Consider the following 144179-nt stretch of genomic DNA (forward strand, 5'->3'; position numbering starts at 1 on the left):
CAAATAAAGATCAAAACACAATTTGTTTTTATAGCTTTATACCACAAGTTACATATTAGGGAAATTAACTTTTTTAATTTTATCAAGAACAGCATCATATTAAAATGATCAAAGAGGATGCATAACTCAGTCCAGTAATTATTAAATAGATGACGTGTGTTAGGACACTGGTTGGTTGCAGTTGTCGCCTGTGTATGACTATGACGCACAGATAAAATGTCAGGATTTTATACATCAGGTAATCACTCTGGAACTTGCCTTAGTAATTACTGAGTGTGGTACAATTCTGAAGGGAAAAATTACCTCATAAAAAATAAAATATTTAATCAACATATTCTTTGTTACCCTATCTCTTTAAAAAAAAATGTTTTAGAAGGAAAAATCAATAGCACTCCAATTTTTCTTGTGTTTTGGAAACACTGCCATTATAAGTATGTGGTATAGGAGGGTTCAAAAGAAGAAAGATAAGAGATAAAAAGTACAGTTCACATCTGATTGATGCTGCATTAAGAAGATAGCATTGGGAATTCCTGTCATGGCTCAGCAGAAATGAACCCTACTAGTATCCATGAGAATTCCGGTTCTATCCCTGGCATCACTCAGTGAGTTAAGGGTCCAGCGTTGCCGTGAGCTGTGGTGTAGGTCACAGACGTGGCTCAGATCTTGCATTCCTATGGCTATGGTGAAGGCCAGCAGCTACAGCTCCAATTTGACCCCTAGCCTGGGAACTGCCATAAGCAGCACCTGCGGGGCCCTCCCCCTCAAAAAGAAAGAAGATCGTATTTGAGCTAAGCACTAAAATAAAGGATTCTTAAATGAGAAATACATCTAGAAGAACAAAACAGGATTATCCAAAGTGTACAGACTGACATAGGCAGGAATGTTATTTGGCCAACACTTGAGACACGTACTAGAGTGCTGAGATTTTAAAGCTATGAAAACATCTGCTTTAGTGCACAGAAAGCTGTGAATGCCAAGAAAAAAAAAAAAAAAAGAGTTTGGACCTCATTCTGCAGTCAAGGAACAGCCATTCACTGTTGATTTTGACCTGTCCCACATACCACCCAGCCTTAGACACTATAGATCTTCAGCAAAAAGTGCCACCTAAAGTCTGTCTCAATCAGAAAGCCAGGAAATAACAGGTTAGATGCATCAACAAAAAGGTTTGAACTTTATCTTCCTCCCTTAGCAGAAACAAATGCCTAGCCATCCATGAAAAATCTGTGCTCCCCCTGCCAACGTGTGGAATTGTCACCGAGAGATGCTTTCCCATTTACTCCTTCATACCAAGCCTGGCATGGATCATGTCACATATCCTCTATTGATCAAGACAGACAAGATGAAACTGTGGTGGTAACAAAAGAAAAAAAAAAAGTGTTTATCTATGCTGTTACCGCTTCTTCATTCCTTTGTGCTGATCCAGGTTTCCATTGGATTAAATTTCCCTTCTCCCTAAAGGACTCACTAGAACACTGAGAATTTATTAGTGATGAGTTGTTCAACAGCTGTATGTCTGATATATTCAGATACTCTGAGTAATGGCCCAAATCAATACAACATTTGCAAATGTAAAACTTAGTAAAAGTTCCTTCCTATTTTTTTGCCTGTAATTTTAAGAGGGATGGGTTTTCTATTACAAATATTGCTCTTAGAGATCAAATCACGATCCCCAACATCATCACTAGCATTTACTGAGCACTTATTATTTTCTTAGAGTCACACTGAGTACTGTAACATACAGAATCTCACTGAATCTCTGTAACTAGAATGTGGTGTTATTGTGAATGTGGTGTCGTTCCTTTACCTACAGGGACACTGTATCCATTGTCATTGCACAAGGTGACAAAAGAGTAGGTTCAGAAACGGGGCTTTTCCATAGTTCCCATCATGGCTCAGTGGTTAACGAACCTGACTGGCATCCATGAGGATGCAGGTTTGATCCCTGGCCTCACTCAGTGGGTTAACGTTGCTGTGAGTTGTGGTGTAGGTCTCAGAGGGGGCTGGGGTCTCACAATGCTGTGGCCCTGGCATAGACTGGTGGCTATAGCTCTGATTGGACCTCTAGTCTAGGAACCTCCACATGCCACAATCTAGGCACCGCATATGCCTACAGTTGTGGTGTAGGTTGCAGACGCGGCTCGGATCCCACGTTGCTGTGGCTCTGGAGTAGGCCAGTGGCTACAGCTCCGATTCGACCCCTAAAAAAAAGAGAAAGACCAAAAAAAAAAAAGAAACGAGGCTTTTTGAACTCAGGTTCCATACTCTTTAGTCCATCCTCTGCACTATTTTACATTGCCCCTTAAAGAAAATATTCCCACTTTTTTGTCATTTACCAGGAAGCTAATAGGGTACAATTCTAGTTAAGTGAATTATATAGCACATCTCATTAATTTTAAAACATCTGAAACTAGGATTCACTATATGATAGACAATGATCTATCTTATAATTCCTGTTGGAAAGTTGGCCGTCACGATGTAGCTCTTGCTGCCTCCATTTGTACAACTTTACAATCATATGAGAATAGCCCTCTAATCAAAATTTGAAGAATGGACCTCTATACCCTGAAAGAAAATCCTGACAATAGTGGGACATTCTTTTAAGAAATGCTAAATCATTGAGAACTATGTCTAGATACTCATATTGCAACAGAACAAAGGGTGGGGGAAAAAATGTATACATGTAAGGATAACTTGATCCCTATGCTGTATAGCGGGAAAAATGAATAAATTAATTAAAAAAAAAGAAAAGAAATGCTAAATCACCAAGACTCTTGTTGACAGAGTTTTGTTTGGAAAAACACTGACATTGACGACCCTAAGTTTCAGTGATCCCAAATAGATTACAGTCTGAGTGTGAAAAAACTTCAGAAATATCTTGAGCAATTAATTTTATTTGTATATTTTTATATGCAAACCCAAGTGTGATAAAATATAAAATGTGTGTCTAAACAGATATCAAAACCTGTTTTCGGAGTTCCCGTCGTGGCGCAGTGGTTAACGAAACCGACTAGGAACCATGAGGTTGCGGGTTCGATCCCAGCCCTTGCTCAGTGGGTTAACGATCCGGCGTCGCCCTGAGCTGTGGTGTAGGTTGCAGAGGCGGCTGGGATCCCGCATTGCTGTGACTCTGGCGCAGGCCGGTGGCTAAAGCTCCGATTTGACCCCTAGCCTGGGATCCTCCATATGCCGTGGCAGCGGCCCAAGAAATAGCAAAAAAAAAAAAAAAGACCTGTTTTCAACATAAGGAAAATAAACATTTTAGTAACAAGAAAGCTGGGGTATAGGTCGCAGACATGGCTCAGATCCTGCATTGCTGTGGCTGTGGTGAAGGCCAGCAGCTGCAACTCCGATCAGCCCCCAGCCTGAGAATTTCCATATGCTGCTGGAAAAAAAAAAAAGAAAAAGAAAGAAAGAAAAAGGCTGAATTGTGATCCCCAAACTTGGTCTCATTAGTATTATATTAAATTAATTATTCAATTAAAAACCATTGTTTCTCACATTAAAAAACAGCTGTACTGAATTTATTGTTTTTTTTCTTATTCTTTCTTATGGACCTTTTTTTTGGGGGGTGTGCACCCTTGGCATATGGAGGTTCCCAGGCTTGAGGTTGAATGGGAGCTGTAGCTACCAGCCTATACCACAGCCACAGCAATGCTGGATCCTCATCTGCGACCTACACCACAACTCAAGGCAACACCAGATCCTTAACCGACTGAGCAAGGCCAGGGATCGAACCTGTGTCCTCATGGATACTAGTCAGATTCATTTCCCCTGAGCCACGATGGGAACTCCCTCACTGACCTTTAAAACAGGAAGAAAAATGTATGGCAGGCTACGTACATCATTGATAAACGGACTCCTTTTCCTTACCAATAAGCCCTTTAAGCATAAATTTTCAGGGGGAAAAAAGAATGAGCAAGAAAAAAATAAAACAGCTAAACACAAGTCTTTAAATAATAAGCTTAACATAGAGTAATAGTAAGAGAGCTCTTTCTCTTCTTATCAAAATAATCATCTTCTCATTATTGAATTGACCTACCAATGATATATTTCAATATCTCTTGAGAAGTCAACTGTATCAAACTATCAATGGCATATTGAGAGTAAGGGGTACCAGCAATAAGAGGTTATGTTGTCCATAGAAAAATCTTAAAAACCAAATAAAACTTGGTCTGCTTTTCTTTATCATCATGTACCAGCAATTCTGAACAATGTCAGCATTCCTCCTCCCTGCCCGATGGGGCTGCTCCCAACATAGCATTTCCCCTTGGTTCCCAACTGGATCATCAGATGCAAAAAAGAAGTATGGGACAAGAAAGCCTGCTTGGAGGAGAAGCTTGTCAATCATTCCAGGTGCCCTGAAGCGGGTGTTAACCAATTCCCAGTATATAGAAATTCAATATTCTCAGAGCTAGGGCTTCATATAGAAATTTTTTCTTTTTTTTTTTTTTCTTTCTTTGTTGTTGTTCTTGTTGTTGTCTTTTTAGGACCACGGCATATGGAAGTTCCCAGGCTAGGGGTCGAATCAGAGCTGCGGCTGCCGACCTACAACGGAGCCACAGCAATACCAGATCCAAGCCACATCTGCAACCTACACCACAACTCATGGCAATGCTGGATTCTTAACCCACTGAGCGAGGCCAGGAATCAAACCCACATCCTCATGGATACTAATTGGGTTCATTACTGCTGAGCCACAACGGGAAATCCTAGAAACTTTCTTTAAAGATTTTCCTACTCACTCCCAATTCACAAATAAGAAAATTATAATATCAAGCATTTGTGTAATTAATGAATCAAATTAAAATTGGCAACAATACACTTCCTTCTTGTTCTTTTCTGTCATACACCACACCCTAAGGCAGAAGCAAATCTCACAGAACAGCTTTCTCTGCAGACTGGAGGACTGCTTGGCACCTGGATAATGAGGCAAAAGGATTAAATCCAAGGTTTTTGAAGCTATACAAATTGAAGAGTAGCAAAATCATTGGTCAGAAACAAAGAAAAGTGGGGAAAAGATAATCCTTATACATAGCATTTGCGTGTTCTTCTGGTCACTGCAGTTACATACACAGTAGACAATCCTTGTTGAAAAACTATCTTTTATAGACTTTGTGGGCTGGTCTTTATTGTTGTTGTTGTTGTTGTGTGTGTGTGTGTGTGTGTGTTAGTTTACCCCTCTGGAACCATGTGGTTAGACAGGTGTTAGGGTTAAAAATTCATATGGTATGTGATAGGATTTGGGTGAGGAAATGGAGCAGAAGGGATGGACATTTTAACAGCTTGTGAGGTTTTAGAAGTGAAAAGGGGAAGGGGAGAAGTATTTTGTTTATTGAAAAAAATTGAAATATATAACTGCATATTGAGGAATCAAAAGGTCTAGTTCTATAGTTGGAGAAGAAATAAGAAGTCAAAGACATTTTGGTAGGACTAAGAGTCTATGTAAAATGGGGATTGTTTTTTTTTTCCCTCCAGAGATTTTTTTTTCTAACTAATTAGCCCAAGGACACATTAATTCCATTATTAATCAATAAATCAACATGAGACACAGAGAGAAAGAAGTAAGCAGACTCCCACTGTAATTTTAGTTCTTCAGCGCCTGTCTACATCTATTCATTTTGTCAACAGGCATTTGTTGTATTCTTAATGTGTGCAAAAATCCTATTAGCAACTTTGGAGGATATAGAGTTTCAGTTTTTTTTAAGTCAGTGATACCCTCATTTGATTTATAAATAGGAAACAATATAATGATAAAATATCTTCTGCAATCCTCGATACACATCTTTGGATAGGTGTTTTACGTGAGTTATTTACGATACTCACAGTAATGATGCAGAAAATCAGGCATTTTTTAATTGAAGTACACTTGATTTACAATGTTGCATTAGCACTGCAAAGTGATTCAATATGTATATAGAGATATAAATATATACATAAATTCTTTTTCAGATTCTTTTCCCCTGTAGCTTATTACAAAACATTGAGTATAATTCCCTTGCTATGCAGTAGGTCCTCATTAGTTGTCTATTTTATATATAGTTAGGGTATATATGCTAATCCCAAACTCTTAATTTATCCCTCCCCCCTTTCCTCTTTGGTAACCATAAATTTGTTTTCTATGTCTGTGGATCTATTTTTGTTCTGTAAGTTCATTTGTATCTTTTTTTTTTTTAGATTCCACATATAAGCGATATCATATGATATTTGTCTGTCTTACTTCACTTAATATGATAATCTCTAGGTCCATTTATGTAGCTGCAAATGGCATTATGTCATTCTTTTTTACGACTGAGGCAGGCATTTTTAATTCCCATCTTACAGGAAATTAAGGCTCACAGAGTGTCAAAGATCACGGAACTGGTACAAAGAAAGTCAGTATTTGAACCCAAATATTTTTGACCTCTGCTGTATGAACAGCAGCAAAAGCACAGGTAGGAAGCAGCAACATCACAGCACACAATAATTAAAAGTTCGAAGGAAAGACAGACGTGCGATTTCAGCCCTCTTCTTCTCCCTGCATCCTTCCTGTCATTCAACATCATTAACATCAATTTCTATTTTTCCATTTATTCAGTAATTTATTTAGCAAATATTGATCCAGTACCTAATGATATCTGGTACTATTCTAATGTTGGGAGGCGGGGCGAATAAAAGCCCCTGTCTTTAATGGAGCTGACCTAGGTGAGGGCTGTACAGATAATAAACAAAGTATAATGTCAGGTAGTGAAATATGCCATGAGAAAAAAATAAAGCAGGGCAAGAATAGAAAAATGGTTCTATTATAGACCACTTAAAAACAATATCTCAAGATTTGCCTTTCTGCCAAAATGACACTAGAGGTGTTGCCAGTAGAGTGAGCTGTGCTAGTATCTGGAGATGGACACCGAGGAGAGGGAAACACTGTTAAACTAGAACATATTTGAAGAGTTAGAGGGATAGCAAGGATCCTGTGTGCTTATGGTTACAGCAGAATGAGTGATGGAAACTGATGGAAAGAGTGGCAGAACATGAGGTCAAAGATGGAGTCCCAGGTTATATATGAACCAGATACTGGAGATTCTTTTTTTTTTTTTTTTTGACTGTGCCTGCCCACTGCACACAGAAATTCTGGGGCCAGGGAAGAACCCACACCACAGCTGTGATCCAAGCCACAGCAGTGATGACATAGGATCCTTAACCTGCTAGGCCACCAGGGAACTCCATAGAGTCTTTAGGGGCGTAGGATTCTTTAACTGTATTTAAAGTGTGATGGGAAGTTACTGGAGATTTTGGAGCATGAAAATCCTATTACATGATGCACAATTTTTAAAAACAACCCAGGTTGTAATAAAACTCATTGAGTAATTAAAAAAAATAATAATAACCCTGGTTGCTACATGGAGAACAGCCTCTAGAGGAGGCAAAACTGGAAACAAGAAAACCTATTAGGAGATTTTTTTTCAGTTCTGTAGGGAAAAGACGACCTTTTCATTACGTGGCTCTGGGACATGGCTATCTATTTGGGGGAAAAAACTGAACCTTGAGCTCTAATTCATATCATACACATAACTTAGTCTGAGAAGGCTCATAAGCCTAAATGTGAGAGCTGAAAAATGTAAACTTCTAGAAGAAAATACAAAAGAGTATATTCTTAATTTTCAGCTAGTCAAATATTTCTTTTAGAAGAACACAAAAACACTAACTATAAAGGAAGAGCAATAAATTGGATTTGTCTAAAATGAAGAACATCTGTAGTATATATACACAATGGAGTACAACTCAGCCATAAAAAAGAACAAAATCTTGCTATTTACTACAACATGGATGAAGCTTAAGGGCATTATGCTTAGTGAAATGTCTGATAGAGAAAGACAAATACTACATTTCACTTATAAGTGGAATCTAAAAAAAAATCAAACTCAATAAAACAGAAACAAAGACAGATGCAGAGAACTAATTAACAATTACCAGAGGGAAGTGGGGCAGAGGGGTTGGGGCTAGGCTAAATGGGCGAAGGGGGTCTAGTGCATGGTAACAGATGTTAACAAGACTTGATGGTCACAGACCATCAAATTATGATGTTGTAGGAGTTCCCGTCGTGGCGCAGTGGTTAACGAATCCGACTAGGAACCGTGAGGTTGCGGGTTCGGTCCCTGCCCTTGCTCAGTGGGTTAACGATCCGGCGTTGCCGTGAGCTGTGGTGTAGGTTGCAGACGCGGCTCGGATCCCGCATTGCTGTGGCTCTGGTGTGGGCCAATGGCTACAGCTCCAATTCGACCTCTAGCCTGGGAACCTCCATATGCCGTGGGAGTGGCCCAAAGAAATAGCAAAAAGACAAAAAAAAAAAAATTATAACATTGTACACCTGAAACTTACATAATGTAATATACCAATTTTACTTCGATTTTGAAAAAGGGAAGAACATCTATTCATCTAAAAGAAAAAAACCAAAAGAATGAAAACTATATGTATGTATAATCCATAAAATATAAAGGACCCTTACACTTTAATAAGGCAAATAAAAGTAATATAGTCTTGGAAGTGACATTCATCATTTTTGTTCTCTTAGTTGCAAATAAGTTATAGTTTCCACCAACCTTCAAGTTTATTACACAAGGGTAAGTATCACCAGGAAACATCTTAGAGTCTATGCATTTTATATCTCACCCCTTTCTCACACAAAAGGAAGCATTCTATATACACCATTCTCACTTTGTTTTGTTTTGTTTTTTTATTTTTTATTTATTTTTAGGGCCACACCTGTGGCATATGGAAATTCCTGGGCTAGGGGTTGAATCAGAGATGTAGCTGCCAGCCTACACCACAGCCACAACATAGTGGGGTCCAAAGCCGCGTCTTAAGCCTAAGACCACAGCTAAGACCAAGGCCAGATCCTTAACCCACTGAGGGAAGCCAAGGATAGAACCGGCTTCCTCATGAATACTAGTCAGTAAACCTGCTGAGCCACAGTGGGAACTCCAGAAGTAATTTCTTCTTCATGGGGTTATACATATGTAATTTTGTATCCCCTCCCATAATACACAAAAGTGCCCATTTCCTCATATTCTTGCCAACAGAGTGTTCTCAAACTTTTGGATATCATATCTCATTACAGTTTTAATTTATATTTCTCTCATGAGCAACATTAAGTATCTTTCCATATATTGAAGGGTTGTTTGCCTTTTTATGAGTTTTCTGTTTTCTCCATTTTTTCTGTTGCATTGTTGACCTTCTCAATTTTTTTTTTTTTTTTTTTTTTTGTCTTTTTGCCTTTTCTAGGGCTGCTCCCTTGGCATATGGAGGTTCCCAGGCTAGGGGTCAAATCAGAGCTGTAGCCACCGGCCTATACCAGAGCCACAGCAATGCGGGATCCGAGCCGCGTCTGCAACCTACACCACAGCTCATGGCAACGCCAGGTCCTTAACCCACTGAGCAAGGCCAGGGACCTAGTCGGACAGGAACTCCTGGCCTTCTCAATTTTTAGAAGTTATTTTTACATTGGAATGATTGTACTTTGTGGTATAACATACACATATTTATGCCTTTTTACTTTACTTGTGTTTGATTTTTTTGCTATGCAAAATATTGTGTATGTACACAAATGTACCATTTTTTTCTTTATTGCTTCTAAAGTTTGAGTCATAGTTAGGAAAGCTTTTTCCAAGCCATTTAATAAAGGAATTCACTTAAATTTTTTTCCAAAGTTTTTTTTTTTTAAACTTTAGCTCTAGAATACTTTTGGAATTAATTTTGCTTTGCAATATGAGGATTGAAACTAATTTCATCTGTTGCCATGTGCTTACCAGTTGTCCTAACTTATTTGAGATGCCACATTTATCATTAAACTTTTCTATGCACCTGGATCAATTTTTTTTTATACTGTTCCTTTGGTTTCATCAAACACCAATATTACAGAGTTTTGATTACTAAGGTTTTTCTTAATGTTTAATGTCTAATAAATTTGGTAATTTTCTTCAAGTTACCTTTCTCTTTCATGAATTTATGAGTTACTCTTGACTACTTATTCTGTCAAAGTTTTTAATAGATTTGTCTACCAAAATTAAACGGGAACAACAATAAAATTGATGTCACTTTCTATTTACTTCATCTTTTAAATGAATGAGAATGAATGTTCTTTTTTTTTTTTTTTTTTTTTTTTTTTTCTTTTTAGGGTTGCACCTGCGGCATATGGAATTTCCCAGGGTAGGAATCAAATTGGAGCTGCAGCTGCCCGCCTATGCCACAGCAGCAGCGCAGGACCCAAACAACATCCATGACCGACACAGCAGCTCACAGCAATGCGGGATCTTTGACCCACTGAGTGAGGCCAGGAATCAAACCTGCATCCTCATGGATACTAGTTAGGTTTGTAACTTGCTGAGCCACACTGGGAACTCCCTAGATGTTCTTAAGATGTTGAGTCTTCTTATCCAGGAGGAAGAGGTAACTTTCCACATCTTCAAGTCTACTTTTCAGTTCTTTTAGAAATATTTGAAAGTTTTTTGTAATAATGTGTACATACTACTTTTTAATTTTATGCCTGTATATTTTATTTTTGCCATTGTAAATGGAGTCTCTTTTTCCACTATTTATTCTTATGTTATCATTAATGTGTAACATTGATTTCTGAGGGTACTTTAAAATTCCATTTTATTAAATGTTCTTATTATTTAGAGCAGTGTTTCTAGCAATTCTTTCTGCTTTCCCAGATAATCATATTCAAATGTATAAATAAGTTTTATTTTTTCCATTCACATTTATATACCCCAATTGACTTTTACTTAACTAATTTATTGACTAACACTGTATTAAATAATAGAAAGTGGGCATTATTATCTTTTTCCTGACTTCAGCAGAGAAGGCTCTGGTATTTTTCCATTAAGAAAGATGCTGGCTCTCTTGGGTTAAGGTATGTATGTATATAGATGAATATAAACTTAGATATATAATCCAGCTAAGGAAGTACCTACTGATTTATAATTGACTGTGTACTTTTATACCAATAATAGTCGAATTTTGTCAATTGCCTTTTTTCTTCTCAAAGGATAATATATTTATTCTCTTTAGCCCTATTAATATTTTGAATTATATTCATGGTTTTCCTCTTATTGAACTACCCTTGGACTCTTCAAGTCAACCCCACTTGACCATGATGAATTTTTAAGTGTTCTTGGAATCTGTTTGCTAGTATCTGATTTATGTTTGGCATTGATAAGCTGTAGTTTTCTTTGGGTACAATTTTGGTCATATTTTTATGTCAATTTATACTTGTTTCATTGTAAGAATTGAGGAAGTTTTCCTTCTTTTTCCTATGCCCAGAAGAAATATAATTAGCTTCATGATCATCTTATCTTTACATATTTTGGAGAATCTTGACTCTTGCAACTCATACTTATACCTAGACTGGAAGCTTGAAGATGTGATAGAAAAATACCAAAAGTTAGATCTTGCTGGCTACTTCAGTGAGGTGTTATAAAAAGGGAGACTCCTCAGACTGATATATCCCTTGAAAAGAAAGAAGGTAACAACAAGAATCTTTGTTGTAAGAGGTATTTTTTGCCCAGAGCAAAAAACCTTAGACTGCTAAGTGTTATATGAATCATGCATTTTTCAGAATTTGTAAAAGCTCCCTGGGTAGCTTCCAGTCAAATAAAGTGCAAGGAATAGTTAGGTGTGGGAGGGTAGAACTTGGAGAAAATAAAGTTGTGATATGGGAGGAGCTAGGAAAAGGGGGAAGCATGATATGTCAGCCTCTCCAAGCCCCCTCCTGCCAGGTGCTCCAGCCTGACGAGCATAAAATTATCTACATGATAAATACCATCCATGCTGACAAAGAAAATTATTGTATGATATCACTTTTACGTGGAATTCTAAAAAGCCCAGTTCATAAAAACAGAGAGTAAAATGGTGGTTACTGGGGGTGAGTGTGGGGGAAGGGAGGGTGGGAACAGGAGAGGGAATGTTTAAAGATACAACCTTGCAACTAGCAGATAAGGAGATTCTGGAGAGCCAGTCAATGCACAGTGTAGAGAGTACAGACAATGATGTTTTGTTACAATCATCACACTTGCCAAGAGTCTAGTCATTCATTTTTCCAATAAATTATCTTTTTTTTCCACACAAAAGTGATGATAATTATGGGATGTGATAGAGGTACTATTGCTACATTACACTTAGCAATCATGTTACAACACATCAGTGTATCAAATAAACGTGCAGTATACCTTCGATTTACACTGTCTTATATGTGAAATACATTTTTAATTTTTTTATTAGAGTATATCTGGTTTACGGTGTTCTGTCAATTTCTGCTGTACGGCCTACGGCCTAGTGACCAAATCATACATATAAATACATTCCTTTTTTTTTTTTTTTTTTTTTGCTTTTTAGGGCCGAACCCATGGCATATGGAAATATGCAAGTTCCCAGGCTAGGGGTTGAATCAGAGCTACAGCCACAGCCACAGCCACGCCAGAATTCAAGCCTCGTCTGCAACCTACACCACAGGTTATGGCAACGCTGGATCCCTGACCCACTGAGTGAGGCCAAGGATCAAACCCACATCCTCAAGGATACTAGTCGGAGTCGTTTCCACTGTACCACAATGGGAACTCCCATATACATGCATTCTTTTTCTCATCCTATCTTCCATCGTGTTCCATTCCTAGAGATTGGATATAGTTCCCTGTGCTATACAGGAAATATATTTTGATAGTTGATAGGTAGGTAGGTAGATAGATAAACATCATCCATATGGAAAAATGCCGGGGTAAGCCAATCCTTTCCTGTCAATCTAAGAAACAAGTAAAGACTAAAGCCCACATTAGAAGGATTACGGAAATGGACAGTGTTCTGAAACCAATTGCTAGGGAGCAGAAACTACAACAGGAGGCAAAAGTGAGGATTTTGATAGCAGTCGATATACAAGGCCCAAGACTAGATAAGAACACACTGAATAACTGACAGTGTGAAAAAAAAAATTGCAATAACGTAGCAGTTGACCAGACTGTTACACCATTTGCCTTGCTAAGGAAATAAAGTCCAAGTCTGATGAAAAGAGGCTTGTCATTCACTGCCCATTCTCAGGGCTTGAGGAATTCATTCTCTCCCTGTTGCCACGCCCCCAACCAGCCAAACCTAATAGAAATGAGAGGGTCAAGTGTCTTAAAAAAGAAATCCGGAGTTCCCGTCGTGGTGCAGCAGAAACGAATGTGACTAAGAACATGAGGTTGAGGGTTCCATCCCTGGCCTCCCTCAGTGGATTAAGGATCCAGCATTATTGTGAGCTGTGGTGTAGGTCACAGATGCTGCTCGGATCTGGCATTGCTGTGGATGTGGTGTAGGCCAGCAGCTGTAGCTCCGATTATAAATAAATAAATAAAATTAAATAAAAAAGAGATCCCTCTCTAACTACTTCTGCTGTGGTCACAGAATACAAGGAGCCAGGCAGAGTCGTCTTTTGGGCTCACCAAGAAGGCATCACCTCCCCTTGACAGAGATTCCTTAGTCTTCCCACCCAGGAGAGTGTTAGGGACAGTTAAAACTGTAACTTAGACTTTGTCAAACCAACCTCGAGATAAAAACACATCATCTGAATGGGGCACTAGATGCAGTAGCTGAAAGGGGCACTATGTGTCTCCCACTGGCAGAGAGTGAGTGCTTTGCTAGTGGCCACTGATGTGGTTCTTAAAATCATAAATGGGAAACACACACACACAGGTGTGCTGCTGTATGTGTGTCTCGGCACAAAGGGTTAGGGACCCATAAGTCAAAGACGGCAGACTGTTCTTTGTTCTGTCTAGCAACTCTCCACTCCTGGAAAAGTTCCTCTTTTCCAATGAAGAATCTGTTATGCATTGTTCAGAGGGGGTCCTCCTCCCCTCCTGCCTGGCCTCTGTTCTGTGTATTGTTCAGATCAGCAGTCAACAGCATAGACCACATCCCTGGCCCCTTAGAGCTCACATTCTAGTCATTAGAGGAAGTTAGCGACAGGAAAATTTATACATGGACAATATGGCCAACAATCATAATGGCTAAAAAGAAAAGAAAGAAGTATGAGGGGGGGTGGAAGTGCATTATTTATTTTTTGTTCACACCTGTGGCACATGGAGGTTCCCAGGCTAGGGGTAGACTTGGAGCTGCAGCTTCCAGCCTATGGCACAGCCACAGCAATGCCAGATCTAAGCTGCATCTGCAACCTACACTGCAGCCCCTGCAACACTGGATCCTTAACCCACTGAGCGAGGCCAGGGATTGAACCCACATCCTCATGGATACTAGTTGAGGTCTCAACCCACTGAGCCACAATAGGAACTCCAGAAGCACATTATTTAATAAGTCAGTCAAAGTTTCCCAAATAACATTTATTAGATTCTTATGGACAATATGCCCCATAATTTTGAAATGCAGAAAAACGCAAATAGAAAATAACAATCACCTATGAGTAGCTTTTGAAAGTTTGTTTCCTTCTTCTTTATCAAAAAAAGTTATTAAAGTTTTCTCTTACTTCTGAGGCTGATCTGATCAATACTGAAACTATTTTCAAGCTAATGGACTATAAGCACCAAAATATGACTTTTATTTCATTTCCAAGATGGTGAAGAGATTGGCAAATATTCCAAAATTCACTTTTCTTTGTGTGGAGCTGTCAAAGCAGAATCAGTGACTTTTAAGTATTTTAAATCCACCTCTGCAGACTATTTCTACCTTCTCAGAAATACACCATTCCTGTGTAATCATTTGGCTTTAAACCTGGGGCAGAGGAAACAATAGAAGGAAAGGTTTGCCGTGCAATCGTTTTTAAAGAACATATTTTAAAGCATATTCACAGAAATTCATGAAGCTTTAAGAAGAAGAAGGGAAAAAAAAAGATTGTATGTCATCAGCTTAGCCATACCAAATAAGAAAACTCATGCATTAAACATCGCAAAAGGAAGTAATACAGCTTTAGTTCAATCTGTAATTTGTGAGCTATCACAGAGATTCTGGCTTGGCACCACTCAGAAATGCTCACTGAATGTCATTGTAAAGGTTTGAGAGGACTCTCCAAGGACCAATTAAAGAATGGAGAACTAGGGAAGATTGTTCACCAGTAGGAAAAGCAAGAATAATGGTGCAAGATGGACGTGGTTTTCCAATTCTCTTGTTTTGTCTGTAACGAGGGAAACACAAACTGAAAATAAATAAATAATGATAATAATAATAATAATAATAACATCTCATCCAGCTGTTTGTTTATGGTCATTAAGAAGGGATTTTTGTGCACTTCATTCTGGCCTTGTCCCCTTTAATTCCCAGCAGCCTCCATCCCCAAACACCAAACTAAGTCATTGCCAGTGCTGTCATTGCTCCTTTACCGTGTGTGTGTGTGAGCCTGCGTATATATGTATACATGTGTTCATTTTATTATGACTCAAAAATAGAAATCAGAGATTTTTATTTAATATAGAAATAGGAAAAAATTTTAATAAATATTCTTTATCAAGTTAAACTCATTATCAACCATCAATTTTCACATTTTAGGAGTTCTCTCATAGTTCAGCAGTTCATCTGGTGTTTTCACTGCTGTGACTCTGATTACAACTCTGGCTCAGGTTCAATCTCTGGCCCAGGAACTTCCACATGCCATGCAGCAAAAAAATGAAACACAATTTTCTTGTTTTATGTGTTACATATTATACATGCATAATCGATGCATATATTTTAGGTTCTAAAACAATGGAGAGTATATATTAGCATCAAATATTGATTTAATTGCTAAATGAATGTTGATTTCATTGTTAATAATTGTTGAATAATTAGTTGGGCTTTGTCTTTACTAAGTACTTATAGGGTGAAAAAGCTCCTTTTTTTTTTTTTGCTTGTTGGGGCCTCGGCTTTTGAAAGCTTCCCAGGCTAGGGGTAGAATTGGAGCTACAGCTGCCAGCCTACACCACAACCACAGCAACATAGGATCCGAGCTACCTCTGTGACCTACACCACAGTCACAACAACACCAGATCCTTAACCTACTAAGCAAGGACAGGTCTCGAACTCACATCTTCGTGGATACTCGTTGGGTTCATTACCACTGAGCCACAATGAGAAATCCTCTTTCTTCTTTTCTATTACATTTTGTTTCCCTAAAAACCTGGTTGATATCTAGGAGATTTCAGGAGAAATTTACTGAGTTCATTACAGATGATGCTGCCTTTCACTAAGGAGTGTCTATAAGTCTGGACTGCGAAAGGAGGTATCTACCAAAGGAAGGAGGATGGAATGGAGGGGCTAGCAGGTCTTCTCCCTGAGCCCATGGATTTTAATTTTCTCAAAGGTGAAGCTCTGTGTCTGTATTTTCCATATGCTCACAATTCCAGATGATAAATGATAAATCTTCAGATAATATATGTTACGTTCAGGAAAAGCAGACATTTGGAGAAAATTTAAATCCCCTGTAGGGACGCTGTCTTGAAGAGTGTCCTACCTTTCCTTTGTCTCTTTCATGTCGGGGTTGCTTTAGTACGTTCCAAGTTTAACCTCTGAAATAAACCAGAGCAATGTCTCTTCTCAGACTATGGAAGGGTGGTCCCTCTTGCAAAGGAGAAAAGTTCAGCACCAGGTCCAGTTGGAATAACAGGTACAAATTATCAGAGAGCCTTGGGTTGAGTCCTGGTCCAGAGGTAGTGGGTGGTGAAACAGAAAGAGCCCTGGGTCGAGAGTAACCAGGCTTGTCCTTTGAAGCAATTCACCTTCCCTCCCTGAGACCCCGCTTCTTCTATTTGTAAAATTAATAGACGGAATCATGTGTTTCGCTCCAGCTCTGATTTTCTGTAATTCTAACAGTTTCCCTAAAGCATATATTTCGCATCCATTTACAAATACCACAGATATATTTCACACAGACATGCCAAATATCAAAGCGAATAAGCATTCCCTAAAGATCTCTTTTTTTTCCCCTTTGCAATGACCGATTGATATGTAAAAGACTGAGTTCCATTCAGTGTAAAGTTAAGTCATGAACACGCTCTGTAGGACTACTGTAGAAATTGTCACAATACTTTTCTTTTACTATACTTTTTTTTTTTTTTTTTTTTTGTCTTTTTACCTTTTCTAGGGCCGCTCCCGCGGCATATGGAGGTTCCCAGGCTAGGGGTCTAATCAGAGCTATAGCCAGCGGTCTACACTAGAGCCACAGCAACTCAGGATCCAACTGTGTCTTCAACCTACACCACAGGTCAAGGCAACGCCGGATCCTTAACCCACTGAGCAGGGCCAGGGATCGAACCCGCAACCTCATGGTTCCTAGTCAGATTTGTTAACCACTGCGCCACAACGGGAACTCCTACTGTACTTTATTATGGGTCCTTCCAATTCACTAGACTATGAGCCCCTTCAAGACAGGTACTCTTCCCGGGTTATTTGTACATCCTTAGCATTAAAAAAAAAAAAAAAAAATGGGCTGGGGGTAGTTCCCTTCATGGCTCAGGGTAATGAACTGTCTTTGTGTTTATCTGAGCCATGCCCATGGGTTTTAAAGCTATCAAAATGTTGATCATGCCAAAATGTATAACAAATTTATATCCGGAGAGCCAAACTACTACCTAATACCTAAACCTATGCATCCAACTGCCTCTTTAACATCTTCACTTTGAAGTCTGACAGGCTTCTCTAATCCAGTCATTCTTCAAATCAAAGGCATAAACTTCTTCCTCAACCAGCTTTTCTCTGAAGTTGCCCATCAGAATTATAATTCAACAATTCCAGCTGCTCAAGCCAAAAACTTGGGAGTCACTCTGGATTTCTCTTTCTCTCCCATCCCAATCTATACTCAAATCCTATCAGACACATCTTTAAAATATATGGCTGAACCCGACCGCTTTTTACCCCTTTCACTCTTCTGTCCCAGGATCCCACCATCGCTCACCTCAACACAGCCACCGCTGACTTCTTTGGCCTGGGCTTCCTCAAGAAAATGCTTAGCAAGGCAGCCAGAGTGATTCTACCCTGTCAAATGAGGTGAGCCTTCTGCAATTTTTTCTTATCTGTAAATTATTCTTATCTTATTTTTCTTATCTAAAGATGGGGGCGTGGCACCCTCATCAAAATGATCAGGCCCTTTATCACTTCTCTCACCTCCTCCACTGTCCCTTGATATCTGGCCCCCAGCCACAGCGGCCCCCTTACTGCTCCTTGGACACGCCAGGTACGCTCCCATTCAGTTCCTTTGCTTGCTGTTTCCTTTGCCAGCAACATTCCTCTCCAGGGTGGCTTTCTCCCTCACTCCCTTCAAGTCTTCCTCAAATGTCCACTAAACGAGACCATCCCAGGCCTCCCTTGCTAACATTTCAACCCCTCCTCCCCTGCAACCTCCAGCAATCTCTCAGCGATGCCCCCTTTCCTGCCCTACCCTGGAATATCGTTAAGATCCTGACAAATGTATATTTAATGGGTGAACAGAAGGAAAGGGAGCAACAGTAACACACATTTAGTACTAGATACTTTTTCATTTTATCCAATGTCTAGGATTATGAAGCATGGCTTAAGAAAGTCCCCTAAGGTCTTTCCATAATTAATAGATATGAGCTATTTGTAATTAGCATATAAACCTTTTGGAAACAATTGGATGCTATTAACATCTTATTTAAAATAGTTTGGAAAAGAGTTTGGAAAAAAAAAATACTCCTTGAGAATGATAAATATTAACAGGTAAAAATTACCCGGAAATAATGACTGGTCACCTTTGCGACAGGCGTAAGCTAAACTTCTTTTTTTTTCCTAGAAAAAGAGGACTAAATTTAAATGTGATTTGAATTGGATCTTCACCCACTAAAGAAAAAAAATAGCTAACATACCAAAACATACAGTACCTACCTAGGACAGTAGAGAAATAACACATGGAAATTCCCTTCCTCCAGTACACACACCACACACACACACAAACATATATAATTATTATTTTGTAAAGTATTTTTGTAATTTATCATTCAAGCCATTTTTCACCTCCTAATCATAGTATTTTCCTGAACACATTTAAGTATCTATTCCAATTATATAACTTTCTGCAAGCAAGTCACTAATTGGATTTTGTCACTAAGTAGAATAAAACCGAAGACTTTCTTTTTTGCTTATTTTACTGTTTTTTAGAGAAGAATATTTCCTACTTTGACATGGCCTTCATGAACTACCTTATTTAATTACTATTACAAACATTTAAAATATTGAAAAATAAAAGTCATGATACAAGTTGAATTTAAATTTTAAACTTTACCTTGGATATTGAGGGGTAAAAGCTTGGTAACTTGGTTAGTAACGTCTCATCATACAATGTAAGTGAACGTTAAATGAAAAGAAATGCAATCATTATTTTTTTTGAGGGAAGAAGATGTTTGGCCACCTTCTGACGATTTCTTAGCCTGGAGGGAAGCTTCTGAATATAAGCTGCTAGAATGACAGTGGAGAATTGAAGTTCAGCAAAGTCTGGAGAGATTTAGGAAAACAAAGAAAGAGGGTTTTAAAAAAGAAGAAGAACTATGAAATTAGTTCTTAATCCAGAGGGCCAGACTCTCCTGGTTTCAAATGAGCTCTTGAACTGCAGTCAAGCTGCTCAAAATGGGGGCTGCTGATTGAAATTTGGGGGAAGTGACTTACTACTTCTGTTTGTTAGTGATTTACCCTTCTCTGGACATTAAATTACTCTCTTTCAAAGCTGCTGGTGAATCCATTGTTTAGTAGACCGTTTTTCATTTACCCATCAAAGCACACTCCATTCCTCTTTTCAGAGTATTGTCCAGGGGTGCATACAGGAAGATGAAAGGAAGGAGCTAAGGTCGATGGTCACAGGCAGAAATTAGCTCCAGTTATAAAAATAAGTAGTAGCTATCCAGTGGTTTTGACTGTCTTCTCTTTGAATGTCTCCCTGGAGAGATGGGAAAGGGAGACGAGTGTCCCTTTAGTTCTTACGGAGTTTTCCTCTCTAGTTAGTCATAAACCTGAGTGACAGAGAAAAGAGGATCCAAGGCCCCTGCTGCTCCCAGAAAAAGAAATCTGTATAAGAACACTTTCACATAACCTTGCGAGAAACCATCCTTACATGTGTGCAACTTCTAGCTCCACCCAAGACCAATCCCAATGAAAGTGCCAATGGAACTAAAAATCACACTGAAAATCATTCCTCCAACCTCTGCAGCCCTTCCTTTTCTGGAAAGAAGAAATATAATTTCTTCTTTCTTTCTTTTGATTGTACCCCTGGGCACTTCTACTGCCAGATGAGGTAAAAACCTTGAACTATTGTCCGAGCCTCCATTCCATGGCAAATTGCCATTGTCACGACCACTCTAGTTTCATGTAAGACCATAAGTCTTTCTTCAGATAATAAAATAGTAAATGTCATAGTTATATGAGCCATTAAGATGGATGAAAATTGACTTTTCAGATGTCTTAGTCTGTTCTGCTTATACCTGTGACAAGCCAAGAAACGAGGTGAAAATAAAAGCTTCTAAGTGATGATATTGTCTCCTGACTAGTCTTGAGCTCTCAGACCCCAAATCACAAGCTTGTGGAAAGTTAGCTTAAGGGAATAAGCATTTGTTTTAGCAGTCGAGTTGAGGAGGAATACAGGTATTTACATGTGTCAGTGTGAGTATGTATATTTCTTGCTACTTTCTACTCCTGTAATTTGTCTACACTTTCCTTTCTTTCTTCTTTCTTCCTTTCTTTCACTTTTTAGGGCCACACCAGTGGCATATGGAAGTTCCCAGGCAAGGGGTCGAATTGAAGCTGCAGATGCCAGTCTACGCCACAGCCACAGCAACCCCAGATCTGAGGTGCATCTGCGACCTGCACCACAGCTCACGACAAGGCCAGATCTTTAACCCACTGAACGGGGCCAGGGATCGAACCTGTGTCCTCATGGATACTTGCTGGGTTCATTACTGTTGAGTCACAACAGGAACTCCTGTTCATTTTTGTCTTTTCTTTCTTTCTTTATTTATATATTTATTGATTTTTATTTGGCTGCCCTGTTACATATAGAGATCCCAGGGGCCAGGGGTCGAATCTGAGACACAGTTGCCACCTACACCACATCTGCAGCAACACCAGATGCCACTATGCCAGGCAAACCTGCACCCCAGAGCTCTAGAGATGCCACTGATCCCCTTGCATCACAATGAGAACTCCTCTACTCACGCACTCTGGAAAGCCTACTTCATCCCTATGTAAGCCACCCAGCACATTCCCACTTGGAACCATGAGAAGCCAAATAAATCTTAATTAACAGATTCTATCCTATATCAAATCCCAGCCCCAACCCAATCTGTATACTAGGTTTTGCTCTGCTGTAGATGTATATAATTGCTTCAATAGACTGACGTAAACGGGAATCCCACCCGACTACTGCCATGATATTTGGGTGACCCTCCTTGTTTCTGTCGTGGCTGAAAGATCATAGCCAAGCAGAAACGCAACACAATTTTCATTTCTATTCTATACTGGCCACACTCACCAAATATAAACTCTGGCAGGGACACGCTTACAGTCATCTTATTACATGACATTTGTCAGAAGTGTTTCCAAAGTATCTGTACTAGGAGTTCCCTTGTGGCTCAATGATTTCAGAATCTGGCATTGTCACTGATGCAGCTCAGATCACTGTTGCGGCAGCGGTTCGGTCCCTGGCCTGGGAACTTTCACATGCCACGGGCATGACCAAAAAGGAAAAAAAAAAAAAAGAAAAGAAAGTAGCTATAATATATGTGGATATTCCTTCAATATTTTCCTCATCAAGCCAACAAAACTTTGTAATCCAGGCATCTTTACCAGAAAATGAACCTCAAAATTGCCTCGCATAATTTGATAGACCATTTATTTTAGCATGGATGGAAAAGAATATAAGAAGAATGTGTAGGGAGTTCCTGTTTTGGCTCAGTGGTAACGAACCCAAATAGTATGCATGAGGATGCAGGTTTGATCTCTGACCTCTCTCAGTGAGTTAAGGATCTGGCATTGCCATGAGCTGTGGAGTAGATCGCAGGCAGACATGGGTCAGATCCAGCGTTGCTGTGGCTGTGGTGTAGGCTGGCAGCCACAGCTCCAATTCAACCCCTAGCCTTGGAACTTCCATATGCTGCAGGTGCAGCCCTAAAAAAAATAAAAATAAAAATTTTTAAAAAGCAAAAAAATGTGTGTATGTATGTGTGTGTGTGTATATACATAACTGAGTCACTTTGCTGTACAGCAGAAATTGGCACAACGTTGTAAATAAACTATAATTTTTTTTTATGTTAAGGGCCACACTGTGGCATATGGAAGTTCCCAGACTAGGGATCAAATTGGAACTGCAGTTGCTGGCCTATACCACAGCCACAGTGGCGCCAGAACCAAGCCACATCTGCAACCTACACCGCAGCTCATGGCAACATGGGATACTTAACACACTGAGCGAGGCCAGGAATCGAACCCACATCCTCAGGTATCCTAGTCGAGTCCGTTACTCCTGAGCCACACAAGAACTCCTCAACTATAATTTTTTAAAAAGAAAATTTATGCTAGGAAAAGTAAAGTATCATTGGTGAAATGTAGCCTAAGTGCTGCTGAATATTTTGGAAGATCTAAAAAAAAAAATGCGCATTCCTGAAAATGAGAAGGCTTCAGCCTGAAAATTTAGAACAATTCTGGAGATCTTTCAGAAGATAGTGGGAAACAAAAGTGAAAGTAGTTAACTCTGGTGTAAAATAAGGACTACTCCTTGAAGAAAGGGTTTGGAGGAAATTTAACACAAGTAACTAGAGAGATGGGAGAGGGTTAGGAAAATAAAATTTGAAAAGGTGTCAAAGTTTGTAGTTGATATAAAAGCTATGAATAAGGTCAATTAGACTTTGTCACCAAATCCAAAAATTTCAAAACCAGGACCTAAGCAGTGAAACTTGAAAGAGGTATTTTTAGGATAAATCAATCAACCTGTGAGTAATACATTTATGATACAGATTTCATCACGTAAGTAGTGGCATGAACTGGAAGATATATACATTGAAAAGAGATCAAAATGATAAACCTATAGCTAGGTAAAGGGGAAATCAAATTATGTATTTCCAGGAATGTTTTTTAAAGTATAAATAAACAAAGACCATGATGCTGTCACACAAAACACAACTTAATGGTCCTGTCAGTGTGTCAGCACTGGACATAGTGGACTGTTTTTCTCACCTAAAGGATGTTTCCCTATTATGTCAATGTCAAGGGTATGGTCTTATTAAACCCACTTGCCTGTTTGGATCCTGGATTCATCCCTTACCAGCTTGTGATTGAGATAGAGTGACTTAAACTCCCCATGCTTCATTTCCTCAGCTCCAAGGTTGGCAATGACCTGGCCTACCTCTCATAGTTATTGTGAAGTTTAAATAAGATCCTCCCTGTAAAACATCTAGCACTGTAGCCAAAAATGCAGCCTCTGTACACCAGCACCAATTAAGTCTCAGAGATGGTCCCCAAAACTATGTCCTGTCCCGAGAGGGGACAGCAAGGCATTTTATAGGTTTAGCTCAGAAGACGGGGTTATCGATTAAGGTGTCTATATATTTCTTCATCCATAGATTATATCAAAGTCATCAAGTCCAGCATCAGTGGGTCCGGTGATGGTTTCTGATTGTTTTCAGGGTTATTGTTCCTTGACCTTCTCTCTGAAATGAAAATTGCTTACAAGGAAGGGGTGTTAGCGAGTGTTTCAATTAGAAAGGAAAAGACTAGGTGCACTATAACTCTAACTAGAAAGGAACCTTTAGTAAAAGAAAGCAATTAATCAAGGAAGAGATCATTTGTGAAAAGCCAGACACTAGGTACAACATAACTCTAACTAGAAAGTAACCATTAGTAATTAATAAGTTAGTGGGCCAAGGCAGGACATAGCATATTGGAGACTTTTTAGCTGTAACAATATTTCCAAATCATTAACTTTTGTTTTTTTTTTTTTTTAGCTTTTTAGGGTGGCACCCTTGGCATGTGGAAGTTCTCAGGCTAGGGGCCGAATCAGAGCTACAGCTGCTGGCCTACACCACAGCCACAGCAAGGCAAGATCCCAGCTGCATCTGTGACCTACCCTGCAGCTCACAGCAATGCTGGATCCTTAACCCGCTGATTGAGGCCAAGGATCAAACCCATATCCTCATTTCTGCTGTGCCACAGTGGGAACTCCCCTAATCATTAACTCCTGAGTCAGCCTTTTGAGACTGAGGGGAAGCTTGGACGGCTAAAGGAAAGGACTTTTACTTTAAAACATGAAGATTTAGGTTCTGGTACTTGGTTTCAGCACAGTGTAGGATACAGAGCATGTGCTCAGTTAGAATTAAGGATCATCCACGATAGTCTACAATAAGCAATATATTCTCAAAATAATAGACTGATAGGTCCGGGGTCTTAATGGTTCACTTACACCCTGGGAATCCCTTTTCCTTGCCTTGATGTATCTGTCCTGAAATGCTGGATCCATGACTTTACCCAACTGTATGACCAGCTAGTGCCATAATATGGCGAAAAAAAATAATTCCATCCTCTTGGTGTCTCATATCAAAAATAGTGAATTTTCTTGTTCATGGGAGTTGAAATTGGGCGGCTCTCAGCCAGGCTCTGCTGGGCTTGGCTCTAGGGCAAGAGCTATACAATGATAGCAATTGTGTTGCAGTCTATCCAAGTATTAAACCAACAGATTTTACTCCCTAAACAATGTCACATTTCCATTATATCTCAAAAATAAGGGCGGGGGGGAGAGCGTGGGGAGAGATTTTTATTGTAAAGCATCTGCTTTACAATCCAGAAATCATACTCAAGGTGCATTTTTCACCTTATAATGAACAGAGTCAACTTTGACAAACTCAGAGGGAAACTATAATAGCTCATTCCCAAGGAAATCCAATAGATTCCAACATCCAGAGCTTCCAGGAAGAGACTGACCTGATCTCAGAAGTACACATGGCATTGACAACATGAACATGGTCACATCACTACTCACTAAAGAATGAGCTCCATTCAACAGTGGGCTCCTGTCTTTAAATTAATATTTAGTAAAGGAAGCCTCTTTGCTGTTCAAGCAAATGTAATGGAGCCTATGGAACCATGGTGTGGCCTCATTTCTCTTAACTAGAAAACTACCTTGCAAGAGGATGCTTATATACAGCAGCAACACAAAACAACAAATCTTAAGCCCTTGGTCATGAAAAAAATACTGGAAAGAGGCAAAGTCCTGAAGGAGGTTAAAAAGATGCAAGGATCATTTGTCCAGTAGCAAATGCACTTCGAGGGCTCTGGTCAAGGGCATCCGTTACTTTGTAAGTGAATTGGAAGTCCTAATTCTGCTGCAGCTTAGAAATCTGATTATCCTAGAGCTTGTAAGAAATCAGCTTTAATCCTCTTTTAAATGTCATTCAACAGGTTCTCTGCTGTACATGGGATGCAAATGAATGTTCCTTATCAGATCCTTTCTAATTCATTTTCCTTCCACAGGACATTCTCAGAAATAATTTAAGACTGGACTCTGAAAATTGTTCCAATCTTGAATAACATATGTTTGAAGCATATTGTCTCTCTCCAACTAGCAAATCACTCCTGAATCATTATTCAAAAGCAGAGATTCTTGTTACTCCACATACAAATTATACAGGCAATTTTTCTGACATAAAGGTTCACATCTAAGCTGTTCTCTGTATATCTGAGTGTTGGCTCAAAATAAAATTTAAAAACCCTCAGCATTGTCTTCCTTATTCGAAAGAAGCCAGACTTTCTTACTATTGTGAGATCATAGCCAAGACCACAAGGAGTTGGGGGATGTAAATCAAATTTTGCTTTTTTCAGACAAAAAAAAAATAGTACGGGGAGTTCTCATTATGGCTCAGCGGAAACAAATCCAACTAGTATCCCTGAGGACTCCGGTTCAAGCCCTGGCCTCGCTCATTGGGTTGAGGATCCAGCATTGCCTTGATCTGGGTGTAGGTCACAGATGCTGCTTGGATCCCACACTGCTGTGGCTCAGGTGTAGGCCATCAGCTGTAACTCAGATTATTCAACCCCTAGCCTGGGAATTCCATATGCCATAGGTGTGGCCCGAAAAAGCAAAAAAAAAAAAAAAAAAAGACTAGGAATTTCATTTCAAATAGTCCAAAAGGAAAATGAGTATTAAAATGGAGTTCAAGTCCCAAATCTGTAGGCTAACTTGGGGAAAATTACATTTTCATCAATTATTTTCAGTTGGAAAACAAAAATTTGCTGTTGTACTGGTAATTGGGCCCTTTCAAGAAGCATAGCTGTTGAAATGTGCCTTTAAACAGTTTGAGATATATAAGAATATTATCTAAAACCAACATGACACAGTTGGTTGAATCCATGATTTGGGGATTTAAGATGAAATGTATAAAGCTTTATTCGCCATGCATGGACCTTTTAAGAAAGACTTGATCTGTGTGATTTATATTGCTCTCTTTGTTTGGATGTAAATACTCATGCAAGTGTTAAATAATTTGACTTACTCTACATTTTAAGTCTTTTTAAAAAGTTATCTTGGAGTTCCTATCGTGACTCAGAGGAAATGAATCTGACTAGCAACCACGAGGACACAGGCTCGATCCCTGGCCTTACTCAGTGGGTTAAGGATCCAGTGTTGCCATGAGCAGTGGTGTAGGTCAAAGATGAGGCTCAGATCTGGTGTTGCTGTGGCTGTGGTGTAGGCCGGCAGCTACAGCTCTAATTCGACTCCTGGCCTGGGAACCTCTATATGCCTTGGGTGTGGCCCTATAAAGACAAAAAAAATAAATGAACAAAATAAAAAATAAAAAGTCATCTTCTTATTGAAGATCAATATTAGGTTTAAAGCTGGGAGAACTTCAGTCAGTTATTGTCCTTGTTTTCCCCACTAAGATACAGCATTTATTGTAGCATCTGGACATTTTATAGATGATAGAGAGGGAGAGAGGGAGACATGCAAAATGGGTACCCATGTGAAGTTAATGTGTAAGACCCCAGTATTTTAATCCCATGGTAGGTTTTGTAGGAGGAAAAATCTGCCTCCTGGAGTGGGGGATAAATATCAAGATACTTGCTTTTTCAGCTCCGTTTACCGCTAACTGGGACCCATGAGCTGGGAACAACAATCAGCCATAGCTGCCGTGGATTTGATGCCCTGGGCTGATGGAACAAAACTCAGGATGATGGGCATCCATGTTGGAGGCAGTAACAATGGGTCAAGCTGCCCCCAGGGTTCAACAAGCTGAGGCAGTCTAGTCCAATGGGAATGGGAAGGCATGATTTATGGCATAAATCACAATTTTTAGCCCCTTTACCTTGCCTGTTCCAAGCCACTTTATCTGATCTCCTGACAATTCAGTAAGCCACTCAAGATCTAATTTAATATGGAGTTCCCGTCATGGTGCAGCGGAAATGAATCTGACTGGGAACCATGAGGTTGCATGTTCGATCCCTGGCCTTCCTCAGTAGGTTAAGGATCCCGCGTTGCTGTGAGCTGTGGTGTTGGTAGCAGAGATGGTTCGGATCCTGCGTGGCTGTGGCTGTGGCTTAGGCCAACAGGTGTAGCTCTGATTTGACCCCTAGGCTTGGAACTTCCATATGCCTCAAAGTGCAGCCCTAAAAAGCAAAAATAAATAAATAAATAAATAAATAAAACTGGCCTTAAAAGACTGAATTGATTATTTTACAGGCTAAACTGTGGTACCAAAGGAATTTGAGAACACCATGGCTTCAATGAAGAGATGGTTGATTTCTCTTACACATAGTATTCCAGACAAAAAAGTGGCTCACACTGGTGGGCAGGTTTGTTCCACGTGGTCATTCACCTCCCAGGTTCTTGCCTGGTTGAGGCAAGTAATCACCACCAGAGACATGAGTAAGCAAGTCCATGGGAAATGCATGAGGTCCTTCACATGTTTTTCTTTTTCCAAGTTTTTATCTTGGTAAATTACACATAACATAAAATTTAGTACATTAGCCATTTTCAAGTGTAGAGTTCAGTGCTATTGAGGGAAGGCAGACTGCTGTGCAGCCATCACTGTCATCCAGCTCCAAAACAATTTTCATCTTGCAAAACTAAAACTCTGTACCCAAAACTTCCCCAAGCCCTCCTCCCCAAACCTCTGATAACCACCTCTTTATTCTCTGTAAGTATGAGTTCGGCTTTTTCCTTCCTTTTTATTTTTATTTTTTCAGAGTCCACGTATAAGTGAGATCATGGCATATCCATCTTTCTGGGGCTGGTTTTTTGCACTTAGCACAATGGCTTCAGGTTTATCTAGATGGTTGCAAATGGCAGCTTTCCTTCTTTTTTAAGATTGAATGATAGCTAGCTAGATAGATACAGATACAGATATCCATTCACCCATGGACAGACATTTACATTGTTTTCATATCTTAGCTAATGTAAATAATTCTGCAATGAACATGGAGCTACAGGTGTCATTTTGAGACAGTATTTTTATTTCCTTTGGATTTTTACCCAGAAACGAAATTGCTGGGTCATATGGTAGTTTTGTTGGGGAACCACTGACTGAAACTGCCCACTTTGGCAGGCACGACAACAACCACTTGCATGAGTTGTCTCACAATTGGAGGACCCGCTAAGGAAGGTGGTGCTTCCCCGAAGACTAAGCAGAAGGATTTAGGAGGGGCCCATAGGAGGGAGGAGATGACCAACTTCCCAGGATCCTTGGCGCTGGAGACCATCTTGACTGAGAGGTTATTGCACCACCAAGAAGGACCCTGAGCCAGACCAAATATGAGCTGAGCAAGAAAATTGGCTAGAGACAAACTAACTCCCATGCCCATAGACTGTGAGCCATGAGGCAGAGCAGTTCTCCTGGGTTCCCTTACCCTGCTGCTCTCTGCCTGGACACCCCTTCCCAATAAAGTCTTTTTTTTTTTTTTCCTTGCTTCTTAGGGCCACGTTTGTGGCATACAGAAGTATCCAAGCTAGGGGAAGAATCAGAGTTGCAGCTGCAGGCCACAGCCACAGCCACAACAACACCAGATCCGAGCTGCATCTGCAAAATACATGGCTACTTGTGGCAATGCCAGATTGCTAACTCACTGGGCAAGGCCAGGGACCGAACCTGCATCCTCAAGGATACTAGTTGGTTCCTAACCTGTTGAGCCGCAAAGGGAACTCCCCCAATAAAGTCTTTTGCTTTGTTAGCACATGTGTCTCCTCAGACAATTCATTTCCAAGCATTAGACAAGAGTCCGTTTTGGAACCCTGGAAGGGGTCCCCCTTTCTGTGACAGTTTTATTTTTAATTTTTTTGAGGAACCTTCATACTATTTTCCTTAATGGTTGTAGCAATAGTTGTGTGGTATGTGTGTGGGGGGAGGTGTGAATGTGTGTAAGTTGCTTGATAAGATTTTGAGGAAATGAAACACAGAAAATTTCAGACTCCAGGAGTTACCTTCATGGCTCAGCAGAAACAAATTCAACTAGTATCCATAAGGACACAGGTTTGATACCTACCGCTCACTGGGTTAAAGATCCAGCATTGCTGTGAGCTGTGTTGTAGGTGGCAGATGCATCTTTGATTTGATCCCTAGCCTGGGAACTTCCATTTGCTGCTAGTGCAGCCCTTAAAAAAAAAAAGAGAGAGAGAGAGAGAGAGAAAGGAAAAAAAATTTTTTAGATGCTATGGAAAGACAGGATTGAATCTTGGCTCTTTCCCTTACTTTGTATGTCCCAAAGGGCAAAGGATTTGACTTCTTTGAGCCATTTTTGTCATCTATAAACTGTGGACAATGGAATGAATTCTTCATAAAATTTGGTGATAAATGTAAAAGACAATATATATAAAGTAGTTAGTATGGTATCTAGAATGCCGTATGTGGCAAAGCAATTATCATTAAGAACTACGTTTTTGTGGGTCTGAGTAAGGTAAAGATAGGTCTGTTGCCTTCCCAAGAGTGGGACACCATGGTGGGCACTACCATGGTAGCTGTTGGCCTGAGGAACTTGAAAGTAGTATGAAGATGGCCTTTTTTTTTTTTTAGGGCTGCACCCACTGCATATGGAAGTTCCCAGGCTCAGAGTCGAATCAGAGCTGCAGCTGCCGGCCTACACCCCAGCCACAGCAACGCCAGATCCAAGCAGTGTCTGCGACCTACACCACAGCTCATGGAAACCCTGGATCCTTAACCCACTGAGCGAGGCCAGGGATCAAACCTGTGTCTTCATGGATACTAGTCAGATTTGTTTCGGCTGAGCCAAAATGAGAACTTGCAAGATGGCCATTTCTTCTGTTCTTCTTCACCTACCAAGAATGATATAAGGACCTTAATGTATTTACTGGAGGGCATTAAAGGAAAGACAGAGACAGGAAAAATAGGAAGAAATAGGAGAGAAGTGACCACCTGGAATTACTTTAAAATTTTGCCTGGAGAATATTACCAAACTCTAATAATCATTCAGTGATTCTTCCTAACTTTACCTTTTTTTATTTTTTATTTATTTTTTTTAATTTTTTTTAAACTTGCACTCACAGCATATGGAAGTTCCAGGCTAGGGGTCAAATCTGAGCTACAGCTGCCTACGCCACAGCCACAGCAATGCCATATCCGAGCCACGTCTGTGACCTAAACCAGAGCTCACGGCAACGCCAGATCGCCAACCCACTGAGCGAGGCCAGGGGTCGACCCCTCATCCTCATGGATACTAGTCGGGTTTGTTTCCATTGCACAAGAACTGCCAACTTAACGTTTTTGGAATACTAGAGGAATTCTTTGGCTGAGCGAGAAAATAAAGAGTCCCAAAACAAGTTCCTAACCCACAATGTTAAATTTTTCCTTCCCAGTTTTGAAATTCATGAAGTATCACTCCCACAGTTAAAAAGAATCCCTGAAGTTAGCCTAGATTCAAAAATAAGCAACACACAAGCGTACACACACTTCTTGATGAAAAGAGTGTAAAAAAATTTGCAGACAAGTTTTAAAACCTCCATATGATGTATTATTATATTTTTGGACTCAGGTCTTAGGTGTTTATACATGTATTCTGGGTCTGGGATACTGAATATACTAAATATTTTGAGATCTAAGACTAGAGCTCAAACATTATTTAAACAAAACTATTGTATAGCACACATAGTATACATTTTTAATTATGATCTCTTTTACACTGAATTCTCTTTCCGGAGTCTGTAAATATGTATCAAATGTAACAGACAGAATATATTAGCAAAAAAGTGTTTGTCATAGCAAGAACTTTCTCAAAATAATTGTTAAAAATACAAATTAGATGTAAATGCTATGTATTTTTGTAGACGACAGATGATATTAAATAGTCTTGTAGATAAGTTTTTCCCAAACTTCCCTCCCTAAAATTACCAGTGCATTAGAAATGATGCATTTGTTAAAAAGCAATATCCTTAGTTTAAAGGCTCCTCTAATCATTTCAACAGTTCACACGTTTTAATCATCATTATTTTAATTAGGAGTTATTCATTTCCATTTGTTCCAGATCAAATCTAATTTCTAAGTTTATGGTTGTCCCTTTGCTAGTTTATTACTTTAAAAGGAACTCAATTTAGGAGTTCCGGCCGTGGAGTAATGGGATCGGTGGCATCTCTGCAGCACCAGGATGCAGGTTCGATTCCCTGGTCCAGCACAGTGGGTTAAAGGACCCAGCTGCTGGGTGGATCGCAGCTGTGTGTGTTATGAGGTGGCCAAAAAAAAAGAAAAAGAAAAAGAAAAGAAAAGGAAAAGGAATATAGAAAGTCAATTTAATGTTCAATGACAAGAATATTATCATTATTTAGGGAAGACTGAAATTGAAGAGCTGGCCTGAAAATGATCAAATAAAAACAAAATTCACTAAACTTGACTCTCGACTGACACCTTTGGTTTGATACAATATGACCTGCACTTCTGCCCTAATGTAATTCTCTTATCGAGTTATCATCCAAGCTGTCCCATGGGAAGTTCAGGTTTATGCTTTGAATGAGTATCATTTCCTTCCTTGGAGCAAAGAAAACAGGAGAATTTCTTGAGGGGAAAAAAGCCTTTATATAAAGGACAAAATGATATCCATGATTTTAATATAAAATTGGGAGAAAAATATATCTGTCAAAGAAGAATTAGAGGTTGAAAATGTAAATATGTTACTATGATTCTGTAACTTGATTTTCTTTTAGGACTGCACGCATGGCATATGGAAGTTCCCAGGCTAGGGGTCAAATCGGAGCTGCAGCTGCTGTCCCATGTCGCAACCACAGCAACACCAGATGCCAGGCACATCTGCAACCTATACCACAGATCACGGCAACACTGGGTCCTAACCCTCTGAGCGAGGCCAGGGATCGAAACTGCATCCTCATGGGTCAGGCTCGTGTAACTTGATTTTGTGTGTGTGTGTGTGTGTGTGTGTGTGTGTGTTTGCCTTTTCTAGGGCTGCTCTCTTGGCATATGCAAGTTCCCAGGCTAGGGATCTAATTGGAGCTGTAGCCGCCGGCCTACACCACCGCTTACAGCAACACGGGATCCTTAACCCACTGAGCAAGGCCAGGGGTCGAACCCGAAACCTCATGGTTCCTAGAGGATTCGTTAACCACTGAGCCATGACGGGAACTCCGTGTAACTTGATTTTTAATGCCATAAAAATGCCATAAGTCAAATGCCTAGGCTGTGACCATGTGGTTTCATAAAATCTCCCTTTACCAAGTCCCAGAAAACTAACCTAAATCACTTTCTGCTCCACTTCATGATGTTACGTTTTGTAACCACATTTTGCCTTTCATCATAATTGATTTTGTATTCTTAATTAACTTTTCTCATGTGAATACTGTTTCCCCAACTAGCCTGTAAATTCCCTAAACACTGAAAATTATTTTTATATACTTCTTAATACCTCACTATTTAATAAGGTAGTGTATAAATATAACAGACACTCACTAATTTTAGAATTGTTTTTATGTGAATTTAATTAAATTATTGAGAAGGAACATGTTAAACTTACATCCAAATAGGGTCAAAAAAAATAAATAAATAGGGTCAAAAACTACCACTGAGTATCAGAATTAGTTTAATTTTATATAACTAATCTCTTCAAATTAAAACAAAACTTTGATGATAAATAAATCATGACTGGTGACTGAGAAATCAATAATAATCATTTATGTTTTGACAAAGAATTAATTATTTGGCAGTAATACAAGGTAAAGGAGATAAGAGTTCAAAATAACAAAGAGTAAATTGTCAGAGAAGATTAAGTAAAAAGTGAAATAATTCTGGTGATTTCAGCTTTGTTAACTAAAATCTCCATTTCATTATCTGTTAATTAAAACAAACTAAAAAGAGTGACTCGAAGAAAATATTTTTAGCGTTCCCTGGTGTCCTAGAGGTTAAGAATTTGGTTTTGTCACTGCAGTGGCTCAGTTCTGACCCCTGGCTTAGAAACTACCACATGCCTCAGGTGCGGCCAAAAAACAAACAAAGAGCCCATCTTTAACCTAGATAGGAACACAGTGGAATTGTAAACCTCATGAGATGAAGACGTTCCGGAGATCCTGCTGTGGCTCAGCAGGTTAAGAACCTGACTAGTATCCCTGGCCTCACTTAGTGGGTTAAGGAGCTGGCATTGCTGTGAGCTGCAGTGTAGGTCACGGATGAGCTCAGATCTGGCGTTGCCGTGGCTGTGGTGTAGGCCCGCAGCTGCGGCTCGGATTCAGCCCCCATCCTGGGAACTTCCATATGCCGCAGGTGTGGCCCTAAAAAGAAAACAAACAAAGAAAAAATTGAAGATTTTCAGTTAAACTCATAGAAGATCAGAGCATGAGGAAGTCTTAAAGATGCCTAATACTCTGGCCTGACGTCAGAGGTGAGGCATCAGAGACCAGAAATCAGAGATTTGCTATAGATGTAAAAATCAGTGAATAACCCAAGAATAGAAAACACTATATGTGTCCTTTTTACTACAACAGGCAGATGCTCACCCATCTATCAAGAATAATAACACACATTGGCTCAATTGTAAATGCTTGTTGTTTTGAATCCTCTAAAAACTTCTTTACCCAGGAAGGTCTCGTATTGTCCATTTATCATCTTTTTTACCATTCGCACAATACCTCAGTAGAGTATTTACTGCTAAGCTTCCGCGTTGGTGGAGGAAACATACTTGTTTATGTCATCCAGCACATCATGGACAAAGGAAAAACCTAAATTGAAATAGAATCTTTATCATTTTGTGTGTGTGTGTGTCTTTTGTGGGCCACACCCGTGGCATATGGAGGTTCCCAGGCTAGGGGTCTAATCGCAGCTGTGGCTGCTGTCCTACACCACAGCTCACAGCAACGCTGGATCCTTAACCCACTGAGCTAGGCAAGGGATCGAACCCACAACCTCACGGTTCCTAGTCGGACTCATTTCTGCTGCGCCACAATGGGAACTCCGGACTCTTTATCATTCTGAGGCTACTTATCACCAATGGATAAAGTTTGCCACAATCATGTGTTAACTTCATATTCAAATATCTCATTATATTCTTAAAAACTAATTCCACTAAAATTAATGCAAACTTTAATTTTTAAATTTATATTTGAATAAAAACATTAGCTTATACTCTGTGAGCATGCTGGCAAAAGCAAGCAAGGATTAACCCCAGTTAAGGACTTCTTTCATTAATTTAGGATGTATCCAAAATATGTAATCAAAAAATAATTTTAATAAATCAACTATAATGGGAAAATTAAAATCTTGAAAAAATTTTTAGACAATGTACCATGAGTTAAAATCAGCAGAGTGGAGTCCCCTTGTGGTGCAGGAACCTGCTCTGTCACTATAGAGTCTTGGGTTGCTACCATTGCACAGGTTCAATCCCTGGCCTAGGAACAGTAAAAAATAATAATGATAATTTAAAAAAATCATCAGAGTGCCCACATCAAGTAGGTAATCAATAAATATGTATTTAATAAATAAAAATATTGTTCTAAATAGTGTTAGTTCTTTGATCCCTTTTTGCCTTGAAATTTACTGTCCAGGAAAATTATAAAGACCTTGTACGCAAGTAAGGAGGGGCCCCCAAAAGTCAATTATTAGGGCCAGATGTAGATGCGTGATACAGACAATACATGCTCCAGGAATTCGGTGGAAAGAAAAGTGTTTTGGGGGGGGGGGGCAGAGGAAGAGATGGCTCACATAACTGGGCTGGATGTTGCTACAACACAAACTCCTCAGAAGAAAATAAGGATGGTGCTGCAATTCAATCTTTTGAAGAGTTGTTTCACTGTTTCCATATAGACAGCTTTTGAATGCATTATGTAGGACGGCATACCCAACAGAAGTGCAAAACTCCTTTTCAAAAACCGCATTTTCCTTATTACCTGAGGATCAAATAATAAATAATAATAATCAATGCAGCTTGAGGAGGAAAAGCCACACTCCCATTTATTCTTTTTCGTGTTTTACCTTAAAAGAAGCTTTGATATTTTTATACATCAGTCAGCATCCAGCTCATTTCGGGGCTGGTGTGTTAAACTTCTCCCTCTGGACACTTGGGATATTAATATTATCCTCTGTAACAATCAGCAGAAGAAATAAAGCATTTACGCAAATACTGCAAATTAGATTAAACTGCAGTTCTGATGTAACCCTGTGACATACAGTTTCTGGCGAATTAAGCCAAATGTACAAGCATTTAATGACTAATCCTTTTAGGTATTTTAATGCCCAGATGAAGATTTATTGAGGAGAAAGGGAAAGCATATGCGGTTTTCCGTTAGAGCCTGCCTGCGGGCGGAGGATTGAGCAGATTGGCTTTTTTTAATTAATATTTCAGTTCTTTGTGTTTTGGTGGGCAGGTTGCACGTGGCCCTGGTACTGAACGGACAGCTCCTTTCTCTTAGGCGGTGCGCTGGGGGCTAGCATTGCAGGAGGGCAGGGGCAGACCCAGGAGAGAGAAAAGAAAGAGGGGGCGGGAGAGTGAGATTGAGCCCTGACTCTCTCGCGCCCCCCCTCCCCGCCCCCCGCACTTTCTTATGCCCCACGCAGCCATAGGCTTGCCTCCTCCAGAAATTAACCTACTGATCTATATTGGTAAAATTAGTCATACTAGAAGCCTGCTCAATTCAGCCACAGAAGGGGAGGAGAAGGCTTGTCAGACCCTCCTCCCTCCCCTGGGCTTACTACAAACAACTTTTCTGATGTTAGGAGGAGACCTTTGAAGATGAGAAAGGCAAGTTCGCCTGCATTTTAGGAATCCCTCCTGCAGATGGGAGGATTTTAACTAATGAAATCTCCAGGATTCACATTTGTTTGCAATGTTACAAAACCTTGTTGAATAAAGTAATACATGTGAGTGGAGTGTGTGTGTGTGTGTGAATACATGTGTGTGTGTGTGTGTATATATACATATATATATATGTATGTATATATATAAAGAAAGAGATGGAAATGGAGTAAATGTATAGATAGGGACAGCCTGTAAATCCTGATCCACCAACTTAAAATATCAATGATCTTGAAATGCTTTTCCTTTTCTATTTAGCTCAATTATACAGTGCTTTCAAACACAACTTGAACTTTGTTTTAAAATTCATCTAGGTATGAGAAAAGATGTCATGATTTGTGAGCTGTTAGTAACCCCATCTTTTGTTTATTGATGGACCCTGAGGAGTTCTCGTGAGGCACAGTGAGTTAAGGATCTGGTGTTATCACTGCGGTTGGCTCGGGTCCCTGCTGTGGTGCAGGTTTGATCCCAGACCCAGGAGATTTTGCATGCTGTGTGGGTGAGGCAAAAAAAAGGGGGGGGGGGGCTTGAAACATTAAAATGTCATCATAGAAATGTGAGTTAGAAAATTTAAGAATTATTTTGACTGTATGTTCAACTTCATTGCTGATGTCCTCTGCATTTAAGTTTCCTAAATAAAACACCTTAGGCATGTATCAATTATGTCACAGTGATTATTAGACTAAGACCTAGAACTTGCATTTCCATTTCTATTCCTCCCCTTACACAGATATCGCTCTTGTTCCTCCTTTTCAGTTCTCCCCTTCTTCTGGGCATATGGGAAGATTACACTCTCCCTGCCTGATAGTTCATCAGAGCCACATGACTAGATCTGGCTAAAGTATTTCTGGAACAAAGGATAATTTATTTGTGCCAGATCCTGCAGAGACCTCCCCAACCTTCATCTCAAAGAGAGAAATATCTCACTAGATCCCTGAGGCTATGGAAATGGAGGGTAGGAACACTGACGAGGCATCAGATCCACAACGGATTGTGTTTTTGAGACAGATGAACTTTTGTTGTGTTAAGCCACAGAGATTTTGGAGTTGTAACCACGTTGAAACATCTGACTAATAAACTCCTTTTAAAGAAAAAAGAAAGAGTAGGTTTCCCATGGTCAGAATTGTCAATGGCAGACCTTTCTTGGGACATTATAAAGCAGTCCTGTTCAAAAGAACTAAAATGCAAGCCACAAAAGTAATTTGAAATATATAGCCACATTTTAAAAAGAAAAAAGAAACAAGTAATTTTACCTTTAATATTTATCAATATATCCAAAACACTATTATTATAATTAGCACAAAAATTATGAGATACTTTACATTACCTTTTTTCACATGAAGTGCTTGAAAATCATGTGTGTATTTTACATTTATAACACATCTTGCTTTGGACTAGATTCATTTCAAACTGCCAATGCCTTCAGTCAAAACTATCAAAAATGCATCTGTAGCTGAAGAGACTGGGCTTAGAACTCATTGTAGCAGGGGAGAGCACACATGAGGAATCACAGAACGTCCAATAAAGGGTGTTAGAAAAAACTTAATACAGGATTTGGGTCGTGGCTCAGTGATTTCAGAGACCGTCCAAGAAAGCAGAGGTTCACAATGGAATACGCGACCTCAGAAAGAGGGGAACTTTCCTGACTGAGTATATCAGGAAGTTTTTTTTTTTAATTACTCAATGGATTTTATTGCATTTATAGTTGTACAATGATCATCACAACTCAGTTTTAGAGCATTTCCATCCCAAACCCCCAGCCAGTGCCCCCACATATGAATAACTCTTTATAGAGAGAGATGTCTAAAGCTAAAGCTGTACTGGTGAAGAAGCAGCAGCTACCCCATTAGCCAAGAGAGGTGTATGTAGGGTCCTTGTGCTCTGCTTTTAGACATGCTTCCGCCGTGGTCTTCTCTCCATCTTGAACCATCATAGTCACAGAATGACTCTGTTTGATGTTGATGTCCTGTGAGATGGCTTGTGTTCAACAGAGCACCAAGACCTGAATGTGACAACACTGTGGCCTAACAGATAATACTCTTGGACACTAGGGGGTGTTTTGTTTTGTTTTGTTTTTCTCTAAGTGCCTGTGTTAATCTGCCAAGGCTGCTATGATGAAATCTCAGAGACTAGTGGTTTAAACAACAGAGATTTATTTTCTTATGGCTCTGGAGGCTGGAAGTCCAAAATCAAGGTACTGGCAGGTTTGGTTTCTCCAGAAGCCTCTCTCCTTGGCATAGAGGTGGCTGAGTTCTTCTTGTGTCTTTATATGGCCTTTTCTTTGCATGTACACATTTCTAGTGCCTCTCCTTCTTCCTCTTCTTCCTCTTCTTCTTCCTTCATATTTTTAGGGCTGAACCTGCAACATATGGAAGTTCCCAGGATAGGGGTTGAATCAGAGCTACAGCTGCCAGCCTACACCACAGCCACAGCAATGTCAGGTCTGAGCCACTTCTGCAAACTACAGCACAGCTCATGGCATTACTGGATCCTTAACCCACTAAGCAAGGCCGTGGATCAAACTCACATCCTCATGGATACTAGTCAGGTTTGTTATCACTGAGCCACAGTGGGAACTCCTCTCCTTTTTCATATAAGGACATGAGTCATATTGGATTGGGGTTCCATTCTTATGACCTCGTTTAACCTTATATACCTCCTTAAAGGCCCATCTTCAAATATGGTCACATCAAGGGTTAAGGCTACAATATATGAAATTGGAGAGGGGGGGACATAATTTAGTCCATAACTCAATAGCCAAATGTGACTAGTTATTTCAGGCAATCTGAAACTTATTGTGTCTGTTTGCTAGAGAGGTGTATGGACTGGAGACATTTCCTAGTAGAATCGAAAGATTTTGCAAATGTCACTGCTAGTACAGGAGCTCTGGATTTTCTTTGGTGTCTCTTTTTTCCCCCTATAATGTAGTGTGCTGACTTCCTGGTAAAGAGGTCTATAATTAAGCGTGAAGATGGCCCAATTTTCTGCATTGGTTTGGAGGTGCATGAGCAGTTAAATAAAACGAGTGAAACCTCTTCCTAGTCTAGCATTTCTTAATGCCCAATGTATGAATCACTTCTTTAAAATAGATACTATGGTGTCATAAAACACTACCTCTGTCACTCCAAGTCACCCAACCAACAGTTTTCCCAACCAAGTAAGAATCATAACATAGCATGTTTCTTTTTTTTATGATTTTTATTTTTTCCATTATAGTTGGTTTACAGTGTTCTATCAATTTTCTACTTTACAGCAAAGTGACCCAGTCACAGACACACACAGACACACACACACACACACATATATATACACACACATTATTTTTCTCACATTATCCTCCATCATGTTCCATCACAAGTGACTAGATAGAGTCCCTTGTGCTATACAGGAGGTTCTCATTGCTTATCCTCCCCAAACTTCTGTTTCGTGTTAGATATACCATGTTGAGAAAAGACAGGATGAACTTTCTACACTTATTTTCTACTAAGCCAGTAGTTTTATTTATCTGTAGGAGTATGAGTTAGGTTCTATGTTCTCTGGGGGGAAAAAAGAAAACACAGGTCTTGGAGTTATCTTTGGTTTGCTGATTTTATAAAGGGAGAAAAAAATTTTAGAGTGAATGATTTGAGATCCCAGACCTTCCCAATGCTTGGGTTATTTGGGGCACCATAATCTGTACAATGATGGTAAACAAGCATGTTGTCAAGGTATACAATCTCTACATCCCAACGCTTTTGAATTTTGCTCCCAACTGTATCTGAAATGCACTTGCCATGCCAACGAAAAATACATTAAAATGATGTCTCACTAACATTCTGCAGGTACTATGCCTCCTCCACCACCAGAGTCCAGATAATTAAAGAAAGAGCTTCCTCCTTTAAGTCAAAACAGAATGTGCCAGGGCAGAGCACCTCCATGTGCTTAGTTTCGTCACCATCTAAATCTTAGCATTCAGATTGGAACACACTCCTAAAAGACTAATGCTGTTTCAATGTATTTAACTAGGGAAAGAAACCTCTTCTCTTTAACTGCTGGCACATAAATATATGAGAAGTAGATAGTGTTCAATCATACAAAGAACCTTACGCTGTATTATTTATCAGAATGTCGACATCCATTACAGATATTTCTAATATATGGTACATATTTAATACATCACAGTCTATACGTGTTTCCACTATCTTGTACCAGAGAGAAATCTCAGCGCTAAGTTTAATCTCTAATTCCTCCAAAAGGGAGGGCTTGAGAGGTGTCATTTTCACATCCGAAGATGGCACAATATTAACCCATAGTGCCTCCTTTCGCTGAACTTCCTCAGAGGGACATGCCATGACATGACCTACTCCTGGCCAGCTTGGCAGACTCCCCCTCAGGGGAAAAAGCTCAAAGTGGCTTGTCTTCTTTCCTATGGTAATTTCTTCCTTCAGTTAAGACTCTTTATCTGAAAACAGAGAGAAAGAAAAGGAGTGAGTGACTGAGAGAGGGAGAGAGGAAATTGATGGAGAGAGGATCACCAAAGATAGGAGGGGCGACAAGCTGTTTCTGGGACTGGAACCACCAATCCTCTGCATGGAACTTGAGGAGACAAAGGGGATTTAGAAGGGTGCCCACAGGTTCCCTCAAGGCTTTTTACGATGCCCGCGTGGAGAAGAGGCCTGAGCAGAAAGGGTCCCCTTCTGATTCTAGACTTCTAGAACACAATCCTCTGACGTGGAAATTAGTAGAAGTGTAGATATTTCTAGAAAGACAGACAAACCAGAATTTCATGTTGGAAAGGATGAGCCATATTCCTTATGACAACTAGGGTTGATACAAACCTAATGAGGCAGGTTGGCCTCCCAGCAGATGATTTGCAGACATAAATTATACCTAGTCATTTTAAAGCACATTATCACTTACAAAGTTGTTTCATATATATCTACCCCCCCCCCATTTAATATAACCTGGCTGTGTGAGAGAGAAAGGTTGAGTAATTTGCCTGGAGTCACAGAGCTAATCAGTGGCAGAATCTATGCCTTCTTCGTCATTCTCCACTTGCTCATAGGGAAATCAAAAGAGAGAAATTTATTTTAGCAATTGTCTAAGGACCACATGAAGCCTATAACCAGAAATGACTGAGTAAGAAGGAGTATTACCTCAAGCCACCAAAATGGTAGGGGTCAAAGTAGAAAAAAAAAAATTTTTTTTAACGGAATGTCCTATTGGGTAAGATGTGCAATACAGCAGAACTGGTACAAATTTCTAGACAATATCCCTGGGCATTCCAGTCAGCAAACAGATAGGAGGAAACAAAGGAATAAGGTAAATATGGATGGACCAGGAGTTTCAAAACAAAACTATTCAAGGGTAAGTAAAAGACAGACGTGAGGTCTAAACAGCATGCACAGAGCGTGGAGATTCGGCAAGATTACATAATGAAGTCAAGAAAGTGTAAAGGCAAACACTAGCACAGCCAAGTTGAAGAATAAAAGGGCGATTGCACCAGAGATTAAGATAAATAAAATAATAAGCCATTGTTCCAGTACATAGGAAGAAAAGGTCAATGGAAAAATAAACGGGACCTCTGAGAGGCTGCTAGGGTAATTGACAGAAGAAGCAGACAAAGCTTTTTTAGTTTAAAAAAAAAAAAAAGAGTGGGGAGGAGGCCTTGGTTTCCTCTAAGCTCCCCAAGGCTACTAGGAGGGAGAAGAAGCAGAGGCAGGGGCTTGGGGGTCAGCAACCAGACAGGCCCACAGGGGCTGGTGAGAAGGTAGGGGGTGAGATACGTACTAGGGTGACCAGAACTTGAAGTATTGCACAGGGAGAAGCATACACCCTTCCCTGCCCCCAGCCATGTCACTGAGAAGATGCTCAGGATGCTGAGCTAAAGGTGACACAGAAATCTTTGGAGGTTAGAAGGGAGGGCACTAAGTCAGGAGAGGCCCAAGAAGGCACATGGGGACCCTGGGGCAAAAGTGTGGGGAGATAAGAAAAAGGAGGATGAAGAAGGGAGGAGAGAGAGCCAGAGAGAAGAGAGAGAAAAGTGAAATTCACAAAATTTAAAGACCAAATATTAAGTCAAGAGGAAATACTAAGTAGCCAGAAAAGAAAAGGGAGGGGCTGGGGACTGAGCTGTCCACTCCCTGGATCCTGAATGAGAGGCTTTGGACCAATTGGAAGTAGGCATTTGGAGATCTAATTCTGGCCCTGGTCTTGTCACTTGCGCAGTTTTGTGACTTTATACATTACACTTCAGCCAAGGGTAGGATCTTGTGGCCTCTGAAGTCAATCCCAGCAGATTTTCTTTGGTGCCATCTGTCTAAGGGCCGAAAAAATGGACTCTATGGAAGCAAGGAGCCCCTACAAATAAACCTCTGTTTCCAGGCCTTCTTAATAACCCCTCCCTCCAAATAACCATACCCAACATTTATTAAGTTCTTCCCTCGGTCTAGGCTGATCAAAGAGATAGACAGATAGATAATAGATGGATAATTTTTTTCACCTTAGCCTCACAACAGCAGGACAAGCTAAGGGTTAGTAAATTTATTTTTTCCCATTTTGCAAGTAAGAAAATTAAGTAACTTGCTCAAGTAGCTTCAGGGATTGAAACCCAGGTTCTGTGGTTCTAGATCCGCGCTCCTGTTTCCGCACAATTTTTAGCATCTCGGTTATGAAGCAGTCCCAGAGGCCAGCAGTGGATCCACAAAACAGCAGCCTCCGGGATCCGGGGAGCAGGTCTAAGAAGAGCCTGGCAGGTCCCACTAGCCGTCCCTGTGGCCGGTCTCTGGGTGCGCTCTGCAGCCTCAGAGCATCCCTGCGGTGCCTGCCAGCTGGAACCATTGCCACCTGGGGACAGAGCCTGAGCCCCGACCTGCCTAGGGAGGGCACAGTCTGTCACCAGGAAAGGGAGGCGTAAGATCGTGGAGGCTGGATTTGTGGTCACAAGCGTCAAGATGACCTTTCCTTACCGCGAGAGAAACCTGGACCAGGCCTCCAGTTAGTTATTCTATCAGGTTTATTCTATTAGAATAATAATGCAATTCTATTAAAAATTCTATTCTATTAAGCATCTAGAAAGGAATGGAGACCTGGGATAAAAGGAGGGAATTAAAACTTGGAAAAGTTTAGAAGCTACAGTAGAAGGCAGAAGATGTAGTAGGAAAAAAAAAAAAATCTGGATTTGAAGCCAAGACTCACTGAGTTGCAATCCAGGTGTGACCTTGGTGATCACTCATACCTCTTTCAGCCTCACTTTCACCGCTTGCCTACCTGCTGAGAGAGGGAGAGGCTTGAGCACCCGCAGAGGGCTCCAGGGTCCTCACTTGCACCCATGCCTACCTCCTACGGATGCTAACACACTCTCTACCTCCCTCAGAAAACTTAACTCTTAGGGATGCTGTAAGGGTCCAATGATGCAATGCGTGAAAGAGCTCGGCATGGAGCCTGGCACGTAGGAATTGCTATTACTTTCTTGTTATTCTTCGCTTTATTAAAAGAGAGTAATGGGGAGAGGGAGTGTTCTCAGGATAAGACGGGTCAACGTTGGTAAAAAGTACTTAGTAAAGAAGGCTCCGTTTACAGGAATGCGGGCCGGCGGACTTTGCAAAGCCCCATGTTTGCTACAAGGTTAAACCGCGCAGGGAGAGAGAGGACGCCGCACGGGCCTTTCTGGAGCTCGAGCATGTCTTGGCTAAAAGAGGCAAGTTTCCCTTGGGAGAGCGAGGCCTCAGCTTCCTGCCGCAAAGATTGCAGCCAGCCTGGAGGCCTCCAGGCGCCGCGCCCTCCCGGGCTCGCCAGGCTGCCTGGGGGTGAGCGCCCCCCGACGCCGCAGGGCCGATGCGGCTGCACTAAGCGGAGAGGGTGGGCGCCTCGCCCGCGTCCAACTCGGCAGCTGCCGCAGAAGGGCGACGAGTCCGCCCTCCCGGGTGAGGGCCTCCGCGCCAAGTTTCACTGTTATCAAAGGGAAGACTTCAGACGAGAGAGTTCTTCTGTTTAATTTTCGACTAATACGTTCGCAAGGCTTTTTAATTGCTTGCAAATGCATTTTCTCTGTACGATTACGGAATCCGTGTTGCCTGTCGGCTGCATGGCTAAGGCAGAATACAGATCCGCGTTAGGCTTTTAACATCCGGCCCAGAGGGCGGGTGGTAGGGTCCTGAAGGAGGAGGTTTTACAAAAGGAAAAAAAAAAAAGAAAAAAAAAAAAGAAAGAAAGAAAAGAAGAAAACAGAGTTTAAAAAAATCGATGACAAACGACTCCTTAAACTGAAATGACTGGCGAGTTGGTCAGTTTCCCCTGAATATCCCACAGTTCTTTTTAAAAATTGTCTGTCGTTTCTTCTTTCAACTGAGGTAATATTTCTTCCAAATGTGGCCTTTCTGTTGTTGCAGGGGGGATGGGAATGGATCTATAGAATACCATGAGGAGGAAGAAGAGTTATCAAATTCTAAGTGGAAAGGCGAGAGAAGGGACTTTTAGAAAGACGCCCAGAGACAGCATCAACTCAGGCTAACAGAAGAAAGGCAAGTGATTCACTTGGGGGGGGGAATGGGAGGGGGTCTGACCCTGAGTGCCTGCGCATGCTACCCACACTGCCATGACTTTTTCCCCAAATATCATGGTCCTGTAACTGGGTCAAGTTTTAGACTCCTGGCTCCAGCCCAGAATTCTCCTAATATTTGCAGCACTCTTCTCTCTCCATTTTTTACCTAATCAGGGACACTGAATGAACCAGGAATGAGGATACTACGCGGTGGATCCAATATGTTTCCATTTCCATCACCTGAAGGATTGCCTGCACCCACCACAGTTACTACCAGGAGGTGTTAGAATCACACCAGATTAGGTCTTTGAATAAGAAAGTGTGTCAAGCTCATTCGCCATCCTGAATGACTGTAAAACTTCAGCCCCTTGATGGAGGGCCCTGAGGGCTCTGTGTGTGGTTGGCTAAAGACTGTCGGGGTGGAAGCTCTCAGAAGGCAGAGGACTCACGAGAAGTGAGGGCAGGTAGAACCAGAACACCACTAAGGTAGAACACAGTGATCATTGGCTTTATCTTAATTCTCTGAAGGAACCTCTCTGCTCTTTCTGTGCATTCAAAAATAAGGACTGAAAGGAAAGGGGCTTGGAGGCTTGGAAGGGTTAGGAGAGGTACTGATAAACAGCTCTACACCTCTGGTTGGCTTTGTGGAAAGAATACACTGGATCTTTAGTGTTCCACTGTCCCCCTGTACAAGTACCTTCCAAAGCTAGGGTCTTTGTGATCATAAACACTGTCTCCTGTTGTGCAAGACTCATGTCTGGGTCAGGGGACTGCTTGCCCCATTGGAGCAGAACACACTAAATTTCATTTTTAGACAATGTACACACATACTCTCTTAAGGCCTAAGTTTAATGGATTCAGTCTCATCTCCACCTTCCTGTGAAAAGGAGGCAAGGAAGGAAAGAAATGAGGAATAACAGAGAGGAAGGAAGATACTTTGGTTGATTCATGTGTATATTCAAGGAAATATTTTTGGTTGAAAACGCCCACGTAATTACAACCCTTAACCACTCAACCTCACTTAGCCTTACACAAGCAGTTTTGTAGGTTTAAGTCTGTTGGGGCAACAGGAAAGCAAAATCCATTTGGAGGAGCAAAGGAAATCCCAAGTAAGAGTAAGGAAGAGGAGGAGAAAAACAGGTTTACTAGGGATAGACATTCACTTGTTGCTAATTGTCCACCAACCTCAAATGCACAGTGGGTGCAGACCCTTTCAGTGGATATGCTTGGGATTGGAGGAAAGCCTGGGTGACTGGTATGGTACCAGCCTAGAAGCCCAGGAAGGGCCCTGAGCTTCCCACCCCCAGGGGCTGAACTGTAGGCAATAGTTCAGGAACTCTCTTCTCCAGCTCTGGATCTTAAACAAAGCAATCAGGATAGATAGAAAGATTTCTCTGTAGATCCCTGAAGTGACTGTGGTGGAACAGTCCCTCCTGGAGTGTGGAGCATGGAATCAGAAGGCAGAACAGAAGCGCTGAGGAGACCTTCTCCAGCTTCTAGGATGCTGGGGTTGGCAGGGTTGATCTGTGCTTTTCTGAGCTCTCTCGAGTGGGTGGGAGCCCGCCCAGCCTCAGGCTTAGGCTGGGATGCTCACTACCCGTTTCCCGAGGGAGGGAGCCCCAGGCGATTGTCACTGTGTCTCCAACTCGGCGTGGCCAGTTAATTCAATTACGCCGCCCGCTGGAGAATGTGTGGCCAATCGCTCTCCCGGAAAGGGCCAAAGCATAGAAAGAGGAATTAGCTTTGTTGAAAAGCCCAGCCTTTAGGTCAAGCAGGATGGCACGTATTAATTGCTCAAGACTATTAATTGGATGGGAAGGGAAGACGGTGGGGGGGCCGTCTGACAGAAACAAATCCCGCGCGCGCGCACATCACACACGCACAGACACCAAGCACAGCACACACCTGCCTCGATGAGTTTCTTTAGAAAAGGGGCGCGCCGAGCAACCCCAGAGCAGATGGAAGGGAGCTGCTGACCAGTATGTGCATATGGCGCGGATGATTTCCCCAACTTCTCTTTCAGGGACCAACAGCTTTTTTTTTTTTTTTTTTTTTTTTAAGTTGGGATGAAGCGAGAGGGAGCAGTTGGCCAAATGGAGTTTCCCTACAGTTCAAATGCTGGTGTGGGAAGCTGGGGAACTGGGGTAGGAGGAGAGTGTTTCAAAGGAGATGAGGACAAAGTAGACCAAGTTAAAAGAGATGCACTTTATCCTCCCTGCTCCTTTAAATACAAGTTTGTCAGTTTTTTTTTCCTCATCCTGCGTAATCCTTAGTTTCCTCTAATACCAAGGGGGGGGGGCGGGGGAAGGCTGGCCAAGGGTGGGCGGGGGACAAGAAGCACAGTTAATGAATCCTTAGATATCTTTTGTCTTGGTACCTAGAAATCACTTGGGAAAACCGGGTTGGGGGTACATCTGCCAGTTCTTTGGTGATGTCCCAAAGGATTCAGAGGGCTGAGACAACTGAGAGGTCTTTCTGTGGATGGACTCAGCTCGGGGCCAGAGTTCACGACCTGGAGTATCAAAAGTGTGGGGCTTTGGGGGAGGGAGGTGCTGTGTATGGATCTTCTCCCTAACAGGGACAAATACAGGTGCCAAACGCGCTGGGACAGCAGGCAGAGGAGGCAGCCACGACGTCCTGAGCCTCCTGGTTGTCCCCGAGGGAGAAGCTTTTGCGTCTGCAGCCTGGACCTAAGCCTGGGAAAGAGGTCCCTTCGCCTTCAATGAAGACATATCTGACAGCAGGGGGGTGGGGGGAGGGGTTTGGCGGCTCGGCTGAGAAGGGGCCGTCCTTTCCCTTTTGAGCTGGAACTTTACTGGGAAACCAGCAACAGCCACCAGGAAAAGCGGGTCTGGCCATTCCCCAGATAACCTTTGGGTTCTACACATTCTCCTGGGGGAAGGTTTGTACCTTGGCGGGGTGGGGAGATTCCTGGGCTAAGTTATGGCAGCAGCCCCCCTCCCCCTCCCCACTGAGGCTTATTTTATCTGTGGATAGAATATAGAGGCCTCCCTCAGTTCCTGACAAACAAAAGATTCCACTGCAAGCATTTTGGGAGTCAGCCCCTCAGTGGCAATGGCCCTGGTCTTATCCCTCCCACTTAAAGATCAGCTTGGGCATTCTTCCTTTTCATCTCCATTGGGTCCTAAGTCTCCTGACTTCATTTAAACCAAAATATGGAATTTCAAGAAGTGGGAGGGGGGGCACTTGCACACCTTGAAAAGGGGAGCAAGTGTTGGCAGGTGACCCTTGTACAGGACTGGAGCATCATGGATCTCCATTTCAGACAGTGCATTTCAATTCTTGTCGTGTGCCTTTGTCCATTTATATAAAGCAAAGAGCGCTGAGTGACAGCCCCAGTTAGCCTGCATGAGCAGATCCTAATAAACCCTCCCAAACTCCGACCTAAAAAAAAAAAAGAAAAAAAAAAAGCCACATGCCTGTTTGCCTGCGGCTTATTATTAAGACACCTTCTCAGCTTAAATACTTAAAAGCGAACCAAATGAAATGGCAATTAAGACTAAATTACCCCTTCTATCTCTGAGATGAGTCTGTGGGGCCAGCCAGTTCTTAAGAAATAGGCGGAGTTGGCTGCAAACCTCAGTATTGCGGGCCTGTAGCCACAGCTACCCGCCCCAGGCACCAGACCCCTTGGTGCGGGAAGCCTAGTCTGAACGAAGAAAAGCTCAAATACTGTTTGAAAGTTGAGAAATCCACTGAAGAGACAGAGATAGGTACACACTGCCTACTTCCTGCCCTCTCTTTGTAAAACATCACTTTCAAATATTTAGAAGGTTATTTGGGGGTAATGGTATTCAAATACCTGGTGCCACTGCTATAAGGTCCACACCCCCATGCCCATTCAGCCCAGTTTGCAAAAGGAAGAAGAAAAACACAAAAGAGGGGGAAAATGGGTTGGGTCGAGGAGTGGAAGACCACGTTTTTACCTAAATGAAGAATCTTGTCACACGTCTTTATTCTCTGGTATTTTTCTTAAACATATTGCCAGTTACACCATTTCTTTATGATGGAAACTTGGGACTATGCATCACAGTTATTTGTTTTAAAAGCTGCTGAAAGTATAAGCTACTGCCCGGTGTTGCCTTTCAAAAACGGGAAAAGAACCCAAATTCATGTAAATATGGAAAGAGGAGTATTGTTCCCACTTGGGCAAAGGCAGACACCCCAATCTGGGTGAAATGGATTTGGGTGTTTGTTGGAAAAAGCAGCTTTCAGCATCCAGGGAGTGGAACCAATAGGAATGAACATTTACTCGTGTAAAAGGAAGCTTTAATTAATATATATTTCTATCTCTAATATACACACATTGGGGTAGATCTTTATCTTCACAATAAAATGTGTGCAAATGCTCTCTGCAGAGATGAGTCCCCACCTCAGTTGGTATAGAAAAGCATGATAAAGGTTGGAAAAAATGGATAAAAATGTTGAAAGAACCTCCAGTTCCTTATTAGGCGAAGATACAATATTTATTCCTTGTCTCCTGGGATAAATCTCTTCTGCCTATTGTCCTCCCAGTTCTCAGTGCTGATGCTTAATTTTCAAAACTTCTATATTACCAAGGGACCTACGACATCAGCCAAAGAAATACTCAGCAAGTACAAAATCTGTTCCAGGGAGCTGCTTTTGTGCAGAGGGAAAATTTTGTTCCTACAGGTTTTTAAGTGGGTACGAAGCAAGGAGCTATCTGATCCGGGCAAAGCCATTACAATTTAGATCTCTATCTATAGAACATTTTTTCCCTTAAAAAAAAATTGGAAAATACAAGAAGTTTGGATTTTTTTCCCGATTCTTTTTTTGGAGGGGGAAATTGCATCGTAAGCTTTCGGAGAAACCCAACATGTCAACTACCTTTCCGGGACTAGTCCACGATGCTGAGGTATTATTACTTTTTTTTTTTTTTTTTGAGCGCGCGTGTGTGTGGCGGCGGTGGCGGCGGCGGTGGCAGCTTCCCCTGCCTCTAATCTATATTGGACCGTTACGTTTAATTATAATCTGGCTTTCGGGGGAAGTTAAGGAAGGAAAGGGGAGAAAGTTCGTTATGACATCTGTCGCCAGGAAGGGCAACTCTCCGCCACGTTAAGAAACATTTGCCATAATGAGGGGGAAAACATAATCCTAATAATAAAGAAAGGGAGGAGGGGGTGAGGAGAAAGAGATAGAGACGGAAAAAAAGATACTCAGAAAGGCAAAGTAAAGAGATTGATGGAGGGGGGAGGCGGTAGGTGGACAAGGGGGTGGGGAACACGCACTCCTTTTGGAATGGGCTTATTCTAAGAAAGTGAAGCAGAAAAGGGGGGGGGTCGGATTCCTTGCCCCGAATGGTTAAGAAATGAGCAAACTGGATGATTTGCACAGACAGGATTTTTTAAAATATGTGGATAATGATTTTGAGCAGCTCTGGTGGAACAGCCCAGCGTGGACAGCCGCGGCACCTCGGTGTTGGGTGCGGGTTGGAGTGTGGAGGCGCTGCGCGCGTGGACTCTCTGGTTCTGCTTCCCGCAGCCCGGGAGGCAGTGGCAAACCTGGCTCCCGGCGCCCAGCACCCAGCGCAAGTTGGGCAGGGGCTCTGTGTGTGCGTGTGTGTGTGTGTGCGCGCGCGTGTGTATGTGTGTGTGTGTGTGTCACCCGCACCTATATAGGGTGGGGGATTTTTTTCCGCGCTCTCGACTGTGAGGACGAGGCCGCCCACCCCCAGTCCGCCTGCTCGCAGAGGCTCCCGGGCAGAGGCGCAGAGCCCGGCTGCGGCTCGGCCCGAGCCATGCGCGTTCGCGCCCTTTGGAGAGCCAGAGAAAGCTCCTGGCTCCGGGAGAGCCGCGCCTCGGTTGCAAAATGACAAACCTCAAGTTTTTCTGCTCTCCCTTTTCCCCCTCTTCCTTCCAGATACGTCACGACGGATCAAACAGCTACCGTTTGATGCAGCTTGGCTGTCTGGAGTCCGTAGCCAATTCCACTGTCGCCTATTCCTCCTCCTCCCCTTTAACTTACTCCACCACCGGCACCGAGTTTGCGTCCCCCTACTTCTCCACTAACCACCAGTACACCCCGCTCCACCACCAGTCTTTCCATTACGAGTTTCAGCACAGCCACCCGGCCGTCACTCCCGACGCCTACTCTCTGAACTCGCTCCACCACTCGCAACAGTACTACCAGCAGATCCACCACGGGGAGCCCACCGACTTTATTAACCTGCACAATGCGCGGGCGCTCAAGTCGTCCTGCCTGGACGAGCAGAGGCGGGAGCTGGGCTGCCTCGATGCCTACCGCCGCCACGACCTGTCCCTCATGAGCCATGGCTCTCAGTATGGAATGCACCCAGATCAAAGACTCCTGCCAGGGCCCAGCCTGGGGCTGGCCGCCGCGGGAGCCGACGACTTGCAGGTAAATAAGCAGGCAGCGAATTTGTCTGCGCCCTCCCCCCTTCGCCCTCCCCCTCCCGCGCCGCTGATACACCGACAGTTCTTTCTCTCTCTCTCTCTCTCTCTCCCTCTGTCTCTCTCTCTCCCTACACATACACACACACACACAGACACACACTCACACACACACACACACACAACCACTTATGGAAAGTTATCAAAACAATTAGAGGAGGCGTGTGCCTTTCTGTCCCTCTCATTGGATCAGGCGTTTCACCTGGACGCTCGGGGGTCCGGCTAGCTGCGGGGTCCCGACTTTCAGTCGGTCTGCACTGAGGTCTTTTGTGAATCCACTTGTCTGTCCCAGAGGGGCTGGGGAGGGGGAGATCAAGGAGGCTGGGGTCGAGCCAACTGGACTAAGAGTAAGACTCGATAAGTTGATGACCAATCGCACCCTCGGTCTCGGCGCTTTGCTGGGTCTATCCGCATGTTCCAGGCGTTTGTCCCAGATTCAGCTGATGGGGCGCTTACTGTGAATTGGGAGGCTGGTTTGTTCTCAGAACATTTGAGGGACCGTGAGCTCTAGCAAAAGTTTCACTAAATGCCCTAGATTGCTGTGGAAAGTAAAGAATTGCTAATGAAAGCCTCCAAAATGTACCCCAGTGGAAGGCTCTTCACAATGCACTTGACCAGCGTGAGGCTGAGCCTAATTCCTGTTGCCTAAGGAGCGCCCAATCTAGTCACCCAGCTGAATGATTCACAACTTTATTTTTTTTTTCTCACCAAGTCATTAACTTTTATATAAGCTGCAACTCCTTAGAAAGAAGGAAATGAAAAAATAAAGGAAGAGAGAGAGAGGGAGAGAAAAGAAATGGGAAAGGAGGAAGAAAGGAGAAAACGTAGGCAGGGATAGATGGGGGAAAGAAAGAAAGGGGAAAAAGAAGGAAGGAAGGAAGGAGAGAGGGGAGGAAGGGAAGGAGGAAAGAACTCAGATACGGTGAAGATCATTGCTCAATCAGATGATCGCTCCCACTTTCTCTCAATGTATTTTTGCATATTGTTTGCCAACAATAGAATTTGTAATTATGCAGACATACTGTCACAGGCACATTTCAAACAAATAAGTCCACGAATGTCCCAAGCAGAACCCAGAAGACCAATGTGTGGCTTCTTTAGGCTGAAAGACACAAAGCTGGCCACCTTCTCCAAGGTCCCCCCAAACGAAAGGGGAGACACTCAAAGAGCACAAGTTGGAGACATGAGAGACCCCTTGTTGCGCACAGAAAATCTTTTCCCCTCATTTACCTCTGAGCAAGGGATTATTTTTAAATTAAAGTGAAAGCCCTTACAGTCCCAACAAAGAGCCATAGCCACGAGATCGGCACACAAGAAAAAAGATTTGGCTCCATAAACCTTGACTTTCTACATTTATATTCACGAAATAATTTTATACGCTCAGGGTACTTTTACATTTTTCACAAGGATCCCCTTATGTCTCCAGAAGAAAAAAAAATCTGCCATTCAATGCTCAGCTCAACTAAAACCTATTTACTCCTTTTAATAGCCACGTCTGCTGCTGATTTTTTTGTATCTGTACAAATTTTTTTTCTGTGCTAGGCACAAAGCCGGGTATTTTTCAAAAGAGGGGATTAGAACATTTGCAAGCACCAGACAAAGAGCGAATCCCGTGCAAAAGAACACCGTAGTTTATCCAATTTTCGACTTAGTGCCATTCAACTGGTCATTTATGCAATGTCATCCGACCAATGTTTTACTTATGAGGGAGAAAAGTTTGTTAAGTGAAGAGACCAAGATTCATTTCTCCTAAGAAATAAACATCTTAACAGTGCGCCAGAGACTGGGAGGGAAAGCGGGTCACTCTCTTGGAGAGCTTCCGGGTCCCTACCGCCTGCATTTCGGATATTTTGAAACCTTTATTTTCCTCCTATATCTTTTTAAGATATTTTAAATTTCCCTTTTCTCATTTATTGCTCAGAGTGAGGGAATATTCATACTGAGGGAAGCACTCCAAGATACTGGAATAGAGGAGAATGGTATATGAAGTATTTATGCATCTATGTCGATAGGTGTGTACATACATTTTTGACATAGATATGGATATCTGAAGCAAGTTGTAAATCTGGCAAGTTATTTGCTTCCATTCCTCCTGGACTTAGTTGTCAGAATGACAAAGACAAAGAAAAAAAAAAAGTCATAGCTACTTTTTAAAAAGAGAAATGGGGAGGGGATGTGTGGGAGAAGGCCGTCTCTCTCCTTTTATTTCTTCCTTTTTAAAACATTCATCAGCATATGCCTCATTTCAAATGCAACAAATGTAAATATACTTTTCCCTGCACAGAATTTTAAGTGAAAGTCCAATGGTTTGGAGGGCGGTCTAAGTCTGCCTAACAGATGCAAACAGTCTTGTGGCTTCAGTTCCATCTTTGAGTCCCCTAAAAAGATTTGCTATGGCCAACAAAGGAAACTGTCACACCTTTTCCCATCACCGCTTTAATTTATGCTCAGTCTCCAAGTTTTTTTTTTCATATTGATTTGATAATCACTTTAAGGCAGAACATTTAAAATAAGAAAGAGCTTGTGAGTAGGTTGAAAAGGGGGGTCTTACAGGCCTGCCTCAATATGGTGAAAATGGGGAAGCGAAAGGGAGCCAGGGCTGTAAAGGTTGTTTTGTAAAGTGGGTTTTTATTATGCACCGACTCTCTCCGCATTTACTTAACTCTTCACGGGCTGTTGGGTAGGTTAACACCCTTCAAGGCCTCTTTCATGTCCAATACCTCGTTTGTTTGTAAAGGAAAATGAGCCTTTAACACATTTTGACTCAGAAAAAAAAAAAAAAGACATAGAGAGAAATTTTGATTTTTCTTAATCAAAAATCAACAGACCTTCTCCTCCTTCCTAGCTCAAATGATCCCTCAACCCATTAGGAACCTGAAGATCTACAGTGAGTGAAGCTGGAGGTGTTTCCTCTATAAGACACATTTTGGGTAGCATAAGATGCTCCTATATCTGGGGTAAAACAGAACCCTCATAAGATATCTTGAATCCTGCACTTGAAATAGCTCCTCTAAGCTCCCAAGAAACCACGGTGCCAGACTTGACACTTCTGGTGTAATTTGCTCCATACAGAAAGTGCCTGGAAACTGTCTATATATATGCTATGTGCCTTGATGGGGACTCAAAAGGCTTCTCATTCTCTTATGCCAAGATAAAAGGCACTCAGGATCTTTGAAGTATGATATTGTATGGTGCTGTAAAATGCATACCTTAAGATTTATACAACTTTTAGATTGTGGTTTTTCTGGCAATTTTTTTTCCCTCAAAATTGTGTGTGCTGCCAAACTTGTTTCAGCTCAATGGTTGCTTTTAAATGTCTACTACGGGGTTATGGGAATATGGGGTTCAGGATTGGGGCAAATTGAAAGACTTAACTCATGTGGTCATACCTGTTAGTATCTATATGAGTGTTTTTATTTCTTTTTCTTTTATTAAGGGCTCTGTGGAAGCCCAGTGTGGGCTTGTTCTCAATGGCCAAGGTGGAGTGATAAGAAGAGGTGAGTAACAAATATGAAAATGAAACATTCTTTCATTTGGTACTTTGTTTTGAAGCAGTCTTTTAAAGATCAGATTCCCCCATCTGATGATAAAGAAAAAAATTACTCTTGGTCAGTTATTCTTGTCCTCCCCAAGCATATTCACATTAAAAAGCCTCCCTTCCTCTACTGAGGCTTGAACCCAGCCTGTGTCCAAAAGATTGTGATAGAAGAGATTTGCTCTTCCTTAGTGGGACAGTGACAGAGTCAAAGTTAGAGGCAAAAAAGAAAAGAAAAAAAAAAATCTTCACACCCCCTTCCCCCATCACCACATCCTCGAGCAGAATTTCTAGTCTCTTTTAGCCCTAAATGTGCCAGCCACAGCCTGGGTGTTTGAGGTGATGGTGTTAGCTTGAGGCTTTGAAGGATTCTGTGAAAGGCTAAATTCATTGGGCTTCAGGGAAGGCTAATGAAACACCAATATTGTAGCTGCCCTTATTTTCCTAAGAGTCCAGAACATTTCTTTCTTTAAGGGAGGGTGGGAGGAGGAGGTGGTGTTAACTGTACCGGATAAAGCTTTCTTGTTCCCATCTGTTGAGGAAAACATCTGAATCCAGAGTTACCCAAGGTGGGGGGAAGGCAAGAGTGGAGAGCTGTTGATTTCAGCTCAGACACTGAAGGGGGCTGAAGCTCAAATGTTCCATTCTGACAAAAGGTTTTGAACTATGACATTGTAAGGGCCTCAAGGCAGTGCCGATTTTGCTGGCTTCCCCACTTCACTGTACCCCGGGCCTCTGAAGCTTATTTTCTTAGCACACTGAGTAACCCAAGGAGCACACAAGGCAAGGGGGACCAGCTGTTATTCCAACTTCATACGAATTAATAAGATGTGGTCTATTCACCAGGACTAATTCCAGCTCCAGGGCCGCAGTTGTTTCTTGTAACTGAAATCCTAAAAACGGAGTCACTTCTGAAGGCACCAAATAAATATCCCTCAGTCTCTTTCCATCCCTTTCAAAGTTTTTGGAAGATTCCAAAGCTTTTCAAAAGAAAGAAATACATTGATAGAAAGCAGTGGATGCTTTCATGTTTAAGCTGTAGGTTTTAGAGTCGGATGTCCAATGTGAAATGCCGTTTAAATTGAGTGGGAAGGAAACAATGTTTTCCTTTGGGAAACTGACTGTTGTCAGAGTGGATATTTGGAACTTCTGTTAAATGCATAATGGCTATTTAACTCTGTTTCACCCTATGGAGATTGGAAAACAAACAAACAAACAAACATTAACTGTTAGTGTTGCTCAACAAATATTTTTAAAACTGAGCCATGTAACTCTTGCCAGCCAGGCCAATACTCAGCCTGGAGGAAATGGCATGAAGTAGGCCCAAGAACAGTGAAAAACAAAATAAAATAAAACGCACTTATTGTTGGAGAGGGGCTTAAAATACACAAGTGTAAGAGGAACCAAGTGAGATGTGCAGATCCAGGTCTTTTGGGGCGGTTACTCTAAAGGTGAGGCGAAACACTCAGGGCGCACGGAGATGGCGGTGGTGCTGAAGAACAGCGCCACTAATTAGCGCCCGAAGCCCGCTCTTCCCAGAGCCGGGCTCGCAGGACTGCGGATTTTGCGTTCAGTTTCACACTTGCTCCAAGATAACCTTCTCAAATGCTTGGACATTGCATCAGATCATACAATAACTGACAGAGGGTGAGAATTACTTGAGGCCAAAGGGTAGGGGACCTGGAAGGGAGGCGGCTGTGCAATCAGTTGAATTTTCAGAAATAGATTTAGGGGACATCCCTCACCAGCTATCCGCCCAAGAAAGGCCAATGGTCACCATCAGATGGGAACTGATTTCCAATCCTCTCAAAGCCACAGAAATGGTTTTCCTTGGGTGATGTTTGATTGCTCTCCGGCGCCACTTCCCTTCACCTAAAAATTGGAGCCAAATTTATTTTAAACCAAATATTGATCTTTTAGAAGACCAGCCTGGCTCCAAGGAGAAGGGGAGGTAACTTGGGGTTAATGTCTGCATTGTCTGACTAAACCCTAACCCCCCCCACCCCTGCTCCCCTGCGAAGGAATTCAGAATTTAGTTGCCAAGTTTATTCCATTTCCACGTGTCTTAGAGAAAGGCCAATTAACTTGGTGGAGCCTGGGAGACCAGGGTATGTGTCTCTGTGTGTCTGTTTACTCTGAAACGATCAATGTTTATGACAATTTACAAACGGGTAGCAAGGAAGTATTACTTTTAATTAAAAGGTGGTGTTTATCCTGCCCCTCCACCCAGCTCCTTCATTTCAGGACTACCTGTTTTTGAAAAAGGCTAAAGAAGTCCCTTCTCTCTATTGTCATGGTAGTGCACAGGATTCTATTATCAATAGCTCAAATCACCTTTGTTCATCAAAAATTGGGAGGACTTTAGCTCAATCACTCTGCCATGTCGCCATATTGTGCTCAGATGGGAAAGTCTATTTCTCTCCTAATCTGTGCTTTCCAGGTGACTTTTCTCATAAACATGCTTTCTTGAAAATCACAACTTTTTTCCCCTTCCTGCTGAGCTCTTGAATAAACTTACACTTCTAAAAATTTCCAGAATTTACTGTGGGGGGAAAATAGATTTCATTTCCAAACCCCTTGAATGTTTTTCTAGAAGAAAGATAGATCCTTCTATGAATTTACCAGGGAAAGGCCGTCCTGTTTGCAAAATTGTGTGTGTGCGTGCCTGCACATGTGCATGTGTCTGTGTGTGTGTGTGTGTTGGGGGGGGCGGGTCCTCAGTTCTTTAAAATTGGCCACATCAGTTTGCAAAGAACCAGACACGATTTCCCTGACTCACTTTGGTAAGTGGCAGTTACATTGTTTTTGCCTGTAATGAAGCCCTATAGCCAAAGAAAGCGGAAGAGGGGCAGCGGTGAGGTAATTACCACCTAGATAAAATATTTGCCACCGCCTCGGAGGTGCAGCTCCCCGCGCGCTCACTCTCGGTTAATGGTGTGCGCGATTTTGCCCGCAGCTCCGCCACTCCAACCATCAGAACCAATAATCTTTACTTTACCCTGTGCTTGCGTATCGATAGCTTCTCTCGCCTCCGGCATCGGCTTTGATATGTTAATATTTCTGAGTAGCAAATTCTGCAGAGATCATATTAATGTTGTACGTACAGAGTGGAGCTTTGCCTTCGTTGAATATTCAGATACTGGGTTTCAAAAGGCATCTCTTGAAGAAATAAGGCTTCTATTTACAGGAGTCGTCTGTGTTTTTAATCATTAAAAAAAGAAAGAAAGAAAAGAAAGGAAAACCCACTCTTCTTTTCCCCATGAATCTTCTGAGGCTCCCTCATGGCCCCCTCCCCTTTGTCAGATGCTGGTCCCTTTCATTTCTCACTCTGAGAATTTAATAGTAAGAGAACAATGTTGATGACAACAATGATGATGATGAAGCTAATAATGAGTAGATCCAATTTGGAATCACAGGGGTAGGGGTTCAATTGGGTAGGGGCCTCTGGCTTTCAGAAGAGGATGGAGGTGAGATGAGAAGACCCAGCTTTTCCATATTTGGGTGGAAAGTGACATTTTGGCCCTGGTCTTTTTTGTGGAATCGGGATGGCAAACTCAAAAAAAAAAAAAAAAAAAAAAAAGAAAGGAAGAAAGAAAAAAATGAAAAAAGTGAAGAGGGGAAGCGCCCTTGTTTCGCTTTGTGATCACTCTGCCTTGCAGCCCCAGGCTAATTTCAGAAGCTTAAATACCGCCATAGCCTCTGGGCCACGCGGAGAGGGAGCGGACCCGGCCACGGGCAGGCAGGAGCGCTTACCGGATTGCCCGTGGCTACACAAAATACAAACTACTTTGAATCAAAACATTTTTGGGGAATTAATATGATCTGAACTCTGCACGTTTTAAGAGAGCTGGAGTTTGTCAGATCGCTTAGAGGTGACTGGCACGCCAGCGGAGGCATTTACACTGCGGTACAAATATTGTCAGATCTGATTTAATTTCAGAAAAAAAAAAATGCTTCTGTGAAACGGAGCTGAGCATCAGCCGCCCAGTCTGCCAATAACAGGGTGAATGGACTGGCCAGCTCTTCCCTTCTGCAGCCCTCGCGGCTGCCCACAGGCAGGGAGATGAGCTTTCCTCTGCTTTTTCGGGTTTCCAGAGGGCCCTGAGCTTTGGAACTGGAGTTAAAGAGAGACTTTGTCTCTTTCAGCAGCTCCTAGAAGGAGTAAGATTGAAGAGGGAAGTTGTTGCCATTCTTTTGTCAGAGCCTCGTGAATCTCTTTACTCAAATAGCCAAAACTCATTTCTGTGGCTCATCCATTGTGATAGTACTGTCAGAAACACACCTGAAGCTCCTCCTGCCTTGTTAATCCCCAAATACAGATGCGGCAGATTCAGAATTCAATCTCCTTCATATGAAGTCTAAAATTCACCTACCGAGGGATCTAGAAGCATGGTTTGTTGGAAATCTTTGGGCGGGGGGAGAGCTACTTTTCTATGGCCCACTAATTAGTCTCTTTCTAATTTCTTTATTGCTTTGAACATCACCAAAAGCCAAAGCACTTCCTGCACTGGGAAACAGGGATTAATTTCATACACACACACCTCTACACACAAAATTACACACCCACTACCACCTTAAATCAGAAGATCTCCCTGTGCAGGACCCCCCCCCCTTCTTTTGTTGTGCTTGGAATAATCTCCCGGAGAACATTCAGACCTGGTAACCCAGTAATACCTGTAACGACACCTTCTTCCCCCAAAACAGCGCAACTCGCTGCAGATTGAGTCTGAGGCCTATTTGATTGCGTTTTAAGCCCATATCCCTCTACTGTTTTATTACCGTTAATATCTGTTTTGCGTGGTGGGGGAGGGATTACATGGGGGGATTCAGGTTGGGAAGAGCGAGAGGCTAGGGAGGAAGCAACCTAAGACTGATCCTACCCCACCCAGTTTACACACACACCTCGCAGAAATACAGCCGGAGAACAAACAGGGACAGGAAACTCCTGTAATCGCTTACACATTTTTAATGTGTCAGAAAAAACGAGCGATCACTGGAGATGAAGAAGGAGAGAAAAAAAAAAATCCCTGCCGTTTGTATTTCTTTCATTTGAATTGTAAACATCTGTTTGGCTGTAAGGCGAACAGAACATTTATTTTGCTCGCAAGATTTGGTCTAATTATGTCAACACCGAGGCGGCGGCGAGTGGGGCGGCGCTGCCGCTTCCGAGGCTTTGGAGAGGCTGCGCGCACCGGCCCGCGCCCGGAAGCCCTCCGGGGAGCATCGATCGCACCTGCAGAGCGCGCGGGGCCTCCAGCCATCACCCGCTTGGTTCCGAGATGGGAAGGCACCCGGAGGGGGCGAGCAGCTTAGAGGCAGCTTTGAGGGCGTCAGGGGAGCCGCAGTTCCTGAGAGAAGACCGGGGCTGTTTCTCCTGCCCTAATTGCCTGGGAGGAGAAGAGAAGCGCTCTCGGACGTCGGTGCCTGGCTTTCCAATTCCGTAGCGGCGCCGAAAGTGGGCGGGGTCTGGGGCTCCGCCGCAGGCACCCGGCGCCGCGGTAGTTGCGCATTACAATGGTGGGGTTGAGTGGCCTTCATTCAGCTTGCTGAGCACGCGTGCGTCCATTTCCCGTTGTACCTCCTCACAAGCTGGAGAAATAAGCAAAGCGGGTGTAAGGATCCCCATTGTTCAGATGGGTAAACTGAGGCCCGGAACTACTCGCCTAAGGTCGCCTGAGTCACTAGTTGGTCAACTTCTTACTTGCTGCCCAGTCTTCTTTCCATCCCTCACACTGCCTGCAGCTTGGCCGGAACGGTGTGGTTCCACCCCGGTGCTTTCTTGGCCGCCTGAGACCTGGCAGCTGGAGGATCTGCATCTTTGTATTTTGTGCTGGTTTTGTCCCACACAGGCTTTGGCTGACTTTTCACTGTAGCTGTGGCAGAGATATCCCTTATATGATAATTATGTCCTAAGACGAGTGACCTTGAGTGGATGATTTCTTATGCTGTTACTATAGCTACCTGAGTGTGCAGCATCGCTAGGAAGCTCTAGCTCCAAATTTCAATTTTTAAAATAGTGACTTCCACGGAAGTACTGCCTCTGTGCACTCTGAATGGAAAGAAGTGCTCTAGAGAAATTCAGCATGAGGATCCCAGCTATGGCACAGAGATACCCCTAACTGGAGTGCTGGATCTAGAATAAATACTGCATGATTACAATAAGAGTTGACATGTAACACAGGCACTGGAGGAACCTCAGCTAGTGAACTGTGGGAACATTTCCCACAGGAGAGTGCTTGGTAGAGTTGACCCTTTCATGACTTTCCTTCCTTGAAATCTCATCATTGCCATCTATAGCCTGGATCCCCTTGGAGAAATCCCACCTTCTCAAAACCTTCATTTCGAATGAAAAACTCTGGCTATGTTGACCTACTGCTCTTTTCTTCCTCCTTAAAAAATAAGCCACTGGGAAGAAAGGTATCAGGTTCCCCCACGCTGCTGTAAACTCTTCAAGTTGCCAAATCTTTAGCCAGGACAAGAGAGTTCCCCAAGGCTGCAGCAATGCCAAGTATCAAAGCAACAGAAATTCCCTTTAAAGATGCTGTGACATAAAAAATAAAAGACTCTAGAGTAGATGGCCAATTCTGAATACAAAATAAATCCTCCAGGCAATTTGTGTGTGCATAAAGCATATTCTTAATATGCAGCCTGTGTAACTTACCTAATAAATGCTTATTTGAGCATGAGCCAGAAGACTAACCTGGATACAGGAGAGAAGACACAGGGCCCAAGGAATTTATCCTTGGCTGGGTAGCAGATCTAGTGACTTCCCTGAAAGCAGCTGGCTTTCAGCATACGGGGTTCACTTCTCCCAAAGTGGGCGGTTTTCCAATGGGAGAAAGCCCCATTTAACGCCTTCTTTACATAAATTGTAATCTTCTACATCTCCCTAAATTTGATTTCTAACCTACCATGGATTAGCAAAGGTAGGAAAGTTCTAAAATTGTGCCCTTCCTTTTCCTGGAAAACAGCATATACCCTCCTCTCACTCATAAGAAACCCCAGACCAGTTGGGTGAGATTCCTTGTGTTCCTCACTGTGTTCTAGCTAGTGTGCAAGAAAAGGAGATTTGTGTAAGAATATGCATTTGTTGGTGATTCATAGTGACCCTGGGTGAAGGCCTATTTTCAGGAGAAAATGTGTGTATTTTGAATATTGGTTTATTTTCTTAATATTTTCTGCTTCAGATGACCTCACTATGACCTAAATCCTAAAGCTAATAGGGTCACAATTTTCACATGACAATAAAACCCAGATTCACTGATATCTAGCTTACTTTCCCATTCACCTCAACCTTTGAGAAGTCACTGAGTTTACTTTTAAAATACATTTTGGAGTTCCCGTCATGGTGGAGCAGAAACAAATCTGACTAGGAACCATGAGGTTGCAGGTTTGCTTCCTGGCCTCGCTCAGTGGGTTAAAGATCCGGCGTTGCCATGAGCTGTGGTGTAGGTCGAAGACGCGGCTGGGATCTGGCATTGCTGTGGCTGTGGCGTAGGCCGTAAGCTGTAGCTCCGATTGATTAGACCCCCAGCCTGGGAACCTCCATATACCACAGGTGCAGCCCTCAAAAGAAAAAAAAATACATTTTCATCTACAGGTACAAAGTGGGAGCATCATTGAAAGTATAATGGTAATTTCTAAGACCAGAAATCTGGGGAAATTACTATTATTACTACTATTGGTATTAAAATGCTCTCTGAGAATGTGAGGTGGGGAAACACAGTTAAATGCATGTTTGCAGCTCCTGAGGCAGGAATTTGCATGTTTTTTCACTATGTTGGCCACACTTTAGCTGCCAAGAAAAAGATTTCAATTTGAAAATGGAGACCATGACCTCTCAAATTTCAAACGGGAGGGCAGGTTTTCAGACACTAGCATTGAGAATTTAGTTGAGTGCCTGGGTCCCATCTTCCCGCCTCTTGTAGAGAGCTAGCTGCTCACATATTCTCAGTATCTTCTCGTGTATAGGGGGTGGGGGGGTGGGGGGGAGCATTCAGAGTGACCTCCAGCCTCAGAATGCTTAGGGAGACACCCCTAACTGGCACCAGATCTAGAATGAATATTGCATGACTCTTTCAGAGGAATCTTGGATAATGTTAGGACAGCATGAGAAATTCCAGAAAGCACAAGGGTGGAGTGGAACAAAGCTAGCCTGTTCTCTCCACCTAGGTCCAGGGACCCTTTGCCTTTTTAAACATCCTCCCAGGTTCCTTAGCCACTGTGGCCCCCACAAACTCACCTGAATCTGGACACCAGAGGCTTCACGGACATAATATTCTTTCTGAGCTGCTAAGTCAAGGAGGGGCGGAACTGCCTTGGAGGCAAGTGGTGAGTCTCAGACCCATGCTTCTCAAAATTTAATGTGCACATGAACTACTTAGAGCACTTGTTTAAATGCAGATTCTGACTCAGAAGGTCTGGGGTTGGGCCTGAGATGCTGCTTCTGCGTTTCTAACAAGCTCCCAGGAGATGCCAAAGCTGCCCGTTTTTTGTTTTTTTGAGTGGGAAAAAAAAAAAAAATTTGACAACACTCTCTTGCTGCTTGTTCTTCTTCCACCTACTTTTTCCCCCTCATTTCCCTCATAGAACTTTACCTTTTTCTGGAGATATGTCTTAAGATTGCATGTAACTGAAGAACTCCAATGTGTACCCAGAAAAGCAACTTTGAATCTGAACTTGCCATCGAACCTCCAAAGCTCTGCCCTCAGATTGCTCAGTCCACAGGGAGGCAGCCTTGCATCCTGGGGCTATGAACCCTGTAGTAGCTGTGTGGTCACTGGCTCAGAATTTTTGCAGTAGGGGAGTTCCCGTCATGGCTCAGTGGTTAACGAATCCGACTAGGAACCATGAGGTTGCAGGTTCAATCCCTGGCCTTGCTCAGTGGGTTAAGGATCCAGCATTGTTGTGAGCTGTGGTGAAGGTCGCAGACATGGCTCGGATCCAGCATTGCTGTGGCTCTGGCATAGGCTGGCAGCTACAGCTCCGATTGGACCCCTAACCTGGGAATCTCCATATGCCACGGGAGTAGCCCTAGAAAAGACAAAAAAAAAAAAAAAAAAAAAAGAATTTTTGCAGTAGCAAACTCTCTTCATTGATGATTTCTTTGGGTCCTCAAGTCTACTTTAGCTCCTGAGGTTAGAGGATGTTCTCTCCTATTCCCAGAGGAGAAGAAAGCTCCAGGGGGCTTGCTGGATCTTGAAGACAGAGGCTTCTGCTCCAGGATCCCCAGCATGGAAAAACTGCTTTGGCGATTTTGCTAACAGCAGTTATCTTTGCTTTGTTCTCTAGCAGAAATAATGATCATGACAACCACAACAACACTGTTGGCCACTAACTGTTAATGTGTTATCATTACTACGTTCTAAGTCTGGTGTTGTGTTTGACATATGTAGAGAGATTTTGACCTGTTATCCACCCACATGGGCTGGAAGTTTCTGGCAAGGGGCAAATGATTTTTAGTGGTATGTGGGGACTGAATGACTCTGGTGCCTATAGTTCCCTCAGGATGAGGGAAAGGAAAGGGCAGTTCTCAAACATTTTAGAAAAGAGTTTTTAGGAGTTCCCTTCCTGGCTCCGTAGTTAATGAACCCAAGTAGGATCCATGAGGATGCGAGTTTGATCCCTGGTCTCGCTCAGTTGGTGAAGGATCTGATGTTGCTGTGAGCTGTGGTGTAGGTCACAGATGTGGCCACATTGCTGTGGCTGTGGCATAGGCCGGCAGCTATAGCTCCGATTCAGCCCCTGGCATGGGAACTTCCTCATGCCATGGATGCGGCCCTAAAAAGACAAACAAACAAAGGAAAAAATAAAAACAGAAAAGAGCTTTCAAAACTTTTGTCTATAGAGTGGTCATAGATAAAAAAAAAAATCTATCCATTGTGTGTATGTGTGTGAATATGCGTGCACACATACATATACAACCCCCCCCACACACACACAAAGACACACATGCAGAGCCATGGATGAATAATAGCTATCCTTTATGGGTTAACTCATAGGGCTGGAGGTTTTTACCCAACTGAAGTGTTTCTTGATGGGGATGATATGGAAATTAACACTGGTAGGCCCGCCAGCAGTCCACAGGATGCAAATTTCACTAAAATTAAAATCATACCCTCACACATATTTTCTGTATGATATTTGAAAGACAAAATCTTGAGTTTGATTTGAAAGGACATCTTCAGAATGGCTTTCTGAGATGATCCAGGTGAGGTGTGTATAAAGAAAATTGTGCTGTAAGATCCACGTCCTGAGTAACGATGTTTTATGCACTTGGCTTCTCTCACGGTCACTAATAGATTATATACTTTTCCCTCCGAAGGTGGCACCTGTGTGGTGAACCCCACAGACTTGTTTTGCTCTGTCCCCGGTCGTCTGTCTCTTCTCAGTTCTACTTCCAAATACAAGGTGACCATTGCTGAGGTGAAGAGGCGCCTCTCACCACCTGAGTGCCTCAATGCATCGCTCTTGGGAGGCATTTTGAGAAGGTAAGATAAAGCTGTTTCCTGGCTGGGGGGTCTTTTTCCTGGACTAACCCCGTGCTCCTCAACCCTCCGTTCTTATGTCCTTCGTCCCATATGGTCAAGCCGTCTCATCATTTTTCTCGGAATGTCAGCTTTCCAAACCTAGCTTCTCTTTGTTTTGGTTCAGAGCAAAATCCAAGAATGGGGGTCGCTGCCTGAGAGAAAAGCTGGATAGGCTTGGCCTGAACTTGCCAGCAGGAAGACGGAAAGCAGCCAATGTCACCCTCCTCACGTCCTTAGTTGAAGGTATGACTTTTCAGTTCAGCAAAGTAATGATGGAAGGTTAGTGATTCTTTGAAATTCGTATTTGTTAGATGAGGCTGCTTCATTTTTGTCTATGCTGTTAAGAGAGTTGCAGGTGAAATTTCCACTTATTCATGACAATGATGATTAAATCAGACTTCCTAGAAGGCTTAGATAGGGATTCATAAACTATCGTTTAATTTACTTATCTTGGCAGTAATAGGGAAGAAGGTAACAATGGAAGATTTAGGTACTTCAAGAGTTCCTTAAATAACAGCAACGAAAAACTATGCTATGGTCATTGATATTATGGTTTGTTTTAGAGGTCAGATAAATCTGGCTTAGCTTATTTTTATTCAGGGCAACACGATCAACAGGATAACTAATAATCCTTTATAAAGAGTTCACAGCATCAAGGCATGATACTGAGCACGTTGTACTAATCCTATAGACAGTTCTTAAAATACAGTGAAGTTCCATGGTTCTATGGGTGGCTAAGCCGAGCCACAGAAAAGTTAAGTTTAACCAGTTGGTGCAAACGTATTCCTGGCTGTTTGTTTGTTTGTTTCCCCTGATTTACTTTTTCCCTTGTGTTTCTTCTGGAAGAACTAAACGTAACATATTCTCATTCAGTCTTCTAAGAAGAGGTATTATTGGAGACTGATTCTAATCTTTGTGGAGGAGCTTTTGAATGTCAAAGGAGAGTTCTTCCATAACCTAGAATGCAGTTGTTTTAAACATGGATGAAGGAACCTTTTTGCCCAGGACTCACCTGAACACACCTGGGACACTTTTCTTCAATGGTTTCTCACTTGACTCTAATGCACTCTAGGAGGTGACATGTAAGTGACACACAAAAGCAAACAGCTTGCCTTTTTCCAGATTATCGATACCTACCACTTACTGAACAACTCTGAGAAGTAGTGGGTTCTTGAGATTTTTCTTGGCAAAATGGCTTTGGTGATGTTACTATTAAGAGGTATCTTTGCTTTGCTCCCTAATTGTCATAATAATAACTCCAATAATATTATTGGTCATAAACATTTAATAAGTATTAATGTTATTAGGGTGCACATCTTTTTTTTTTTTGGACTTTTTGTCTTTTTAGGGCTGTACCCGTCAAGGCATATGGAGGTTCCCAGGCTAGGGATCCAATTGGAGCTACAGCTGCTGGCCTGCACCACAGCCACAGCAACATCAGATCTGAGCTGCATCTGCGACCTACACCACAGCTCATGGCAATACTGGATCCTTGACCCGCTGAGCAAGGCCAGGGATGGAACCCACAACTTCATGGTTCCCAGTCGGATTTGTTTCCGCTGCGCCACGACGGGAACTCCAGGTTGTACATCTTGTGCTGTTGTACCTGTGTGTGCTGATACTGAGAGCTGGCATATCATAAAGGGAGCTGACCCATAGGGGTTAAGGGTACTAAAGGGAGAGAAAAGTAGAAAAAATGACTAATGGGTTGATTCTAAAGGGAAACAGATTCCTGCTTCAGTTATGTAAAAATGTCATTGAAATGATAGCTATTTAACAAAAGAACAAATATATGTTCACAATATAATAGTGGATTCAAGAATCATATGGATAGTAGGAATTGCGTGTTCTCAAACCCAATTCCACAGTAAAATCCACTGAGGAGGTTTATTAAACATGGGTCCCATTCCCAAGGCACTTGAAATGCAATCTCTGGGGGTATGGTGCAGGCAAATCCATTTTAAAAAAAAACACCGCAAATGTCTGATGAGGTATAAGGATCATTGATTTCAATGTTCCTTGAGATACTTTTCACTATCCAGGATGGACTGACTGTGATTTCTCCTGAAATTTGCAACTGGTGTGAAAAGTAAAGGCCCTAAGAAAGACCTTTATCCCAGGTGTCTGTGAATATACTGGCCAATAAAATCTCAGGAGCTCTTACAGGGTATGTTCTTCTTATTGATTGTTATGGTAGCTGAGTACCTGGTGTGGGAATCAATGATGCTAAGAGAACAGATACAGGTTAAATAAATGAAATCCTAGGACGATCTCATGATCTTGCCGTCGACTGTCCCAGAAAGCTCTCCTATCCCAGAAGCACCTAACTTGTGTTCTCGTCCTCTGGCCTCTGCTCACAGAAGAGTCACATCAGCCTTGGCTGATGAAACAAGACTTTATTCTTCCCAGAAACACCTGACTTTAGTTGGATTCTTTTGAAATCCCCAAAATACTCATGATGAGCAGAAATAAGTATTTTATTATTGAATTTCAGGCATTCTGATGGAACTGAGAAAATGAGATGTAGGAGTGAAGGGATTTTTTGCATCCCTAAGGCTCCACGTATTACATTATGATCCTCAAATGCCTTCTTTCTCTCTCTCTCTCAATCTCGTCTTGCTCTTGCTGTCTCACTCTTTCGCGCGTGCACACACACTTTTTAAGTTTCATGGCAATGTGTTCATTCTACAACATTCTTATTCTATTTCCTATTTTTGCATTCTTTCATGATGCTGCTTGTAAACCCACTACTTTTTTTTTGTCTTTTTTTAGGGCCGTACCCACAGCATATGGAGGTTCCCAGGCTAGGGGTCCAATTGGAGCTGTAGCCACTGGTCTACGCCAGCCACAGCCACAGCAATGCCAGATCTGAGCTGCACTCTACATCAAAATCTACGCCACAGCTCCCACGGCAAATCCTGATCCTTAACCCACTGAGCAAGGCTAGGGATTGAACCTGTATCCTCATAGATGCTAGTCAAATTCATTTCCACTGAACCATGAAGGGAACTCCACCTACTACTTTTAAATGCTGATTGTAAGCCAAGTTTATTTCAAGACTCACTGTGGAGTCATGGTTCACGACCCACAGTTTAAAAAACTCCAAGCATAGAGTTCCTGTCATGGCAGAAACAAATCCGACCAGGAACCATGAGGGGGTAGGTTTGAGCCCTGGCCTCGCTCATTGGATTAAGAATCCGGAGTTGTCATGAGCTGTGGTGTAGGTCACAGATGCGGCTCGGATCTGGCGTTGCTGTGGCTGTGGTGTAGGCTGGCAACTGTAGCCAAGAGTGCAGAACTAAAAAGAAAAACAAATTGTAAAAAATAAAAAATTCCAAGCTGTCTTAGGTCAGAAGGACAATACAAAGAACAAGAATATCCCATTTAAATTAAAATAGGCTTCATGTTAACCCTGGATGACAATAAGAGCAGTTTCACTGTCGAGGTCTGTTTTTATTCCCACATTTCAGGTGGGCTGGTGGTCACAACTAACAGCTCCATTCCAGCCAGTGAGATGCCATGTCCTGCATTAGCTCACAGTTTTTGGAGTCTGGTGGGTGATGCTCGTTGTATACAGAACAGTGGTGACCCAACTCAGGTTTATCAACCTCTTGGGAGACTGAAATAGTTGATGCTTCTCTTCAGCACTTGGGGATCTCAGTCCTTTTTGTGCTAACCTGGGCTTGATTCAGTTACATCAGGTTTGTTTTGCTTGTACAATTTTGGCTTATAAATTAAAACTATACCATACTTAACAGTTTGTATTCCTAGACCTTGAATTGATCATGTCTTCGGGTAATATTTTTTTTGCCTGTCAGTCCAACATTTTTGCAGGAGCCAGTGACATTTTAGATTAATTTTTTTTCCCCAGGAATTCAAAACAAGATTTCTAATAGTTGAAAATAGTCCATCAGAGGTTCCCATCGTGGCACAGTGGTTAACGAATCCAACTAGGAACCATGAGGTTGCGGGTTTGATCCCTGGCCTTGCTCAATGGGTTAAGGATCCGGCATTGCCGGGAGCTGTGGTGCAGATCACAGACATGGCTCAGATCCTGTGTTGCTGTGGCTCTGGCACAGGCTGGCGGCTACAGCTCCGATTTGACCCCTAGCCTGGGAACCTCCATATGCCGCGGGAGCGGCCCTAGAAAAGGCAAAAAGACAAAAAAAAAAAAAAAAAAAAAATCCATCAGCTCTCTTATAAACCTATGGTTTTGTGGGAAAGAATAGTCATTTTTTTTCAACATTTAGAAAAAGTTGATCTTCCTGACGGCCCAGCACATTGCTGGGGTCCAGTCACATTCCCTTCCCCATTTGGTACTGCACTCGAGAACAAGATAAGTAGTATCTGATGGGCATTCCTGATCTTCCACACTTAGAAATAAATCTCCTAAAGGTCAACCTTCTACGACTTTATACTACTTGTCTCTGGTCCTTTCTGGGGATGATTTGAACACAACCTTGCCATTGCTGGGATTTTTTTGTCTTTGTTTTTTTTTAAGGCTGCACCTGAGGCATATGTAAGTTCCCAGGCCAGGGATGGAATCCAAGCCACAGCTGTGGCAACACCGGCTCCTTAACCCACTGTGCCAGGCTAGGGATTGAACCCTGAGCCACTGAAGTTGGATTCTCCCCATTGTTGCTATTTTGATAAAAATCCCACAGGAAGAGTAGTGTGTGGGTAAAGAATGAACAGGAAGATACCTTAAGATGGGGATTGAAATTAGCAAATGAACATGCGTTTTTCAAAAACTATCCTTGTTACCAACATAACAGTTGCTTCAACATGGTATTCTTAAGTTTCCATGTTTGCCTTGGGTTTTCAATCATTTTGTTTTTAATTATTTTATAATCATTTCGCCCTGTATTTCTTATTTATTTGTTTATTTATTTTGCTTTTTTAGGGCCGCACCCATGGCATGTGGAGGTTCCCAGACAAGGGGTTCAATCAGAGCTATAGATGCTGGCCTTCGCCACAGCCACAGCAGATCCGAACCACATCTGCTATCTGCACCACAGCTCACGGCAATGCCAGACCCTTAACCCACTGAGCAAGGTCAGGGAGCCAATCCAAAACCTTATGGTTTTTAGTCAGATTTGTTTCCACTGTGCCACGACAGCAACTACCCACCTGTATTTCTTTTAAATGGAGTCACTCTACTAGTAGCTCCATCCCAGCATCATTGTCAAATGAATGTATTAAAGTCATTATTCTAGGAACTATTTTAGGAGTTTGTAAGAGAGGGCTTATAAATTTGATGCAAATTTATAATATATTTGAATAAAACACAACATTTCTGTTACGAATATCACTACCCCTCGTAATCAATGGGATGAAGAACTCAAGACTGACTGACTTCTTTTCACCTGACAAAGCTGTTTGAAAAGTGAACATTTTAGTAAGGCACATATTTAGAATAGAGGTTTTTTTTTTGTTTTTTGTTTTTTTTTGGTCCACAGAGCACAAATATATTTGACCTACAATAAGATATGTTTATTTGAATCCAGGGTCCCCTGAATGTAATACTAGATCAATACACACTTTTTACCAATATGTCTTCATTTAATGGAGTTTAAATACATAATTAATAGTACAACTTCTTGTACCCACCTAATATATATATATGTATATATATATACAAATATATATATATTTAAAAAGCAAATTCCATATTATATCACTTATATGTGGAATCTAAAATATGGCACAAATGAACCCATATAAAAAGCAGAAACAGACTCACAGATGTAGAGAACAGATTTGTGGTTGCCACGGGGGAGGGGGGAGGGATGGGATGGACGGGGAGTTTGCGGTTAGTGATGCAAACTATTACATTTCTAATGGATAAGCAATGAGGTCCTACTGTACAGCACGGGGAATTCTATCCAATCTCTTGGGGTAAACCGTGAGGGAAGATAATATAAGAAAAGGAATTTATATAGATATGACTGGATCACTTTGCCATACAGCAGAAATGGGCACAACATTGTAAATCAACTATACTTTGAATAAAAAAATAAATTAAAAAAAAACAGCATGAGGCAGTGAAGAGTGTAGATACACATCAGCAAGAGAAAGGGGACCATTTACGGATATCATGTAGAATCTCCATTCACTCAGTTCAATTCTAAACCCATTTTCACGGTTGCTTCCTTCTTTAGTTGGCTCTTGCTGTTGGTTAATAATATAAGCTCCCAGACCCTGCCTTTCACTTCTTACCTCATCCCCTGGCCTCATAACACCACCTCCACCACGTTTGACACTCTGTCTGACTTTCAGCAGGTTGCTTAACCTGATCAAGCTTCGTTTTCCTAATTTACAGATAAAGATCATAATAGCTGCAATGGTTTGGGGTAATGCTGGCTGGTGTAACAGGTGATTTCCAAATGCTCAGTGGCTTCAGACAGTAGCAGCCTGTTTCCCCCTCTTGACAGTCTGACATGGGTGTTCCTCTCCAGGCCCCTTCCTTCCTCCCATGATCTCATTCCAGGACCAGAGTCCTAAGCTCAGCCCTCCTCTAAGTCCTGGGAATCCTATGGACTCAGCTCACGATAAGGAGAGACATGAAGGTGAAAGTACATGGCTTCTCACCCACCTGGCCAGGAAGTGGCCCAGGTTGCTACAGTCCCCACTCCATGACAACTAGTCACATGGCCACACCTAATGCCAGAGGTGGGTGTGGGGCATTCCAGAAAACAAAGTGTCTAGCTGGGCAGAATCTTCTCAGCAAAAGCTCCATAGGAGAAAAGAAAGGACAAATTATTACTTTTTTTTATTTTTTATTTTTTGCTTTTTAGGGCCGCACCAGCAGCATGTGGAAATTCCCAGGCTAGGAATTAAATTGGAGCTGCTGCTGCTGACCTACACCCCAGCCACAGCGACGCAGGGGGATCCAAGCCACATCTGCAACCTACACCACAGCTCACAGCAACACCAGATCCTTAATCCACTGATCGAGGCCAGGGATCGAACCCACATCGTCACGGATAGTAGTTGGGTTCATTACCACAGAGCTATGGCAGGAACTCTGAGAAAGGACGAATCTTTGATGGTCCAGCACGCATTCATTTCTGCCACAGAATCTGCCTAGGGTGTCTTGTGGAATAAAGTACCTTCAGTGGTTTATTTATTTTTTTTTCTTTTTTTGGTCTTTTTTTGTCTTTGTTGTTGTTGTTGTTGCTATTTCTTGGGCCGCTCCCGCGGCATATGGAGGTTCCCAGGCTAGGGGTCTAATTGGAGCTGTAGCCACCGGCCTACGCCAGAGCCACAGCAACGCGGGATCTGAGCCGCGTCTGCAACCTACACCACAGCTCACGGCAACGCCGGATCGTTAACCCACTGAGCAAGGGCAGGGACCGAACCCGCAACCTCATGGTTCCTAGTCGGATTCGTTAACCACTGCGCCACAACAGGAACTCCCCCTTCAGTAGTTTAAATACTTAACACCCTGTGGCACAGAGGCACTTAAAAAAATACTAGTACTTGTCCTCTTGTTTCTTTCTCCCTAAACAGTGTTACTTAATAGTAGAATTTACTCAGAATCATAAAACTCTAGCTCTGGAGGGAAATGGAAGATTGAACAGTCCAAGGCACTAGGTCACACATGGTTCAGAGTGTGCTTTTTGAGTCAAATAACCTCATTTCAACCCACTTCTACGACTTGCCAGCCATGTGCTGGCACACAACTCTGGCAAGACACACACAGCCTCTTTGACATCAGTGTCATCTATAAAGGGGTATTCATAAGAGTATCCTTCTTATAAGATTGTTTGGGGAGTTAAATCAGCATGTTTATAAAGCAGTTCACATGGTACTTGGCATAAAGATGGTGTCAATATATATGTATATATTTATTTTTATATATTTATTTATATATATATATTTTTAAAATCTTTTTAGGGCCGCAGGTGCAGCATATGGAACTTCCTAGACTAGGCGTCGAATCGGAGCCAGTCTACACCACAGCTCACGGCAACGCCGGATCCTGGATAGAACCCAAATCCTCATGGATGCTAGTCGGGTTCATTACTGCTGATCCATAATGGGAACTCTGGTGTCAATACATTTTAGTTATCTTTATTTTCATGTGAGAAAACTAAGGTCCAGTGGGATTAGCCATGTTGCACAGGATCATGGGAGCAGCAAGGAGGTGAACCCAGGTCTTCTGGTTTGTAACACCCCCCTGAATTTTTCACTCAGATGTATATTAGTGGCATATGGATTATGAACAGTTGCATTGCTAAACATCTTCTGAATTTACCTATATATTCATAATTATAGTTATAACAGTTGTAACAGTATAACTGAGGAATAGAAAGAAGTTATTAATTCTTTGAGCCATTTTTTCACCATGGATTGGACATCCCATACTGCTAGGAATCCTGGTCAAATTTGGTGAGCTTTCTTTCTTTCTCTTTTTCTTTTTTTTCTTTTTTCTTTTTTTTTTTTTTTTGTCTTTTTGTCTTTTTAGGGCCACACCTGTGGCATATGGAGGTTCCCAGGCTAGGCATCGAATTGGAGCTATAGCTGCCAGCCTGCACCACAGCCACAGCAATGCTGAATCCTTAACCCACTGAGCAAGGCCAGGGATCTAACACGAGTCCTCATGGATACTAGGCAGGTTTGTTAACCCCTGAGCCACAATGGGAATTCCTTGGTGAACTTTCTAACATGCACTAGTACACGTTTTTTGGACATCCTGATGGACCATCTGCTGCCACTTAATCCCTCAAAGGATAACATTAAATCTTGGTTCTTTCCTTTTTTCTGGAGTAATTATTGATAGTGTCTCTTATACTTCCAAAAGGGTGCCAATTCAGTTAGTTAGTTATAAGACTAGCCTACAAAATCTTTTCTTTCCACTTCCGCCACAGCAACCAAAGGCAGGAGGAAAGAATGCTCTCCCTCAGTGCTAATTCCCCCTTGTTTTTAATCCTGGGCCCATATGATTGCATTCCTGGGAAGCAAGGAAAAGAACTTGACAGTGAACTCTGTACTATAAAGGAGATAAAGGGAGCAAGTTTTCTTGGTGTAATTAATCCATGGCTTTTTAATTTAGGAAGAGGCATTTATTGTTCACTACTTGAGGCTTATAGGATTCAAACACCAAGATCCTTTGGCCAAGCATCAGTGATAATACAGGCACAGGGCAATATTTGCTCTTCTCTCGAGATTCAGGATAAAGCTGATAGTCCCATTGTCTTCAGGCAGGTACTACAGTGAGTTTTTATGGGCTGACCTCCAGGGACTCATGGCACAATTGTAGGTCTGAAAGCACCATCTTGCCAATGTAACTCCTCCACCAGTCATTCCAGTTGTCACATTTCCACATGAGTCCCTCCTATGGGATAAAGGTTTCCAGCTTTCTGCTAAAACGGTATATGATATCAAAAAGTTGTAAGCTGACCATTTGTCATAAAAGTTCTAATTGGTGCTCACTTTAGTAAGACAATGACCTAGAAAAGCCCAGCATTCTCTTTCGCACACAAACCCTCTGGTCTTGACAAACTCTTCTCAGAGCTTCTCAGTTTTGCATTTCAGAGCTGCCAGTGGAATTAGATGTTAAATTCTAGTGCAGTCTGTGTTAGTCATTTTAAGTCTTTCTTGGAAAACGACTTTCTTTTCAGACTAATAGGTATCGTCCTATCTGTAAGTTTCTTATTCTAAGTTTCTTTTTCAGAGAGACTGCTTTGATAATTGATAATTAGATAATTCAATACTGTGGTCTAGTGTCTGAGAACTCATGTTCACCAGAATTTTTAATACCTACGGAGTTCCCGTCATGGCTCAGTGGTTAATGAGTCCGACTAGGAACCATGAGGTTGCAGGTTTAATTCCTGACCTTGCTCAGTGGGTTAAGGATCTGGCGTGGCTGTGAGCTGTGGTGTGGGTCACAGATGCAGCTCAGATCCCACGTTGCTGTGGCTGTGGTGTAGGCCCGAAGCTGCAGCTACAGCTCCAATTAGACCCCTAGCCTGGGAACCTCCTTACGCCTTGGGAGCAGCCCTTGAAAACACAAAAAGACAAAAAAAAAAAAAAAAAAAAAAAAAAATTTCAGTACTTGGTATTAGCATCTTACAATGTTATGGACAAAATACATCATCTCAGAGCACATCTTTTTTTATGAATGAATTTTATTACATTTATAGGAGTGCAACAATCATCACAAACAAATTTTAAGGCATTTCCTTTTGTGTTTTTGTCTTTTTAGGGCCGCACCCCCAGGATGTGGAGGTTCCCAGGCTAGGGGTCTAATTGGAGCTGTAGCTGCCGGCCTACACCACAGCCGCAGCAATGCGGGATCCGAGCGCATCTGCGACCTGCACCACAGCTCCCGGCAAAGCCAGATCCTTAACCCGCTCGAACCTGAAACCTCACGGTTCCTAGTCGGATTCATTTCCACTGTGCCACGATAGGAACGCCTCAGAGGACATCTTCTTAAATCATTTGTTTACTTCTCAACAGTACTTCCCTGACCTGCATCTTAGGATTTCATTCATTTTCAAGGGGAAAGATGTTTACAAGTAGGGGTAGAGAAAATAGCTATTACACACATGCCTTTGTGTCTGACTCTGTGCCTGTGGTGTCCTCAGATTCCTCCTCTTGTTCTGGCACAAAAAGGTAAATGTATCAAAGCCTGTTTGGCTCAGTTCTGTCCTCGCCCCTTTGGTCCATCTTACTGCTTACTTGCACGAGTTATGAAGTTCCCTTGAAGGCGTATCTCTGGAGTCCTTTTTTCCATTATTCTCTCTTTCAAAGCTCGTGCCAATGGATGTGTTTTTCAAACACTCAGTTTCTGCCTTTTCCCACTATTTACGCTTGTCCAAATCTGTAGATATTCTAAGAAAATTGCAGACCGTAATTATTCCTAGTGATGTCTAACTCCTACCAAATAGCAATGGGAAGTTTTGGAATTGCGCAGGTTTTAATTTACAACAAATATTAGAGTTTAGAATGAAATCTTCTTAAGAACTGGGTCAGAGAGTAGTTTTTCTTTTTAATTAATATAATTTTAACTAGATAATTTATACAGATGGTAAAAATTCAAATGTTAGAAAAAGGTATATAGTAAAATACCTCCTTTTCACTTTATTCCGCATTTAGTTCCCCTCCCGGAAGAAACAGATATTACTGGTTTCTCTAGTTCCTTCCAAGGATATATATGTGTATGCATAGTTTTTGTTTTCATTTTTTAAATTATAGCATTTTATACACATGGTTCTACACATTTTTTCACACCTATCTTAGTGTTTTTTAATTTCAGTTTTTACAAGTTATTCATTTAAACACTCACAGTATTCTATTGTTTCAGTGCTTCATAATTTAGTTAAACCAGTGCCTTACTAAATACCATTTAGATTTTTTTTTTTTTTTTTTTTGGTCTTTTTAGGGCTACACCCGCAGCATGTGGAGGTTCCCAGGCCAGGGGGAGAAACGGAGCTGCAGCCGCCGGCCTACACCACAGTCCCAGCAACGCGGGATCCGAGCCAAAACATCTTCAGCCTACACCATAGCTCGCGGCAAGGCTGAATCCTTAATCCGCTGAGTGAGGCCAGGGATTGAACCTGCGTCCTCATGGATACTACTCAGATTCGTTTCCACTGAACCACGACGGGAACTTCCTTTAGATGTTCTTCATCTCTGGCTATTACAATGAGCAACTTTACACTTATGTGAATAATCCTCCAGATATGCAAGTACATCTATTCAATAAACTCCTAAGAATGTATTGCAGGGTTAAAAGATACTTGCATCTGTAATTTTAGCAGATTATTGGAAGATTGTTCTCCACCATGGTTGTTAATTTGTAATTTTATCAGCAGTGGGGGTAAGAAGCATTAATATAATAGTACCTCCCTGTACTCTCACTCAAGCAGGGTACTATCAATTTTTCAATCTTTGCTAATTCGATTGGAAAAAATAGACTACCTTGGAGTTCCTGCTGTGGAACTCCAGGTTATAAGAATCTGACTGCAGCAGCCTACGTTGCTGCAGGGGCCTGGGTTTTCCATCCCCCACACAATGGGTTAAAGGATCCAGCCTTGCTGCTCCTGTGACTCAGATTCAGTCCTTGGCCTGGAAACTTCCATGTGCTGCAGGTGCAACCATTAAAAAAAGACTACCTCTATTATGTATATTCTTAGAAGAAGTTTATGAGCTTTTCTCTCTGATTACTTACTTTGTACCTATAAGGTAATTTTTGACATTTTTCTCATTCATTTGTAAGTGCTCATTACATGTAAGGAAAACAGGCTCTATGTCTCTGATACAAGTTGCAAAGCCTCTCCACCCCGGCTTTGGTTTGTCTGTTTGCTATTACAAGTTTTTTGTTTGGTTACTTATTCATTCAGACCTATGTCATGCAGAACTTTTTCATATTAATATTGTCATACTTCGCATATATTGTGTGCCATGGCTTTTAGCTTTTCTTATTTTTAAGGTCCTTTTTTATTCCAAGATTATAAAATATTTTCCCATGTTATCTTCTAAATACTTTGTAGATCTATATTTTATATTTAAATCTTTCATCTATTCTGGGGGTTCCCGTCGTGGTGCAGTGGTTAATGAATCCGACTAGGAACCATGAGGTTGCAGGTTCGGTCCCTGCCCTTGCTCAGTGGGTTAACGATCTGGTGTTGCCGTGAGCTGTAGTGTAGGTTGCAGATGCGGCTCGGATCCTGTGTTGCCGTGGCTCTGGCATAGGCCAGTGGCTACAGCTCCGATTGGACCCCTAGCCTGGGAATCTCCATGTGCCTCAGGAGCGGCCCAAGAAATGGCAAAAAAACAAAACAAAACAAAACAAAAAAAAAAAAACTTTCATCTATTCTGGACTTTTCATTGTTGTTGGATGTATAATGTAGATCCAGATTTATTTGCTTGTTTTCTGGGGGCCAGCCTGGTGTTGTTGCAACATCTCTTATTGATAATCCATTTTCTCCTACCAGTATGAAAAGCAAGGTTCCTCTTACACTAAATCTCCTTGATTAAATGTACTTTTTTAATAGACTGAGGACTTTGTTCCCCTAACAATTCTGTCTCTACCTCCCTCTCCACATAGCTATTTTTGTTTCTAGAGGGTATGCTTTATCAGCCGAATAAGGCAGAACTCAGTATGAGGAACCTAGATAAACAGAAGTCTTTACCTCCCCAGTGACTGCTTTCCTTTGTATAAGCCACAGAATCCTTGTTTGGGGAAAGGTACAGAGTTTGTTCCCACAGAATGTTTTCCTTTCACCCTAGGGCAGTGGTTCTCAACCTTGGCTTGAGATTATAGCAGGGGCTTTCCAAAAAAAAAAAAAAAAAAAAATGCAGGTGCCCTGGGTCCAGATATGAATTGACGTGGGGTGAAATCCAGATGTGTATGTGTGGGTGTGCAGATATATTAAACCCTCAGGTTATGCGAATAGCAAGGACTGAGTGGGACAGCAGGTTAAGGACCTGGCATTACCACAGCTGTTTCATAGGTCACAGCTGTGGTTTGGATTCAGTCCCCGGCCTGGGAACTTCTAAATGCCATAGGTGCAACTCAGAAAAAAATAAGAAAGGAAGGAAGGAAGGAAGGAAAGAAGGAAGGAAGGAAGGAAGGAAAGAAGGAAGGAAGGAAGGAAGGAAGGAAGGAAGGAAGAAAGAGAGAGAGAGAGAGAGAAAGAAAGAAAGAAAGAAAGAAAGAAAGAAAAGATAGGAAGGAAGGGACAAAGGAATGAAGGAGAGAAGAAAGGAAGAAAAACACTTCAAGTATAATCTACTTTATAAAAGGCTTCACTGATATAATGATATGCTTTATACGTCTTATATTTTATTCTTTCTAGTGATTCCCTTTTGCTCTAGTTTTTCACTATAGTCTTTGAAAGGGATGCCTTTTCATAGTCACAGGACTATTGGTGTAATTAACCAGTAAAATACTTGAAAGCTTTTTCCACTTAACAAATGTTTATTAAGGAGCCATTATGAATCAGGCGCTATACTCACTATGGAATATGGAATTTGGAACAAAACTGTCATTTTGAAGGACAAGGTGTTGGTATGTAAATAAAATCATTAAATAGGGAAACTACCACATCCTAAGGTACTTATCTATAACATAGATTGTATGATACATAGCATTACAGAGTGCATTCCTTTAGAATACTTCTGGAATCCTAAAACTGACACGTGAAATCTTTCCTTGTTCTGCAGCTTGATATTATCAGATAACTTATTTAATGTAATATCTAGATTTGAAAATATTCTCATATTTGCTTTCTAATAGGTACTTCTCAGAATAATCCCAGAAATAGATTTAAATGTGCTGTTTTCCATACATGCTGTTAAAATTGAAATCACAGATATGTGACTAGAATTTAACACATATGAATTATTGCTTTTATTTAATAATACTGGGTACTGCAATAAGAAGTTAAACCTAAATTGTTTCTAAGGCAATGTAATTAGTGACAGTTGGTGAGAATTAGCTCGTGAATAACAATGCAGGAGTATCCTTTAGTACAAATGAGTTTTAGATGTTGATTTATAGTTGCCTAAAGTACATTTTCTTCTAAAATACAATCATTTTAAAAGGAAGAAAAAAATCCTTAGTAATTGGATAAAAGGTTGAAGTCAGTTGAGTTTATTTCTATTTTAAAATGCATTTAGATCTGCTTCGCATACAATAATGTGGGAATCCTGGTAAAATGAGCAATCCACTTTCCTCAGAAAACATTTTTCCATTCATTTCCCATTGCTGGGCAACATCCATAATTGCCATTTAAATTTTTGCTAATATTTACCCTTTATTTTTCACTTTTTTGCTTTTGAGTGTGATAAATGAATGCTGTGAAACCAGGGAGCAAATTCTCTATGTTCTTGCCATGTCCTATAACTTGGCTTGTGCCAGCTTTTTGAGAGAGTTCCTCAGTATGAATCATCAACCGTTGCTGTTAGTATCCAAAAACATTGAATATTTCTTAGTGGTCTCCCTTGTTTTGGAAGGGGGTGGCACTACTTGACATAGAGTGCCTCAAGCCTTGCACTTAGAATATTCTGTTCAAGCACTCGCACTGTCCCTCAAACATCCATGCATCCTACTTCTAAAATAGCAGTTCTTGAAATGACATGAAATACAGCGGACACACTTGCCAAAGTTAGTGTGTTGCTTCCATGAGAGGTAAGGAGGTACTGGTTTGTCAGGTGGCAGAATGCACTGACATAAAGGAAGAGCTCAAATCCCTTCTGAAAAACAACTTCTGCCACAGGGGATTCTCCCTCATCCCCGACAGAAATGAGGTGACAGCAGCCGGGTTTGCTGTCTGGGATCTAGCCCCACCTGGATCATTCTCTCACCCCAGGTGACTACACCTTCTTGCTGTTCACATGGGCACTTCACCCACTCAGAGACAGACAAGCACGTAAATCTCTATTTTCACCCATCAGTCAAATCCTCTCGAGTCTTATTTTCATGCCTTTCTAATCCAAAAATGTCTGTTTTTCCTTTAACCTTTTGACTCTAAGATAGCTGCTGTGTAGGGTTTAACTATAGGTTTGTTCTTATTCCTGAATAGCATGTGTCTTTTAGTTCCTGGATCCATGTATGCATTCACTCTTGGGTCCTCACACACAAAGCTTTTGTGGCACATTTTAACTACACATCAGAGTGTCTTCACTTGCCACTTCTTTTGATGTAGCATCGCTATACATCCAGTAACAATGTTACATCGCAAGCAGGAGAAAGCAGTAAACAGAGCTAAGGGAAGGAAGGATCTGACTGTCAGTGCAAATGTAAATAGCAGCTGTTCCATTCAAACTGTTTTTAAAACTACCACACGGTGAGAGCTTTGCATAAAATGGGCCAGATCCTCAAGAATCAGGTTTTAGCACAAAATTTGAGGCATGCTGCCATCCTCCTGTTTGCACTGCTGCATTTCTCCTACTATTGCCCAAACAGTAGAGGAAAAAGATATATATGTATATAATATATATCTTTTTCATATATATGAATATTCAATATAATATTCATAAAATGTATGTATATATGTCTTAAATGTTTATTGAAATATTTATTTCTCTTGATTATTGCAATATGAAGATATATCAGTGTACATAACTCTACTTACTGTACAAAAATGACATTCTGAGTCAAGAGTTCACATGAGGAGTTTCCGTCGTGGCTCAGCAGAAACGAATCTGACTAGTATCTATGAGGATGCAGGTTCAATCTTGGCCTCACTCAGTGGGTTAAGGATCTGGTATTGCTGTGAGCTGTGGTATAGGTCACATATGCAGCTCTGATCCTGCATTGCTGTGGCTGTGATGTAGACTGGCAGCTGCAGCTCTGATTTAACCCCTAGCCTGGGAACCTCCATATGCTGTGGGTGCGGCCCTAAAAAGACAAAAAAAAAAAAAAAAAAAGAGTTCATATGAGTTTATTCTTTGGTCAGGTGCTATAACCACTCTTCGATGGGTCAAACTTTAAGACTTTTTACCTCCAATTTGAATTTTTTTTCCCTTTTCTCACTTTCTCAGCAAGACTAACCATCATACATGGCATCACCAACGGCTCTTTGAAAAAAAAAGTCAGAGTTCCCATCGTGGCACAGTGGTTAACGAATCCAACTAGGAACCATGAGGTTGCAGGTTTGGTCCCTGGCCTTGCTCAGTGGATTAAGGATCCGGCGTTGCCGTGAGCTGTAGCGTAGATTGCAGACGCGGCTTGGATCCTGTGTTGCTGTGGCTCTGGTGTAGGCCGGCGGCTACAGCTCCTATTCGACCCCTAGCCTGGGAACCTCCATATGCCCACGGGAGCGGCCCTAGAAAAGACAAAAAAAAAAAAAAAAAAAAAGTCTTTACGCCATTTCTTCTGCCAAATAAGCACACTTTTTCTTTCCTAATTGGTTAGGATGATGAGCTGGTGGTAATGAGTGCTTTAAAATTTTTGCCTGAAGGGGGAGGGGAGAAAGAGTAGGATGGACTGGGAGTTTGGGGTTAGTGGATGCAAACTATTACATTTAGAATGGATAAACAATGAGGTCCTGCTGTACAGCACAAGGAACCATATCCAATCGCCTGGGAGAGACCATGATGGAAAATAATATTTTAAAAAAGAATAAAGTATATATATATGTGTGTGTGTGTGTGTGTGTATGACTGAGTGAGTCACTTCGCTATACAGCAGAAATTAGCACAGCATTGTAAATCAACTATACATTAATTTTAAAAACTATTGCTTGTACATTCAAGCTTTATCCCAAACTGTGACCGTCCAGTAATTAGCACTACCCAGACTAATGGATATAGAGAACCTTTTCATCCAGTTTTATCATCCTTCTGTTTAAAATGGAGGAAAAACTATGTGTTCTACCACATGAATATTAAAATCTTAACTCAAGTTTTGCTTCAGCTTTGAAACAGGCTGGGAGGAGAATCGTGATCAGATAGTTCACAAAACATCTGACCTGGAGTTTTCATTAGGGCTCAGCGGTAACGAACCCAGATTAGTATCCATGAGGACATGGGTTAGATCCCTGGCTTCGTTCAGTGGGTTAGGGATCCAGTGTTGCCATGAGCTGTGGTGTAGGTCGCAGATGCAGCTTGGATCCTGCGTTGCTGTGGCTACAGCTCTGATTTGACCCCCAGCCTAGAAACTTCCACATGTTGGGGATGTGGCCCTAAAAAAAAATAAATAAATAAGAAAAAAAAAACACATTATCTGATCTAATACATTTACCACATTGTCATTTTGATATTAAACTATACTCTTCTAAGGCCTAGAACGGGGCTTCTCACTCTTAGGGAATGAAAAAGCTGTTAAAGACTCGGGGAATGGATGAAAAAGATGAATTAGGACCTTAGTGTTTCATAGTAACATAAATAGAAATTAAACACTTGTATAAATGCAAGAGTCTAATTTTGATGCTTGGTTAATATTTGTACACATTGAAACTTCAAGTCAGGAATATTAACTAGTAGATGCATAGTCACAGTGGAGCTTTCCACAGCCTAAATGTGCCTTTTTGTCAAATAAACAAGGACAAGAACCCTACCAGTTCCTACTAGCTCAGTGGACATAAATCATATAAATAAATCATCATTAAGGGTTTCTTAGTCTTATGTCTTCTCCTTCTTCTTCTTCGCCTTCTTAGCTGTGCCTGCAGCATTCGGAAGCTCCTGGGCCAAGGATTGAACCCAGCACAACAGTGACAACACTGAATCTGTAATCCCTAGGCCACCAGGGAACTCCTCCTTCTTATTACATATCTGGGAAAACCTTTGAGATGAAAGCTTTTAGGAAAAGGAAACTATAAACAAATATTGAACTTCATTAGTTACTTTTCTTTCCTTAGGATTTTTAGTTCTAAAAAAGGCAAGGTAGCCAAGAAAAATTTAAGGGAAAAACTCTCAGGGTTATATTTTTTCAGCTCTATACTATCCTAAAATGTTTTCCTATTTTCTATTGTTGATAATTTTTGGTCATTTTTTATAACTATGAGTTTCCTAATCTGAAAGATTAATATTTTTTTTTTCTAGAGAAAAAATAGTGTCTTTACTAGGGCAAGTTTTATTGATGGTCACTAGCCTATTTTGTATATTTATCTATAAACTTTTTCTCTACAATAATATTAACCATTTTTATTTCTTCCTGGTATTAATTCATCAACTACTCTGTTATTCTATGAATATAAAGCAGGATCAAATCCATTACTTTGGCCAATCACCAAACAAGCGTCCTGTGGTTTGGTCATCAAGCCTGACTAATTTTTAATTACTTCATGGCAAAATTTGATTGACGATGTGGGTGTTGGGTCACCTTTCCATGAATACCACCTTCTCCACCTTTGAACTTGTGTAACACATTTTATTTCTAACATTCCCTTTACAGTTGTAATACAGCAGCTTGTGTCATATATCAACGTAATGTCAATAGACACGTACAGATTAGGGATAAGGCTTATATTGATGCAATATAAATTCTAAGGTGCTACTAGCTCAGTGGATGTAAATCACTTGCTTGGGGCTACCATTATAGATGTGTTTATCACTTTCCTAGAAACAGGGACCATCTTTGGGGCCCTTTTGTATTTCCTTCTTACTCTTCCCTAGCACTGTGCCTCGAACAACATCTGTACTTAATATACACGTAGTGAGAGCTTGCATTTCTAAAGTCTTCCTGGTCAAGTAAGATGTGGCTTGATCGGGCTTGAAAAATACTGTTGTTTTCCAAACTGAAGTCCATGGCCAAATCTTACTTTGCCAATAAGTCATTTTTACCTTATTTCTTAAAAGTTTACATGGGCTTGGGAGTTCCCATTGTGGCACAGCAGAAACGAATTCGACTAGGAACCATGAGGTTGTGGGTTCAATCCCCAGCCTCACTCAGTGGGTTAAGGATCTGGCGTTGCCCTGAGCTGTGGTGTATGCAACTCGGATCCTGCATTGCTGTGGCTGTGGCATAGGCCGGCGGCTACAGCTCCAATTTGACCCCTAGCCTGGGAACCTCCATATGCCACAGGTACGGCCCTAAAAATTCCCAAAAAAAAAAAAAAAAAAAAAAAAAAAAAAAAAAAAAAGTTTACTTGGGCTTCAGATTTTCTGAAAGAACAAAAGTTAGTCATTATATTGGATTTAAGAAGCACTGGATTTTTTATGATGTACCTAAGAAGCATTGTACATAGTGCTCAAAGGTCCAGAGGCCCTCCGTAAAGCCTGATGATGCTAGGACTCTAACTATGCAATAGAGTCTCTTTAGCAACATAATGTTATGCCCTTTTCCAAAGTTTTCCATCTTCTTTGAAAAATTATTTGAACCTTTTGCCAGTGTTTTGATTGGTCTCGTGGAAAAGAGATCTGAATATTTTGGATATATTGAGATGAGGTTGTAGGTTGGGCAGCAACAAAACGTCCATGGAGCTTTTTCCCCAGGGCGTTAATGTGTAGCATCTCAGATGTCGGTCTGGTCTCCCCAGAACCTCAAGGGGAGTCAAAACTCCTAGACTGTGGTTCTGGTTCCTCCCACCCCACCCACCCCCAGTTTCCACATTTTCATGCCTGGTAAATTTCTCCACATTCCCCACCCCACTCGACCCCACCCCCAAAGTTCCTTTCCCTTGGATTGTTTGGAGTGAGTAGGAGAAATGATCCATCTGACCACAGCCAGGAAGGAGACTTGAAGAAATAGGTGTTTCTCTTGTTGAGCTTGGACATTAGCAAGAAACTGACTTTTATTGTCTGCCAACAGGGGAGGCTTTGCACTTGGCTCGAGATTTTGGCTACACTTGTGAAACAGAGTTTCCAGCCAAAGCAGTAGGAGAGCATCTTGCCAGACAACATATGGAACAGAAAGAACAGACAGCAAGAAAAAAGATGATCCTAGCCACCAAGTAAGCTGAATGATGGGGAAGCCTCTATGTACCTTTATCCTGTTTGTCCATTTCTTTTGAATGAGAGAAAAGTCTAGAAAGCACTCATTTTATAAAACCAGGGGATCTCACACACTCGCAGCTAGATGTGCTAAAGAAGGACCACCCCCAATATCGCGCCCATTGTGAGATTTGCAAACTGTGTTCATGATGGAGCTACCTTGGACACTGACGAAAGTTCTAGAAAACTTCTTCAGAATACCAGGAACATGCATGGAGTTTTCTCATGGTGCAGCGGGTTAAGGATCCAGCATCATCATTGCTGTGGCTCGGGGTTTTTTTGTTTGTTTCTTATTTTTTCTTTTTATGGCTTTGCCTGCAGGATATGGAAGTTCCCAGGCTAGGGGTTGAATTGGAGCCACACCTACAAGCCTACACCTCAGCTATGGCAACACCAGATCCAAGCCTCATCTGCGACCTATGCCGCAGCTTGCAGCAATGCTGGATCCTTAACACATTGAGCAAGGCCAGGGATTGAACTTGCATCCTCACAGAAACAAGTGGGGTTCTTAACCCACTGAGCCACAGTAGGAACTCCTGTGGCTGGAGTTTGATCCCTGGCCTGGGAGCTTCTGCATGCCCGTGGGCACGGCCAAAAAAAGCCAAAAACCAAAACAACGATAACAACCAAACAAAAAAAGAATAACAGGAACTAGTAGGAAAAAAACATGTTCATGAGATACAGATTGTAGGCAAATAGGCTGGTTGGCTTCTATGTAATTTGGTCTTGGTCACTCACTGTGCCTTAATAAATGAGGATAAAGATCTTAAAACACTGTGTTTGCGGAATGTGACAAAAATAAAGATATTTGCCGACCGTTGAATGTTAAGCAACAACTGAATTCACTCCAATTATCTTATTTTATGTAAGACTAAATCGGCCATAAACATCTGGACATTAGGAGACAGACTCAATGCTTTGTCTTTGTGATTATATATAGCCATTCCATCTTTTTATTAGATGATGTGAAACAAGAATTGAAGAATCAGAGGCTTTGAGGTCATCGTAAACATACTCAATACAAGTAGTCATCAATATACATAAATTAAGAGATGTGTAGGAGTAACATGTCTTTCTGTAACAAATGAAAGGATCCAACGTGTATTCCGTGTAGTTTCTAATTTTTCCAGTGGTAAAACATTGGCCCTTTTCAATGAAAATACTCAGAGCTGAAATTAGGTAGCCTACATGGTTATTCATTACACTCTAATCAGTTCACCTTTGTTCAAAAGACTGTGACAGTTGTATCAAAATACATACAATATTCAAAATTCCTTAGATGAGAGATCCCCTTGCTGAACTGCATCAAACTGCATCGGCACATTGGCTTACTTATGTCTTTTTCACCTCTGTGAATAATAGATGCGGTTGTATTTAATTGTATTACCAACCATACAGTTGTATGAAGGGCTCACTAATTAAGTGCCATTAGGTTCCTAATTCTTCTTTATTCCTAATGCTTTTTGATTAACCAGATATTTTGATGTAATTAGGCCATTATTTAAGTGGAGGAATAGAAACTAGTTTGACAGTTTTTGAAATTTAAAACAGTACCATTAGATTTGATTTCTGAAACATGCATGTATACCTCTTTTCTGAATTTAAAACTACCTATGATTAACACTTGAACTACATTGGGTTAAAACAGAATAGTTAGCAAGTTTTAACTGTTACCATAACATTAATAGTCAAAAAGAGAAAGAGAACTTTAAATTCAGACATCAGCTAAAATATGCTGTCCTTAAGGACGATGACGTAAGTGATAAAGTTAGAATTTATGATTCATCAAAGTTCATCTTGTGTTACATAATTCATATTGTGACATTTTGTTTGGAGGAATGAGAGTATTTCTTATTGAAACTTCACAAATAAAAATGTAAATAAGAATGAAATTAAGCACAAAAATAATAACTCCGTAACTGTCATAATGAGATGATGATGATACTTGCCTTAGGGAAATCTACAAAATTGTCATCTGTTTTTAAATCCGGAGGCTGTCCTAAGTGAGTTAAGCAGAAGAATCAAATATCAAAGATTGAAAATACTGAAACTTCTTCTGATACAGTTTTGTGTGTGGTATAGTTGAATTGTTTAGCATAAGTTAAATTTTTCCACACTTGCCTTTTCCTTATTTCTTCCTCAACTTTGTTTGCTGTAACTTTCTCTATTTTTTATACAGTAAGGGAGTTGGTTTTCCAACTCATAACTTAATTTAGTCAATTATCAAAAAAAATCCCCACGTTCTAACATAAGAACTACAGTGACATTTCAACCTTCATTTTATTTTTTTAATATATTTTATTCGGATAGAAAATTGAAAGACTAGATTTATTTATTTATTTACTTACTTACTTACGGCTGTGCTTGACACATGTGGAGGTTCTCAGATCAGGGATCAATCCCAAACTACAGCAGTACATCAGTGCCCCAGCAGCGGCAACACCAGAACCTTAACCCACTGAGCCACCGGGAAACTCCAAAAGACTAGTCTTTAAACACCTCCAGTATTCCTTTGTAATATCCATTGTATTGACCTACCACATAATAATTCATATTGCTAGTCTGAAAAATGATATCGAGTCTATATTTTAAAATTCAGTCATTTTATAAAAACAAAAATATCAATATATCTAACTCTATTAAATAACATGAAGCAATAGATAACAATATCCTGCCAAATGACATCAACACTTAAAGTTGCTACTAGTTAATTAAAATTAGGCAATGCAGGAGTTCCCATTGTAGCTCAGCGAGTTACAAACCTGTCTAGTATCCATGAGGATGTGAGTTTGATCCCTGGCCTTGCTCAGTGGATATATGATCTGGCATTGCCATGAGCTGTAGTGTAAGTCGCAGATGTGACTCAGATCTTGTGTAGCTGTGGCTGTGGCATTAGCTGGAAGTTGCAGCTCTGATTCGACCCCTAGCCTGGAAACTTCTCTATGCTGCAGGTAGGGCCCTAAAACACAAACGAACAAAAACAGGGCAGTGCATCTTCAAGTCAGCCAAGTAAGTCTAACTCAGAACAGAAATAGTGAGAAGCCCAGATCAAATATTCTCAATGGACATACATCATGCAGTTGTTAACATTTGTTTAGGTACTATATCTGAGACTCAACCAACACATCAGCATGGGCATATGGAGGGTCCTGGTCGATTTAGAGGAGATAAGGACTTAACTGTTTGTCTCTTGTTTGTTTCTTCCTCTCCCTCTGATCCTCTTTGACTTTCACTTGTGTTCAAAATGAATAAGGCAAATTCTGTGAAATGACACAAAATTTGAACATGGCATTAAACCTGAGGCTAATTGCTCCAAAAAAAAAGTCACAAATGATCTCCGGAAGAATTTGATAAATTTGGGGTACCTAATAATAAATAAGAATCCACTGCTTTTAACTCAATGACACATTATTTGTGCTTTAGGACACTTTGTCACTTTGTGGTAATATTTTTGTTCATGACGCAAATGCTTTGGTTTTTTTTGTTTTGTTTGTTTTTTTGTCTTTTTGCCATTTCTTGGGCTGCTCCTGCGGCATACGGAGGTTCCCAGGCTAGGGGTCAAATCAGAGCTGTAGCTGCCAGCTTACGCCAGAGCCACAGCAACATGGGATCCAAGCCGTGTCTGCAGCCTACACCACAGCTCATGGCAACGCCTTAACCCACTGAGCAAGGGCAGGGATCGAACCCGCAACCTCATGGTTCGTAGTCAGATTCGTTTCCACTGAGCCATGACGAGAACTCCATGACACAAATGCTTTGGAGAGGAATTAGGGGTTGGATCCATGGATGGACATTCACCTGACCTTTCTGTACTTGTTTTTGCCTCCATAGATAATTGTAGTCAAGGCTACATTATTGCATTTTGTGATTGTCCATTGTAAGTCCAGACAAAAAAAACCTAGTCACTAGTCACTATCACATTATCCCTTGAGTATATGCTGTGGTTTCACTTAGCTGATGGATTCTTTTGAGCAATTCCTCCTGGGCAGTCCTAGACTGCACTCTTCAGCTTTTGTGTTAATTCACTGTTCTGTTGTTAAAAAAAAAAATACTGTTTCTTTATATTTTTGTTTCTTCAGATTTATATCTTTTGGACTACATATTACAGGGCTTTATTATCCTATAATCCTGTGGTAATTAAAACTGAAACTAATAATCAGAAATCATAATTTATTTTTTTTTTTTGGTCTTTTGTCTTTTTAGTGCTGCACCCGCAGCATATGGAGGTTCCGAAGCTAGGGGTCCAATTGGAGCTGTAGCTGGCAGCCTACACCACAGCTACAGCAACGCTGGATCTTTAACCCACTGAGTGAGGCCAGGGATCGAACCGGCGTTCTCATGGGTAATAGTCGGGTTCCTTAACCACTGAGCCAGGACGCGGACTCCCATAATCATTTAAATTAAAGAAAAGCAGCAGAAAAATGCCCTTACTGATAACTTTTTTTTTTTTTTTGCAAGAAACTACCATATGTTGAGCATAACATAATCATTTTTATGAGACTATTAGGCTGAATTGTGGGTAAGTGATTATCTACCTCAAATATTAAAATATAAATTTAGTCTGTAAGAGTCTGAGTTACAAGGAAATATTGGGAAAAGGGAATTCCCAAAGCCTGCTTGAATCATGGCTCTGAAATAAGCCTATAACTTGATTTGAACTTATTTACAGATATGATATCCCCCCTAAAAAATCACATTTTAATTTTAGTTTAATCTTATTTTATTTTGGCCACACCATGGCATGGGGAAGTTGTAGGACAGGGATTGTACCTGCACCAGAGCAGTGACCCAAGCCACAGCAATAACAACACTGGGTCCTTAAGCCACTGAGCCATCAGGGAACGCCACATTTTAATTTTTTTAAAATGATTTATAAATTGTGATCCTTTCATACAGACTTTCCTTATGCAGAGGTTAATCTACAAATATTCGCCTTAAAAATGAACATTGGTTTTGTTAATACTCATAGACTGTTTTTCATCTGAAATGTTTTGTGATCCTACTAGAGTACTAACGAGCATAGTTGCCATTGTGAAGCTCATCTGTATATTGCAGTACTTCAGAAGTTGCTTTATGAAATTTTTTTTTTTTTTTTGTCTTTTTTAGAGCTGTGCCCATAGCATAGGGAAGTTCCCAGGCTAGGGGTTGAATCAGAGCTGCAGCTGCTGGCCTATGCCACAGCCGAAGCAATGCCAGATCTGAGACATGTCTGCGACCTACACCACACCTCATGGCTTCGGTGGATCCTTAACCCACTGAGCAAGGCCAGGGATTGACCCTACATCCTCATGAATACTGCTGAGCCACAGTGGGAACTATGACTTATGAAAGTTTGTATAGCCGTCTTTTTAAAAGCGAAAACAAGCCTTTGGTAAAATATCATGGAATGAAATTAAAGCCCCCCTTCAAGAGTTCAAGTTTAATTTTGAATCTTTTATTTTAGACAAATTTGTAAAGAATTTCAAGACCTCTTAAGCCAAGATAGATCACCACTGGGATCCTCCAGACCTACTCCAATTCTAGACCTTGACATCCAGAGACACTTAACACATTTCAGGTAAGACTCATTTTCCAGTTTGTTCAGACTGTCTTTTAAATTGCTAAAACCCATCTTTACTAACCCAGACATGTTTATATTCCTATCACAGTTCCAGTCAGAGATAACACATATATGTAAATGGTTATTGCCTGAATTTTTTTTTGAAATTCCGAGCATCTAAGGTCAAATTGTCAAGATGACTAATGCATGAAGCACTTTAGATCAGAAAATTTAATATCTTTTTGTGATTTTCAAGAACTTGTGGCTTTGAAAGTGAGCACTATTCTTTCAAATAATAGTACTTTTAGGTCAGGATTCTGAAATCTTTTAAACAGTTTTTCATCTTGATTAGATGTAAATTGTTGAACACACTGATGGTATGATAGAAATTAATGGCATATCATAGACTGATTTTCCAGGAGTATATTAATGATTTCTTCGTAGTTAGAAACTGTACATAGTACTTAAGTTAGACCATATAAGCATATCTTAAAGAACCCAGAAAGTATTATTGAAAGCATATTTGAACTTTCATTTTTTGGAGGTGCTTTGGAAGACAAGAGACAATTTTTCATGGTTAATTTATGCCCTGGATGCAGTGGGGAAAAGAATGTGATAATTTTTCAGGTGCCTTCCAATTGGAAAACTCTAGACTTCTATGCCTACATGATATTTCTCATCAATACAAATATTTATCCTCTTTTTATTATTATCACTTAGTTTAAAAAACAATAGTAAGACTAATACACGTTAAATTTGTTAATGTTTTTAAATACCTGTCAATGATTATGCTTTTGAGGAGGATATTCCAGTATACAAAATAATGAATAGTTAAGCAAGTTGGAATTTATTTGCAACATCAGAAACTTTTAAAGAGAATATTTAATTTTTCATTATGTCACAGTACTCCTCAAATATATTAGACATCTCTGAACAATAAAAAATAAATCTTTAAGATTTATCATCTAAAAATGCACCACGTGTAGGATATGTTCCCAGGAGTTTTCTCCTACCATTCAGTTGGGTTAGTGATGGTGAGTGTACTAAAACTGGGAGTAAATACAAAGCCCAGAGGATAAGAGCAAAAGGTTTTGGACTCAAAATCCAGACCCCTTATACCTTTGAATTGGGTTGTTTGTAGTAACATAAGCATTCTTCTCTAGCTTCTCTTTCCCTCACTTAAAATGGAACAAGCACCCCTCTGTTATATGGTTGTAGTGAGCTAACATGAGAAAATGAATCAAGAGTAAGTGCTCAATAAATGGTGGCTAGTTTACTGCACCACTGAACCAAGTTTAAAAAGGTATGAATTAGGGGGTTCCAATTGTGGCTCAGCACAAACGAATTGACTAGTATCCATGAGGATTTGGGTTCTATCCCTGGCCTCGCTCAGTGGGTCAAGGATCTGGCATTGCCGTGAGCTTTGGTATAGGTCAAAGATAGGACTTGGGTCCCACATTGCTGTGGTTGTGGTGTAGGCCAGCAGCTATAGCTCTGATTTGACCCCTAGCCAGGGAAATTCTATATGCCTCGGGTGTGGCCCTGAAAAGCAAAAAAATTATTAACTAGAGTTCTCACTGTGGTTCAGTGGTAATGAATCCGGCTAGCATTCATGATGATGTGGGTTCAACCCCTGGCCCCCACTCGCTGGGTTAAGTATCCAGCATTGCCATGGCCGTGGCATATGCTGGCAGCTACAGCTCCCATTCTACCCCTAGCCTGGGAGCTTCCAGATGCCACAAGTGTGGCCCTTTAAAAAAAAAGCAAAAAAAATGTTCCCGTCATGGCTCAGTGGTTAATGAATCCAACTAGGAACCATGGGGTTGCAGGTTTGATCCCTGGCCTTGCTCAGTGGGTTAACGATCCGGCGTTGCCGTGAGCTGTGGTGTAGGTCGCAGACACAGCTCGGATCCTGCGTTGCTGTGGCTCTGGCATAGGCCAGTGGCTACAGCTCCGATTAGACCCCTAGCCTGGGAACCTCCATATGCCTCGGGAATGGCCCAAGAAATGGCAGAAAGACCAAAAAAAAAAAAAAAAAAAAAGACAAAAAAATATATATGTGATTTGTATTGGACTACCATATCTGTACAAATATTTTTCATTTTTTAATTTGTATACTTACTAAAGAGTACTTTTTTATAGAAGTTCAATTCAGAACTTAATTTTTATACAAATTCAATTCTGGATTTAAGGAAGTTTATTTGAACTGCAGATCTACTCTAAGAAGGAACTTGTGGGGACAGAAAGAACTGGGACTCTCGGTCATGCCTGCTAATGTTTTCCAGTGTGGCTGCCATTTTACATTTCCTCCGAAGGTGCACAGAAGTTCTAATACCTGCACTTCCTCATCACCACTTGTTAGCACTCTGGTGGTTTTATTGGGGGGCGAGGAGTAACGATCCTCATGAGTGTGAGGTGATAACTGGTAGTTTTGATTTGCATTTCTTTAATGATTATGGTATTAAGCACCTTTTATATGCTTGTTGGCCATTTCGATGGCATCTTTGAGGAAAGGTCTATCCACATCCTTTGCCCATTTTTAAAATCTGGTTATTTGCTTTTTTGGTTGAGTCGTAGGAGTTCTTTATGTATTCTGGATGTTAACCCCAAGTTAGACCTACGATTTGTAAATATCTTCTCCTACTCTGTAGGTTGCCTTTTTATACTGTTGATTGTGTTCTTTGATGCAGAGAAATTTTTGATGTAGCTCAATTTGTCTCTTTTTATTTTCGCTGCCTGTGTTTTTGATGTCATATTCAGGACATTCTTGCTATATCCAATGTCATGAAGCTTTTCCCTATTATGTTTTCTTCTAAGAGTTTCTCAGTTTCAGGTCTTTTTTTTTTTTTTTTTAATAAACTATATTTCAGGACTACCTGAAATATAGTTGTGTTAGTGTCAGGTCTTTGATCCATCTTGAGTTAATTTTTGTATATGGTATAAGATACCTAACTTCATATTTTGTATGTCTTAAAAATACTCTTTTAAACAAAAGGCTTAAATATGATTGACATTTCCAGTTAAAACCCAAATTGAAGTCTCCTAATGTAGACAGAATTTAAATGTGTGTATTTTATTTTTTACTGTACATTTATTAAAACTAGCCTCAATAAAATATCTTAATAGGACCATAAAAGTCAGCTTGTTGCCTGACCTTGAAGAATGACTCCAAACTTTAAAAGTGTAAACTCTTGGAGTTCCTGTTGCGGCTAAATGGTTAAGGAACCCAACTAGCGTCCATGAGGACTCAGGTTCCATCCCTGACCTCTCTCAGCGGGTTAAGGATCTGATGTTGCCATGAGCTGTAGTGTAGATCGAAGATACATCTCGGATCCCATGTAGCCATGGCTGTGGTGTAGGCCAGTGGCTACAGCTCCAATTGGACCCCTAGCCTGGGAACTTCCATATGCTGTGGGTACAGCCCTAAAAAAACAATAAATATAAATAAATAAATAAATAAATAAATGTGTAACTCTTAAAATTGGCTTCACAGTGGAATCTCCCTTGGAACTTTTTAAAATTCTTGAAGACTGAGAGTTCCCATTGTGGCTCAATGATAATGAACCCAACTAATATCCATAAAGATGCAGGTTTGATTCCTAGCCTGACTCAGTGGATTAAGGATCTGGCGTTGCTGTGAGCTGTGGTGTATGTAGGCTGGCAGCTGCAGCAATGATTCGACCCCTAGCATGGAAACTTCCATATGCTGCAGGTGTGGCCCTGAAAAGATGTAATAGTAATAAATTAAAAATAAATAAATAAAAATCTTGATGACTGGGGTACACTTTTAAAGATTTGGGAGTTCCCACTGTGGTATGGTGTGTTAAGAATCTGACTGCAGCCATTCGGATCGCTGCAGAGGTGTGTGTTCAATCCCTGGCCTGGTTCAGTGGGTTAAAGATCTGGTGTTGCCACAGCTGCAGGGTAGGTATGGCTATGGCTCAGATTCAGTCCCCGGCCAGAGAAATACCATATGACATGGATGCAGTCATACACTAAATAAATAAAGATTTGATTCAGTAGGTTAGGTCTAGGATTTGACTCAGGCATTTGTCTTACTCACAAAATCAAGTTGATTGTGAAAGTTAGATGGCTTTACAAACCGTAGTCCTAGGATAGTCTTAGATTTTAGCTTTTTTTTTTCCCCCCCTTGGAAGAAAAACAATTCTAATTCATTTTTAAAGTGACAATGAGAATGGTGTAAAATTCTGTCCTGGACACTGAGGAATTTAAAAAAGATTCTGTATTTTTCATCCTGCTAATGATCTGGGTAAGAGTGTGTTAGCATAGAGGTGTATATCCCTTTCCTAATTTCCTGTTGACAGCCATAACTTTAATGTTGATAGAAGCCTAATAAGCTCAAGAGAAAAAGGAAGCATATCACTTCTGATGTGGCAAACAAGCCACTGGCAGAATCTTTTTGCTGAGTGCTGGCTGGGCAAGAAGTAAGGAGAGAGTGTGACTGGATAGGCAGAGACGACTCTCATTAGCAGCATTAACTTATGCTACTATTTTATTTGGTCAGAATCTCCTTCCCCATGCAAACCCCTTGAATTATACCTTCCAAGGTGGCGGATTTGGTACCTGGAGAACTGTGCCTTACTTTCAGCAGATTGAGTAGGTCCAGGTCAAGCTAGGGAGTGATCTGGCCTTGAAAAGCCCAGATAACTACTTCTAATTTTCTGTGGTAGCTGACACATTAGGATGCTCTGGGAAACTGGGCACAGCAGGGACCCTTCTCATGACTGACTTACAGGCTGAAAAGCTGCTTGTTTCTATCAAAGTGACAGGAGGCAGGTTTATTCGTTATTTATAATTTCCTGAGTACTATCCAGGGTGTGTATGGCTTTAAAGAACAGAGCAGACACCACAACACCTACTGGAAAGGGGAAGATAATTGATTGAAATCTGCAGAAGCCCCCACAGACACAATTCCCCGGAACAGTGATGGCAATTAGCCTGAGGTGGCATAGGCTTCATGGACAGAACAGACTCAGCTCAGATGGATACCTGAGCCCTAATTGTCTGAAATGTGAGGAATTCCCTTCTTTGAGCTCTCAAGAAATCTTAACTTTTCTCTTCTTTGTCTCCGATGTTCCCATAATATCCTTGAACCTGAAGTCAAGCAAAAACACATCTAAAAATATATATAAGGGGAGGAAGTTAGACTATTGTCCATACTCAGTTCAGAGAAAACAGCCAATCAGAAAAATGAGGAAGTTTTCTTTCTCAACACCCACCTTAGGAACCTGATATTTTAGTAGGGGGTTTGTTTGTTTGTTTGTTTGTTTTTGTTTTTTTTCCTGCTCTTTAGAACCACACTTACAGTATATAAAGGAGTTCCCAGTCTAGGTAGGGGTTGAATCAGAGCCGCAGCTGCCAGCCGCAGACACAGCAACACAGGATCTGAGGTGTGTTTGTGACCTACACTGCAGCTCATGCCAGCGCCAGATCCTTAACCCACTGAGCAAAGCCAGGGATTGAACTCACATCCTTATGGATACAAGTCGGATTCATAACCTGCTGAGCTACAGCAGAAACTTCCTTTAGTGTTTTTTGTGCTTTACTATGCCAATGGCAGGTAGTTCAAAGATGACCAGAAGACTGTCCCATCTTTAAGACCTTCTAATATGGAAGACAGTTACATACTAAGACTTAACATATTAGGGAAAGATTTTATAATAGAGGATTAATTACCTGGAGTAATTTGGAAAGGCTTTTATCTCTCTATCCACAGTCCTCAGCACATACTATGTGCCCAATAAATGTTTCTAGATGTAGATTATGGGAGTTCCTGTCGTGGTTCAGTGGTTAACGAAACCAGCTAGTATCCATGACGATGCAGGTTCAATCCCTGGCATCGGAATCTGGCATTGCCATGAGCTGTGGTGTAGGTTGCAGATGTAGCTCAGATCCTGTGTTGCTATGGCTGTGGTGTAGGCCAGCAGCTACAGCTCTGACTCAGCCCCGAGCTTGGGAACTTTCATATGCTGAGGTGCAGCCCTAAAAAGACAAAAGGCAATAAATAAACAAATAAATAAATAAAAATAAATGTAGATTATGATGCTAACTCTATTAGGTCTTGGATGTGTTCTCTGGTTCATTCCCAGGGCCATGGTGTTTTAATTGGACCATGGGCTGGGGAAGTGAAATGATTAATGTGCTTAAACCCCTAGCCCGGGAACCTCCATATGCCACAGGTGCTGCCCTAAAAGAGACAAAAAGACCAAAAAAAAAAAAAATTATTCTCTTTGAGTTGAAAAGTGCATTGACATCACATCTCAGAAACAGACCTCCTACACCTCCCATAACACTTTGGAAATAAGAAATGCATAGGCTGTCCAGATATCTGTGTGTGCTGGTGATTAAATTTTTGTCATCGAGTCTCAGTGTCGGAAGACCCCCTTAAGTTTCCCACTCTCCTTCAACATTTGGCTCTTCCCTCCAACATCCCTGTCAAGTTGTCACCCATCAGCCTTGGAAACATTCAATGATAGACTCCTCTTTTCTTGACTTGGTGTCTCTTCTATCTGTGACAACTCCATTAGAAATGTCTTCCTTCCATTGAGGCAACATCTGTCTTCCTTACGTTCTACTCCTCGGGGGCCTTGCAGAGTCAGTTTCATCCTGTGTCCCCCCACCACCACCCCAATTTCTAAAGGCAGTGCTCATGTCTCTCTGACTTTTCTGGGCTGTTCGGCCCCCTTTTCTTCACGTTCCCCACATGACATGCATTCCATTCAACTCAACTAGTATCTTCTAAGAGCTGTGTGCCTGGCAACACTCTGAAGATAGGTGGTGTGTCTCTGCTTAAATGTGGGCACATCTGGGCTTCTCCTCCAGGGTTCCTAAGCTGTTGTCTATTTTTTAAGTTTTCTCAGGATGAGAAAATGGTGGAGAAGGTGGTCAGGAGTGGCTGATTTGTTTCATCATGAGAAAGCATCGTTAGTGTTAGAAGAGAAAGGGCAAAATTTCAATTATATTTCTAATCCCCAAAGAAAATAGCATAAAATAAATTACATGACTAGGTTTAGCATTTAAGAAATAGAGTTATTAAGCCTTCTTCAGGATGTCCCAGCAGTTCAGGAGGACTTCTAAGACCATTTTATTTAGGAATATTGGAAATAGGGAGTTCCTGTTGTGGCTCAGTGGTTAACGAATCTGACTAGGAACCATGAGGTTGAGGGTTCGATCCCTGGCCTCACTCAGTGGGTTAAGGATCTGGCGTTGCTGTGAGCTGTGGTGTGCGTCGCAGACACAGCTTGGATCACGAGTTGCTGTGGCTATGGCAGGCGGCTACAGCTCCAATTAGATCCCTAGCCTAGGAACCTCCATATGCCACAGAAGCAGCCCTAAAAAAGGGAAAAAGACCAAAAAAAAAAAAAAAAAAGAATGTTGAAAACAAAAGGCCTGAATCGTGAAGGGAAAAAAAAATCCTATGTTTGTCTTTATGGAGGGTTGAAATTAGACTTTAAGACTTTAACCTAGGCGTTCCCCCTATTGTGCAGTGGGTTAAACATCTGATTGCTTAATCTGGCCTGGGAGCTTCCATGTGATATCAGTGTGGCCTTAAAACATTAAAAAAAAAAAAAAATTTTAACCTAAACTCCAAAAGTGTACTTTCATTCCTAACGGTAAAGAAAAACATACCTGTAAGTGGTCAGGTCTTACTCACTAGTTAAATAAACAAGTGTAGTCTGTATTTATATAAGTGTAAAAACCAGTTTCCCTTGAAGTAAAATTTTTCAATAGCAAAAATGTGGTTAAAAAATAAAACAGGCAACGGTTTTCACTTCCTTAGCAGATGAGTACACAATGCTCTTCTTGTATGAATCTTCATTAAATTACTTACCTTCCTTTAACATTAAGTAGGAAATTAAAGAATTAAATTAGTTGCCAGTGTTTACTGTATTTCACAAGGTGCATGGCCCCAAACCAAATGCTGCCAGAGATATACTCATAAAAGCATCTAATGATATGTTAATGGATTTTTAAGTTTAACACATAGAAGGCTAGTAATTCAAACAAGAGAAACCACTTCCCATGGTGGGTCAGCAGAAACTGACTATCATACATGAGGATGCAGGTTTGATCCCTGGCCTCGCTCAGTGGGTTAAGGATCCAGCATTGCCATGAGCTGTGGTGTAGGTCGAAGACACATCTAGGATTTGGTGTTGCTGTAGGCCAGCAGCAACAGCCCAGATTCGATCCCTAGCCTGGGAACTTCCATATGCCTTGGGTTCAGCCCTAAAAAAGACAAGAAAAAGAAAAAGAAAAAAAAATAGAGAAACAGTCAACTCTTTCTAATAAAAAGTTGCAGACATGAGTTTCTCCTGCAGTGCAGTGGGTTAAGGAACCAGTGTTGTCTCCACAGTGGCTTGGGTTGCTGCTGAGGTGCAGGTTCAATCCCTGGCCTGACACAGTAGGTTAAGGACCCTGAGTTGCTGCATCTGTGATGTAGGTTGCATCACAGATTCGATCCCTGGCCCAGGAACTTCCATGTACCGTAGGCTAGGCCAGGAAAAAAAAAGTTGCAAATGGTCATCCCATAACAACTACATGTATGAATAATTGACTTGGGAATGCATACCTCAGGGAAGTAATTTGGTAAATTTTTATAGAAATAACATCTATCTTGGAGGATCTGGCATTGTCACTACTGTGGTGAGGGTTGCTGATGTGGCGAGGGTTCAATCCCTAGCCCTGGAACTTCCACATGCCACAGGTGTGGCCAAAAAAAGAAATGTCCTTTTGTGGACCTGTAGACGGGGTGGTGTGTGCTGGGGGGGGGGGGATCCGTAGGGAGATGATAGTAGGCAATGGAGGGAAGCACTCAGGATGGGTGTCAGGGGGCCTAGCTCTTGGTTACCAGCTGGAAGTGTAGATTTTAAGCAGCTATTTACCAGTCTGGCCTCTGCAGTTTCCTCTATAAACTGGCACAGTTAAGCTGGATGAACTCTAAGACTCCTTCTAGACCAGTGATATTTTACTCCCTTCTCCATTTACTGCTAAAACATCCTGCTGTGTTTCCATGTGCTCTCATTTCTTCTTTTTATGTTTCAGCAACCTGTTCATTTCAAAAAGTCCACAGTTGATGGAAACAAAATTTTGGGGGGTGAGCACACAGCTGTGTATACAGAAGTAGAAATATAATGTACATGTGACCCACATATAGTGTTATAAACCAATGTTACCTCAATTAAGAAAAAAATCCCCAAAAGTCAGCAGTTGGATAAAATTCATCTAAGAAAGCATGAGTCCCCAGCTTAGCATTTTCCTTCCCCTGATCTACACAGAGAATGAATTGTCTGATACAGAGAAATACAAGGAGATGGTTAATTTATCCCTAAAAAGCTCTATCTCCATATGTAAAAACTAGTGTGCTGATGTCAAAGAATGTCTTAACCTTCAAAACGTTGACTTGGATGTAATTGACTTTGGTCTCTCCTACTGTCTGTGCAATGATTATACCCTTAGCTCCCTTTGCTAATGAGCTGGGGTGCAGTACAATGGAATCACAAGGACCCAATCCCCTTTGGGACATCAGAGTAAGTGGCTGAGAAGAATAGGAGAAATGCGACCTTAGGGTGGTGGATGGATAACACATCTCCCAATCCGGCAGAGGCTCAGCACTGTCATAAATACACAAAGCGAGTTTCATGGTCCCCTAAGTTAGTCTCATGAGCTGTTCCTTGAAAGTGTGTCATGGTCAAGTGTTTTTCTGGTTCAAAAAACCCGGACTACTACACATCCCCTTGCAGTATGCCAATGGCATTAGCATAGTAAAATCTTCCAGAACTATTTTTGAATGGAAGGAATGCTTCACCTCCTGTCTCCAAAACTTGATCACAGAAACCATTTTTTTCTCAGAATACCTACACATTCCCTGGAACTAAGGTTCTGCAGAAGTTCTCGGGGGACGTGCTGAATACGTTCATCATCGTCTCTTCCCTGGGGAAAGACAGAGGACATGGTACTTAGGTATCATTTCTTGGCTCTAAGGGAACACACCAAGCTCTCCAGCTACATTTAAACTATTCAGTACTGTTTTTAAAATACTGATCTTTTGGTCTCATCCCAAACCAATTCAATCAGGATCTATGGGGTGGGTCTGCTCATGAGTGGTTTTTTCTTTTTTTTTACTTTTAAATTTTATTGTAGTTTTTTTAGAGTATAGTTGATTTACAGTGTTGTGTCCATTTCTGCTGTACAGCAAAGTGACACAGTCATACACACATATATATATGTATGTGTATATATATATACATACATATATATATATATATACATTCTTTGTCTCATAGTATCGTCCATCATGGTCTATTCCAAGAAACTGGATATAGTTCCCTGTGCTATACAATAGGACCTCATTGCTTATCTGTTCTAAATGTAATAGAAACGCCCCAGGTGCTCTAGGGTTGAGAACCACCAGCTGAAGGAACCACGGGATAGTTGCGAATGCTGGTAAGGTCTTCTAATGAGTGGATTCCAAGAATTCCCCACCATGAGAGAACCTCTGGTGCACCTCAATTAAGCTCCATTTAAAATCCGAGGCGGGTAGTTCCCATTGTGGTACAGTAGAAACAAATCTGACTAGTATCCATGAGGATGTCGGTTCCATCCTGGCCTCGCTCAGTGGGTTAAGGATCTGGCATTGCCGTGAGCTGTGGTGTAGGTCACAGACACGGCTCAGATCCCACTTTGCTGTGGCTGTGGTGTAGAGTGGCAGCTGCAGCTCTGATTTGACCCCTAGCCTGGGAACTTCCATATGCTGCAGGTGCAGTCCTAAAAAGGGCGAAATAAATAAATAAATAAAGCCCTGGGGGCTATGGGATAATATGATCTATGTAGAAAAGAAGCCAGTTTCCCTTTTCCCTACTTCCTAAACCAGGGAGGCTACAAAGGATAGATGCCACCACATTCTGGCAGCATAAGCCCCAGCTGCTGTCCTCAGGCTGAGGTCTTTCTCCATGGCCTATATGCAGGGGTTGTACATCTTCAGAAAGATGAAGCTTCTTGCCCACACAGCTCTGCAAAGAACAAAAGTTTTGCAGAGAAGTCCTACAATCCTTTGCTGGCATTTTCCAGGGTCCCTTTCCAGCCTCCTGCCCTCACAGCTGTTCTCATGAGTGGAAGAAGGCATCTTTCTGGGTGCCATCTAAAACTGTGTGGGGAGCACAGACTGAGCCTCAGGGTACAGTTGGACCTAAATTTGCTGTTGCTGAATAATCCAGGGGAGAAGGAAAAGAGAGCTTGTCTTCCTCTTAAATCTTGCTGCTTGCATGCCTCCCGGAGGTCAGAAAGCAGGAGTGAGGTTGGTGACAGTGACCTCTCCATTTTATGGGGGAAATCAAAGAGACATGACAGCAAACACCCATTGGAATGAGGCAACATAACAAAAGAATAGGAACAATAGCCCAACCTTCACACACTCCAAAAGAAGTGGAGAAAGAAAAGTTTGCTCGTCCAACATTTTCCAGGTAGAAAGTTGAAATTTGAAAAAATGAAATTAGCTTTTCCTCTCTCTAATTACCTCAGTGATGATGGCAAGGGTATTTTCTCTTGATTGTCAGTCTTCTGGTTTGTAGTATAATAGTATCTACTGCTTCCAGTCCTTTGTGTCTTAAAAGAAAGCTAGAAAAATCCATCCATGGTGGTCAGATGCAACTGAGCAAGGTGGTCTTTGAAGGGAAATAGTAATGAAATTTTCATTTTCCTTTCGATACTATCATTATTATTATTATTATTTGTCTTTTTAGGGCCGCACCTGAGGCATATGGAGCTTCCCAGGCTAGGGGTCAAATTAGAGCTGTAGACGCTGGCCTACACCGTGGCCAGATCTGAGCCACATCTGCGACCTATACCACAGCTCATGGCAACACCAGATCCTGAACCCACTGATTGAGGCCAGGGACTGAACCTGCACCCTCATTGATACTGTCAGATTCATTTGCGTTGAGCCACCACGGGAACTCCTCAATACTATTAAATCAGTGCTTGCTTAGTAGGTGGAAAGAACGGGGTGAATCCCAGGGCAAAGTCTTTTTTTTTAATTGAAGTATAGTTGCTTTACAATACTATATGCCTTTCACATGTACAGCACACTGATTCAGCATTTTTAGACTGCACTTTATTAAATGTTATTACAAAATACTGGCCCTAATTCCCTGGACTATACAGTGTGTCCTTGTGGCTTATCTATTTTATATATATAGTAGTTGTAATTTCTAATCCTATACCCCTAACTTGCCCCTCCCCCACTTCCCTCTACCCTCTAGAACCACCAATTCTGTTTCTGTTTTGTTATATACATTCATTTGTATTATTTTTTAGATTCCACATATAAGTGATATTACATAGTATTTGTCTTTCTCTGTCTGACTTATTATACTAAGCACAAAATTCTGTATGGCTAATACATACCATATCTTCTTGTGATCCATTTGTCTTTTGATGGACATTTGGTTGGCTTCCATGTCTTGGCTATTATAGATAGTGCTGCTTTGAACACTGGGGTGCATATATCTTTTTGCATGACTGTTTTCATCTTTTCTGATATATACCCAGGAGTAAAATTGCTGGGTCATATGATAGATGTCTTTAGTTTTTTGAGAAAACTCCATACTGTTTTCCACCAGTTTACCTTCCCACTACCAGTGTAGGAGAGTTTCTTTTTCTCTATATCCTCACCAGCATTTGTTACTTGTAGACTTTTTGATGATAGCCATCCTGACAGATGTGAGGTGATATCTCATTGTGGTTTTGATTTGCATTTCTCTAACTAATTGTGACACTGAGCATCTTTTCATTGCCAGGCCCAAGTCTTGCCAAGATAGAAAGAATTCAGGGGAAGATTCCATAGGAATTTGCTTTAGGCTATGTTTTAGAAAATTGCCTTAGTGGTTTAATTTAAATTAGTTTAGACAAATCAGTTCAAGTAATGATAAAGCATTTCTGAAGGATAATTAGAGCAAAATGGAAACAGCTTTGTGACATTTCTATAACGGACAACAAAGCTAGTGAAATACAAAGCAAATCTACTTAGATTAAGGAAAGTAGAGAAGCTCGTATTCCTCTGGCAGATGTGCCTTCAGAATCCTGTATTAACTTATATTTCAAGTAAGCACTGAAGCTTTGGAGATTTTAAAAATAAACATGTACAAAGCCTTGGCTACAACCAAAAAAAAAAAAAAAAAAGTGCATTTAGCCAGAGAACAAAGGTTGTAGAAAGAAGTTTGTGAAATCCTTGTTATACAGAAGTTTCCTTATAGAGCCTCCTCATTAAGGTCAAGTAGACTATAGGCATAAACACGGTTGGAGTTAAAGATGTCTTGTTAAGGGAATTCCCTCGATGGGACATCGGGCTAAGGATCCAGCATTTCTTCAGCTCCTTAGGTCATAGCTGCTGCTCATAGTCAATCCCTGGCCTGGGAACTTCCATATGCCTTGGGTGTGGCCAAAAAAAAAAAAAAAAAAAAAAAAAAGTGGGTTTCTAATAACATTATCAAAATCACACAGGGAAAAAGAATAAAGGATTGTAATTTATTCTCTTTCAAATAGCAACCTCTTCTCTACCATCCTCTCTTACCTCTTTTATTTCTGTCTCACTTTCTTCATTTTCATCCCCACTGATTGACAGAGATTACAGTTTGAATTGTTGCAATATGTATTCCTTTACAAAATTAAAGCCTGTATCTGTAGGACATATTCAGGTCAATAAAAATAGTATTATTAGGTCTGCAGTGTGTACACGTGCATGCACACACAATCTCCTAGAAAGGGTGGTTCTATACTGTGGTATTCCTACCATTGCTGAAATGTGAACATAATTTAACATTAAAGGGGAAAGTCAAGAGTAGACCTTGATCTCTGGATCCAGCAAACCGTTGCTCCTTTCCTGACTGAGCCATTGGGAAGAGACGGTTTATGTGGCAGAAAGATGCTCTAAGGAATGTGAATGAAGAGGTCTAGCCAAATAGGAATAAAATTACGAAGATGACTGTTAAATAGAAGTTACATTTTTTTGAGCACCAGGTGCTATAAACTACAACAGTCTGGATTTTCTCAGCAGGTGACTGTCAGAGAAACTTCCTGCTTCTCAGTGTGAAATTACTAATAGGTAAATGAAATCAATGAGCTGGAATCTAGTTAGACAGAAAATAGTTTGAGGTAAAGGGAGCTTCTAAGCCTGGCTAGCTGTGATCGCATTTTGACCTTTGCTTTTTGGTTTAGACATTAATTTGGTGAGCCTTTTCCCTACAGATTGCTCGAGTCAGCTCTTTCCCTCTCTCAACGTACTACACGCGGATGTGTTTTCCTTAATCTCCCCTAAATTTCACATCATTGATTTAGCCCACCAACTAAGCTTTTTACTACTTTAAGGTATTTCAGAACTTTGGTTCTGTTATCCGTTGTAGGAATTTTCCTCTCTGTTTTAATGCCAGCCATTTAAGTTACAAATCCATGACGCCGTCAATCACATTGTCAATTAAGATGTGGAGCAGAGTGGGATTAACGAGAAAGTCTGGCAGCACTCGACTGGAAACTGAGGAAGCTTTAGCCTTTACATGATGCTTATTCCTGAGCCCGTGGAGCCCTTCAGCAATCACTTTTATTTTATTTTATTTTTTACATATTAGAACCTCGTAAATCAACTATAATAGAAAAAATAAAAATCTTAAATAAATCCTGGCAGCAGATAATGTCAGGTAGAGTGTAGATTTGATAATGGGATTGTCCCATCTCAGTCCTGTTGGTTTTAGTTGTCATTGATGTTGGCTTGTAGTTTTGTTTTATTTTATTTTATGGATGTTTTTATCTTTTTTAGGGCTGCATCCCCGGCATATGGAAGTTCCCAGGCTAGGGGTCCACTTGGAGCTACAGCTATCAGCCTATACCCAGCCACAGCAATGCAGTATCCAAGCCACATCTGTGACCTAGGCCACAACTCATGGCAACACCAGATCCTAGACCCACCGAGCAAGGTCAGGGATTGAACCTGCGTCCTCATGGGTACTAGTCAGGTTCATTTCCGCTGTGCCACGATGGGAACTCCTTGGTTTTATTTTAACAACCCTTTGTGTGTGTATATACATATATATATATATACATATATGTATATATATATGTATATGTATGCGTATATATGTATATATGTATGTGTGTATATATATATGTGTGTGTGTGTGTGTGTATATATATATATATTTGTCTTTTTGACATTTCTTGGGCCGCTCCCACGGCATAGGGAGGTTCCCAGGCTAGGGGTCTAATCAGAGCTGTGGCCACTGGCCTACGCCACAGCCACAACAACGTTTAATCCAAGCCTTGTCTGCAACCTACACCACAGCTCACTGCAATGCCAGATCCTTTACCCACTGAGCAAGGCCAACGATCAAACCTGCAACCTCATGGTTCCTAGTCGGATTTGTTAACCATGACAGAAACTCCTTGTATTTTTTCTTTTAAAGACTGGATTCTAATTTTTTTTTTTTTTGTCTTTTTGCCATTTTTCTTGGGCCACTCCGCAGCATATGGAGGTTCCCAGGCTAGGGGTCCAGTCGGAGCTGTGGCTGCCAGCCTATGCCAGAGCCACAGCAACGCAGGATCCAAGCCGCGTCTGCGACCTACATCACAGCCCACGGCAACGCCAGATCATTAACCCACTGAGCAAGGGCAGGGATCAAACCCGCAACCTCATGGTTCCTAGTCGGATTTGTTAACTACTGCGCCATGACAGGAACTCCTTGTATTTTTTCTTTTAAAGACTGGATTCTAATTTTTGATCACCAATGTGTGTTAAGAGTTCAAACCACAGATACTGGCAGCACGTATAACATCTTATTTGCCACGTACATTAAGGTCTAGAATACTTTGATGTTCACTTATGCTCTGAGTAATATGGTTCCTATGGCTCCCACTTTGATGACGGATATCTTGCCCTCAGCTGTTTTCTCCCCATTGTCCTCTCCAGGCTCTAGTTTTACATTTTGGGTGTAGGGGTGGGGATGTTACTTCTTTCTCCTCGGAATTCTCTATTTCAGTTTTCTCATCACTTTGGCAAGCTGCTATCCTTTGGCAGGAGTGCATCTTTTTCAGTATCTTAAGGAACTAGGAAACTAACTCTTTTTTTTTTTTTCCCCAATATTATCCCAGGAGCTTTGAAGAGTGAGTAGTTTTTAATCTTTCTTTTAGGGCTGCACCCTCGACATATGGAAGTTCCCAGGCTAGGAGTCAAATCAGGGCTGCAGCTGCTGGCCTACGCCCCAGCCACAGCAATGCCAAATCCTTAACCCACTGAGCAAGGCCAGGGACCGAACCCATATCCTCATGGTTCCTAGTCAGGTTCATTACTACTGAGCCACAATAGCAACTCCAAGTGAGTCATTTTTAGATTGGAAATAAAGTAAAAAGGACAAATGAAGGTACACAAAGTAAGAATGATCATCCTAGATTTGAGAATAGAGAAAAGATAAGCCTTTCAAAAATAAAGTAATAGAATATATGATTATAAAAGGTGAGATGCTCTCTGCTATTAATCTGATGAAAATAGATGCAAAGGCCAACTATAATGTAAAGATTACATCTTTAATTTTTAAATTTCCTTAAGCTGAAAAATACTATTTTCTAAGGCCCAAAACAATCTCTGTTATCCAGGATTTTGGAGATCTGACTCTAGCGTGCTACCTCACAGACAACCTTAGTTTATTTTATGCCTAAGACTGAAAGTCAGCCTCATCTTTTCTGTCTTATTTTTCTGTACTCTATACATTATCCCTTTTCTCTTTTTTTGGATGCGAATAAGATATATATACCTATTTTTCTGGAATGGTTGGGGCTAACAGAAAAACATGATGTTCCCAGAATCTTTTAATCATCCTGTGATTTCATGCTTTCTTCTGTGTTATTCTGACACTATTAGATTACCTTAGTTATTTGGATTCCAAAACCTCCCTGAACACTGCCAGAACAGACCTATATCTTGCATTTAGCACCATCCTAGGCAGTGTAACACCCACATTTTTTTGACATGTGGGTAATGTTCAATCAAGGAAATTAACAACATTTATATACTGTTTTGTATGTTGGAAGATAGCTCGTCGAATCCTTGCTTTCCTTATTTGAATATTTCAGTTTTTGACTTCTCTGTTGAGCTAAGTTTTTTCAACTTGCATAACCTTCTGTCATGTCCTTGGTTTGAAGAATTGCACCATAAACATTATACCAGTGAATTGAAGCTTAGTGCTGGAAAGAAACTTGCAGTTGTTTTAGTTGGACCATTGTCTTACAAGGCTATATATACTTCCCACAAACCACAAAGAGTTTGAAGTCAAAGGCAGCGTTTAGACTGTGTGACTAACTCTCAATCCAGGGCAAAAGGGACAGGGCAGCTTTGCTTAAGACCAGGTACATGGTTTAGAAGTAAGGAAGGCCATCAGTCAAGACTCTTTCCTTATGGCAACCTCTCTTCCCAACACTGAGTGGTGAAGCACTCACGTAGACCCATCTGCTCTGTACTAGGCTATTTATTTATTTATTTATGCTTTTCAAGGCCATACCTGCAGCATATGGAAGTTCCCAAGCTAAGGGTTGAATCAGAGCTGCAGCTGCTCACCTGTACCGCAGCCACAGCAATGCAGGATCCTTAACCCACTAAGCAAGGCCAGAGATCGAACCCACATCCTCATAGATACTGGTCGGGTTCATTACGGCTGAGCTACAATAGGAACTCCGAGTGAGTAGGTTTTTTGTTTGCTTGTTTGTTTCTTTTTTGTCTTTTTAGGGCTGCACCCATGGCGTATGGAGGTTCCCAGGCTAGGGGTCGAACTGGAGTTGTAGCTATGGGCCTATACTACAGCAGCACAAACATCAGATCCAAGCCATATCTGTGACCTACACCACAGCTCAAGGCAATGCCAAATCCTTAACTCACTGAGCAAGGCCAGGGATTGAACCTGCATCCTCATGGATGCCAATGGGAACTCCCTATATGCCATGTTATTTACAGCTATATGCATGCTATATATCAAGCTTATTTTTCTCTATTTTCTAAGACATGAGTTATAGGGAGCAGCCTGGCAGTGTCACTTCAGAAACAATTGACACAGATGAACTGTCTGGGTGGGTTCTGTTCACAAAAGGAATGAACCCACACTTATGAATGTGTTCAATGAGAGGTGACATTTGTTGTGGTTGGAAGTGTTCCCTACGTTGGGATTGCCACAGCCCTCCCTGTGCTGGCTCATTAGTTGTGATTATTAGTGAATTCGTTAGCTGCTGAAACCCAAAAAGAGTGTCTCCCAGTAGGTAGAATTTTATTTTTCTCTCATTTAGGAGACTGGAGGTGCTAGGTTCCTGCCATCTTGTTCTGTCCCCACCACCAAGGTGACTCTCCTCATCTGCACAAGCTGCACAGCTATTTTGAGAGGAAATAGAGGGCATTCCCTTTCCTTTTAAGCAGGTGGGAACTGCATACACCACTTCCTCTTGGGGTCTACTGTGGAAGGATTAGCCCTGGGTCCAAACGTAAATGCAAGGGAAGCTCGGGCATATGGGCTCCAGCGGGATGGCCCTGTGCCCACATAAAACTCCATAACTTTGAAGACGAGAAGAATGAGGAATTCCCATTGTGGCTCAGCAGTTACAACCCCAACTAGTATCCATGAGGACGCAGGTTTGATCCCTGGCCTCGTTCAGTGGGTTAAGGATCCAGCATTGCCATGAGCTGTGGTATAGGCACAGACTCGGCTCGAATCCAGTGTTGCTGCGGCAGTGGCATAGGCTGGCAGCTTCAGCTCTGATTCGATCCCTAGCCTGGAAAATTCCATATGCCACAGGTGAGGCCCTAAAAAAAAAAAAAAAAAAAAAAAAAAAAACAGAAGAAGAAGAATGAAGCTAGAGGAAGAGCTAGCCCCAGGCATACTCAGCCAATTTCTTTTTATTTTATATTTATTTATTTTTATTTATTTATTTGTCTTTTTGTCTTTTTAGGGCCCCACCCGCAGCATATGAGGATTCCCAGGCTAGGGGTCTAATCAGAGCTGGAGCCACCAGCCTACACCACAGCTCAGGGCAATGCCAGATCCGAGCTGAGTCTGTGACCTACACCACAGCTCACGGCAATGTTGATCCTTAACCCACCGAGCAAGACCAGGGATCGAAACTGCAACCCCATGGTGTTCCTAGTCGGATTCGTTTCCACTGCACCACGATGGGAACTCCACACTCAGCCAATTTCTATCTCTTCTTGTATGATCTATGCCTACACCAGCAGATAGGCCATTCTTTACCATGAGATGACTCCCATAATAGAAATTGCATTTTCTGGCCTTCTTTTTTTTTTTTTTTTTTTTGTCTTTTTGCCATTTCTTGGGCAGCTCCTGCGGCATATGGAGGTTCCCAGGCTAGGGGTTGAATCGCAGCTATAGCCGCTGGCCTACTCCAGAGCCACAGCAGCGCAGGATCTGAGCCGCATCTGCAACCTACACCACAGCTCACGGCAACGCCGGATTGTTAACCCACTGAGCAAGGGCAGGGATCGAACCTGCAACCTCATGGTTCCCAGTCAGATTCGTTAACCACTGCGCAACCACGGGAACTCCTTCTGCCCTTCTTAATGAGACTTAGAGTGAAGTCATGTGTGAAACACTTGGACTTGCTAATAATTACTTCCTGTCAAGTGTATCCATGACCACGTCTTCTTCCACACAGGCCCTGAATGTCTTATTGTTCGGAGCAGTAGATACAATGACTTGTATCCACCTTCCACAGTGCGTGGCGCAGTGTAGGAAGAGGATCCATGTCCGTGTCGTGGAATGTTCTGGATTAAATGGGGGGATGTGTTGCCCCATACCCTACTGTAAACTCTTCCTCTCTTTTTTCCTACCGCCTCTCCTTTCCAGCTTGATCACTCACGGCTTTGGCACCCCGGCAATATGCGCAGCCCTAAGCACTTTCCAAACAGTCCTCAGCGAGATGCTGAACTACTTGGAAAAACACACGACTCACAAAAACGGCGGAGCGGCAGATTCTGGCCAAGGACATGGCACCTCGGAGAAAGCCCCCCTGCGGAAAACTTCAGAGGCTGCTGTGAAAGAGGGCAAAACAGAAAAGACAGACTAGCTACATCAAACAGAATCTATTTCCAGAGAGTCTTGCTGCTGATATTTTTTCTAATATATATATCTTTGAGGGTGATTAATCTTCAGTGGACCAAATCTCTGCCCTCCCCCAGCCCTCCATAAAAAAACAAAAATGGAAATGAAAAATGAAACAAAAAAGGACAAAACTGAAAAAAAAGACAAAAAAAAAAAAAGGAAAACAGCAGTGTAATCGTGTGATGAAATTGTCACTTTTTAATTTTATGTTATGATAAACTCCTTTTGTGCACGTAATTTATTGTTCCGGATTAGATACATCACAGTTTTTAAGCACTTCTGGACTTTGGAGAGGCAGTGTATGCTTTTTCACATCTAACTGATGCACTTTCTTATCCAGCTCTGTAGTTAGGGATCAGAAAGCATGACCAAACTGGAAGCCACCACCAGTGCTTAGAGCGCCAGTCTTTCTTGACTTAATTCCCGATTTCCAAAAGAGTGCCTCTTTCCATTAAATAGACCCATCTGGCAATCAATCCATCAATAAATGCTTTGGGAACTGAAAAGGACAGTCATGAATCTTTGTCCTGTGAATTGATAGTGATTTAAAAATTTTGGGTCACTGCTAGCCCACTTAACTATCTGTGCCTTGGTGGTATTTAAAAATTCCAGAAAACTGTCTCCTCTTTGGATGACTCTTCCCACCCCACCCTAGGTCCAGTCTTTTGTTTTTGCTTTTTTTTTTTTAAAGAGACTCAGCAGAGTATTCAAGAGATAAAAGATGACCTCTTCTATCCATTCTCCTCACACCCCCAACCTAACAGTTCAAGGAAACAGACCGTGCATGGTGGGTCAGGACAGGATGGACCCCGGCAGGTGTAGCTCTGCCGCTCAGGCTCCCAGTGGAAAGCCATGGTACTGTCTTGCCTGGAAAAGCATGTGAATAGGAACAGGCATATTTCCAGGAAGCCCCGCCCCTCAGAGACAGAAGAGGAGCCCTGGGAACTAGGAGAGGCCCCTCAAAGTGTTGGTGGCCAATGACTATATGGTTACAATGACAGCCGTTGTCCTGTTCCTACTTTGTGATTCTTCTACCTGCCCGATAGCTGTGTTCTAAACCTTCAGAGGCACAGAAGCATTCAGGTCTGTGTTCAATAAAGAAAGCAAAACCAGAATGATCAGAGAAGACTTTTGCTTTTAAGATGCTTCCTTTTTTCATAGCTTGCTCTTAGAGCTTTATTGTCCTTCAGTTAAAACACCGAAAACAAGAGGTTCCCAGCTGCAAAGGCCAGGGGCTAATTGAATGAAAGTTCAGTCCGTTAAAACCTGAATGTGTCAAGAAAGCTGATTGGTACCACGTAGTACTAACCTTTCTACTGCCAATAATTTTCAAACTTCTAGACAAATAAAGATGTAGGTCATCATCTATGAAAAAAAATCATTTCAATAATATGTGGACTCCTGACACTGGTTAGCATGAAAATAGGCTCCTCTCGTTAACATGTATCAATTACTTTCAGAAAGTCTCTGCCACATTATAACCCCACAGGGAAAATGATTATTATTTTTAATTGAGAGGAAATTGCTCAAGAGTTTTCATGTAGAGATCACAAAAGATTATTTTTTACCTAACAATAATTCTTAAAATCATTTGACTTTTATCTTCAATCTTGTACAGAAAAGAGGAACATAACCAATGAATATCTAAATTTTCTAGACTAAATTCAGTTAACAAAAGACACTAGGACGGAATTCTATAATAAAGGGTTTTATAGTTTCACGGTAGACGAGTTTAAAATAAAGAAGATGTAAAAGTAATGAACGGTGATTTCATGTGTTTATCTAGTTCCATTTTTTAAATTTTACAGTTATTCATGGCTTTACATTTTTTGAAATAAAATAGAATAAAGCTGAGATTCTGCTGCAGTTCCAAATTTCATCACAAAATAAATGGATTCCATTTACATGCAAATTCCCATATTGTAAAATACACATGTGAAACAAAAGTGGTGAATACTTACATTTAATAAGTAGTAGGAAAGCTATATACAGATAATGTGGGCTACCAATATTTCCTTAATGAAATTTCCACATTGACTCTTACCCTTTTTATTATTAACAATGTATATGTATTTAATATGGCATTTTGATATGCATCTCTGCTAGGTACTTAATGTAGTTATATACCATGTCAAATGTTCACCCATAATCAGGTACAAAATTAGATCTGGCTTATAGTACCAGCTTACTTCTCCACCCATAGTTGTGGCTAGTTGAGATTCTTAACACCTCAACAGGGTGTGATTATTTATTAGCCTTGGAAACAAAAGTATAATTATAACTACAGTGCATATTTACCAGGATTTTGGGTGTCTTCAGAGCCTTAAATGGACAGCACCCATCAATTTATTAACCAGCCATTAGAACATAAATGAATAAATGGACTGGTCATGTTTAGGGTAATTATTTATCATATTTAATAGACATTGTTAACATACCGACTTTGGCCTTGTATATAATAGGTACTCAACACTTTTTTAATAAATGAGTAAGTGAATGTGTGTGTGTTCTTTGTCCAAAATGGGCCAAAGGACCTTTCGCTTTTGATTTTTTTTTTTTCAATATCTATTGCTTCAATCTGGTTAACTTCTTCCATGGTACTTTATTATAGATAACACTTTATTTTGGAACAAGTATTTCCACTCTATCACCTTAGTTTGTAAGTAGATGTATTTAATATAAAATGATAAGGAAAATTAGAGAGATAGAATTTTAACCAAGGTAAATTTATACTAATTATCAGCATCATAGTTTAAAAGAATGTAGCTCACCAGTATCTATCTTATTTTCAGTGTTATAATAAGTAATAAAGCAATGACTGGAGTTCCCGTCGTGGCTCAGTGGTTAACGAACCTGACTGGGAACCATAAGGTTGCAGGTTCGATCCCCAGCCTTGCTCAGTGGGTTGAGGATTTGGCGTTGCCATGAGCTGTGGTGTAGGTCGCAGATGTGACTCGGATCCCACGTTGCTGTGGCTTTGGCGTAGGCCAGCGGCTATGGCTCCTATTCAACCCCTAGCCTGGGAACCTCCATATGCCGCGGGAGTGGCCCAAGAAATGGCAAAAAGACAAAGAAAAAAAAGTAATAAAGCAATGACAAAGCTTGCCAGGGTAACTATTACTGGCTCAGAAAATTTGTCCAAACCTCTCATATTTACTCAAAATTAATAGTGACAATGAATATAAAACTTTTATATTTAAACTTATGAAAGGTTGAGTCAAAGTCCTATAAAAAAGGAATGTTTGTTTTAAGGCTGTTTCAATAACCGTTTTAAATGCCATTTCCATGGCTATTTCATTAGAGTTACCATTTGATTTAACTTTGGTTGTTCTTGAAAAATAAATGAAAACTCTAAAGTATTCTATATTTTCTTCTCTGGAAAGATCAGAGAACTGGAAATGTTCCTATTCCCTGTACCCTTCTTTTCAGATGCTTTAAAAATGGGTAATTCTTTCTGGTTTTGTGGTTCCTTTTTCCTTTTCCTTCTTTAAGGGTATGTTCTCTTCAACATCTAAGACAGGCCATGGCCCTTTAGCGCCTATGAGCATCTTAACTTCAGTGGGACAGTGATGAGAATTTGAATTTTTGTCACCTGGTGCTTTTAAAGTTAATGTGTCAATAAATTATCCTTGTTAAAATGAGTAAAACAATATAATTACATTACCCTATATTTTTTCCTTTGGAGCTTCTTTGGAGGCATTTTAGACCAGTGCAAATTTTAAAATGTGTCAGCATCCTTTCCACAATGAATATGCCACCTCCCTACGAAAGCCAAGTCATTATATGAGAGGTGGCCTAACCAGTGATGAAAAGCATAAACTTGAAAGACAAATGACCGGAGTTCAAATCATGGCTCTTTCACTGTGCGACCTTGGGCAAGTTGCAGAACCTCTCTGTGTCTCCATCTGCAAAATAAGGATGATAATAGGTACCTACTCACAGAATTACTGTCAGAATCAAAGAGTTAATGTATCTAAACTGCTAAGAGCAGGACGGGGACATGGTTAGTGCTATGTGTGTGTTAGCTATTGTCATTCATACGTTGGGTTGGGACAAACTGTACTTTTTAATCTAGATACCAGCTTCTCCAGTTTATTGAATCCTTTCTGTACGTTGGGCTGAAGACACACAGTGGAATAAAGCGTTTTTCTTGCGAGTCTCTCACAGTCTCCTAGGAAGATCCCAGCCATTAGATGAGGTAAGTGCCCTCATATAAATGCACTCACGTCACCGCCACACAAACCAGACCTGGGTCCAGGGGATTGGAGGCAGGGGAGGGAGAAAATACAGGAGGGGAGGGAAAGGCAGAGACCAGAAAGGAGGGCATTGAACACATTTGGGGCAGGATGCGATTGTGAAAACTAACCATGCCCCTTCTGGTTATCCCTACAGCCCCCTCCATTTTGGGGCACCTAAATTTTTTTTTTTTTTTTTTTTGGTCTTTTTGTCATTTCTTGGGCCACTCCTGCGGCATATGGAGGTTCCCAGGCTAGGGGTCGAATAGGAGCTGTTGCTGCCAGCCTACACCACAGCCACAGCCACATCAGATCTGAGCTGTGTCTGCGACCTACACTACAGCTCACAGCAACACCGGATAGTTAACCCACTGAGCAAGGCCAGGGATTGAACCTGCAACCTCATGGTTCCCAGTCGGATTCGTTAACCACTGAGCCACGACGGGAACTCCAGGCACCTAACGTTTTGTCTGTACCACCTCAGGGGAGGAATGGGACTCAAGGGAATGCAGGCAACAAAGAAGTTGAACTTTTATGCAAGTTTTCAGTTTCAAAATCCTCAGCCCTAAGGAGGACTGGAGGTTTAAAATCATGTCAGTCAGGACCTTTTTCTTTCCTCTCCTAGACCACCCCCCACACACATAGTGACAGTGACACACACAGACACATAGAAACATACAGACACAGACACACATACTGACCCAGACACACACAGACAGAAACATACAGACACACACACAGAAACATACAGGCACAAACACACACAGTGACACAAACACACACAGGGACACATGGAAGCACACAGATATAGAACACACAGACACACAGAAACATATAGACACACACACAGGCACGCACAGATACACACAGATGCACAAAAACATACAGACACAGACATATGCTACACACATTCGGAAGTACACACTCCCTGGAAGCCCCCAAAACAGTCCTCAAGTCGCAAAAAGAAGGAGAGGATAAAAGAGGAATAGAAGAAAGCATAGCTATCATTGCATCTCTTTGAGAAGGGGCCAGGTCCTGGGGGTGTGAATGGGGACAGAGGGGACCACGTGCTCCCCTCAGAGAAAGGCCCAGGAGGGAAGGATGCCCAGCATCGCGCAGGAGCGGAGGAGCGATGTTTGTGAGGGGTGCTAGGCAGACGGTCCTCAGACAGCCTTACAGCGTTTCTCCCAAGGAGATTCTTCCAATGTGGCCTGGAGGGACCAGGATGATAGGTGCCAGCAAGAAACAAAGCAGCAGTTATTCCTGCAGCCCAGAGGGATGCATCAGAAAAAGGATGTTTCAGGTGCACCCAACCACTCGATCCTCATGGGTTGGACCTGTGTACACACAGGAGAAACCTGAGACACGTGTTAGTCAAAGATTATATAGGAATTCAGGAGAACAGTAACCTCTCCAGGGATTTCAAAGAGGGGGGATTGGAGTTCCCATTGTGGTGCAGTGGAGGCGAAACTGACTAGTATCCATGAGGATGTGGGTTTGATCCATGACCTCACTCAGTGGGCCAGGGATCCAGTGCTGCTGTTAGCTGTAGTGTAGGTCACAGACGAAGCTTGGATCCTACATTGCTGTGGCTGTGGTATAGACCAGGACCTGCAGCTCTGATTCAACCCCTAACTTGGGAACTTCCATACGCCAGGGGTGCAGCCATAAAAAGCAAAAAAATAAGATAAAATAAAATAAAGAGGGAGGATTTAATAAAGAGAACAGGTAAAACAGGTGTTAGAAAGTTGAAAGAGCAAAAATAAGACTCTGAATCATCCAAATATTAGTAATTTGAAAATTTTGGAGTTCCCTGGTGGCCTAGGGGTTAAAGACTAAGCATTATCACTGCTGTGGCTTGGGTTCGATCCCTGGGAACTCCTTTTCTAGATGGGAGAATAAAAGGAAAGAGGTGAGGTTACCTGAATCTGGGAGCTTGGAGAAAGGCTCAATAGCTGTTGCTTGAATCTCTGCGATTAATGGCGGTGGTACTGAGGCAGAATAATAATTTAGGTAGTCAGTGTAGGAGCATGGGTTTTGATGCATTCTTTGATATGGCTATTAATTAACGTTTGTGGCTTAAGGGCTCCAGGGAGTAACGTCCCCACAGTCCCCTATACCCAGATGGACATAAATCTCTAACCCACTGTGACTCAGTCTACGGGAAGAGAAGGGCAAAGAAACCATGAGACTTATGGGACATTTCCACCCCTAAGACCCCTATTGGACAAGGACTGATGTAGGTAACTGGGCAAGGCCAATGGGAGAAAACCACATCTTTCTGGACCCCTCATTGGTACCACCAATCCTTGAGGGATAAAAACCCCTATAGAACAATAGAGAAGGGGGTTCTTCTCCACCCTCCCAGCTGTTCTGGGAGCTATTTGCTTTTCTGTAATAAAGACTTGGCTTGCTTGCTGCCTGCGTGTTTGTGAAGTTCATTCTTCAGCTCCGTGAACAAGAACCCGGATTCTGGTAACATCTTTCCAGCATCATCATCAGTACCTCCAAGGACGTAGTTTGGCTAATGCTGGGATTGCAAAGAAGCTGGAGGCTGGAGCCATAACCTTCCTCTTGTGCTGGAAGAATGGGGACAGGAACCAGAAATATGGGGAGCATCTTTCCCCCGCCTCGTCCTTGGAAATCCCACCCGACTCTCCCATTGTCAGAACCTAGTTGGAAGCTTGCTGGCTAAGGGTTATGGGAAAGTTAGTTTCCAGCCGTGACGACCAAAATTATCTGCAGACTTTGCTAAATGTCCCCTTGGAGGCCAAAATCCCACCCCCTCATGCCCTGTTCATTAAGAACCACTATAATAGAGCCAACAAAAAGACTGATTCTGAAAGAAATGGCCTTATAGCAAATGGCCTTATAGTGAAAACAAGACCCTTTTTGGTCAGAACAACAGTCCAGTGAGTCAGGTCTCTACTGGTCTGATTTAATCCAGGGTTATGTTTAGAGTAACAAACTGATATCCATCAGTCAGGACTTTAAGAAGACTGTTCCTCTCAGCTGAACCTCTGACAGATCTTGGGTTGCAGTGAATTCGAAATTGTCCTTCTAGTTAAATACTGTTCCATGGAAACCGAGCAGGAGCCTGTGGGGCTCCTGGACACAAATATACCTAACAGTGTCTTTGTTCTCTACAGCAGAGCATTCTTCATTCAGAGAGAAGGGTCACAGTTTGATAACCTTGAGGGCTACAGAAGCGCCTCAGGAGACACCCCACCCGCCTACTCCTAGGCCTGATTAAAAGAATGCAGGCCCTGAGCACACCCTGTTCCTTATCAGCAATCTTGCTATAAAGCTTCTCACCAAATCCCCTGGGCAGGTAGCACACTCAGTATTTGAAGGCAGGAGGCTGCTCTGTCCCCCTTTGCCTGCCAAAGCAATAAAGCTATTTTTTTTCTCCTTCACCCAAAACTCTGCTTCCAAGATTCAATTCAGTGTTGGTGCACAGAGGCTGAGTTTTGGCAACACATTTTATTTTCTTATTACACTTTTGGCCCTGATTTTCCCACCTTCCTAAATCCACATCCTTCAGTGCTCTAGAACAAATGGGAAAGTAACAAACTCGAGGTAAGCAGAGGCTTGAAAAAGCACTTGCTTATCCCCTCTCCTCTCTTTCTCTCTCAACTCCAAATCCCTGCCCCTGCCTAGAAGACAAATCCAGACTAGACTACTGGAGGACAAGGGACTTTGTAGAAAAGAGATAAGTTACCAGCCAACCTTCCAGGTTGCCCAGTCAAGCTTATGGTATTACGACAGTTGCCCAGGAGCCCCGTGCCGACGTGTATCAGCTCTAGCGACAGCACTGTGGCTGTCGCGTCCCAGCTCCAGCAGCTCTGTGGCTGCCGTGCATCAGCTCTTTTACCTGGCCGGAAACCAATCGAGCACTCGGAGAGTTGGAGAACTCAGGTTTATTAAGCCGGCGGGCTCAGAGGAGATCACTCTCCGGAGTCTGAGCCCCAAAGAAGGGTTTCACAAGGCTTTTAAGGGCTACATCTTCCAGGTCCATGCTTGGCTGGTGGGACTGGACCAGAGTGAGGTCAGGCAAGGTAGTCGATGCAGAAGCAAGCGTACAGAAGCAGATGTGCAGGGGAGGGGTGGTTAGGGGCAGTTGGCTGGACTTTGCTTAGTCATCATGGCCAGGGTCTCTCCTTTCTACCTTTTCATCGGAACATTTTTTTCCTACAATGGGAGCTGGACCCAGATGTGTGGATCAGCCAAGGCCACCTTAGACTGACAAGAAATAATCAATGGTTACTGTTCATGTTGCTGAAACTCACCCTCTGTCCACCAGTGCCAAATAGAAACCTGGAGGCAGAGGTTTTGGTGAAGGAGAAAAAGAGTCTATTACTTTTGCCAGACAAAGCAGGCCATGGCAGGCTATGCCTTAAAGACTGCGCACCCCATGGAGAGAATAGAAAGTGGTTCTGGAGTTCCCGTTGTGGCGCAGTGGTTAACGAATCTGACTAGGAGCCATGAGGTTGCGGGTTCGATCCCTGCCCTTGCTCTGTGGGTTAAGGATCCAGTGTTGCCATGAGCTATGGTGTAGATCGCAGACGCGGCTCGGATCCCGTGTTGCTGTGGCTCTGGCGTAGGCTGGCAGCTGCAGCTCCAATTAGACCCCTAGCCTGGGAACCTCCATATGCCACAGGAGCGGCCCAAGAAATGGCAAAAAGACAAAAAAAAAAAAAAAAGAAAAGAAAGAAAGTGGTTCTATAATTTGGAAGTGGAAAATTGGGCTACAGATAAGGATCAGGGTGGATGCAAGCTTGTATTGTTTTTCGGAGCTGGTGTTTAGTGGCCCCAGGACTGGTTCTGATAGTCCTCAGTTCTGGAATGAAGAATGCTTCATCAAATAGTTAACATCTTCCATTTGTTAGGGGTTTAGTTCTTCAGAAGGGCTCAAAGATATTGTTATATGGATATTTCTTAAAGAGGAACCAGGACTCTGCCTCAAGGCTGCACTATTGTCTCTGGACTGCTCCTCCCTGGTCTCTGCATCCCCTCCCTTCCCTGATTAGCAACTGATTGAACCAGACCTTTTGGAACTCAGGGTAGGTCATGGAAGGCTGAAGCTTATTCCCTAAAAACAAGAAATGGGGGACACAGAAAGGCTTGTGTACCCAGGAGCCCTACAGAGCCCTGCTTGGTCTTATTAACATCTACTAAATTTAGGGGTTGTTTGTTACCCAGCAATACATAACTGACACAGTTACATATTAAAAACTGCTGTACTGAAAATAGGTTGACATCTTTTTGGGAAAAACCTGAGGGACCAAAGCAGGACTTCGCACCTTTGCGCTGAGTGAGCTGAGGATATGTCTGCAGGAAATGCTCCATAGAGTCATCAAAAGCATTGGGCTTGTTTTTAGGGAAAGAGCTTCAGCCTCCATGACCTTCCCTAAGTGATCACAGGGAGAAACTATTTCACAGCTTAATGTAATAGATGTATTGGCAAGTTTGGGAGAATAATCTCTGGTGATAAAATATATGTTGATTTGAGCAAACAAATTTTTTAGCCACGATTGAGAAGACCAACGCTGTCTTTACATTCATCACACAAATATATATTGATGTTCTCCTTGGAGCTTAGAATTGTGCTGCATATGTGGTACTAAGTGAAGTAGACAGGTCCTTGCTGCCCTGCATCCAGAGGGGGCAAGAGCTCCAGAGAGAAAGCTTCATGCAGGACAGGTTAAAAGCAGAGACGGGCTTTTGCCTGGATTGTGATCAAGGTTTGGCCACTTTCCTGTGCGGTCCTTTGCTTATGCAAATATATATGCTTTCAAACTGGCTATAACCTTAGGCAAATTACTCTGCCTTCCTTGTTTTTCTTATTTGTAACAGAAGGATGATAAGATAGTTCTGCTTCCCAGGATTGTTGTAAGGCTTCCAGAAGGAGTGCATGCAAATTGCTTCCCAGAGAGCCTAGCACAGAGGAAGTCATTTCAAAGACAGTTTTGCCAACGAAAGGATGAGGAATAGTGGGTATTGAAGTCACATTGCTTCACTTGGAATTTGGGCTCAGCCACTTTCCTAGCCTCGTGCCCTGGGAAAGTTCCATAACCTCTCTCAACTGGTGTAAAGTGAGATAAATACCAGAGGCAGGATTAAAGGAGATAAGCCATGTAAAGTTATTAGCATATGTCTGACACTCGGTAAGGACTCATTATCTATATCACTTTATTGAAATGAATTAACAAATAGACAAACTGCAAAATGCTATCCTGAAGACGAAATGACAAAGATTTAATATAGACTAGGGAGGAATTCTCCTGTGGCACAGAAGTTTAAGGTTCTGAGACTGTCACTGCAGCTGCTTGGGTCGATGCAGTGGGTTGGGTTTGATTCCTGGCCCAGGAAATTCCATGTGCCTTGGGCGTGGCCAAAAAAAAATCTAAGCAAGAAGAGATCAGGCAAACCTCATGAAGGGGAAGGAGAATGACCTGAAGGATGGAAGGATTTATTCAGTTCAAAGGAGCAGAGAAGAGCATTCCTGGTGGAGGAACAGCATGTACTGAGCCCTCAAAGAGGAGGAGAGCTTGGCATCTGTAGAAACTGTCAGAGGCCAGTGCAGCTGCCAAGTGGTGAGTTAGGGGCAGGTGTAGGGATGGAGATAAGGCTACAAGAAATTTCCAACCTTCGGCCCAGGTGAAGATCCTGTTTTTCATCAGAAGTGCCATAGAGAGCCAGCGTTCGTTTTTAATCCAGAAAGTGATGCAACTAGTTGGGGTTTTCAGTCCTCGAAGCCTCTTAATATCTGCTTTTTAGAACTCTTATCTCACTCTTTCTTTTTTAGGGCTCCCTTCTGATTGAAAACAGGTGAGTGATTGGGGGAACTTGGAAATAGTTTTTTTTTTTCTTATTAGGGCTGTACTGGTGGCATATGGAAGTTCCCAGGCTAGGGGTCAAATCAGAGCTACAGCTTCTGGCCTATACCACAGCCACAGCAACACCGGATCTGAGCCACGTCTGCCACCTACACCACAGCTTATGGCAATGACAGATTCTTAACCCACTGAGGGGGCTGGGGATCAAACCCATGTCCTCATGAATACTAGTCAGTTTCGTTACTGCCAAACCGCAACAGGAATTCCTGGAAATAAATGTTTTTAAATGTTTTTAAAGCAGATGTTGGAGTTCCCTTTGTGGCTTAGCAGTAAAGAACCTGACTAGTATCCAAGAGGATGTGGGTTCAATCTCTGGCCTTGCTCTGTGGGTTAAGGATCTGGTGTTGCCATGAGCTGTGGTGTACACAGGCAGCTGCAGCTCCCATCCAACTTTTTAGCCTGGGAATTTCCATACACTGCAGGTGCAGTGGTAATACAGAAAAAAAAAAAAAAAAAGAAAGAAAAGAAAAATAAAAGCAGGTGTATGTCTGCAGGACCAGGTGGACAAGGAGTGTTGGCAAGATCCCCCAGGGGAGGTGTTTGTACAGCACCCACCCTAACCCTCAGACTCAGGTATGAGCATAATAAGCCTCATCTTCAAAAACCATGGTTATGGGAGTTCCCTTGTGGTTCAACCAGTTAAGGATCTAGCATTGTTACTTCCGTGGCTCTGGTTACAGCTGTGGTGAGGATTCATTCTTGTGCCCCAGGAACTTCCACATGCCGGGGGACAGAGCAAAAAAACAAACAAACCATGGTTATGGGTGGTCAACAGGGACCTGCTGTATAGCACAGGACACTCTACACATTATTCTGTAATAATCTGTGTGGGAAAAGAATCTGTAAAAGAATGGATATGTGTGTATTTATAACTGAGTCACTTTGTTGTGCAACAGAAATTACCACAACATTGTAAATCAACCATAGTTCAATGAAACTTTAAAAAAACACAAAAACTGGAGTTCCCGTCGTGGCGCAGTGGTTAACGAATCCGACTAGGAACCATGAGGTTGCGGTCCGGTCCCTGCCCTTGCTCAGTGGGTTAACGATCCGGCGTTGCCGTGAGCTGTGGTGTAGGTTGCAGACTCGGCTCAGATCCCGCGTTGCTGTGGCTCTGGCATAGGCTGGCGGCTACAGCTCCGATTGGACACCTAGCCTGGGAACCTCCATATGCTGTGGGAGCGGCCCAAGAAATAGCAAGAACAACAACAACAAAAGACAAAAAGACAAAAAAAAAAAAAAAAAAAAAAAAACCACAAAAACCCCAAACCCCACAGTGGCTAAAGCCCTTAGTAAAGACACCCAAATAAAGATCATAGCAGAGCCCTCCTCCCCCTTTCCCCCCCATATTTATGTTTCTAATTCCCCAGGAGGAGCTTTCTGATGGTGGATCTGGCAACCGATTGATTTCCAGGTATTCACCACGTCATGTTTCAGCTTTAGTGTAAGACTTCTTTAGATAGTGAACTTAACATTTCAGATGTATTCCAAGCATTTTTGGAAACTATAATCCAGTGTGTTTTTGTTTGTTTCGTATTCATTGAGATATAATCGACAGACAACACCATATTAGTTTCAGGAAAAAATACCCTTACTGGAAGATCTGCTGGATCTCAAAGTCAAGCAGGAAAGGACTTTTCTTTTTTTTCTTTTTGCCTTTTCTAAGGCCAAACCTGCAGCATGTGGAGGTTCCCAGGCTAGGGGTCAAATTGGAGCTCTAGCTGCCAGCCTACAGCATAGTCACAGCAACGCCAGATCCAAGCCACATCTGCGACCTACACCACAGCTCACAGCAATGCCGGATCCTTAACCCACTGAGCAAGGCAGGGGATCAAACCGCAACCTTGTGGTTCCTAGTTGGATTCATTTCCGCTGCACCGCTCAGGGAACTCCAGAAAAGGACTTTTCTTTAATATGGGGTGAGGGGTAAACAAGGCTAGAAGGAAGCTGCCCTGGGAAGTGGGTGGAGAGACAGGACAGTTAAGCCAGGAATGTCTTTCCTTTGGGCCAGCTGATTCGAGGAGGGAGAGGGGCTCTAGGAAGGTTTGCATGCGGGCTCAGGAGGAGAATAACTCCGAGTTCAAGGGCTGGGGGGGAATGGTGCAGCTTCAGCCCAATTTGGTCAAGTCAGGTATTTCGTTCAGATGAGTCAGTGGGTACAAACAGTCCAACCCACCACTTATGAGGCAAGGAGTGGGAATGCAGAGGGTGTCTGACCATCTCCGAAGGTCAGCAAGGGGACAGTTCAGTCTTCTCTAAGTCACATGCGGAAGCGTGTTTCTTGGCAGTAAGGCATCTCCCTGAATAGGAAGAGTGGGAGCGTTTCTTCATCATTGCCCTTTCCCAAGAAAGAAGAGCTCCTATAAAGTTGAATACTGTGGCACAGACCATTCCCAAAACTGACGCGAGAAATAAGCCAAAATCCCTCTCATGGAGACTGTCCTAGGGAACTCTAGCTCATGCTGTGTTAATTTTTAAAACTATGGATACTCCTGTGAAATCAAGAAATATAGGGAGTTCCCATTGTGGTGCAGCGGAAATGAATCTGACTAGGAACCATGAGGTTGCAGGTTCAATCCCTGGCCTCACTCAGTGGGTTAAGGATTCAGCATTGCCACGAGCTGTGGTATAGATTGCAGATGAGGCTCGGGTCCCAGGTTTCTGTGGCTCTGGAGTAGGCTGGTGGCCATAGCTCTGATTGGATGCCTAGCCTGGGACCCTCCATATGCTGCAGGTGCAACACTAAAATGCAAAAATAAATAAATAAATAAATAAATATTGGGAGTTCCCATTGTGGTTCAGCAAATCGCAAACCTAACTAGTATCCATGAGGATGAGTGTTCGATTCCTGGCCTTTCTCAATGAGTTAAAGATCCACGGATGCTATGAGCTGTGGTATAGATCACAGACACGGCTTGGATCTGGTGTTGCTGTGGCTGTGGTCTAGGCTTGCAGCTGCAGCTCCAATTCAACCTCTAGACTGGGAACTTCCATATGTCACAGGTGCAGCCATAAAAAGAGAAAAAAAAAAAAAAAAAAAAAAAACAGGATGCCCAGGGGAGTTCCCTGGTGGTCTACTGGATAGGACTCCATTCTTTCACCACAGTAGCCCAGGCTCAATCCCTGGTCTGGGAACTATGATCCCACATCAAGCTGCTGTCCACTGTATTCATTAATTTAAAAGGATGCCCAATTTTGGCCAGAAATTTCTCCATGATGATTTCTTAAGAGCTACCACCCTGACAATTTACTAATTAATTGTTAAGGATAAATTTACTTGAGTCTATTTTATCATGCCATGTTCTTTTTTTTTTTTTAATATCTTTATTTATTTATTTATTTATTTTTCGTCTTTTTGCCATTTCTAGGGCCGCTCCCACAGCATATGGAGGTTCCCAGGCTAGGTGTCCAATCGGAGCTGTAGCCGCCAGCCTATGCCAGAGCCACAGCAACGTGGGATCTGAGCCGCGTCTGCAACCTACACCACAGCTCACGGCAACGCCGGATCGTTAACCCACTGAGCAAGGGCAGGGATCGAACCCGCAACCTCATGGTTCCTAATCGAATTCGTTAACCACTGCGCCACGACGGGAACTCCCTCTTTTTTATCTAAGCACGTAAATTCCACATAAACAGAAAAGGCAGCCTTGAAGTTTGCTAAAAGGTGGAACAAACTTCCAGCAGTCGTAAGGGGGAGTATATAAAACCCTAAACCTCCCAGCCTCTCAGGACAAGTCTGTAGACAAGGCTACACTTTGTAGACCGAATGCCCTGAGGCCAGCCCAGCACAAAGTCTCACCTGTGCAGACCCACTAAGGATGGATCCAGATACACTGTTCCTAATGAAAGAAGCAGATGAACTTCAGTCTTACTTTGGCCATGTAATAATATTGTAGCCCGAGTTTCAAGCTGCCTAAAACAAAGACGAATCTGTTGGGAGCCTGTTCACCCTGGGTCTCCCATTTTCCCGTCTTTTGCACTGACTGCTCTGATCTGAACGAGATCTTTGAGGTTATTGGCATTGTGGACAGGAGATAGAATAGTGTCTCCCTCTGGAGCAGGGGATAGTCATGTTTTTGTTTATTGTCTTTATAAAAGATTCACATGCTGGAGTTCCTGCTATAGCACAGTGAGTTAAGGACCTGACATAGTGTCCCTGAGGATGCAGGTTGGATCCCTGGCCTCACTCAGTGGGTTAAAGATCCAGTTGCCACAAGCTGTGGCATAGGTTGCAGACGTGGCTCTGATCTGATGTTGCCTGACTCAGGCATAGGCTGGCAGCTGCAGCTCTGATTCAGCCCCCAGCCTGGGAACTTCCATATGCTGCAGGTATGGCCATAAAAAGACAAAGAGGAAAAAAACCAGAGTGGTAAACTTATAGTCTAATGACAAAAACAGCAAACACAAAGCTCATTGTGATGTGAGGTTATGTCCATTACCACCTCCACCTACTTAACCTTCACCCAGAACAGCGATGGAATGTAGAAAACCGTTTATTAAAGTGCCTACACATACATGTGGACACGCCTCCACATACATCATTATGTTAAATCAGTGGTGAGGAATTCCCACTGTGGTGCAGCGCAGCAGGTTAAGGATCTGGCATTTTGCACCTGTGGCTTGGCATTTCGGACCCTGCCTTGGGAACTTCATATGCTGCGAGCATGTGCCTGGAAAAAAAAAAAAAAAAAAAAAAAAAAGATTCATGTTCCATAAGAGCTCAGGTTTCCTCTCTTATAACACAGTTCATTGCAGGTGTAGGTATCAGTGGACCCTCTTCCCAGTGTCCTAAGGAAACTGGAAACTGGTACAAATGCTTACTTTCTGGCTCCTGCTATCACTGTAACATAATGCTTCATCTCTGGCCCAGGAATCTCCTGTCTTCCACCGGTTTAGAGGAAACCAAGCCAGGCTACCTTGTTGACTTGCAAGTACAGTAAAATCTCAGACTCTACACAGCTCTTGACAAAACCATTCCCTGAGAAATTTTCTTCTAATTTATTGCTTCAAACTTCTATGGGTGGGAAAATTTAATGTTTGGTTCACTGATATATTTTCACTACAATACTGATGAAAACTGAATGAAATTAAACATATCCTTTGGAAAATATGTTTAGTTCAGGGTCCTTACAAAAAAACCATTTCCACCTCCCCCAAAATTAGAACTCACCAAGTAGAAAATGGCATCCAGGAGTTCCTGTGGTGGCTCAGCGGATTAAGAACCTGTCTGTTATCCATGAGGATGTGGATTCAATTCCTGGCCTGGCTCAGTGGGTTAAAGATCCAGCACTGCTGCAACCTGCATCGTAGGTCATAGATGAGGTGTGGATCTAGGGTTGCTGTTGCTGTGGCCGTGGTGTAGACCAGCAGCTGCAGCTCTGATTCGATCCCTAGTCTGGGAACTCCCAGATACCCCAGATGTGGCCCACAAAAGAAAAAAAGAAAGAAAGAAAAAAAAAAAAAAGGGCACCCAATACCAAAGCGTAGCCAGAAAATATTTCTTAAAATTTTGAGCAATTCTATTTTTTTTTTCTTCTTAGGGCCACACCCATGGCATATGGAAGTTCCTAGGCTAAGTATTAAATCGGAGCTGCCGCCGCTGGCCACAGCCACAGCAATGTCAGATCCGAGTTGCGTCTGTGACCTACTCCACAGCTCATGGCAACACCGGATCCTTAACCCACTGAGTGAGGCCAGGGATTGAACCTGCATCCTCATGGATGCTAGTCAGATTTGTTTCTGCTGAGCCACGATGGGACCTCCTAAGCAATTCTGTTTAAATGAGCATCAGTTTCCCATGACTCTTATGACAAGGCATAAGGACCCTTCCATGTTTTCGCTCTGTCAGCCTTTCCAATTCCACCACCCACCAATCACTCAGAGATCCTGGGAAGATTCTGAACTTGTTCAGCAACCTGAAAGGGCAAGCCTTACCATCTAAATCCAGCGCATGCTGAATTGCTCTCCACCTTCCCCCTTCCCCTTACCTCTCACACCTGTGAATCCTCTGGGTCTTCGTTTACATATCACATCCTTTGGTGAGTGCTTTGTGGTGTCCCTCACTGCCACCCAAACTACCACCCCAGTCAAGTTTGGATGCGATCCGAGCACAGGCTTCTCCCATCCCATCCATATTGTGTTGCTGGGATGACTTTTTTCATAGCAGAGAGTTCCCTCGGTCTTCCCCTTTTGATCTCACTACCTGTTTGATCATGTTTGCATCCCATCACTCGCATGTACACATCTCCACTGTCCACAAGCATCCCCACCGCCCTCATCCCTCCATCCACCTGTTGAGTGATTTATTTCATGTCGCCGTGGAAGTGGGATACTTGACACAGAATGAGTCATTGATGCATTTTAGTCAAATAAATAAAGGGAGTTCCCATTGTGGCTCAGTGAGTTAAGAACCCAACTAGCCATCATGAGGATGTGGGTTCAATCCCAGTGGGTTAAGGATCCAGCATTGCCTGCCACAAGCCGCGGTGTAGGTCCAGAGTTGCTGTGGTTGTGGCATAGGGAGGCAGCTGCAACTCCATGTGCCGCAGGTGTGGCCCTAAAAAGAACAAACAAACAAAACAAAGATAAATAGAGGCTTGGAGTTCCTGTCGTGGTGCAGTGGAAACGAATCCGACCAGGAACAATGAGGTTGCAGGTTCGATCCCTGGCCTCACTCAGTGGGTTAAGGATCTGTTGTTGCCGTGAGCTGTGGTGTAGGTCGAAGATGTGACTCAGATCCTGAATCGCCATGGCTGTAACGTAGACTGGCAGCGGTAGCTCCAATTAGACCCCTAGCCTGGGAACCTCCATGTGCCTCGGGTGCAGCCCTAAAAAGAAAAAATAAATACATAAATAGAGGCTAAATGAAGAGGCAACACTATAATTCTTTGTTAGATTTATCTATTTATTCACTTGTGAGCTCTACCTGGCTGTAAAGTCCACAAGAGAGCAGGGACTTCTTCTGTCTTATTCCTGTGGTGCCTGGGACAGCAGGAAAGGTTATTGTTGAAAATATCGCAGGAAAGGTTATTGTTGAAAATATCGCATCAAACCACTCACTCAGGTAAGAGGCGCTATGTAGAGAATCTGAAGTCGGAATGAACCATATCTATAATACCATCCAGTCTCTTAGTCCTAACAATGAGAATGAAGCCAGTATTTGAGGTGGTAAAATTTTAGATCTTAGCAAGAATGGCTACTAAAAACTCTTCAGCAAGCCCGTCTCATCTTTTCCACGGTGGCATGCCCTTCTTTCCCCCACAAGGTTGCCCCACGGGTTAGCATCACCTTCGTCACAGCTGAGTGTCTCCAGCATCAGGGCACCTCAAGGAAGTGTGATCCGGGGGACCTTTTATATCTGCTTGCTCCCTGTACTTTGTCTTCCTGATTGAAAACTGGCACCAACAGTGGTCCCCGCAGGGGACGGAATGGAGGGATGTGGGTGGCGGGGATGTTTGTGGATGGTGGAGACCTGTCCACGCAAGGGACAGGGAATGAAAAAGATGATCAAACAGGTAGTGAGATCAAAGGCTGAGGACGGAGGGGAATTTCTGCCGGCGCACACACTCTTACAGGGGTGGTACGAACAAACAAGTTTTGGGTGAAATCATCTATGGAGATGTGGCTTTGGAAGAGGATGTCTGGCTCCCCAAACACTTTAAAGTTATTTTTATTTTATTTTTTATGTGTTGTCTTTTTAGGGCTGCACCTGTGGCATATAGAAGTTCCCAGGCTAGGGGGCGAATCAGAGCTGTAGCTGCCGGCCTACACCACAGCCACAGCAACAGCAGCACGGGATCTGAGCTATGTTTGTGACCTACACCACAGCCACAAGGGGAACTCCAAAGGCACAGTAACTATAAGGTATGGATTTACCTTTCTTTAGAAAAACTGTAAATAAACTAGTGACCATTGGGGTTGTAGTTATACTTATGTTTCCTATATCCCATTTCACAAAGAAATACAAAACGGATGAAATATTATTCAAATACAGAAGAGAATTAGCAAAGACTTAGGAGTAGTACAGGGTTTTGTGGTAAGGAATGAAGGCTTTTGAGTCATGCACCAATTGCCAATTCCTTAAGAAAAAAGTTACAGTGAAAAATATTTTTTCATCCATATAGCAGAAATTAATGTAACCCTTACTTTTTCTCTAAATTTTTTCTCCCCAAACTTTCCATTACTCTCTCTTCAAATATGTACTCCCTTTCAAAATATGGGCAGTAGCTCCCAAGGCCTTGATAAGCAAGAGAGCATATTCTACTGCCCTCTGCTGGAGGACAGAGTTATCACCCATCAACTACAGAAGAAATGGCTGCAATCTCCACCATCCATTCAACAATTAGTTATCACCTACCAGGTAATGTCTCATCTAATATAGATGATGGACATATATATATATATATAAATAGATAGATAGATAGATAAATAATATATGGGGAGTTCCCACTGTGGCTCATCCGGTTAGGAACCTAACATAGTGTCCGTGAGGAAGTGGGTTCAATCCCTGGCCTTGTTCAGTGGGTTAAGGATCCAGCGTTGTTGAAAGTGGAGGCTGGGATCCTGCATTGCTGTAGCTGGGGTGTAGGCTGGCAGCTGAAGCTCCAATTCAATCCCTAGCCCAGGCACTTCCACATGCTGCAAGTGCGGTCATAAAAAAGAAAAAAAAGAAAAAAATGATAGATGGATGGATAAATAGATGACGGAGAGACAGATAATAGATGATAGATAATACATGTATAGATAGGTATAGAGACGATAGATAATAGATGTTAGAAGGATAGATAGGAGCTCCCACTGCGGTGGGGCGAAAAGGAATCTGACTAGTATTCATGAGGATGCAAGTTCAATCCCTGGCCTCACTCAGTGGGTTAAGGAGCCGGTGTTGCCATGAGCTGTGGTGTAGGTCGCAGACACGGCTGGGATCCTGCATTGTTGTGGCTGTGGCTAGGCCGGTGGCTACAGCTCTGATTTAACCCCTAGCCTGGGAACTTCCATATGCTCTGGTGCAGCCCTAATAAGAAAAAAAAAAAAAGAAAAGAAAAAGAATAGCTAGATAAATGATAGATGGACAAAAAGAAAGAATATTATTCAGAGACAAGACGAGTATCTGTAGTCTCCAAATATGTTAGATCTACTTTCAGATCTAAGTCAAACTTCTATAAACCTGCAAAATAAACCTAGGATAACACTTTTAAAATGATAGGCATTGGAGTTCCCATTGTGGTGCAGCGGAAACGAATCCAACTAGGAACCATGATGTTGTAGGTTGGATCCCTGGCCTTGCTCAGTGGGTTAAGGATCTTGCATTGCCATGAACTGTGGTGTGGGTTGCAGATTCGGCTCAGATCCTGTGTTGCTGTGGCTGTGGTGTAGGCTGGCAGCTGTAGTTTTGATTTGACCCCTAGCCTGGGAACATCCATTTGCCATGGGTGAAGCCCTAAAAAGCATTAAAAAAAAAAAAAAAAAAAAAAGATAAGCATTTGGTAAGTAGAGGATGTGGAAGGAGATAATCCTATCTAATTACAGCTAACTGATAAACTTGAAGATGCTCAGGAGAAGGGAAAGATCTAGGTTAGAAACAGGAAAATTTTTGTCAAATAAATAAATGGATAAAGAAGACTTTATCACGCCCTCATAATTCTTTGTTCTATTTCTCTACTGGCTTATGTGAAGAGCACTTAATACAGCATTTGAAAAACAATTGCTAGCAATGAGATCCTGCTGTGTAGCACTAAGAATTATGTCTAGTCACTTATGATGGAGCATGATAATGGGAGAAAAAAGAATGTATACATGTTTGTGTAACTGGGTCACCTTGCTGTACAGTAGAAAATTGACAGAACACTTAAACTGGCCAAAAATTAATAAATAAATAATAAATAAATAAATGAATCTAGTTCAGATCCTAAACCTAGTCAAATCACGTATGTCAGCTGAAAAAATAGTTTACCAGACTCCTCTTCTATTAGATGGTTAGACCTCAGGCATCTACTAGATGAAGAATCTTTCTCCTTTCTTTCTTTGATTCTGCCATCCTTTCTTTCTCCTCTCTCAAAAGAATTTAATTCCAGATTTCCAATAGAGTCTCATTTATTCAAAAGGAAATTTTGTGCACACACAAACACGCACACTGCCCCCTACCAAATTTCATAGAACCCCATGAGTCTGAATTTTCTGAAGTCTTTGTTAAAAGGAAAATCCCTAGGCCCTACTCCTGATTTACTGAATCAACATTTTTAGGGGCAAACCTGAGAATTTGTGTTAACTTTGCACTCCCCATGAAAGCACCTCATAGTTTGAAAACTACCACCTTAGAGAATTAAGGTCAAACACGGAGGGTGGCAAAATCCACCTGCAGCCCAGGTCTGAGGAGTCTGTTTAGATTCCCTGACTTTATTCTCTGCTCTCACCACCCCTCTGCCCCCGCCCATCAGGTGACTTTGCCTCTCTCTCCTTCTCTCTCTTTCCCTGATTAGCCTTTTCCCTTCTTGGTAAAAATAGGATCTGTGTAGGCTAGAAGATGCTTATGAATTTTAGATCAGTATTTATGGATGTGTACAAGTCTGTGCTGAGGATTTTTGGTTTTAATTACATTGCTTAATTTACTGCAGTATATTTAGATTCAATATCATAATTTCTTTCCAACCCTGGCAAAGTCTCCACAAAAATCTCAAGGGGGTTGAGGTGATTTAATCACGTGGAAGAACGTCCTTTCAGGACTTTGTAGGGTCAGTGGCTTTTTTTTTTTTCTTTTTTTCTTTCTTCTTTGTAGGGTGGCAACTGCGGTATATGGAAGTTCCCAGGCCAGTGATCATATCGGAGCTGCAGCTGCCTGTCTACACCGCAATCATAGCAATGCCAGATCCCAGTCTTATCTGTGACCTAGGAAGCAGCTCATGGTAACGCTGGATCCTTAACGATTCTCTTCATGTGATTCAGGGTGCTCTTTTATTCTAGCGACTTTTACTCTAGGTAGTCACAAAATGGTCTGCTATCTAGAGCTGCCCAGGGCTCATTGTGTGGCCATGGATCCCCACTTCTAAAATGCCTGTGACAGGGAGTTCCCATCGTGGCTCAGTGGTCAACGAACCCCATTAGTATCCATGAGGAGGTGTGATCCATCCCTGGCCTTGCTCCGTGGGTTAAGGATCCGGCGTTGCCATGAGCTGTGGTGTAGGTCACAGATGCAGCTTGGATCTAGCATTGCTGTGGCTGTGGTATAGGTCTGCAGCTGCAGCTCTGATTCGACTCCTTGCCTGGGAACTTCTGTATGCTGCAGGTGCGGCCCTAAAAAGAAAAAGAAAAAAAAAAGAATCTCATGTGTCCCAAATGCATGAAAATCAATTCGTTCCCGTGAGTCATTTCTCAGAAGCAAGGCAAGATCTGAGGATGAGAGCGAGGATGTATTAGGTTATCATTCTTGATTCACAGAGCCTCTTGGGCAATGAATTGTCCTCCCTGCAGGTTCCTTGGTTTTAGGAGAGATAGTTTCCATGAAGACGTGAAGGCATGTCTTCAGCCCAGATTACTCTATTAACCATTCCATAATGTCCTCTCCTGGACAGAACGTTTATACTCCTTGGTTGCCTTGTCCAGTTGGCATGGTTCCTCCAGAGGATCAAAGGTTATCCTTCAGACCTTTCCTCATGTGTCTGCAGCACCAACCTGCACACAGGTAAGTGACAAATTGGAAGGTGTCTGATTCGTGAGTCCCGAAGTTATAGGGTTCATTCATAAACCCTCTGGTGAAACAGGCTTTTATGGGAGTTCCCGTCACGGTGGCGTTGCTGTGAGCTGTGGTGTAGGTTGCAGACGCAGCTCAGATCTGATGTTGCTGTGGCTGTGGTGTAGGCGGCAGCTGTAGCTCCAATTGGATCCCTAGCCTGGGAACTTCCACATGCCTCGGGTGTGGCCCTAAGGCAGCAAAACAAAACAAAACAGGCTTTTATGTCTTTAAGTGGAAAATTTGAGGGGACTTCCATTTAATGTCAGGTTTCTTTCCGTGGTACTAATGAGGACATTGCAGCTGCATGTGGTATCTTTATTAAAAAAAAAAAAAATACTCTAGGAGTTCCCGTCGTGGCTCAGTGGTTAACAAATCTGACTAGGAACCATGAGGTTGAGGGTTCGATCCCTGGCCTCGCTCGGTGGGTTAAGGATCCGGCATTGCCGTGAGCTGTGGTGTAGGTTGCAGACATGGCTTGGATCCCGCATTGCTGTGGCTCTGGCGTAGGCCGGCAGCTACAGCTCCAATTCGACCCCTAGCCTGGGAACCTCCACATGCTGTGGGAAGTGGCCCTAGAAAAGGCAAAAAGACAAAAAAAAAAAAAAAAAAAAATACTCTAAATGACTACCCCTGTAAATATTTCCATCTGGGGGGTCCCGCCATCTACCAATACAGAAATATTATTCATATAGGCCTAATGTTTGTGAAAGATAAAAAAAAATCTGGTTCCCATTTTCTCATTATCAGTTTGCTGTATTTCAAGCAAATCTGTCAAGTCACTATACAGATTTCTATAAGGTCACATTTAAGAGAATCCTTTACTTCTCAAAATAAATTATCTTTTTTTAATAAATGATCCTTTTCAGTGTCCTAAAAATATGCTTTTGTTTTCCATACACAAAACATTGCCATTTTGCTAACCTGTTTTTTGAAGGCTCATTTTATTAGCTAATTAAGAGCATGAGATAAATAGGTGCTTCATATATATTCATGCATATTTTTCCTTATATATACCTTGTATTTTTATTTAATTCCTGAGCCAGGGATCAGAGCAACCTACACTGCAGCTGCTGAAATGTGGGATCCTTAACCCACTGCTGATCCTGTTGCACCACAATGGGAATGCCTCCTTTCATTGATTGATAGGCACTTAGGTTGTTTCCATGTCTTGGCTATTGTAAATAGAGCTGCTACGAACACTGGGGCACATATAACTTTTAGAATTAGTGTTTTTATTTTCTTCAGGTAAATACCCAGAAGTGAAATTGCTGGATCATATTTAATTTTTCTATTTTAATTTTTTGGAAGAAGCTCCATACCGTTTTCCATAGTGGCTGCACCAATTAGTGCAGGAGAGTTCCTTTTTCTCTACATTCTTGCCAACACTTCTTATTTGCCCGTGGTCTTTTTAAATAAAGAGCCAAATTATTATTTAGCTATAATTATTCAGTTAATCAGTAAGTGTTTACTGAGGAACTACAGTGTTGTAGACCCTCTTCTAGGCACTGGGGATATATCAGCAAATAAACTAATGTCCCTGCCCTCATGGATGTTACATTTTAACTTGTCAACTGATGGATGAGGAAGATCTAGAAAATAAGATTTTGGTTCAAATCTTTGTGGGTTTTTTTTTTTTTTTTTTTTTTTTTTAAGGGCTGCGCCTGTGGCATATGGAAGTTCCCAGACTCGGGGTTGAATTGGAACTACAGCTGCCGGCCTACACCACAGCCACAGCAAGGCAGGATCCAAGCCACTTCTGTGACCTATACCACAGCTTAAGGCAATGCCAGATCCCCAACCCACTGAGCAAGGCCATGGATCAAACCTGCATCCTCATGGATACTAGTCAGATTCATTTCCACTGCACCACAAGGGGAACTCTAATATTTTTTCAAGTTAAAAATTTTTTTACTATTTTATTTGTTATTTTTTATTACTCAATGAATTTTATTATTACATTTACAGTTGTACAACGATCACCACAACCCAATTTTATAGCATTTCCTTCCCAAACCCCCAGTGCATCCTTCACCCCCTCAACCTGTCTCATTTGGAAACCGTAAGTTTTCTGCAAAGAAGTTCATTGTGTCCTTTTTTTAGATTCCACATGTAAGTGATAGCATGTGATGTTGGTGTCTCACTATCTAACTTCCCTTAGCATGATAATTTCTAGATCCAACCATGTTGCTGAAAATGTTATTATTTCTTTCCGTTTAATGGCTCATATTCCATTGTGTGTATGTACCACAACTTCTTGATCCACTCCTCTGTCCATGGAATCTAGGTTATTTCCATGTCTTGTCTATTATTGCAAATAGTGATGCAATAAACATTGAAGTACATATATCTTTTTGAGTCATGGTTTTCTCTGGATAGATGCCCAGGAATGGGATTGCTGGATCAAATGGTAGTTCTATTTTTAGTTTTCTGAGGAATCTCCATACTGTTTTCCACAGTGGTTGCACCAATTTACAATCCCACCAACAGTGTAATAGGGTTCCCTTTTATCCACATCCTCTCCAGCATTTATGGTTTGTAGACTTTTTGATGATGGCCATTCTGGCCGGTGTAAGGTGGTATCTCCTAGAGGTTTTGATTTGCATTTCTCTAATAATGAGTGATGATGAACATCTTTGCATGTGTTTAACTCCCTCTAATCCTTATTATGCAATTTATTCTCTATTAATCATTTCACTTCTCTTAGCCTTACTGCTTTCCTTCCTATTAAGTAATTGTTCAGTTTTTCTTTTTTGTCTTTTTAGGGCTGCACCTGTGGCATATGGAAGTTCCCAGGCTAGGGATCCAACCTGGAGCTGCATCTGCTGGCCTACACCACAACTGAAGCAATATGGGATCCAAGCTGTGTCTGAGAATTATGCCACAGCTAGTGGCAATGCCATATCTTTAACCTAATGAATAAGGCCAGGGATCAAACCTGCATCCTCATGGAGGCTATGTTGGCTTTTTAAGCCACTGAGACACAACAGGAATTCCCAAATAACTGTTTATTAAAGAAACTTTTATCTACCTCATTTGGGTGTTTTGAAGTTAAAGCAGCAAGGATACAGAAAGCCATGTACACAAAAGGAGGAATTTATGGGATAGACTGAGGGATAAGCTGTGTTGTCTACACTCAAGGAAGTGTTAATCTTGCCCAAAGAGATGGCTGTGCTAGGAGATATATAGTGATTTATCTCTAAACAGTGTGCTGCTGACTTCAGCTGCAATTGGAGAAATCGAGGAGCACTCGACTAACTGGGAGCTGATTCCAGGAGAAGGTGAAACTTGGACTGGTTCCTAAACAATACTGAAAATTAGGCAGAGACTGACAAAAGTCAGAGGTGGGAATTGGAGTGATGCAACTGATGTATCATTTTGAAAATTGCTTGACTAGGACTGAGAGAGACAACAAGCCAAATAAAGGGCATGGAGAAGCATTTTGGAGGCCTTAACATCCAGACAGGGGGTTTGATGCAATATAGTCAATGGAAGCCTCAAGCAGGAAGGGGCATGTGGACTGTGCTGTCTTAGGAGGGTCTGAGCTAGATACTGAGTCTACTGTAAGTTTCCCTTGAGAATAGGTATGTCCAGGAGTTCCCTGGTGGATAAGTGGGTTAAGGATCTGGCATTGTCACTGCTGTGGCAGATTCCATCCCTGGCCCAGGAACTTCTGCATGCCACAGGTGTGGCCAAAAAAAAAAAAAAAAAGAAAGAAAGAAAAAAAGAAAGATTAGGCATGTCTTGAGCAGTTTCTGAGTCTGTCTTTGATGATATTACAGTTATTTTGTAATATATCTCTCAAATTGCTTGTGCCCAGTGTTCCTGCCTCACAGGAGAAGTGACTTTACAGTGGAGGTGACTGGTAGACACCATTTGAGCCAAGGGATCAACATTCACAGCATCAACCATGGCACAGGGTGAGACACCACTAGCCTGATTTGATGCAACAAGAACATATCATTTTTGTGTTTTTCCTGCCCTAAACTCATAACATGATTCTAACTTCATTCTTTTGTTTCTGGTAATATGCCAGAAACTTGCCAGCAAAATGTCTTCATTTTGCATTCTACCTTTGCCTATCTGTCATAATTGCATGATGGACCATGTGCCTTTAGATCATAAGAACTAAGTTCCACTATGTTGTTGATCTTGGAGTCCAGAGCATTTGCAAGAGAAGAGTAAGTGCTACAAAGACAACGCCAAGTGTAATTTTTTCACCCATAATCATATCTGGGCTTCAGAACTTCCACCGTTTCCTCGACCCTTTGCATCTAACCAATTATACTCTATTTCTTTGTATGCAAATAGGTAGACCCTTAATCTGGAAAGTTGAAAGGAAATCTTAGTTCCTAGCCAACATTCCAGAATTTGAAAAAAAAAAAAGATGATTGCTTATTGTGTTACTTTTAATGCAATTCTTTGAACTTAGGTTAGGACTTTTCACTTGTATTAAAAGAAAAAAAATATTTTAAAATATTTGTTAAAAATGAATTTCCTCTTTTCCCATGAATGCTCAAAGTATAATATTGCTATTATTTGCAGGGAAAATGAAAGCTATATTCTTCCCATTGTCTAATAGGAAACTATGCCAAAATTCATATTTTCAGAGCCATATGAAATTTCATTCCTCATGAAACATGGTAATGAAAAGGAATTTTTTTTAATCAGTATTTGCTATTTCTATTTCTTCCCACCATATTTCATTCATTTTATGTTTCACTTTGTATTAGGAATTAATTAGGAATGTCTGATTTTAATTACAAATCCACTTATCCAAAACTTTTAAAATAGGATTTTTAGTATAATTTACTCCTAACTTCAAATCTTGTGGATAGGGAATGTCAAAGGCTTGTCAAACAACTTCCATTTAAGGATTACAAGAGTAGGGAGTTCCCGTCATGGCTCAGCGGGAAAGAATCTGACTATCATCCATGAGAACGTGGTTTCGATCCCTGGCCTCGATCAGTGGGTCAGGGATCCAGCGTCGTGGTGAGCTCTGGTGTAGGTCTTGGCTGAGGCTTGGATTCCGCATTGCTGTGGCTGTGGTGTAGGCTGGCAGCCAGAACTCGGGTTCGACCCCTTGCCTGGGAACCTCCACATGCCGTGGGCGAGGCCCTAAAAAGACAAAAAATAAATAAATAAAAAATAAAGATTACAAGGGTAATGATCCAGGGAATGGACAAATGAGAACCCCTGGGGGAAAAAAAGCTGAGAGGGAAAAGCAAACATAAATCACTGAGGAAAACCAGAGCCAGATTTGCTTTCCAAACAGCACAGTCCCTGCGTGAACCCAGAGGCATCCTTGAGGCTTACCATTCCACCTGATTTCCCTGCATAATAAAACGATAACCAGCCCTATCTTCCATTAGCTCAACTAGAGGTAAGCCCCCACCAATATTATGGTAAATTAATGGACTGCATTTTTCACCAAAAACACTCTTTTTTAAACATAACTGTAATAAACCACATAATGAAATTTCATGCCTAGGCTTTAGGACTTTGTTACAATTTCTCTAAAATATTATTTTACAGTACTGATATTAAACTAAAGATGACATTATTGCTGCTTTTTTTTTCCTTTTCTTTTTTTTTTTTTTTTTTTGTCTTTTGTCTTTTGTCTTTTTAGGGCTGTACCCGCAGCATATGAAGGTTCCCAGGCTAGGGGTCGAATCGGAGCTGTAGCTGCCGGCCTACACCACAGCCACAGCAACACCAGATCCGAGCTGCACCTGTGACCTACACCACAGCTCACAGCAATGCCAGATCCTTAACCCACTGAGTGAGGCCAGGGATCGAACCGGAAACCTCATGGTTCCTAGTCAGACTCGTTTTCACTGTGCCATTATGGGAACTCCTATTATTGCTGCTTTTAAAAAATCAACTCATATACGTTGTTTGAGTGGGTTACACCTCTGAATAAAAATATCTGACTCCGTTAGTGAACCAATTATTCACCATCCTACGCACGTTTCTGCCACCCGGATAAACGAATTTTTTTTTTTCTTTTTTCCTTCCACTGAATGAGATCACTAGCTGGATGAAGAAACAAACTACTGAAGGCATTTGGAGGTACGGACATCCACTTCTGCATCCTGCATCTACTGGCTTCCCTCTGGCTTACACACAAACGCTTCAGGTCCCAAGTTTGGGAGGGATAAGTTGAATTAGACTCATCTTGAGTCATTTCATTAGCTTTTGAACTCTGCCTTCAGTTATAACCATGGGAAAAGGTTAATCGTGCAAGTATCCCTTCCAGGATCATTTCGCCATTGCAGCTGCGATGGGGGTGTTGTTTCATTTTCATGGTGCCTTGTACCCATTCCTCCAGGGCCTCTCTTTGTGTTTTTCCTTTTCCTTTGCTTCCTTTAAGTTCTAGCCTCACACCCACCTTCTAGAAATCCTTTTTTTCTTTCTTTCTTTTTCTTTCTTTTTTTTTTTTTTTTTTGTCTTTTTGCCTTTTTCTAGGGCCGCTCTTGTGGCATATGGAGGTTCCCAGGCTAGGGGTCTAATAGGATCTGTTGCCATCAGCTTAGGCCAGAGCCACAGCAATGCCAGATCTGAGCCACATCTGTGGCCTTCACCACAGCTCGTGGCAACGCCAATCCTTAACCTACTAAGGGAGGCCAGGGATCAAACCCGCAACCTCATTGTTCCTAGTCAGATTTGTTAACCACTGAGCCACGACGGGAACTCCTAGAAATCCTTTCTGATGACCCTCATGTTCTGACAAATACTTTTAGGCTGGTACAAGCACTTCCTTATATAAGTAGGTTTTGGCCTTGTATGCATTGCTTCTCTAATTAAATACGTATCTGCAAAGGGCAAAGGAATCCTACTCTGATTTTGTCTTCATCTCCAGACCATCTAGTGGCTAGTGCAGTATGTAGAATAATGCCTATAACACATACATTTAGAACTTTGCCTGGCACAGAGAGGTACCTAATAAATGTTAGCCATCCTTATCATCACCTAAGTGCTGATGACAAGTAAAAGGCACTTCACAGATGTTTATATATTAATGCACAGTTCATTCATGTGTTGGATTTTTTTTTGGCCACACCTGTGGTATGTGGAAGTTCCTGGGCTGGGGATCAAACCCATGCCACAGCAACAATCCAAGCTAATGCAGGGACAATGCTGGATCCTTAACCCACTGGGCCATAGGAGAACTCCTTATGCATTTGATTTTAATTGTTGAGCTCCATTCTTCCGTGGTTAGGTTACACTGATAAGGAAGTTAGACACATTTGAAAAACTGCATTAAATGAAGAGAAACATTAAATTAGTAGAGTTTTCATCAGTTACTGTGAGTTATACAAGTTCACAAGCCAAATAATCTTTTGCAAAGATTATTTGCAAATAAGGCAAAATAATCTGGCTCGATCAAATGCAGTACTTTATTACTCTTACATTTCTCTCTTCAGAAGAAAGAGCAAATATTATACCCATCATCACAAATCTTCTCAAAGAGTTTGTCAATGCTGATGTGTGGGTTAGGGTATACACTGGTCCTTGGATGTTTTTAACCTGTAGAGGAATGCTTAGAAAATCATTTCCGGAGTTCCTATTGTGGCTCAGTGGGTTAAGAACCTGACATAGTGTCAATGAGGATGTGGGTTTGATCCCTGGTCTCAGTGGGTTAAAGATCCAGTGTTGCCACAAGCTGCAGCATAGGTCCCAGATACCGCTTGGATCTGGTGTTGCTGTGACCGTGGTATAAGCCTGCAGCTGTAGCTCTGATTCAACCTCTAGCCTGGGAATGTCCATATGCCGCAGGTCCGTCCATAAATAGAAGAAAAGAAAAAAGAAGTTATTTCCAAGGGAAGGTTAGTAGTGAATTGCAAAAGCAATTAGGGGGAGGTGAAAAACTAAGAATTATAAAGTAGAAGAATGGGGGTTTTGTCCAAGCCTAGGCACTTATGACCTTAGGCAAGTCACTTGACCTTTCTGAGCCCTAACTTCTTCCTCTGTAAAATTATGGGCCTGACATAACGACTCCTAATGTTCCTCCCAGTTCTGACACTGGGCTGTTAAAATCTTCACACGGAACAGTTAGAGCTAATCGTTCAGTCCAGGGCTCCTTCCTTAGAGCTTGCTGAATTTAGGTGAACAGAAATTTACATTGAATGATCCATATTTTCAATTTATATTAAAACTACAAAATGTATCACGCTAAAACTACATTACAGAATTTTTCATCTCAAATCTTATAGGAAAAAAAGATTGACAATACAAAGGCCTTTCTCTTTGGGGTAGCCTAGACTAGTTTAAGGATTAGGATTTAAAATTTCTTAGGAAAAGACAAAGCTATTACAAAATCTCCCATCTTAATGGTTGGACCAAGCAAACCTTAGGCCAGTGTTTCTCAGCCTCGGGACTTTTGACCTCTTGATGATTCTTTGTTGTGGAAACTGTCCTATGCCTTGTTTCATGTTTAGCAGCATTCCTGGTCTCTACTCACTACATGCCAGCATCACCCACCCACCCCAAATTGCAAATTAAAAAATGTTTCCAGACATTTCTAAATGTCTTGGGAAGGATCAAGATCCTCATTGAGAACCACCACCTAGACAGAAATTCAAGGGCCCACAACGTGCTTCTCTGTGTTCCTCCCTTTCTGTCCATTTCCCCACTTTCTTTAGTCTTTATTCATCTTTGTTCCCTCGCCTCCATTTGATTTCTTTTTTTTTTCTCTTCTTTTTTTCTCCACTGCTTCTTTTTTCTATCTCTACTGCATCTGATTTTTTTTTTTTAAGGGCTGCACCTGTGGCATAGTCCCCAGGAGAGGGGTCCAGTTGGAACTACAGCTGCTGGCCTACACCACAGCCACAGCAACTCTGGATCTGAGCTGCATCTGCTGCCTACACCATAGCTCAGGGCAATGCCGGATCCTTAACCCACTGAGCGAGGCCAGGGATGGAACCCGCATCCTCATGGATACTAGTTAGCCTGCTGAGCCACAGTGGGAATTCCCTGATTTAGTTTTTCCATTATGTAAACCCCCTGGCTCTTGGAAATCAGAAAGAAGCTGAGTCTGGGCCTTGACAATTAACTATAGGATGGTTATAGAACTAAGGGCACAGCTTTGGAGTTAAGGTTGGGCTCAACGTTTGGGCCCATTTCTGTGACATGTACCAGTTCTATGACAATTTGGGAAAGTTGCTTGATCTCTTTGGGCCTTGGTTTCCTCATCTGAAATGCCTTTTTCATAGACCTTGTGAAGATTAAGTGCACTAAACTATCTAATGTCCTTAGCAGAGGGAGGTCTCAACAGGTGGCAGCTACTACTTCATGATATCAGGTTCCTAGAACAAGGAAGCTATACTTCAGTCACAGTGAAGAAACTTTAAGAGCAGAAGAGCTTGCAATAGAAATTAAAACATTATTGTTGTTAATTGTCAAAACAGGTAGAATCTTATCAGCCTAAAGAAAATAAATGTAGAACAGAAGGCAAAGTTGATGGTGGTCTTACTGCTGAGTTAAATCCACAAATAACTCACTTCATCAAAGTGTCTGTCCTGTGACACTTTCACAGGAACAACTGCATTTATTCTTAAATGTAAGTCAGTGGTACTAGAAAATATATTAATATAATAATAGTCCAAAAGTAATGGATCGCTTCTACTGAAGAAAAAAATATCGACTGGAAACAATAGTTAAACTTACCAAATAATGTCTGTAGAAAAATTTTGAAAGACCCTGATTTCAAAAGTCTATATCCAGTTACTTGTGATGGAACATGATGGAAGATAATGTGAGAATATACATAAATGTGTGTGCATATGTGTGTATGTATATATGTATGACTGGGTCACTTTGCTGTACCATAGAAACTGAAAGAACACTATAAACCGACTATAATGGAAAAAATAAAAATCATAAAAAAAGTCTAGAGCTGGTATGCTGATTACCTTCAGATTGAACAGGATTTGAAAGGCCTCTCTTTGTAGCCAAAATCATTTGTTTTTGTTGGAATCACTTGGGTAATAGGTC

At 41.7% G+C, this 144179-nt stretch overlaps 1 protein-coding gene across 2 annotated transcripts; it reads left to right on the forward strand.

Annotated features, from left to right (window-relative positions):
* The first annotated feature begins 49314 nt into the window (after positions 1-49314).
* Positions 49315-115484, forward strand: TFAP2D (transcription factor AP-2 delta). 2 transcript variants are annotated; one of them, XM_003356639.5, is made up of 8 exons: positions 49315-49622; positions 50627-51124; positions 54614-54674; positions 65037-65202; positions 65366-65484; positions 85448-85589; positions 91073-91186; positions 111070-115484. In XM_003356639.5, exons 1-8 carry the CDS (start codon positions 49584-49586, stop codon positions 111287-111289), a joined length of 1359 nt encoding a protein of 452 aa, XP_003356687.1. In that variant the 5' UTR covers positions 49315-49583; the 3' UTR covers positions 111290-115484. The 2 variants fall into 2 exon arrangements, with proteins under 2 accessions (XP_003356687.1, XP_084823089.1); XM_084966963.1 differs by lacking the exon at positions 49315-49622 and having other exon boundaries at positions 50049-51124.
* The last annotated feature ends 28695 nt before the right edge of the window (positions 115485-144179 follow it).

The sequence above is a fragment of the Sus scrofa genome, chromosome 7, assembly GCF_054392235.1.
Source record: "Sus scrofa isolate SSC_HxYL_T2T_F1_AM1 chromosome 7, Sscrofa_HxYL_maternal_Yorkshire_Landrace_v2.0, whole genome shotgun sequence".
NCBI classification, from domain to species: Eukaryota; Metazoa; Chordata; class Mammalia; order Artiodactyla; family Suidae; genus Sus; species Sus scrofa.

What these genes read in the sequence shown, in the direction of transcription:
- TFAP2D (XM_084966963.1), top strand. Translation starts at nt 50,576, where the DNA reads ATGACAAACCTCAAGTTTTTCTGCTCTCCCTTTTCCCCCTCTTCCTTC. An exon ending in TTGGGAGGCATTTTGAGAAG is followed by an intron (nt 65,203 to 65,365) that starts GTAAGATAAAGC and finishes GTTTTGGTTCAG; the next exon opens with AGCAAAATCCAAGAATGGGG. An exon ending in AGACACTTAACACATTTCAG is followed by an intron (nt 91,187 to 111,069) that starts GTAAGACTCATT and finishes TCTCCTTTCCAG; the next exon opens with CTTGATCACTCACGGCTTTG.